Source organism: Doryrhamphus excisus, chromosome 5 (assembly GCF_030265055.1).
Source record: "Doryrhamphus excisus isolate RoL2022-K1 chromosome 5, RoL_Dexc_1.0, whole genome shotgun sequence".
NCBI lineage: Eukaryota > Metazoa > Chordata > Actinopteri > Syngnathiformes > Syngnathidae > Doryrhamphus > Doryrhamphus excisus.
In genome coordinates this window covers 10,576,966-10,678,095 of record NC_080470.1, presented here as the reverse complement: position 1 = coordinate 10,678,095, position 101,130 = coordinate 10,576,966, and the positions used below count along the sequence as shown (strand labels likewise).

Sequence of the window (101,130 nt, the reverse complement as noted above, 5' to 3'; positions counted from 1 at the left end):
AGCAAATAATGGATTTGAGAGTCATGGATTTCAGACCCATGGTGTGTTGTAAATGTACCAAAAATGTGACCTTTAACTGCAATTGTGTAAGCAGGTAAACATTCTATTATTATTAACTTGCATGCTTTAGAGCAATGGAGGGTGCACGAGTGTCCATATGTTATGAACCGCTGACAGTTTTTCAATTTGTGCTGTTTATGAGACATATTTTTAATAATTGTGTTATTTATATTGCACTATGTGGCCAAAGTCGTATAAATTCTATTTCCTGTTCTATGGTAATCATCACAATGTTCCCCTTTGCCAAAAGGTGCTTAATCTCATCATGCTAAAAAGCGTTTATTGGATTTGAGAGCTGCATGATAATAACGTTCACATGGTGTGTGCAAAATTTGGCAAAACTTTTAACCGCATTTGTGCAAGCACAGCAAATAAACTATTAGAACTCCACAGAAGCTTTAGGGCCTGCACGAAGGGAGCACTAGTGCTCATATCGTTCGAGCCATTGACCGGTTTTCAGTTTGTCATTTTTGTAATATAATATATATTTTTGATTAGTTGTACTGAGCTGTTAAGCCTTGTATTGCATAGTATAGACTCAAGTTCCATTTCCTGTTCTATGGCTATCATCACATTTTTGCTCACTGGAGCAGCTTTTGTGCTTTGTTTGAGTGTGCATGAGTGCCCATATGGAAACTCTCATGATTTTTGTAATATATTGTTTTTATCAATACTACTACTGACATTGTACTGATGTTATTATTATTGTTATTATTATTTAGTAAAAGTTAAATGCCTCATTATGTTATTTGCCATCAATGTAATAAAAATAACCACCATTAATACCTTTTCGTGGTAGAATCCTATTCAAAAAATGGTTTAAAACATTTTTTTTTAAAAAGGCAGCTCACACTTGTTCATCAGGTTTTTTCAGAATTTGCATATTAACTCAAGACCCACATTTAGAAATTTGGTATTTTTGGTATACATTGTCACACGTAATAAAATATATTACCATGAGTTTGACAAGAAAAGCACTATGTAAATCAAACCCATTATTATTATTAGTGTTATACATTTTAATAATGCAAGCTGTGATTGTCCTAATATAGCCTCCATGATCAATAAAATAGATTTCAGCATTTTACTTACTGACAATCAGCAAATCCATAAAAATATACCCCGACCTCTTTGGCGGCCTGACCAGTCTGAGGAACCCTGCTTTAGATGCTCACAGAGCTGAAGTCTCACTGAATGTTTTGTTGTGTTTTGTTTTAACTCTTGACTTTTGAGGCCTATTTTTCCCGGAAAATATTAGCGTCGAATCCATAATTTGACAGCTTCCACTGAAGCTTATATACTCCGTGACGTCATTGTGATCAGTGATCCATCACTGTCAAAGTGTGTATGGATTGTGCAGGAAATGCGTGGATGTAGCCAGGTGACTACTGCAAATATGTGTGTATATGTTTTATATAGATGCAGCAACACGTTTGGATTCAGGAAATGGATTGCCCATGCGCAGGATGAGGAAGGGTATTGAATTTACCTGACGTTTTCCCATTCCCACCCTAAAAATAGTGAGGTAAATGAATCCACTATTACGCTGCACTCGTGCGTCCAGAGGGGAAACAACTTGTCAATATAATAAGGTTTAAAATGTAGTGCAGGAACCTTAACAATCTAAATGCATTTGAACTATACACTACACTTAGCCTGTATATACTGCGTATGCTTGCTTGTTTTAGTTTATTAGCAGGCTCTTATAAATGAGTATAGGTGGTGTGTATGCCGATGTTATGCAAAAATAATGAGACCATTAAGATTTCGACTGCAAAAAAAAAGCCCCACCAAAGCAGTTGGCATCACTTATGAGCAAATTGCATGAAATGATTACCTGCAGTATAAGTCAAAGCCGTCTCTAAGATGCTCTGAAGTGGACCACATAGTTGGCACATGGACTCCAAAAACGAGGGTAGGTGATGATGATGGTGGTGACTTTTGGCTTCTGCTATCATGAAGACAACAACAGTGTCCGCTTGGGTTAATGTCTCTCTATTGATCCCGGCAAGCACCGCTATCGAAAATGAATTACCGAAGCCTGGCATTGCAGCAAATTCGTCATCTGTGCTCAGCCAGCCGGCCAATGCAGCTTATTGGTCGCTGTGCTGGCTTGATGGATGCTGGAAAGTCTCTCATTCCCCGGCTTCTCTAATTTACCTGGAATTTTAGTGTAGGAACTCGTAAGGGAAAAGTTATTCTAGTTTTTAAAAAAATATATTAGACACAGGAAACGGTCAAACACAATGCCGGGTGGTAGTTTTGTTGTGTTGTCTCCTATTATGTTGTATTTTCAGCTTACAAAAATGGACTAATGTGTATATTTAACGCATAGTTTGTCTTGGAATCTGTGTACATGTGTGTAGAAAAAATTAAGATTAAGATATGCCTTTATTCGCCCCTCAGTGGGGAAATTTGTATTGCACAGCAGCAAGAGTACAGAGTCAGTTAAGCAGTACAAAATACACAATATAGAAAAATAAACAATATAAACAACTCAAGCATTAACAAAATCAACAGTTTTTCACAGAGTTATATGCAATACAGTATGTAGATAATATGAAACGAGATGAGATATATGACCAGTCTATACACTGAGATCTTGTTAGAGAGTTAATAATAAAATGTCACATAAAATGGTGCCTACAGTTTGGAATGACAGTGTATTTTAATATGGTATTTATTTATTGAGGACAAATCTGTTCATAACCCCCCCCCCACACACACACACAAATAGAACAACATAATAAAATCAGTTTTAACCACAATAAAAATCAGAAATTATTATTCTTATTATTAACGTTGCAGTTACACAAGACAGAATATATTTTATTTTAATACGTGCATTTAAGCTTGACTGCTTTGTCGTTCACATTCCAGACTATTTTTTTAAACCATTCTTTAGGCTTGCAGAGCATTTTGTTATCTTAAAGCACTGCTGTCGTTTGCTGATCGCATAATCAATGATGAACCCAGCAGCTTCCGAAGGATCGATAGGCCTATAGCTGTAAATTAATATGCATTCTTTTAAAATATAAAACAGTGATTAATAATAAGAATTTTGTCTTTGACCTTCATCAAATGATGCATCCGTGGTCTCTAAACATTTCAATGCATTCATATTATTTACATTATTTGCATAGCAATATAGATATATTTCTATCATTATTTGTATTAGTAATATCACATTATGAATGAATTTACAAATTATTTATTTCCCCCAGCTTTTATCTCCACACTTACAGCCGATCCACACTCTCCCAAGCCTATGTTTATATTTCCCCTTGAAGAAATCACTCCTTGTGGACACACTAATCTTTTCATGACTTCCTGAAAGACTCCGTGACTGATGCATCAAGCCTAATGTATTCTAAAGTATATTTACTTGAATTTGACTATTGGCAAAAGTTAAGTAGGGAGTGTTTAGTAATGTGCCATTGATCAGGCCTCCGAGCACAACACACACACACACACACACACACACACTCACTCACACGGACTTTTTTGCGTATAAGTTAGATTATGTCCTACTATGCTATTATATAGAAAAGTAGTAAACACGATTTTATGTAATTCCATGAATTGATTGGGTTTGTTTTCTGCTCTATCGCGACTTATTTTCTTGTTGCAAACTTTCAAAATTTGCAGGATTTGAATCAATGTCCGTCTGAGTCTTTGGAATGGTTACATGTTCGTCCTGTTAAATCTTTGAAAGGCACTCGACCGTTAAAGCAGGTCGCTTCGGGTCTGCGGGACAATTCACGTATTTATTTACTTGTTTATTTTAAAGAAAGAAAAAGAAAAAAATGGGGCGGAGGGGGTACGAGCGAATCGCTTTGGCATTGAATGCTGTACTGTTTGTAGAGCGTTTCCCTGCAGTTTGTTAAGGAATTAGTGTGTTGGGATAGATTATTATTTAGGTACATTTGCATTTGAAAGCGGCCCGGCAATAGAGGCAGCGAGCTTTGATCAATAGCCCTGGTGGCATATCGATCCATCTGCAGTCTGATCGATTGGCAGAGAGAATCGGGCTCACGTCTTTTCTCTGCTCTCGCTTTCATGCAATGTTGTGTATGTAAAAAATAAATACATGTGTACAGCATGAGCAGCCTGGCCTACTTACGTGTGACTTTTTGGAAATGTTTTGTAGTGCCCAAAAAGGCCTGTTTGCCCAGGAAGCCTGCAATCAATATCCCTAATTTTATTTTTAAAATATGCCATACTTGTAATATTATAGCAGGCAAATATGTTCCGTTGACTAATCTGTAATAGCATTTTTTTTACAATAATATTTTTATGTATTTTCGCATTTATGAGCATATCTAAGCATCCACACAAAAGCTCTTTTCTCTATTCATTACGTTTTCATTGGTCAAATATAATTCAAATTTAAATCAACCCAAAGGTCACTAAAGGCGTGTCTATTTCTTTAAATGCTGACATGCAGGCTGTTAGTGAAAGAAATAAGCATCAGTCAGGTGTGTTCTAGTGATGTCACTTCAATCAGTTGGGGGGCCGCTAATCACGAACACATTCAATGAATTATTGATCCATTGGGGTGGATTACTGAACGTTGCACGGATTATTTTGTTTTTCAATTAACATTTCCTTACCACATATTTGACTCTGCATACATATATGCAGATTTAGATTTAGGTTGGCAATTTATGGCAGGAAAATGATTCCATTCTTGCAACAAAAAATTGCTCTATATTTTATGGTGACATATTTGTTTTGCATGTTCCCATCTTTTGAATTTCTGAAAATCATCTGAAAAATTGCAATTTTAGTAGTGCAGGTTGAAAAGGAGGCTGTGTGTGTGTGTGTGTGTGTGCAGCATTTATAGTAAAACTGTAAATGTTAGTGTATAAGAATAGTAGGCCTATACATTTTACAGTCTGTGTACATTCAGAGAGTATTTCTATGTAATATACTATTTTTCAGATAATCACAGAGAAATCTATTTACACCGTCAGGGTTTTATGCTGCCGATTCCAATACCAATGATCAATGAGTTAGATCAGCCAATACAATATGATGTGTGGTATCGGTCAGGGGGACCATTAGACAATTCCAAGGGCGGCTGGCAAATAGGTAGTTATTACAAAATATACATTTGGGCAAATTGTCTTTTTTTGGCCTTTTATTTGTGTGAAAATATTTCTGTACTAAACACAAACATGTTGATGCGTGTGTTGGAGTCATATGAATACATGCTCAAGATAACATTAACAGAATAAAATAATACAAATACACATCTTTATTAAGTAGAAATCTGTCCTAAGAATAAATTGAATAAGCCTTCATCACTATTAGAGATATCAACGATTTGTGTTTTATGTATGACTGGCAACATTTCAATTGTACACTACTTTATTTACCAAGCACATCTCCACTCAAACAGTGCCATGGTCTTTTCTTTGCCTATTAGTTTCTGCTCATTTGTCATGATATAAAATTTCAATTCAACCGTTATAATTAAAAAAAAAAAGACTAAAACTTCAAGCAAATATTCTTTGAGCCTTTGTGAGCTATACTCAAAGTCAGCCTGTGAGACAGGAGACCCCTGTGATAGCATCACCGTCACAAGGCTGGACACACTGTGTTTATGTGTTAAACACGCAATTAGTGTTTTGACAACACAACACTGTATCATGACAAGAAGGTAGTAAATTTGTTCAGTCATACTTGAAATACGTAATATTGTGGACTTCCCTGTGGGGCAAAATGAGCTCCAAACTAACTGCATTGCGAGTTTGGTTTAAAAGCAAAATGCCGCTGTGGTATAAACTCCCATTCAGAGCCCAAAGACCAGAAGCTAGGCAGATAACGCTAGCTAGCTAGCTAGCTGCCCCCAATACAAAGTACATAGGCAATGACAGCAATAGGCAAAGCATATAAACAAAGCTGCAAGAATAGTCAGGCGTTTTTCATGAAAATCAGCAGATATTGATTGGTGTCTGATCAATCACTGCATCCCTAAAATATTTAGCATAGAACAAGGCGTATAGCGTATTAGTTCAAATGGGTTAGAGTCGATTAGACCAGCGGATCTCAACTGGTGGGTCAGGACACAAAAGTGGGTTGCGGATACATTCTGGGTGTGTCACAGACAGCAAATAAAAAATGTCACAACCTCACGTCTGACTTATTTCGAATTGAACACTATTTTGGATATGTAGTTAAAAGTGAAGTATCTGATTTAGTGGTGTTTTTGATGTTTCATTTCAATGTATGCATTATTTGTATGTGCACAGTTATTATGTTCTTTGGCAAAATGCCTTAAATTCATGAACAATGGAATTGGTAATGACCTTTGGAAAATGTGCGGCCCTTAGACCGCATGTATATGGTACTTTTGGCACTGATGACAAAGTGTTCCTAATGAATTGTCCATTTACTAAAAGCATAGACTGTAGAATGTTTTATATAACGTAGAAGCATATCGGAGATACATTCTGCACATGTGAGATGTTAGACAGATTGTTGACTATAATTCACACCTATGGCATGAGAAGTAGATCCAGAAATAGAGTGTAGTGCACATTATTTAGGTGTTCCTAATCAAGTGTCCAGTGAGTGGAGACATACAGTTCTAGTAGTATCAATAGACATTGTGAATTGTGTGAGACAAATGAAGTATATTATGTATTGTTTAGACATATAAACACTCCTTCATTAGGCACTCTTGCATAATTAAACATCCAGCCGGAAAATCATGGATGGTGGTCATAATCAAGTGCCCAGGGAGAGGAGTAGATATAATACAGATTTAATATAGGGAGATAGGTGTGGTAGTATCCATACAGTCTATTGGCTACACATTGTACAGTGTGACTATCACAAATAGATATAATTCCATCTCTAAACTAGTCTCTTTTCTTAATGATATTCTGAACAGGTCCCTTTAACATGTATTGTTCTGTAGATGTGTTTGATTAAAGACATTATCTATACATGTTAAATTCCTCATAGGCTTGATCTTAGAATAATTACATATTGTAATGTGCATGTATGATCCCCTTTGCACAAGCTACTTTACTTAAGATCATTATTCACGTTTCATCTTCTCCTGATTTTAAAGCATGTAACCCCCACCATTCTCCCCATCCTCTCTTAAGTACTGCTAACGTTGGATTTATTAGGCTTAAAGAATAGCTCGCACTTCTTCCTCGAAGGGGGGATCAGACATTAAGTGTAGATCAAAAGATCCGCTCTTAAAAACACACTGTAACACTTACTTATTCCCTTAAGTAAAGCCTCATTCTACATGGAGCATTTGAATCAGCCTTTTTCTTCCATACATTACACTCGGCTGGCGAGTACAATAAAGCCACGCTTTTCATTGAGATTATGTTCCAGGACCTCCAGTGAATGGCAAAAAACAAGTAATTAATAGGCCAATAATTACCTACTTTTGACACCGACCCCTGATATTCACCTCTGCTTTTGGATCAGCATTTGCAATAGAAGTGACTGTTGTAATTATTACGTTAGACTCAACTCCAGAGCCCTCCCCTTCTATCTTCAATTACCATTGTTTACTTGTGAGTCAAGTTTAAACCCTAAATACACACTTATTAAACATATTTTAAGTATAAAATGTGTAGGTAGTCACCATTAACTGAATGACCCGAGCCAAACAAACTTTTACATCTCGGCACATAATGTTCAAGAACCGCTAAACAAAATGTGAAACCTCAAAACTTGATGAAAACACATTATCAGTGACGTATAAAGACATAAGTGTGAATATTTCAGGCTTTCTAACAGTGCATGCTGTACATTTTACCTATGTTATCACATATTTTGATAACGTATGATGAATTAGATGTGTTTATTTTGGAGAAAAAAGGGCGGTGAATGGAGGTGAATTCTGAATTGCGAATGTGTGGAGATCCACAGTCACTTTATACATTAGTGGGATATTTCACCAGAAATACTAATGATATAACAATAGTGATTGTGTGATTATCACTATTGTAGAAACCCATCTGAATGTAAATTACATTTTTAGCGCCCTCTATGGGTTTCAGTAATTTGCCGAAACACCCAAAGGTTAGAACAGGTGTTTTGTAGAGCATTATTGAGCTGTGTGAGAAATTTCAAGTCAATTTGACCCGTGGGGTGGAATAACTGCGCCACCACATGGTGTAAAATAATAGTACAGGCACAAGGGGGTGCATGTTTTGACACATTTTCATCCTTTTGTGTGCAGTGTTTCAGGAGCAGAAGAGTTAATACCATTTTTTGATCGCAGTAATGAAACAAATTTAGTACCGGTGCAATTGTTTTCTTCACAGTTAAGATTTTGAGGAAATTTAAATCATATTAAAGTACTTGACAACCATGAATGATATCTGTATTTGCTGGTCATCATTTTTTCCCTATCAGTATTTTCTTGCACCAGGGATCTGATCGTGGCTGGTTATATTGTATCAGAAACAGTGAAAAAACATGCAGGATCTTACATGTTTCACTATGGAAGTTGTTGTTTTTGTGTGTAGACAAAAAGGAGGAGGTGTACAGATGTTGTTTTTTCTTCTTTTACATGAAAGAGTGACATAGCTGCAGGGAAAGTGTCAGCTTCCCACAGAAAAAAACACCATCTTTTCTTCTTCTTTTTCTGGCACTGATATCAAACATTATATGAGGTTTTCTTTCAGGCACAAAAATGCTCTTCCTGGAAGTCTTTCTCACAATAGGAGATGGGGGGCGACAGGTATTAGTCAGAGTAAATACACAATCGAGTCCAATTGGCTTTTGCTTAATAACCCCCTCAACTGCCAAAACACCTACCCGCCCAACCATCCTCTAACCACCCACCCAGCTCCCACAGAGGAACTCCCACCCTCCACACCCGATAGAGCACCCGTTGCTAGGCGACAGAGGAAGAGATGGATTGAGGAGACACAGTCAATCAATTCTGCAGTGAGAGAGAGAGAGAAAGAAGGAGGGGGGAGAGAAAGGAAAGGAAGGAAGGGAAAGAGCTGGAGGAGGCTGAAGCATCTCGCAAGCATCCGTCTTTGTTAGCAGTGGAGCACATCTGAAAATAAATCCATCTGCGCAGCTGTCCACCCTTCCATCTTCCTCTTTTGATACTTGTATCAGTGCAAATGACGGTGGCTACTGTGTTTCGTTCTGCACTCCCTCTTGTTTAGCTCGCCATTAGTCACTGCATGGCCCACGCACACAACACAACATGCAGATGCCCTGCAATATACCACATGCCCCCCTTCCTCACTGTGTGTGTGTGTGTGTGTGTTTGCATGCATGCGTGTGTGTGTGTGTGTGTGTGTGTGTGTGCAGCAGCGGGTGTTGAGCGCATCGACTGAGTATTGATCCCTCCACTCACCTCCCTGCAGTCAGCTCTTGTCCTACATAGCTTGCCCTGTCTGATTTCTCCCTTAATGGCTTTTATCCAGCTCCAATCTTTATTTAAACTGAAAAGTAGGAATTAGCACCCACTTCTGTCCATGTCTCTTTTTTTTTTTTTTTTTTTTAGCATTTTTGCTCCCCCCCTTTCAGGAAAGTATCTGCACTTCCTCTCCTGTGTACAACATTTATGTATACATAACATGCATGTATGTGGACACAATACAGACAATACAAGCCATTGTAATTTATAGTATGTTTGGCCAGGGGGGACATTTTTTTTACCTGTATCAAATGTTTTAGCCCTTAATACACTCTAAAAAATTTAATTATTAGTGATGTATAATTAGATACATACGTTATTTGCATGTTGGCCGCACAGGAAATCGGGAAGATCGGGTTCAAATCTCTGCTTAGGCTTCTCTGTGTGGAGTTTGCATGTTCTCCCCGTGCATGAGTGGGTTTTCTCCGGGTACTCTGGCGTCCTCCCTTGTTCCAAAAGGTTAATTGGTGACATAGGTATGAATGTGAGTGTGAATGGTTGTTTGTCTATATGTGCCCTGTGATTGGCTGGCGACCAGTCCAGGGTGTACCCCGCCTCTCGCCCAAAGTCTGCTGGGATAGGCTCCAGCATACCCACAACCCCAGTGAGGATAAGTGGCATGGAAAATGGATGGACGGGACAAAATGTCAATGCGCAAAGGGGCTGAAACATCAGATCTTGTTTAGTACATGATATATAACAGATCATCACTGTGGTCTGTGTGTCATGCCCCATGAAGTGATGGCACTCTCTTTAGAATATTTTTATTCAGACTTACTTACTACAGTTTAATGAAAATAATTTCCCGCTAACCAATAAACAACATTGAATACCTTAGTGGAGATATTAATAATAATAAACCAAAAAACTTGCTATAGTGTAGAACTCCAGAGCTATTCTTTCATCTATAGCAATACTCATTTCTAGTTTTGCTCTTTAATTGTGTTTGATTAGACCAGAAATGGCGGTACAGCCATTTATTTGGCCTGACAACTTTTCATGCTCTGTGCCTGTTGCGAGCAGACAGCCGCCCTCTACACCACCCCAAACACCCACCTGGGGAGGACCCCTTTGCGTGCCATCATCTTCTTTTCGATTGCCACTTGATTTGTTGTTCATGGAGGGGAAGTGATGGGAGAAAGAGTGAGAGAGAGCCTCTTATCTTGGCCGAGCAGGAACAAGCCATAGCAAATAAGACACATCAGACTATCTGTGCTGGCACACACAATGGGGATTAATTGATCTCCTAATACCGCTGATAAATCAATGCCTTCCTACCTAGCTTTCCTTTTGCACTGAATTCTGCAGCCAATCACATGCAATTGCATTGTGATTGACACAGTGGCCCTAGCCAATGGGAGGCTGGCTGGAAGTTGACGGACAGTGGCACAGAGGTGAACCTGAGAGTAGGGTGAGGGAGAGGGGAGTCCATCACAAAGCCATTGGCAGCATTAGGAGTGAAGGTTGTGGCCTTCATGGACAGACTTGGTATTAATAGCATTGTTCTGTTGCTGTGCATGCAATCTTATCTAATATATATCACATAGTCTCACCACAGAGTCTCTTCAAATGTGCCGGAATTTTTGGCAGCACTGTACAAAATGATGGTTACATGGCCCCATAGGTGTTTCCCAAATTGACCCTTACATGACTCTTTATAAGGACTATTATTGGATGCAGCTCTGTAACATTTAACATAATGGGCTCTAATTTCATGGAGTGGCGGAGGGTGGTGCAGCCCACGCAGTGGTAATTTAGTCCAGCGCACCAATATGCGCAGCCAATTTGGTAGACTGGACTGCGCCAAGATGGGCGTGTTGGCGCACCAGGGCAGGAGTCCACATTTTCAGATTGGCGCAGTGACAATTTTGTGACAAAACTCACCAGGTTGGACCTGGTCTATTCTTGGCGCAGGTGAAGCGCAGCCCACGCAGTGGAAGAATTGGCAGACAGGCGCACAAAACCTCCGAGGCATATTTTTTGCGCACGTTCAAGTGGAAAAAAACTATGACAGCAATAACTATTTAATGTAAGGGTCTGAACCAGCATGTACTTTACATTTTTAGATTAATTGTCCCATCACAACGGAAGTCACGTAGAATGGGAACTCAACCTGACAGTCCACCAGGGCAGACTCTACATTGGGGCGGGGGGGACAACGGCCCCGAAATATACAGGGCTTGTCCCCTGAAATCAACATTTTAGAAGAAAACTCCACCAGTAAAAAAAAAAAAAAGCACAAACTAGCTCCACTCATCGCTCATCTCCACTGTGCTGGATGCACGCCAGATTGCCCCTCCCCTCCTCTCCCCTTCGTAACCATCTAATCACAAATGAGCAGCGGACAGAGAAAATGACCCTTTCGACAACCTATAATTAACAACTAAAAACAACGATTAATGTATAGTTGTTAAAATCTGGCTGTAGGATATATTTTTTTATTGTTCATTTTTTCTCAAGAAGGATAAGGAGGAGATGCCACAAATGTACCATCAAAGGTGATGTAGAGCAGCAATACTGGTGGAAAACAAGCAAGATTGGATTAGCCTGATGCTGTATTTAATGTAACTGTTAGATGATTTGTCCCATGAGGTGGTGTACGTGGTGCATGACATGAATTGTGGCCTCTGATGCGCAGTCCAGTCCTGCACATTTAAAGGCAATGAGAGTTGTTCATTTGATTGGTTAAGATTACACTCGGGTATGTTAAACCCTCTCACGCCTTCTGTCCTCCCTCTTTGCTACTTGTACCGGTGGGAGGGATGGAGGCATGGGTGCGCGGCGCTGCGCCAGACTGCGCTGCTCACAAAATTCCAAAAGTGCGCTGGCCACACCCTGTTGTTGCGGCATAGGCATCTACAAAATTAGAGCCCAACATGTTGGGGTGCTACAGTTTCCGGTCATATGAAACACCCCAAATGTTCTTACCAATGCCATGCTAAATTTCGCTACTTTTGTTTTGGGAATCTTGGTATCAGAGAATCGCTGGTCTTGAATTGTTGTTCTCTGTGATGAATTTGCAAATTGTCTGGAACTCTCCCTTTTGCATTTGTGTTTGCATCTAATTTCCCAAAAAAGAAGAAAATGTTGTTTGATGTTACACTCAGTTTAATGTATTGATTTATAATTCATGTCATTATATTTCTAAAGACAGAAGTTTTGATACATCTTTTGTTTTTCATCCCATTAGATGTACTGTAACTAATACCACTAGAGATGTCATTTTACGATGTTGAGTAGAATTCTGGGTCCCACCTATGTATTATCGTCTTCATAAAGCCAGGATTTGTGAATAATTATGGATACTATATTGGCTCTCGTAAAATTATGCAAGTGTACCTAAAGTGTACATGGCCAGCCATTTTCTCTTTGCTACCCCGCCACATCTTATCTGCACACTGGCTGGATCCATCTCCATTAGACGCTCCCGCCCAGTGCCGCCACCATCCTTCTGACTCCTTTTCCACCTCGCCAATCGTTCTTGTATACGCAGCACCTTGCTTGGCATTTCTGTCTTTCCCACACAAACATTGTTTTCCTCACACAAGCCCATATAATAACAGGCTAAAAATATGCCTTCTGGGGTTTTTTTCTTCCTTTGGAGTATTGATTTTGCCCAAAGCATTGTCTATACAGAGAGAGATGGAGAGATGGACAAATGAAGTGGAAAACAAATTACTTTCTACATGCAGATGGGTGTCAAAGGAAAAGATTGTGAAATGAGAATATCAAGACAGTGTTACAGATTATTATAACTGGATTGCATATGAAACATGTGGATGGAACCTATGCAAAATGGCACATCCATGTAGTTGCAAAATAAACATCCATGCTCCAAATGATCACTTTGGGTTATTTTGCACCCATATGTCCAACCCTTTGAATGCATTGAATGAAGTATTATGCTCCCCCCTACCCCCCAAATTGGCCATCACATTGCACCACAACATTCTGACTCTGCGGTTTGACTCAATAATAAGCCAGTGAAATGAGAGAAACCTTACCAGTGCAAATATGCTCCACATCAGCTTTTCGGGGAAAATGGTGGACTCTTTTGGCACTGGTGTGTAATGGGAATGGAGAGAGCTGATCAATAGGCTTATTGATCGCTGCTGGTCCCTAGTCTGGGGAATTGAGAGTGAGAATAGAAGGGGTGGGGAGTCCAAGGGGTGGGTGGGGGTGCATGGCTTCAGGTTGAATGTTTTCTTTTTTAAATGCTCCATTCCACATGATGACAAATAGTGGCTTTGAAAATGGAGAGACATACAAAGACACTGGCTGACACACATGATGGTTTTGTGTATTTATTCATTTTAATCATCAACAGCCAAAGTAATCTCTCTGCCTTTCAGAATAGATGGTGGAATAGAATAGATGGTGGAACCTACAAAGTCAATGCTGCGGTGGTACAATTTGCAGTTTGTAAATTCTAGAAAATAATCCCCAAAATTCAAACTAAACATGTGCTTCAAGCCACTATTATCCAAATATTTAGACTTCAGTGAGCATCAAAATGATTCATTTCACATTCTTCACATTTTGCTTTTTCTTCAAATAGTGAGTGCTTTTCATTTTGTTTTAGCATACACTGGTTTAATTAGTTTTTACACTTGTATGACAGTTGAGAATAATGTTACTTACTCCCAGCTCAGGCTGCACGGTGCTGAGTGGTTAGCACGCAGACCACACAGCAAAGAGACCTGGGTTCGATTCCCTGCCCGGGCATTCCAGTGTGGAGTTTGCATGTTCCCCCCCTTGCATGCGTGGGTTTTCTCCGGGTACTCCGGTTTCCTCCCACATTCCAAAAACATGCTAGGTTAATTGGCGACTCCAAATTGTCCATAGGTATGAATGTGAGTGTGAATGGTTGTTTGTCTATATGTGCCCTGTGATTGGCTGGCGACCAGTCCAGAGTGTACCCCGCCTCTTGCCCGAAGACAGTTGGGATAGGCTCCGGCACCCCTGCGACCCTCATGAGGATAAGCGGTACAGAAAATGGAAGGATGGACTCCCTGCTCACACTGAATCTGTCGCATTCCGCAAGATTGAAATCCCTGTTGTAGGCTCACACTAGCTCCGTGCAGTGCAGCTCCATCTTCAGCGGCCGTCAGTCTGAGCTCGGAACCAATCCATTGAGCTCAAAGATTGTTTTGAAATTAAAGTCAACCAGTTTCACACAAAAGCTTGTGTTCCACTTTTGAGGTTCTTTTGTTCTAAGTATGGTCAAGCCATAGGCTTGTGCATCACTTGTTACTAGCCACAATTCATAGGGTCACAAAGTCTTCCCTGACCCCCAAAATGGCATACACCATACGCTTGGCTGCCTCACAAAAACAGGAAAATGGGCAGAAGCATTTTTCAAAATCCTGATCAATTTTGCACTTCATCTGTACCTTGGATGATTTGTTTTACCAGAGCACCATCTACTTTGTGTTTTTTTGTTATTTTTTTAAATTCCCTGGCCCAAAGTGAGTGTAGTAATTCACACAGCTAACTTTTGTGCACCTGGAGTTGAAACATTTCCAGATAGCTTGTGTTTATTTACTCATCAATGAATCATGCTTTCCAAAGAGACGTTGTTTTGACAAATACTAGACGCTGCAATCCTTCAAATTATATTACATTTGCCCTCATCAAATCTAAGATCAATTCTCATTTACAAAAATATATATTCTGCATTTAATAACTCCAACTCTTAATTTTTTGCCAATATCTAAATTATGGATTTTTCCCATCTCCAGGCCATCCCTGTAATGTTTGTCCTCAAAGTCACCCACATAAATTTTAGCTACAAGTGCAGCCAAATCAACATCTGCGCTACGCATTAATGAGGTATCATAAAGTTGAAACATAAATAATGGTCACGCTGGTGGCAGAAAAGGAGTACTGTGGTCCTCAGTGGGGTACTAACTTAAAATAGGCAGAAACGTGACATATACCAAAGACAGGCATCTCTGTGTGGAGTTTGCATGTTCTCCCCATGGGTGGGTTTTCTCCGGGTACTCCGGTTTCCTCCCCCATTCCAAAAACATGCTAGGTTAATTGGTGACTCCAAATTGTCCATAAGTATGAATGTGAGTGTGAATGGTTGTTTGTCTATATGTGCCCTGTGATTGGCTGGCGACCAGTCCAGGGTGTACCCCGCCTCACGACAGCTGGGATAGGCTCCAGCACGGCCACCACCCTCATGAGGATATAGAAAATGGATGGATGGATAATGTCACATGTTGCTCAAAAATGCTGTTCAAAATATGTTTTGTACCAATTTAGAGGCACCATTTTGGGTAGAATTCTCATTTGTACCATTTGAGTTTCCACTTGATATTTCAAACATTTTTCACTCATGAACCAGGCAAAATTGCTCCATCAAAGCCCCAACATTAGATCCTGCTGCATTTGGTGTGAGATATAAAATACTCCATATGGCGACAATTGTTTTCAACATAATAGGGCGGGAGCAGTGAGTTGAACTTTACACCCCAGTCCCAGCATTGTGGGATATGCTTTCACAGGCACTACCCTGTCTCTGTCTCTGGTACCACTTCTGAAGTTGGAAATTGTATGAACTTGACATCCCATTCCAGCCACACAAAGTCAGAAAAAAGACTGGTGTCGAAGGAGCTTATTAGTAATTTATTTGCTTAGCATTAGTATCCTATTTCAAAGAACAATCCTGTACAATTGGCACATCATAGCTATAAAATCGCAGAATTGTCAGACAGCAACAGTCTCTGGAGTTGAACTTCATACCTCAACTTCACGACATCACCGTTTTTTTGTGGTGTGAACAGCACTGAGCAAAAATCCATCTTTTTAGGGGCATTGTGAAAGCGGCTTATTGTACAAACCATTTTGCCAGTACCACCAATTGGGCTCATGTTTTATTCAGAGGCAAAGAAGTGTTTTTTGTGAAGACACCATAGAAAAGCAAGTGTATGTACATCATGGCGGTTGTAAACAATGGCGTTACTGCAACTGCAAGCATTGCAGACAGGTTAGAGCAGCACTCTGTAAACGCCCCCTGAGAGGAACCTATCCCTCAGTAAAAATTCAGCTCTAAATAATGTATTGAATGCAAACTTAAGGTCCGCAGGGAGATATGGATAGGCTCATTACTCTTTTAGTTCGCCGGGCCTTTTTACGCAGTCTGCGTGCTCTCACCAATCGACTGCGAAGCGCCCTCGTTCTGTTTTGATTTAAAGACGCTTTTACCTGCGGATATTGTTATGGATATAGGTATTGTTTTTTGTTTTTTTTTTACATTTTCAACACAGGGCCCTGAGGTTTGCAAGCTCCACCACACACATGCTTTGTGCCTTGTTAAGCTTACTGTGTGTGCACGTGTACGTGTGCATGTGCGTGTGTTGTTATCTATAGGCCGGTAGTTGAGGTGAGTATGCAGCCTCGTCATTGATCCCTGAGCAGGATGTCAAACATTTTAACGCCGATTTGGCCTTAGTGCAAGCGGGTTGTTAATGCATTAAAAATCGTTGGGTCCCTAACCGTCCAGAGCAACACAAGAATACCCCCTATTGCTTCAACACACACCCCCTCCTCCCCCTTCCTCCACCTCCTGTTTCCAGCCCTCCATCCATCCATCGGTCTCAATCAATCTTTACGACGCCCGGTTGCATCTCTCTAATGTTTCCGGACTTGAGCGTATCCCTGCTCAAAAATTCTTAATTAAGCCTGTTCTGTATGTTTACCGTTGGGCAAATTACAATGTGACGGGGGCTAATAAAACAACACTGTCAGGAGAAGGCCGAGAGGAGCATGTGCTGTGACCCGGGCTTATCTCTTCCCATCCTCGTATCGCCAGATTTTCTACCTCACAGGCTTTGCTAGGGAAGGGAAGGTTTGCCACCACTTTGGCCTACATCACGAGTGTTCAAACTTTCTACGTCGACGGCTGCATAATATATGTATTCTGTTTATTTTACCCGCTAGAAAAACAATTCAGAACTGGCCAGTGGTGTTCAAAGTGCGCCCCGGGTGACATCTGTGGCTGGTAGTTTGTTTTTTGTTGGCCTGCATCGGATTCAAGGAATAAAATTAGTCCACATTAAAACATTACAAAAGAGTATTTGTGTCACGAAAAATGGTCCACATTCACAAAAATCATTCACCTACAAACAAAAATGGCAGACTTTCAGCATAGATTCTTTAATGATTTTTAAGCTCCTGTCATGATGAACATGGGTACTACATTTGGTGTCAAGCGAACACCCTGGCAATAATGTTCTCACTCTCTGGGGAGCGCTACTGAGAGCTTATGTTTGGGACCCCTAACTTACATACAGTCTTTGCTAGGATACTCATGCTTACAATACTTTTTTTTTTACTTTACGTACAATATATCTTGACCTACGTGGGATTGGTTTAATAAATCACACAAAGACCAGTAGAAAAATTGCAAGAATTAATATTTTTCACAGTTGGATCTCAAAGGGGTCATATTATTATTATTATTATGCCCATTTTTCAGCCCTTTGTTTTGTGTTGTGGACTCCTATAGAGTGCAGAAAGCTTTCTAGATCTTGCAGAATATGCACCTATCCCAGCTGTATTTCCTTTGCTTTCCAAAATGATCTGTTTGAATTTATTTCACTCACGGCCCCACTCTGCTGTGATTGGTCACACTCCCAAACGCTCTGAAGGACATCCGGACTACTGCCAAATCCCAATTTCTAATTTTGTGTAGGAGTTGATAATAAACAAATAAAACCTGGAGAAAAAGTGGTTAGGCACTCACAAGCTACTGGCTGGAGTTTTGCAGGTGCTTCCTGTATGCACGCTGTATAATGCTACACAGACAACCACCAACTACACAAAATAAACAAAGTTAGACACTGATAAATGGTTAGTTACAGCCTGCTCGTCTGACTTAACATGACCAAGTAATGTTGGTCAGGTTGTGCAGGGGCGTCCAACGGCAGATTGCTATGTAACAGTGAAGTTCACAATGCCCACATTTTGATTGGTCTTAAAATGTTGCTCAGGACTGTATTCATTAAATGTGAAGACAAATCAACCCCCCCCCCTCACACACACACATTTTAACTTATTTCTAGTAACCTTTTATTATCTTTCAGTGTAGCCCTAATCCTGTGTGTTTCAGTGTTTAATTTAAATAAAATTTAGAAAATGCACAAATCCAGGAGAACAACGAACTGCTGGCCCCACGTTGGACCCCCCTTTCCTTCATACAGTATTTGTTTTAAACGCTGAAATGTCATTACGTCGACACGTCTCAACCTGCAACTCACTTCTCATCTCTTGATTATTAAGATTCATGTGGCGGCCGGCTCGCACGTCAACTCTTCCAGCTACGAGTCATACATCTGCCTTCACATCAGCATCTTTCTTAATTTGGCTATCGACTCCTGCTGCTGTGTTCTCACATTCAGCCCGATCCATATGCAGACCCACACGGCGCGTGTATTATATCTCCATTTCTGCTGTTCTTTTTTTTTTTTTAACTGTAAGGAGATGCTGAAGCATGATGGAGAAAGGGCGACACGTCACGAAGATGGCAGATGGCATCAACAAACAATGCGATGACCTTAAAATGAAACGATTGCTAAAGAGTGCAAGCGAGTGATTTAAATTCTTATTAAATCTGAATTAAATAGGAAGAGTTCACCTGTAGTTCATGTAATTATAATATCATTATTGTATTGGAAGAAAAGGCCAGAAAATATCAATGAGAAAAAAGACTAATCACATTAGAACAATTACTGCTAAACCTTTATTCCTTAAGACCAAAATGATGCATATCATGGCCAAGTTTTGAATGAAAGTACATTTGTATGTATTGAACATACGTATATTTCTGCTGGTAATGTCTGTGGCAAAAAAAAACAATAAGAAGTTGAGTTAGAGATGTTTATTCCTTAAACAATCTTTTGCAGAACATTTACATGCAGAACGAGTGGTCAGTATATAGGCCACTTAGTCAGGAGATCGGGAAGACCTGGGTTCAATTCTTTGTATGGTTTTTCCTGGTACTCCGGTTTCCTCCCACATTCCAAAAACATGCATTGATTGAGGTGAAAGCATTTTGTATACTTTAAAAAATATAATATAATGAATTAAATTTAGGCGGCACGGCGGTCGAGTGGTTAGCGCGCAGACCTCACAGCTAGGAGACCAGGGTTCAATTCCACCCATCTCTGTGTGGAGTTTGCATGTTCTCCCCGTGCATGCGTGGGTTTTCTCCGGGTACTCCGGTTTCCTCCCACATTCCAAAAACATGCTAGGTTAATTGGCGACTCCAAATTGTCTATATGTGCCCTGTGATTGGCTGGCGACCAGTCCAGGGTGTACCCCGCCTCTCGCCCGAAGACAGCTGGGATAGGCTCCAGCACCCCCATGACCCTTGTTAACTTTTATGTTGTGTCCAACATCAAATATGCATGATAACCATGAGTGACTGTCCGTGTACAACATGCCTTAATTTAGTAAAAAAATTGGTAAAAAATTAAGGCATGTTGTACACTGTCAGGAAAATGATCTGACACATTTGTAGGTTAAATAAAAGGCAAATAAAGTAAAGAAACAAAAAAAGTGTTTTTATTTTTGAAAAGTACATATAATGCCATTCTGTTTCATAATGTTTTAAAAATTAAATCAGTTCTGGTGGTGCAAGGTCAGCCGGTTGATTTTCGTTCCAATGCAGATCCAGTAGCTCTGAAGTTGGTAACCCATAACAAGATGGTGTTTCGAGCTGGTAGGGGATCATGTCTATCAAGATTGAAGTGCAAACGGAACGCTCGTTGTGTTGCAGTTACAGATTTGTTTGTTTTGATAAACGTTTCCACAATGAAAGCGCAATGCTCACTAGTCCAATTCATGGCAGCGAAAACGAAAAACAATGGCATTATATGTACTTTTCGAAAAATAAAAACACTTTTTGTTTCTCTACCTTATTTGCCGTTTATTTAACCTACAAATGGGTCAGATCATTTTGCCTGTATAACCACATCACAATGAAAAAAAGATTTAATTTCATTCCATATTCCATTCCATCTCAACCACAAACCTATTGTTATGGCAATACCTCTCTGAGAGAGTCAGTCAAAAATTATCTTTAGTAAGAAATATTTTTTTTCTCTCCAAAATGTGTAATTCTAACCCAACCCAGCACTGCTTCAGTAAATGCAGTCGCCAGCTTATAGAGTGTAAAGTGTGTTACCAGGAATTAAGTCAATCTAGGAAATGACACAAAGAGCCGATGTTGAGTACACATTCAAAGGACACAATGAGGATTACATATTGTGTGCTCACTGTCCTCTCTTAAGCACCACAGTGGATCAGAGGAAGGACAAAATGGCTGTTATTACAGTGCAACCCTTCAGGTTGACCACAATCTATTGCACACAACAGGGGTCAACTTCCAATTTGCAACAACCGTTTTTTTGCCACAGAAAATAATGGAAATGGAAACAATCTGTTCCAAAGTCAAACTGTGTTCATCATAAAACCTTTAATAATTGTAATACGTTAAGCACAGTAAAATGTAAAGACAATAAAGTGCACTGAATGTGCCATGTAGTATTAGTGCCTTTTTATTTTTTAGTCTTTCTGTTATGTAAGGTGGAGGTTATCATTAAAGGGGACCTATTATGCTCATTTTTTGGCTTTTTGTATTGAGTTGTGGTCTCCTATACACGATAACTCGCACAGAACGCTTTCTAGATCTTCCAGAATCTGCACCAATTCCAGCTATATTTCTTTAGATTTAAATGTCTGCTTTTAACATACAACCTTATGTGTTGTCCAGAATCCGATCCAGTAGTAGAGACTGGACAGTCCGAAGTTTCTCAAGAAAAGAGGTTACTTAAAGACTGGTAAGTAGCTTTAGCATTGTAGTGTTAGGCTTTCTACCGCATTGGTAACATCTATTGTGGTCATTACACGTTTTTTGCGTGACTACCAGTCACGCAAAAACTCGAGTAGACCCACTGATTGTGGTGGGAAATGGCTGTTACCAATTCCAGAAGAAACACTTCCTGAAAGACACTGCTAACACCGTAAAAATATAAGCATGCGCCCATATAAGGCAGCACAGCAATCTGTGACATCACAAATCACCAGTGTTAGAGCGCCCTCTGAAACTGAGCATTCAGAGCCATCCCAAACATCTTTTAGGGCTCATTTGCAAATGCACAACCCTCATTATCTGAAACTTTGGCATCTTTTAACACGAGAACACCATCTTAACACCATCTCTCCATATGAGGATTGTCCAGTCTCCTAGTGCAACACTGGCTTACTACGCAATCATGCAGAAAGCCTGACACTGTTCTGTACTGTATGTTGTGTGTGATGTGCTGTTAGCATGTTGCATTACACCAGATGACAGGTGCAAAGCCCTGTGGGATGGCACTGTTGTCTTCCACTTGACTGAAGATATACGCCACATCAGAGGTGTAACAAATCCATTCTTGGCTGCCAGACACTTTCAGAGACCACTTCCTCAGAGCGCTGCTTATGTGTGTGTGTGTGCAGGTGCTCATAGGTTTTCCTGTGTGAAGTGTTGGCGTCTCAATGGCGTCTTTAGAGTGGTTAATCAGAGGGGAGGTTGAGGAGAGTGTCAGGGTGTCAGGCAGGCTTCGCTGAAGAGTCCTCCAGCCCCTCACTCTTGTCATGTTGACACCTCTTAACCTCAGTCTATCATCTCTCACACTCACACACTCCACTCCTATTGACACTTGCTATGCCCTGTAGCTCTCCAACATGGACCCCCAGGAGCATCCTTGACTATACACTCATTGGCCATGTGAAGAGACCCCCCCGCCCCACCCCTGTAAAGAGAAACGGTAATTTAATGTGTTTATTGCATTGTTATAATGTGGTAATTAACTCTTGGTATCGCTAAACACCCATATGGGTGTTCAGAATGGAGGAATAATAAAAACCTGTGTATTCGAAATGACAAAGAATCTGATTTGATATATTATAACAATTACATTGTAATAATTACATTCAGTAATATTATTTTTTAAATAAAAACTTGAATAGCGCAGACCTCACAGATAGGAGACCAGGGTTCAATTCCACCCTCGGCCATCTCTGTGTGGAGTTTGCATGTTCTCCGGGTACTCCGGTTTCCTCCCACATTCCAAAAACATGCTAGGTTAATTGGCGACTCCAAATTGTCCTTGGGTATGAATGTGAGTGTGAATGGTTGTTTGTCTATATGTGCCCTGTGATTGGCTGGCGACCAGTCCAGGGTGTACCCCGCCTCACGCCCGAAGACAGCTGGGATAGGCTCCAGCACCCCCCGCAACCCTCGTGAGGAAAAGCGGTAGAAAATGAATGAATGAATGAACTTGAATATTTAAAATATTTTCCAAAATGTTTATTTTGGGGATTTATGCCACGCTATCATTGGCTGGCAACCCCACCTCTCAGCCAAAGCTCATTGATAACAATTGTGATGATTGGACACCATGTCATTTTTAGATAAATTTATTAAATTAACTAAATAACTACATTAACCATAACTATAGTCTTGCTTTTGCAGCTAGTATGTGAAGATGTTCAACGCACTTCCCACGCTAATTAACGCCTGTGACGGTGGTGGCAGAGGACACGAAAGGTATCAATTGTTATTGAAGTTCCTGGGCTTTGTCAATATTATGTGTGGTGTAGAAATTGTGTGCCTATCAATTTCACAGATCATATCAGAGCCCACCCAATAAATCAATGATATTACTGTTTTGGTCCTGGACCTCAATAATATAACAATAATACAAACCATGGAATTTCCATTTCAGGTATGACTGTGACTAACAATTTCAAAATATACATAAAATAGAAGATCCATGTAAAGATCTCTGCAGGTTCATAGAATGTGCTAACAAAAAAGGAATGTCAATTAACGTTCCTTTTTACTTTCTTCAAAGGTTCATCATCAAAGGGTGAGTACTTTTTGATTATTCAGTGAGTTAACACGTTTTATACTTGTATAACAATTTAAGAATGGCTAAAAAAGAAAGCACAAGTCAAGCGTGAGTCCTTAAAATGCTTCTGTTCTGCATAATCAGAGAATGAGTGTTTATTAGAATTAGTTAGTTTCACAGTTAGACAGTTTCAATGTCTTTGTATGGCAGTTATCTAAAATCAGGATTCAAGCAGTTACTATAACCTTCTCTTCCATTTCCATCAAAGCTGTGCCTCTGTTAGGGATTATCAAAGGGTGAGTAGTTTTGTTTATTGTGCAGGCGTCACCCCCCCCCCCCCTGTTTTTTTTTTTTTTTACACCTTTGGGGTTAACTTTTTTTCACACTAGTATGACAGTGAATAACTTTAAATGTAACTTTTAGGTAGGTTTTATGATGGTGACAGTCTGAGTCTAGAACAGATTATTCATGCATTCTATTGTGTCCAAATGGGTGTGATCAGCATCCAAGATTCTTTGTTTATTCTTTATTGGTTTGATGTCTTTTTTGGTGTGTGTGTGTCGATCACCGTCAAAGGTGAACAAGAGCCGCCACTGTCGCTGCGTGCTACAGTGTAAGTGGCATCGGGGTCAAATGAGAAGGGGGTCAAAGGTCACAGAGCAGTGTGTCTTGTTAAAATACCTTTTAGCCTCCTTCAGGGATATTATGTAATGGCTGTGGGAATAGGTTAGGCTCCAGATTGGCTGTTGGGTGGCATTGCATGATATACATGCTTCTTTGTGTGGCGGATGTATATTCATCCCACCCCCCTTTTTAGGAATCACCATGCAAAGGAGGTTAAGAGGGGTCGCATGTAAAAGGGTCACATTTATGTCCTTTTGTTTTCAGCTCATAAGAGCAACACCCAAGCACTCTTTTTTTTTTTCAAATTCCCGCAGCTATTGTAGATTAAGGCAAAAGACAGAACAAATCTCATCGACAAATTGGAGGCATTTGAATATCAATACCCCAAAAGGCTTCGTCTTCAATCTTTATTTTTAATACGGTGATAATAAGTCTATTAATTTTAATAACTGCACTCAATAGCCTCACAATGTGAGCGATGGTGGCCCATTTTTGCACGAAGAATACCCTCGCTCCTCCATGTTGCCATTGATCACTGCCTTTTCTTCACTCGCTCTCTCTCTCTCATGCTTTGTCCTCTGCTTTCTCCTTCATCAACCCCCCCACTCGACCCCCCAACACAACACTCTGTAAAATTCATCCTTCGGCAAGCTAACTACCAGCGCACTACCCTTTTATCAGTCCACAACTGTTAAATTAATAAATTGATATTGACGAGCTATCAGTCGAGGGGGAATAAATTATTTGGATAGGCAGAAGGCTGGGGTCACATGACTTTTTAGTACACACCATTCTGTAATTATTCCCTGTGAGAAGCACAGAGAGTAAGCACAGAATGGTATAGAACTATAAATATCCCTGCATAGGAGCTAGCCAAGGCCATGGGAATAGTGATGATCATTATGACTGCTATCATGATCATCACCGTAGCAAACGTTAGCCTGCTGGAGATCACTGCAGTTTACACAGAAGAACTTGCAGCAGTGAATGCAAATTTATACAATATTGAGCTTTGCTTTGCCGTGAGCAAGGCACACACACACACACCCGTACACACACACACACATACTAGCTAAATGTGCGACACAGTCAGAGGAATTTCCTACAGCTGATGGTCAAATGCAAATATGGGGAGGGGGGGTGAAAGGGGGCAGCAAGCATGTCAGAGTGCCAATCATGGAAGTGCTTGTGTCGCCCTCTGGCCATCACTGACCTTCTACAGCGACCACCCCCAGCCATGGCCTAAATGTCAGAGGTCACCCACTGGGGTCAGCGGGGAGCACTGGCCATAGATGCATCACCATGGCAACACTCAGAAAGGGATATATATATATAATTTTTTGCCTCATATACTGGTTGGACCTTCTTCCACCACACCACCATTGGGAGTCAAAGCTGGGTGGAATCCAAATGAGGTTGGCATAAAAATACTCACTTTCTTATTGGAGCAGGTCAGAATGCTGCTTCAGTGGGGTCAAAGTACACATTTATAAGGAGAAAAAAAATATGTCAGTCCCTTTTAATAAAAATTAATTTGTCAATGATTGAACTTAGTATATGTATTTGTCAATGGGTTCAAATAGACAATCTAAAATTATTCCTATGGGGGGAAAACAATGTATGCCAGCTTTTTTTCCCACTTTTCTGTGGTGCTTGTTCTGTATAAACAGCACAGCTGCACATCAGGGGACAATGTCGGCGCCGAAATATTTGACCTTTCAAAATGCTAGCCTCTTTTACACAAGGTATTGTGTAAAAGTATATGTTGCATTTATTATGTGGCTTTCATACAGAACCAGTTTATGTAAATGTTTATGCATTCACACAACAATACAAAATCTGGCAATCAGACGTTACAACAAGGCAGGAGAAGTGAGCGAAATACCCTTGCACAAAGGGGGGGGGGTCAATTGCCAGGTTGACTTCGTCTCTATAATCTGTAACTGTTCGTGTTGTCACAGCAACACAGATTTCTGCAATCAGATATTAGAACAGGGCAAGGGAAATTAGTCTTACAGCCTTACACACAGGCGACGGTTAATTTTGGCAACTTGATGCCATCCCATTCCGTAACTATATGTGCAATTCCAATGAACTGTAGATTATTATCAGGTCAGCCCATCCATTCCCTTTTTATACAGAACAGCAACACAGGCTGTAAAAAAAGCCGTTTTTTATAGGCAATGTAAAAGGTGCAACCATGGAGTCATAACAGAGGAGGAACGCCGCTTATGTGTAGAGGTATTCCACTATACCACAAGATGAAACTCCCTTCTTCCGGTGCGGTGTGTTGAAAGCTACTGTATATTTAAAAAAAACTCTACATTTACAATGTGCATTTTAACAATAATTATTATTGTCATGTGGTTGTATGAGGATAAAATGTATTTTCTGTCTAAAATAAAAATCTATAAGATACAAGAAGAATAATACAACAAGAGTAATAATAATAATAATAATGGACTAGATTTTATAGTACTTTTCAAGGTACCCAAACGTATTATTAATTGGCTCCTCAGTCACACACTGGTGGTGGTATCTATATCTGTAGCCACAGCTGCCCAGGGGTAGTCTGACAGAAACATGGCTGCCAATTTACTCCCAAGGCCTCTCCGATCACCACCTAACATTCATTGGCATTCATACACCAGTGAGGTGTTGGGTTGAGGGTTGGGTTGAGGGAGCGAGGTTCGAACCGCCCTGAGCCACTGCTGCCCGAGTAGGAAAATAATAAATAACACTAAGAACGCACATATTGCCTTTTTGATGATGGTATGTAGCAGAATGGTATATATGATTTAGATTAGTATGTGGACAAAAGATGTAGTTGTATACCAAGTACAAAAAACTACAACCACGCTAATAAACATATACAATGAGTATTACTATACACATTATGAGTATTATATATACATTATGAGAAACATAATTGACACTGACACTGACAACGTACTTAATATTGTGATGTTGTTCCACATCTAAGTACAATAGTACTATGAGTAGATACAGTATTTGCTTATATTTGGCGACATCTAGTGGCCAGATTATGCTTGCATGTTGCTGCTGTTTTATTGAAAACAATGTTAGGGTGAAAGGGGCGTGAACGACAGGAGTTTTTTTTTTTTTTTAAACCTCACTAGACTTGCTTTTGTCTCCGGGGAGCTCCGCGGGTCGATGCCTCGTCCCACCATATGTCTGATCGCAGCTGTCAATCAACAGGTCAACGCGGCTCGAGGGATGCAGCAGGAGATCAAACAGCGGACCTCAGGGATGACAGATGCAGATGGAGGAAGGGAGGAGGAAAAAAGGCAATAAAACGTTGCTTCAAAGATGGTAACGGTACACTGGGAGGCAAATTATTGTTAACAGTAATCTGCAGAATAGCGCCTCGCGTCGGGGATCGATTGACTATTAAGGGTCCTTTGAAGGAAGACGAGGTAACACCAGGCTATTGTTCATGGTGGTGGGACCATGAAAATAACAGCTGAATGCTTATGCTTCAGCTGTGTCTGCCTATATAAACCTTAAATACTTCTGATTTCTCCATGCAATCACGTGTTCTAACAGACAAGCAATTTGGACTACATGCTGTCCTTATACTCTGAAACATTGCCAGGAAACAGCAGAGACAATTTATGCATATGTCCACTTATTTAGCCATTAAGTAAGAAGTTTTTAAAAGTAACTTTCAAATATTTACAATTCGTATATCCAAATATATCTAAATGTTACAAAATAATTAGGAGTAATTAAGAACACTGTGGGTTGTTTTTTAATACAGATATTCATATTCCATATATTTAAACATAAATATGACAAGGAATGTTACATGTTCCAATGTTGTATACATGACACTTACGGCATCAGTGCTCTTATAATAATACAGTATAATGTGGAAGTGGCAGTTAGAACAGCACTGCAAGTACTTGACGCACACTGTAAACTGCTTTTTTTCCTCATTGGAGTCGAACAGCTGCAGTGCCGTGTCACATTAGCGCAGTTAATGCTACCGAGGCTGTATGGCACAACTCAACAGTAGAATATTTTATGATTAAAATATTTGATATTGATGTTGGGACGTAACTAACTATGCTTGATAACACACCTCCTACATCGAAGACATCCGCATTGACAACATATATCATGCATTTATTCGATAATTAAAAGTGGTCAAAGTAGGTGAGCGTACCGCCGTGCAAAGCGGGTCTGAAAGTTGCATAAACCCCTCAACAATGCCGATATACCCCTCAACAACACCAATATTTAATATTGTTTAATATGTTATTATTCATTTTAATCAACAGTAACAATGTAGGCCGCACGGCGTACAAGTGGTTAGCATGCAGGCCTCACATCTAGGAGACCAGGGTTCAATTCCACCCTCTGCCATCTCTGTGTGGAGTTTGCGTGTTCTCCCAGTGCATGCGTGGGTTTTCTCCAGGTACTCTGGTTTCCTCCCACATTCCAAAAACATGCTAGGTTAATTGGTGACTCCAAATTGTCCATAGGTATGAATGTGAGTGTGAATGGTTGTTTGTCTATATGTGCCTTGTGATTGGCTAGCGAACAGAGAAAACCCACGCATGTACTGGGAGAACATGCAAACTCCACACAGAGATGGCTGAGGGTGGACTAGCTGTGAGGTCTGTGCGCTAACCACTCGTTCGTTGTGCAGCCTGTTTGAATTGAGTGAACCAAATATATATTAAAGAGACAATATTTGAAATATATGATGAACATTTTTTATTTTAACAGGAGAAGCATTGAAGAATTTTGAGTTTGGGCCAAACAATCAATTATGTCAGTTTGACACTTTCACCACTCAGTCATGGCTTCATATTTGCATCATCACATGAAAGCTCCAAGCTCAAAAACCCAGACAATGTGGTCAGATTGATGGTTGAAGCCCAAAATGTCCCCCCCTTGTGCAGCCCCTTTGATTTATGTACTTGCCGGCTTCATCCACTTTGTGAACTTTTTGTGTGTTCAGTGTGTGGTCAAATCAAGAAGATCCACATAAGCTACAGGGAATCAGCTTTGGAATGCTGCAGTCGACGCTTTGCATTAAAACACCGGCCATAATGTTTCATCTCCATCTCAGCAGGACTGATCTTCTTAGCTCACTCTCTGCTAATCAGGAACATCTTTGGGCCTTAATCTATGCACCCCCTGCACCCTTTCCACCCATCTCATTAGATTAACAAAAAGGCATGCACATGCGGACCTTGTGACCTCATTTGTCTTGAAAGGTAGCTAGCGTTGTTTGGATGGTGTGTGAACTTCAAGGCATGAAGCATATGTACAGTAGATTCACTGGGCTTCTTGTGGCAAATCTAGAGTATAACAAGTAAAAAAAAAAATAGCCCAATAAGCTTTTTCAGTCAGCAAGATGGTGTGTTGCTTGTGTATGAGTGTGTGCGTGAGTGTGTACAGCAAACATATGCAACCAAATTAAAGCCTTAAAGCTGGTGAATTGAAGAGGATTTGATGCACAAAGTAATTCATGGGAATTAAGCAAATGAGGCCCCCAATTAGCGTGTCACATTAAATAGGGAGATTTGGTGCAGCACAAAATATTTATAATGAGATGGATTTGTCATCGTTAACTATTGATGCGAATGAACATGGCCAGATAATCATAAACTATTGTGAATCCCCTACCCTGCTCTTCCCTTCACAAATCCCTCGGACATATTGTTTGTCCCATGTAATTTGGTGTCAGATATTGCTTTATTGGAATATGGATCATGTTGTTAAATAAGATGTCCACGTGAGAGGAGACAAACAAAGTTGACAAAAGTCAAAAGTGTATGACCTAATCCTCTTATAGGATAGATGTAAATGCCAACCACAGCAAGTCAGAGAGGAATTTCACTATTGATGCGATGTGGACTTACAGGCGAGGTAAAAACAAACGTTTATTGGATGGTATTATACAGCAGTATTGTTAAAGCTTTTATTTAAGCTGGTATTTGATGCTAAATGGAGTGGATTTCATCATTTCAGACTACATGGTTTCCAAAAAGTTTTCAACTGAAGAGGGGATGCAAAGGGGTGTCCAATGTATGGCCCGGAGGCCTTTTGTGGTCCGCTACTGATATTTTATTGCCCTGTGACACAGTCTAAAAATAAAATCTACAGAATATTTAAAAAATGCATAAATGGAAACATCAGTATAAATACAAGAATAATGTGAAAATATTAAGAGACAGAAATTGTAATCTAATGAGAAAAATGTTATTTTTGTATAGATGAGATAAATAACATCATTTTATTAGTAGCATAAACTTTAAATATTACAGAAAAATACATTATTTATTTAAGTTATATGAGAAACAAATTTGAAAAAATTGCATTAAATTTGGAATATTTGGAAAGTTGATGAAAACGAGAATAAAGTCCACATAGGGAAATAATGTGATAGTATTGTGAGAAGAAAATTTTAAAAAGAAATTTGACATAATTGGAAAATTTTAAAAACAGCTGTCATTTTATGAAAATAAAGTCTAAATATGAAGTTATATTCTAATGACAATAAACTTAATATTATTAATGATAATAATAATACTATTTTTATTATCATTAATAATGTTAAGTTTATTGTCATAGAATATAACTGATAACTGATAATAACTAAATGATGATAATAATATTATTATTATTATTATTATTATCATTAATAAGTTTATTGTCATTAGAATATAACTTCATATTTAGACTTTATTTTCATAAAATGACAGCTGTTTTTTAAATGGTCTAATTATGTAAAATTTATTTTAATAATAGTATTATTATTATTATTATGAGGAAAAATAATGTCATTTAAGTAGCATTGAGTTGAAGTGCTAAATATTATGGTAGTAAAGTCAAAACATTATAGGCATAAAGACAATAAATAATGAAGATTATTTAAAAAGAAATGGGGAAAAAAGAGCAAATAGCAAAGTTGATATGAATGATACACTTTTTCACTTATATCACAAAGCTCAGATGTACGTAGTTTTTTCTTGGAATATATATACCTTCATAGTGTTGCTTTACAAAATATCAATGGCCCTCGTATCATTTCATTTTACACTATGTGGCACTGGAAAATGTTTGGATACTCCTGTGTTCACATTTCATCTTCTTGAGGGACAATACTATACTTTAGAGTGGTCAGTGTACAGCTTATAAATCCATATTAATGTACTAGCCACAAAAAGGAGTCAACACACAGTCATTATTGCCTTAATAGTAGGCCTCAAGACACAAATGCTATGCTGCCTTGGTCAGACAGCAGCAGCGCTGACCAAGCAGCAACACAAAGAGCATCCTTGCCAGCATCCTCCTCAGCCTGCCCTGCCAAACCCCCCCAAAGCCCCCTCTTTCTAAAAGAAAGCGGTGTCGAGTCTGTTCAAACAGTAAGGACAGAAAGACAAACTCATTGTGCCTACGCCTTCTTCTGCGACTTCTGCCCAATATTCTGCTGCTCTCTTGAGAAGTTCCACCTAGATGATGATCACGACTCAGCTCACTGAAGAGGAACACTGAATGAAGTTTATATCAACTATGTTTTATTTAAAAAAAAATATACACCAGAGCTGATCGTTAAAATTGATAATACATCGCAATAGTTCCATATATGGATATTTTATTATGTTCCTATTTGAAAGTATCTATCCTCTCTTCTCCCTCCATTCTTCGCTTTTCTCTACCTTGCCCCCCTCCGCCCCTCGTCTTTCTTTAGCAGTGGTTACGGATTACATCGTGTGATAAGCTTCCTATTTCTTGAAACTGCTTGGGATTGGCCGAGATTATCCGGCCTCGTACACTCAGGAGTCGGCTTTAAAAAGCCCGATTTTAGTCTCTTAGGGTCAGCAGATTTTGCATCCCGACAGCTTTGACTAATTAGCATGTAACGCCGCATGGGATTTTAGCAGCGGGCTCACTTTTAGTATAATCACGCACACGCACACACACACACACACACACACACATAATGACAGCAATGTAAGAACAGTTGCTTTATTCTACCACAAAACAATCAGTACAAATGAGACAAGTGCAATTAGCTTCATAGAATAACTTCTTAACTTTGGTCTTTGAGGTTAATAGGACTGTGCAAAAGTCTATCATGAGTCTAGTCTTGTGTTAGTGAGGCTTCCTGGTTTATGGAGGACAATGGACAGATGGGCAGCACCATTATTGATGATTCTGGAGGGTGGACTCTTCTGTGTGTAATGGTGAAATACTTCTGTTTATCACTGGAACAGCTGTATATTGAATTGGTTTTTGCATATTTAAACAAAAGGTGACAAATATCAACGTGAAAGAGGGGTGATTACGTGACTGTTAATGACATTTGTGGCCATCCATATTGGTTGGGTTTAAAATGCTATGAAAGACATGTTAGAATACATGTAATCCAGACATACTCTAATTTTTATAATCATTAGACAAATGGTCACGACCAATGGGCGAATATTTGCGATTATTCAACTAAACGCCCAAACGTTACAGTGGTTTTTGGGTCGTTGATCTGTGTGAGCAATTTCAAGCCAAACCGACACATGGATTTGACCTTTTTGTCTGCTGAAGAGTTAGATTACACAAACAAATACATGACAAACTCACAGACAAATATTAATTATCTAAAATGACTGGATGGTGAGTCACTGCCAAACTGCTCATCAATGTAGTAGTTGGCCATTAAGGTGCAGCGACATGCAGGCTAGGGTGAAAGCCAACAAGCCCTTGCACACGTGACCAAGGCCAGTAGAGTCTGGGGGTCAAACAGGACAGCGGGAGCGTGTGGACCTGTGAACAGCACCAGCAGGTCGTCCTGTGTTGAAGGGAGAGGTGATAGGGTGAGTTGAGAGGTGAGAGCTGGAGCTGTCCTGCCACCCTGCGGACCCTCCGCCTGGTCCTCCGGCAGTGATAGTCCCCGTTGGAAAAGTCCTGGTAGTTTGATGGGTGGATGGCCCAGAAGTGGCCTTTCCCGTTGTCGCTGCGGCCTGCTTTGATGAAGCAGTCGTTCAGGGACAAGTTGTGTCGGACGCTGTTCCTCCAGTTTTTATCCTGGAATGACACAGGAAGAAGAAACAGCAGGAGTTAAAACAAAGGGTAAACTGGCATAAGCAGGTGTTAGCTTGAGCCTCCTTTCGGTATATGTCACCTTGTCCTCGTTCTTGGCGGGATAGCGTGTCAAGGCATGAGAATGATCTCGACACCCTGCGTTACTTTTTTAGCACGTCAAACCAGCGATCAAGCGTAATCCAATCGGCTACCTTCAATCTGCCACTGCACCTGCTAAAGGCGGAGGTGGTTTGCAACCTAGCAACAGGATTAGTTTATTTGTGAATTTGCCAACAACGGGATCATGCGGAGTCCCTAATTGTCTCTAACCACTCAGACAGATTACCTGTGCCAAGTAGGTCGCTTTGTTTGTGAAAACGGACAACAATGAATGTTTCCATAAGAAAAAACTGAATGAGAAGTAGCCCTATGACTGACTAGCAACCAGTCCAAGGTGGGACGGGGTCAAGCTCCCCACAGACCAAACAGTGGTAGAAAATGGGGCGTAATGGGACGGTACCTTGCTCTTGAAGTAAGGGAAGTGGTCCATGATCCACTGGTAGATGTCACATAGAAGCAGCTTCTTCTGCTCAGACGCCAGGATGGCCTTCGAGATGAGCGCAATGTAAGATTGGTTGGGTTTGTCCTCGGACTTGTCCAAGTCGCTGCTGTAAGATATGGTTGTGGTGGTGTTGGGAGTGGTGGTCACCTCCTCCTCCCCCTCCTCTTGTTGCTCTTCATCCCCCTCCTGTCCTAAAACTTTCCTTTCTCCGATCTCTGCTGACCTCTGTATCGACTTCTCCTGTATGGCGACCACATTGTTCGCAGTCTGCTCCTGCGTTGCCGAGACTCCTTTGACTCCTTTGTTGAACAGAAGGTAGTCGATGGTGAAGCTCAGTCCCAGTCGCTCTCGGTTGCTTCTGTCCTCAGTTGTCGTTGTCATTTCTTCTCTTAAATATCTGCCACTCATTACAGAAATCGTACAGACAATTAAGAAAATGGTCTTCCCAGAATTGGGTCCTGCAAAAGGAGCGCCGCAATGTCCCCGGCTTCTTTCACCAAAGTCTTACTGTTGACAAGATCACAGATAAAGATGAGCCTCTCAACTGTTGTTAACCTTGACGCGCTCATCAGCGACACAATCTCAACGCGTGGAAATGACGTCAGCCCCGTGAGGTTAAAGGCGGTGAAATTTTTGGATTTCCGCGTTCCGGAATCTCTTCTGTAAAGCAACAATGAGTAGACTTCAAGTCAAAGTTGGGTTTGCGAAGGTGACTATTTATATGACTGTGAATTTATCCCTCACAGAAAGGGGCAAAGGAGGCACACGGGAGGTCGAGGTAGGGGGTCTCAATTTAGGCGGATTATTTTTATTAACCTAAAGTAAATCTGTGTAATTACGGGAGATTAAACACTCGAGATTTAGCAAGACATAGAGCACCCAGGATGCATGCTGTAGAGTCAAAGGCCTTTTAAATGCCAGTGTTATCCTGTTAAAGTTGTTTTGTCCATGCAGGATGCTGTCCAAAGAATTACCTCAATTACAATGGAGCAGTAATTAAAGGGGCACAGGTTCCTTTTTTTTTCCCAAAGTCAACATATGTGTAAAAATGTAGATTACTCTGATGTTGCAACATTTGGTTTAGGATACTCTCTATACTAGCCTTGTCTTGTGATGTTATATAATGTAATAAAAATGCTTGCTCACTTTTGTGGAATACTGATCTGATAGATCAGTGGCCACAACATTAGGTACACTTGCATGCTTCTGCAAGTGTCAAAATTCAATGTCCTCAGCAAGACATAATTTATACATCATCCTAACTGGAGATAATATATGATATTATATGAATACAGAGTTAAACTCTGCTCCCTTTATAATTGCTTATTGCATAAAATAAAAATTCATTCATTCATTTTCTACCACTTATCCTCACGAGGGTCGCGGGAGTGCTGGAGCCTATCCCAGCTGTCTTCGGGCGAGACTGGTCGCCAGCCAATCACAGGGCACATATAGACAAACAACCATTCACACTCACATTCATACCTATGGACAATTTGGAGTTGCCAATTAACCTAGCATTTTTTGGAATGTGGGAGGAAACCGGAGTACCCGGAGAAAACAAAAGCATGCATGGGGAGAATATGGAATATCCACACAGAGATGGCCGAGGGTGGAATCGAACTCCGGTCTCCTAGTGGTATGGCCTGCACACTAACCACTCATCTACCGTGCAGCCTTGAAATAAAAATGATTGATTTAATTATATTTCACTGTAAATTGATTGTGTTATAAAGTATTCAGTACATTTACAGGGTATTTATTAAATGTAAAGTTATTGTCATATTTTACTATAAATATAAATGTATTTTTACACTCATAGGACATCATTTATGAATTATTGTCCTTGACCTGTCTCTTTTTAATATAGTCTAACATTGTTTTTGGACTGTAAAAACTAAATGGGACCAAAACGATTCCCTCCAATCAGTCAATGGTCTGAGCATCCCTCCCAACATCTGCAGCAATGCTGTCAGCACCCATCTTCATTGTTGGAATAGCTCTGTAGCTCACTTTTTTTTCCTTTATTTGGTCAAATATATGAATCATTACAGTGCATTTTTTATATCAATCAAAATATAACTTTCCATTATTTACATTTGTATTCAACTATCTAACTTTCACAATGTTGGCAGTCTTATAGCCATTCGGTATGGAGAGCTAAGCTTTTTCTTTGCCTTGAAGTGCCATGTTCAACTGTGACCGAAGACCTTGTAACACTAACACTAACAACACTGAATAAATTACTATATCTACAATATACACAAAAAAAGAGGGGTTGAGGAGACAAAGTATTTTGAAAATATAATTTATTGAAAACAATTAAACTGAATTAGGCTGTTTATCAGCTGATCAAAAGTTTAAGACCCTCACTGAAAAAAATGACAAAAGACTCTCCAAACCAGAATAAATAAATGTCTCAGTTGGACTCAGTAATGAGTAGCTCCACCGTTCTTGTTAAATCACCTCAAAAATCGGTTAGGACATGCTTGATGCAAGTGTTTCCAGGAGGCTATTGGGACCATTGCTCCAAGTGGTGAAGATGGCTTCACAACAGGCATCAACTATCTGGAACTGATGGCCATTTTTATTATTTAAATCAGGGGGAAATGCGGGATGGTGCAAAAGAGTGATGTTATTGTCCCTGAAGAAGTTCTTGGTCAAGCCAGCATTGTGAACTGCAGCGTTGTCCTGTTGAAAAACCCAGCTGTTACCACACAGAAGAGGGCCCTCAGTCATGAGGGATACCTGCTGCAACATCTGCACGTAACCATTTGACGACCCTGCACCAACTGAAGCCCCAGTGTTCCACTGAATGATGAAGCACTGCATATCATGATGGACATCCCTCAACTGTGCAGGGGAGGAAACATCTCAGGTGGGATTTCCTTGTCATGCTAGTAATGTTGGAAGCTATCTGGACCGTCAAGTTCAGAGAATAATTTTTTCCCACTTTTCAATGTCCCATGTTTGATGCTCCTTGGCAGTTTTGTGGCGTTGAAGGAGACAAGGTCTTTGAATTCGTTTTTTGCCGTCTTGTGGTTATTGTGCTGCAGTCGGCACCAGTAAGGGCTTTAATTTGAGTTGAGGACCACCCTGTGTCTTAGAACCTCTGCCTCAGCACATTTTTGGGGGTTTACCACTTGACTTTTTTTGTTTCGTAATTCTCAGAAGCTTTCAAGAAATGTATGAATGTCTTACTGCGTCTAACCTCAGCAGCAATGGCACACTGTGAGAGGCCTTGCTTGTGCAGCTCGACAATCCGACCATGTTCAAAATGAAGCTTCTTAGCTTTAGCCATCAGGCATGACCGTTTGGATGCCTGACAGAAAATGAGAATTTTGAGCAGATATTGTCTGAAACTTTCATCGATTCATCCATCCGTTTTCTATGCTGCTTATCCTCACTAGGGTCACCGGTATGCTGGAGCCTATTCCAACTGTCTTTGGGTGAGAGGCGGACCTGGACTGGTCGCCAGCCAATCACAGGGCACATATAGACAAACAACCATTCACACTCACATTCATACCTATGGACAATTTGGAGTCGGCAATTAACCTAGCATGTTTTTGGAATGTGGAAGGAAACCGAAGTACCCGGAGAAAACCCACACATGCACGGGGAGAACATCCAAACTCCACACAGACATGTATTTGTACTTGTGTTATACGTTTACCTTATTTGTAAATATATTTTGTAAGTTTTTGTGGCAATGTATAACTTACATTTATATTTTAAAATGAATTGTCTTAAAAAAAACTATTTGTCAGAGCCAGAACCGTCACTGGCTATATTTGTTTTATGTATTGTGCCAGTTTATCGTGACTGAAAGGTGAAATCATGGACTATGTTGCCCTCTTCTGTTTTAACAGTGGAACATGAAATATACATTGTGACCAGCAGAGGCCACTGTTTTCCCACCATCCAGACGATCATAAAATTCCCGCAAATACTGAAGTATAATACTTTTTATGATTAACACTACAGCAACAGGATGTTGATAATCATGTTGTTCTGGATCTCTGAATTCAGTGTTGTTCAGAGGTTATTAAAATTATACAAATATTTTATTAAGGAAAATACAGTGACAACGTTTTCCCCTTTAAAAAAGAATGTTGCTTTATTGACGTTGTACAACGTCACTTCAAGCCAAAACAAAACACATGACATTCAAAACAAGATATTACCAACAGGATTTGAGAGTAAAAATGGGGGTTCCGAATCCTTTGCAAATGAATGGAACAGAGTGTAGTCAGCTATGGAGGAGAAAGTCCGCCATGATGGTGAGCAAGAAAGGTGGGTGGGGCTAGGCGGGGGCTACGCTGTCCTACAGCATCTACAGCATCAATAACAGAATGTGGCCACTAATTGTGTTGGGAAACGGCTAATAGCAATTCCGCTCCCTGTATGCAAGCGCTTTTGTTCCATGACTTACACAAAATAAACACAGATAGGACACTGATAAACTGTTACATTTTGCTGAAGTAACATTGGAAAGGCGTCGGCTAGTCCAGCTGCATACTGGCCCATGTACACAAAACAGTCCAGTGTGAAGTGCTGTTGACAGATTAAAATCCATTTCCTTTGCTAGTAGGGGATCAGAAACTCCAACTAATCGTGCCTGATGGTGGCGTTGTTCGGAATTGTAACCAAATATGGCTTTGCTAGCAAGTAAACAGGAGCAGAGCTTGGGGGAGAGCAGAGCACGCCCATATAAGGAAGTCCGCCCCCCTTTGAAACCCATTTTGAGCCATCCCAATCTTCTTTCAGGGCTCGCTTCCAAATGCGCAAACCACATTATCTGAAACTTTGGTATCAGTACAGTACAATACATTGTAACTACATTTAAAGGTCAGAAAAGTGGAAAAGTATAATAGGTATAAACTAAGTGAGTATGAAATAATAAGGCAGTATTGTGTGGCAGTCCCACAAAATATACACTTTCACCCTGTTTATTTACAGCAACCAGTGTTATAAAACAAAAAAAATATCACATATAATTGTCTTTGTTTTTGGGGAACTTTTTTGGGAAATGACAAATTTGGTCTTTTGTACCATCTATATGAAACTATAGAAATTAATCCTAATTCCATGTTTCTCACTGTTGTAAAAAAAAAATGTTTTACTGACATTGACAACAATTGTTGAAGCAAAAACACAACTGCTGTTGGAATGGAAACCATAAAAGGTGTTATCAATGAGATTGTAGAAGCGCTGACAAACATGTACAACAGTACTTTATCATTCCAGGCTGGTAAATTTCCTAACAATTAAAACAGCTAAAGTAATTACCATTACCATCAATCAGCCGTCAATGGCTGAGCAGTGTGCAGATGACATGTTTACAATGTAATTTTTATGGATTCTGCTCACCATCATGGCGGCCAAACACGCACAGGGCATAATACAGAACTGGGTGTCAATTCGGCACTTCTGTCTATGGTCTTGAAATGTATCTTGCTACATAGTAGGATGTATTGGAAAAACGGGAATGGATCACAAAAGGAGTGGATTTAAAAAAGTGCCTTTTTTAATGAATGCATTTTTGTAAACGAACATGTCACATTGTGGAATTTGAGTTTCAGCACTACGTGACTTGTCGTTACCTTGACGAATTAACGCACATTGTCAATTAGTCGCAATGTCTTTAAATGTTCATCATGCCTCAGACAAAGCATCGAGTGCCACATTTCCACAACCCGACATGGAGTTTTTGGCTCGGACGGGATTCCATCGCACCATGCGACCTCTTCCAATTGGTAGCCATTGCTTTGCATGCACATTGAATTAAAACGGTCACTGCGAGCAACATCGACAAAACCGCGACACTATAAACCCATATTATCAAGAATTAGCGAATATTGTGAAAATTGGTCTTCTGAGGGGACACTGAGGCCTAAATTGAGAGGAAGACCAGTCTGTGAGTGTTTTTTAAAAAGTTGCACTGTTACTTTAAAACTCGCTCGTCCGCCCATTTAGAATGGACCGCTTGGTGTCCCGGTGGGTACCACTACATGATTGGCTGATGTGGCAGTCAGTCACATCAAGCTCAAGGTCCCATTGGTGAAAGACTAGCCCGTCGACTGTGACTCTCGCGGTACTGCTGCGTGAAGATGGCGGCCGAACTGGTGGAGGCGATGGCAAGTAGAACCTCATTCGCTTTGCGTTAATATTAAACCGTCGTGGGTGTATGTGCTGAACACCCGATGTGGACACGAAGAAACCCAGGGGCTTGGTGTAAAAGCGGCTTAAAAGGGCGTGCTGTGACAGTTAATGGCGTCAATGGTTCGCGGTGAATTGAACTAGCCTCTAGTGCTAGCATAGCTTTCTTAGCCAGCGCAAATGGTTAGCTAGCATCACGCCGCCTTCAAGGAAGATAAATGAATGATTATGGCCGTCTTTCATTGGATCTGCTCTTGCTAATATTCAACCAGACATTTCCACTAGATTTGCCTTTCATTATCGCTATTGATACATGGCTACTTTACCGAGCAGTGCACCTGTCAAAACGTCCGGTTACCATGATTGAGTACCAAGGAGCTGAACAACGCAGCCTGTATTGATCAGGCAAGAATGAATACCAAGTATATTTGTCCTAACTTGTCCTCAATCCGGTTGTGATGCATTGGTGCGTTGCAGTGACGATTTCTCGGACATTGTTTTCCTTTTTTGTTTCGTACTCCCGTTAGCATGCCGATGCTAATGCTTAGATGTAAACACCTTCCGGCACTTTTATGATTACCGTCCTCGAACGTTCAGTTCATTGGTATGCTTTGGCTATTTTGTGTGTACAAAAGAGGAATTCATCATAGTTGCCATGGCCAGCATGTTGTCTTACAGTAAAGAATTGCACTTCCTTTCCGTTCTTCCCTTTTAAATGGCGAACGCCATTTGAGTTTTATCTCCAGTGGAAATATCCCGACCTCCGGAGAACTAGTTTAATACAGATCTGTGTAGTTAAACTGCCTGCTGGAGACAGTATTAATAATCGGTGCAATGGGAGATGAACTAAGGTGTATTCCAGAACCTCCTGGTCACCCTCAAACCTCAGTGAACAGCAATGATATGTTCCAGGGCCAAATTTTTCCCATTGAGTGTCTAGAACTTGATTCTGATTGGAAGTTGCTGAACATAAAAACATGCGGCTGTTGTGGCGTACATTGAATTATTTAAATAGTAGTGCTGATGCGTGATATATTAGTCGCAATTTATGTTTATGTATACAGTCTTCACTGTTTATGCTTTGGCTTTTTTTTTTTTTAACAGTCATCGCCTTCAGGTTGGGTTCCTCTAAAGGAATACAGTTTTGCTTCTTCTCTGCCTGTAAATATCCTTTGTTTTTACTTTACCTGATGGACCCGTTTTTGAGAAATCTGTGTATTATACACCCTTTTAATACCGATTACACACACTAAAGCAGTTAAGAAAATAAGTGCAGTGGAATCTCTGAAGGGTCAGTTGTCTTTTCAACAACAATCTGTTCCAGGGCCTTTTATAAAGTCTAACTGTACAGTAACTCTACAGGTTAAACATTTAGACATTTTTGTTGTCATAAGTGTAAAAGCCGAAGTTTACCTCTGATAATAATAAGTTAAAATGCGGACTTGCATATATTTTTGATGGAGGAAGCCAATCAGCTCACTTTCCAGTCCATTCTGTATACATATACGTAAACATATACATAAATTCATAGTCCATTAATGTTGTCGACTCATTGTACTGCGTAGCCTAGACAGAGGACTTACCATTTTGCCTCAGAGACCATTAACTTTGCACATTTTCTTTACTGAGACAATGCAATAGGTGGCTCCAATTGCGTCAATAAAGGGCAGTTGCATTGTTATTGTAGCGTTAACCATATTTTACTCTGCAGCCTGGACAGAGATTGCCTGCATCAGAGACAAAGCTAGCTGTGTGTGTTTTTTTTTATTTCCGACGAGGGTCGGATTTAGTCAAAAACAGACCGTTGTGTTGTTACTGTTCAGGGCTCGACAATAACGATGTACCGATGGCCCGGGGCAAGTTAAAACAAAATTATATTTTGTTTTAACTTGCATTATATTCCCGTCGGGCAAGTGCTCTTTGGCATGCCATACTGCCAAGAGTTTTTTTAAAGCGGATCTTGTTGGGTGTTGGTAAAACACGGACTGCGTAATTCCGGTGGTAATTTGCAAAGCAATCCTTGCAAATCTTGAAATGGACCAATCAGCATCGTTTATTTAGACCGCGGTCCGTAATCCACAGTCCGCGTTTTACCCACACCCGTTGTTCGCGATCAACCAATCAGCGATCGTTTGACTACGAAAACATCCGTCATGGCGGCGCTGCCAACATCGTCTAATTCTGAAGGAAACAGCAAAAAGTGATGAACCAGTGCCTCCTAAACAAGTATTTTATTAGCGGCAGAAAATCAAATGATGGCACAGGTGAGTGAATCACATTGCTGTGACAATTTGAAGTGGTCACAATGAAACACCACCAATTAGATCCAATACCAAGTGCTGATTTTGCACAAGCTACAAAATCTAGCGCTTCCATTTCTCAGTGTATTTTTCTCACCTTTGCTTCACAAATTATTGTTTGACCATTGAGCTTTTTTTCTGGATTAAAAACACTACTAGTACACAAATGTGTCTATTCAATAATGTTTCATTGTGGTGCACAACTTATAAATATCACTGCTTACTACGACTACCATGTGTAAGGTATTATGGTAGTACTCTCATTTCATCTTTATTTGAGATTCTCATGTGATGCCACAAAAAATTATATGATATCATTATGGCAGTCTTTTCATTTTACATGGGGCAAGTTCGAGCAAGTAGTTCTCACCTTAAGGATTCCCTATGGGCAAGTCATTTTGGTTTTTAATGTAGAGCCCTGCTGTTGCTACAGCTGTATTGTACTCTGCAATCCGGACAGACTATACGCAACTACTAGTTCACAAGTTTCCTTGCCGGATTTATGTTTGACGTAGTATTTCTCTTTGCAGTTGTATTACAAAAAAAGGCCAAAGACAATTTAAATGAAGTTTGTTCTTTCTGTTCCTACATTGGAAACCAATTGTGTAGCTGTAATATTGAATCTTTTCTGTGGTCAAAATTATATTGATATAATTATATTTAAACTATATAATCTGAACCTTCTTTGAATTAATGGGATAGTCGTTTAGGCCAAAGTTTAAAAACATCTTAACTTTTAGCAGTTTGACTCGTTCTTAATTTTACCATTCCTACAAACAGAATCCAACAAATTGAATTGCAGTGAGTGTGCTTGTGTAACAGATGCCAGGCAGTCGGGTTATGATAGTATAATCTTGGTTAAACCTAACTTGACGCCTGAAGAATTGTGCAGCACAGCACAGTGAATTGACAGCCTGTTTCTTTTAGCTTGCTGACGATGGTGACAAACTGCTGTGATGAGCTTGCAATGCAGAGCGAATTATGAGTTTCCCATGGTTTTGACTCTTGGAGGGAATGAGAAAGACGAGTTGGTTGAGTACTGTTGTTAGTCTTGAAGATAAACTTGCATAAATGTATGTCTGTGTGCAGTGGCTCTATATGAAATGAACACCGAAGAGAGTGAGCATCTTCTCGGCTATTAAAATGTGTGCCAGTAGCGAGTGTTAGCAGTTGGCAAGCAGACGCAAATATGAATGAAGACACAAAGGCGATAGTTTGTAAGCCGAATGCCACAGTTCCAGTGTGAATGTGCAGCCTAGCCTTCCTCCTGACAGTCGACGCTTACTGAGGCTTTTGATCGAGTAAATATTAAACGAAACAGAGCAAAATGGTGCGTGTTCATAGTGCTCCGTGTTGTGGTCCAGCTTGTGATGCGAAGGGTTGTATTTAAGCACAGGGTGGATGGCTACCTTCTAAACTCAAGCAAGTCGTGCAGTCTGTCATACCCATTATATAAGTGGCTCAAATATGATCCCCACTATAGTTTAACAATACACAACATAACTGTTTGTGTGAAGGTTTTATTTTTTTACAGGCAACCTTTATAATGTAGCGTCACTTGGAGTACTCCCAGTTTCCCAGAGTGTTTTGCTGTACAGTTTTTGTAAAAAAAAAAAAGCTGAAATGCACATGGTTAGAGCTCACTAAGTAGTTAATATTCATCATTATACATTGGTAGTGTATTGTCTGTTTTTATCCACCTATTGTGTTGATGTGTGTGTAGTTCTTTTGACACCAGGAATAGGAGTTGTGTGTGTGTGTGTGAGACGCTACACTAGTACACTACACTCAAATGTGACCTGATGCAATGATCATGATAATCCGAAGAATTAAAAAAAAAGTCAAAATTATCAAATATTGGTTGATAATTAATAGCACAATTATCGGCCAGCAAAATTTATCATGACAGGCCTGTGTATGTGTAAATTAATGTAAACTTACTGGATATGTTAACTCTGGTGCAAACAAATTCCCATGTTGCTGCTTTCTTCTTTATCTCTTAATTTCTTTTTTAGAAATGTCAAATAGCTCTAGAAAATCTGACACGGCAAGTATTACCATGTTTACCTGTGTGAGAGCGTACTAAACGGCATCCTGTCCGTTCATTGGTCAGCCAATGAAACTCCCGCTGATTGGTCCTCGTCTGGGCGACAGTGATTAAAAGTTGAAGACTTCTACTTTGTGGGATCGCCTCACAAGCCAACGTGTGCACGATGACATTCACAAGCATACAATAACATGCACGGATTTCGCGTATGGCTTGGCTGGACAGTGACTCGCAACAATCGCCATGTCGCAATCGACATGTTCCATTAAAAATTTGGAAGAGGTGACTTCACCTCATGCATGTGTGCTCATTTGAGCCGTCGTGCGCAGGGCTGAAATCCAGGGATGACCACTGTTGCATACAGTATATGCAGTAGATCTACTTTGAAATAAATGACAACCTTTCAGAAGGTGATGAGTGTATGTGTTGAAAATGTCTTTCAGTGTTGTTCTTTCTCACCACATATTAAGTACAAAAAATGTAAGCCAGCATTGAGAGGAAAAAAAGCATGTATCTGTTCAGAAAATCTCTTTTCTTATGAGATGTTTCTTTTTGGGAGGATATATTGATGGTTACTTTACTGTGTTGGGGAAATGTGTGTCTGTCACATCTCAACCAACATCTGCCAAACATCAGCTTCTCCTGCCTTTTTTGCACTCACCTAATCACCAGTCAGAACTAATTACAAAGACGTGCATTTTCCCTACTTGGGTGTTAAAAAAATGGGTTACTGTCCCATGGGTTAGGTCATAGATGGAACAAATTGATACCAAGCAAACACCTACAGTTAATGGTTGGGTTCACAACAACAGTCTAAATTGCCCATCATGTTTTCCAAAGTCAAAGGCTTAAGGAAACTTAAGGAAATTCAAAAATATTCACATTTGAGAGGTTGAAATCAGAGGATATTTATTAATATACCAAATGATTAATGTATTACCAAAATGGTTGATCAATCTACCATTGACAGATTGTTGCAACTTTTACAACAAATGTTAGGTCTTATTATGAGTTATTTTCATCTAGTTTTTGTTCTTGATCCAGAACATGGTCAAAAGTTTCCGGGTCTCAGACCTGCAGACGCTGCTGGCTTCCATGGGGCGCAGCAAAAGCGGGCTGAAGCAGGACCTGGTGGGCCGTGCGCTGAGGCTGGTGCAGACAGAATACAGCCCCGAGCTGCTGAAGAACGTCCGGCAGCTGTATGAGTCGCGTTTCCCCAAAACCACCGGCTGGCTGGCGGCACGGCGCCCAGAGGGCATCCCGGTGTCTTACTCGTCCCTCAGCTCGTCCCCGTCTGCCACCTCTCAGGGTGTTGAATACCTCAACGGCATGTCCAAACCGATGGCCACCCCTCCACCGGAGGTCAAGCTGGTTCCCCTGCCCTTCTATCAGACATTGGAAACACTGCTGCCTCCAACAGAGCTAAGTAAGTCAACAGTTAAATCAATGTATATTATTGATTATACAGTATATTAAATTGCCCTGAATGAACACTGTTCTCCTTTTGTGACATGTTGATGTTTACTCCCTTGACAGTTAGCCAGAGTAATGGGAAACTGCAAGACAATCAGTGCATATTTGAATTAACACCCAGTCAAGCAGACCAAATCAGAAACGCACGGTAGGAATGCTGAGCATTTTCAGCTTAGTCTGCTCTCTTTAGCAAATAGAAACTTTGCTTCAACTTGTGGTGTTCTATTATTGCAGTGAAATTCGTCCAGGAATGACTTCAATTCAAGTGGTTCTTAGGTAAGAAGTTACTCTGCCTGAATGATATACCGCTTTGGCTTGTTGTCCTCATTGCCTCAGCAACTTACTTTTTTCATCTTAACGTATGATAACATGACAAAAGTCCATGCATGCAGATATATATTCTAAATTTGGGAACTTTTCTTTGTTGCAGAATATGTTACACAGACTCCATTGGTGTCCAAGAGGACCAGTATCCCCCCAACATTGCTGTTAAAGTCAACCAGACCTACTGTCATGTCCCAGTAAGTTTACAGCAAAAAAGTACAGATGATCTACGTATATTTGTAGTGGTTCAAATGTTCAAGTTTTTTTGGTTCGTTTGCTACTCAAGCTGTATTTTTCCGGGAATGTGTTGTCAAATTTCACATCATACAACCTCGGGGTACGAGCTTCCACTATGAAATTTATCCAAAGAGGGGTCAAATACAGTAAAGTTAAAGGATTCAGGGGCTACTTTATATCATTTTGTAAAAAAAACAAAAAAAAACCAATCCAATATACAGTTGATATATTTGAACGTGCTATGTGTTTTATATCTGTCAACTTTGTGTTATTGCTGGTTACAACCATATTACCCAGAGCAGACTCTTTCTTTTGTATGTTACTTTTCCATTTTGTTTTCTTCTTTTCTTTTTCTTTTCTTCTTCAGAGGCTTTGTAATCTGGGTGGTATATTTATGGTGGTCATTGAATAATTGTGCACTTAGATTTAGATGAAACGCTGTGAGGAAATGAAGAATCGATTAGCGATGTCTTCCAATAATTCACGATTCGATTCAAATCTGATTTGACCATCAACCTCGTAATTCAATCTCATGAAAATGTCGTGATGAATTTTGTACCTACAATTCTTGGTAACGTGGTTACATAGAATTGGTACGCATTACTAAAATCACTTGTTTCGTGCAGAGGTGAGCACAAGAACAATTAACTAAAAGAAACAACTAAAAATGAACTACTAAAAAATAATCCAATGTTTTTGAAAAGGTTAAAGATGACCCTGAGAAAGTTAAGCAAGAGTCAGCAGATTTTTAGATATCACATGAGAACAACCAACATGGCACATCATCGAATACGCTTATTTGCCCTCCATCTGTTTGAGTTTGTGACCACAACTATCAGATGTTAGTACATTAGATTATGCCTTTTTTATTTTCTATGTTTTGTGGTTTGTTATTGTAATTGTGCTGAGTGCCATAATTGGCAAGAAGAAATTGAATATCAGTTTAAACATTATATGGGATCCAGGCAACTAAATGCTTAAATTTTAAGACTAAAGTCTACTGCGTGCATTTCAGGGCTACTACCCCTCTAACAAGCCTGGCGTTGAACCTCGTCGTCCTTGTCGTCCTGTGAACATCACTCCATGTTTGCATCTTTCTAGCCTCACTAACAGAGTCACCATCACCTGGGGAAACTTTGGCAAGGTCAGAGTCGGCGCAGTTACGACTTCTAGTTTGCATTATCAGCTAAACCCTATGTTATCTGTTAATTGTAAGGTAATAAGTTTTATATGTGTGTTTTCAGCGGTACTCTGTAGCAGTTTATTTAGTGAGGATGTTCACTGCAGCAGACCTCTTCAACCAGCTCAAATTATGCTCCGTTGAGAGTGCAGAACGCTGTCGTGAGCGCAGTGAGTATTAATTTATTACTCTTATTTTTTTATTACATTTTTTACTCTTCTGATAGAGGCTGAAACTTTTCTTTGACTTTTGTAGTTCAAGACAAACTTCGTTTTGACCCAGAGAGTGAGATTGCCACTACAGGCCTCAGGGTTTCTCTCATTTGTCCAGTGAGTATTTGTTGTTGTTGTCGTAGATTTGAGATCTACCTATAATATATATAATATAATATCTTCTCTCCCCAGCTGGTGAAGATGCGGATTGGTGTGCCATGTCGAGTTTTAACCTGCGCCCACCTTCAGTGCTTCGACGCGGTCTTCTTCCTGCAGATGAATGAGAAGAAGCCCACATGGACTTGCCCCGTGTGTGACAAGCCTGCCCCCTTTGAGCTGCTCACTATTGATGGGTAGGCAATACCAAATGTTATGCAAGCTTTTTGACAATGTACACATTTTTGTGATAACATTTTTATTTAGCTAACCTAAATAATTTTAGATTTCAAAGGTTTATGAAGTTAAGTCAAACTTTTTTTCTGTAGCATAGTTAAAACAATTTAGGCTGACCAAGGTGCTGCACAAGCCATATGAGACAGTAATACAATAAATTAGAACAGTCTTTTGACCTTGGGGACCAAATCTTGGGCCTGGGGCTTATTTTTTACATTTATTTTGGATTTTTAAAAACTTCTCCATCACTTACACAGCTGCTAGTTGAGTGTCTTCCTCTGCCCTGTCCCTAACAAATGACATATTACTGTCACCAGTGGTGGGAGGCAGTATTACAACTTTCTCGGCTTATATTTGAGGGTGTACTGCTGATGGAATGAACTTTTTTGGTGAGCCTCACCCTTGCCCATTTGTGCATGTTACAGGTTGTTGTCCACAATTCTGAAAGAGACAAATGAGGATATTGAGGAAATTGAGTACCTGACCGACGGCTCCTGGCGACCCATTAGTGACGACAAAGAGAAGGAGAAGGAACGAGAACGCAGCAATACGCCAGAGTACTCGGTGGTTGATATATGTACGTGGGAAGACACTTCACAATTTTTATTCTTGCCCTTTTGTGTTGGTTCGTTTCTGAGGGTGGTTCGGATTTTCTGTAGAATCAGTTGCATCAGTCAAAAGATGTCATGAAAAGGAAGAAAACATAAGTTCTACTGGACTATAAGTGGAACCTTGGTTAGTCTGTAATTCCATAAGATCCGACTCTAACCCAAACAAATGTTAACTGAATCAATTTTTCCTATCTGAAAATGTAAATCCGATTAATCTATTCCAGAAAGCCAAAAATTTTAACACAAAACATAGTTTATAGTTTTGCAATTACAGATTTACTTTCTACCTCTTATCCTCACGAGGGTCGCGGGTGTGCTGGAGCCTATCCCAGCTGTCTTCTGGCAAGAGGCGGGGTACACCCTGGACTGGTCACCAGCCAATCACAGACAGATTTACACGAAGAAAACTATTGAAATGAATAGGAATAGTTATAAATGATGGATGAAAGGGATAAATGAACCTTCAGGGTTACTTTACTTTCAGTGAAGATGTGATTCTTGATATAACTGAAAACAGGAAGGTGGTGAAAGTTGAGCTTGCTGCCAAATTTTGTCTGCGGACAGCACAAAAAAATAACTTTACATGTTCATTAATCCCTTTCATATATTATTTATATGCATTTGTTATGCATCTAATATAATATGTTTTGTTAATATTTTGAGCGTCAACAGCTGATTATATAGGCGTGTAGGGCTGCTCCGATCGATCAGCCACCAACCTTCACTATATTGGCCGATACTTGCTTTATAACGCCCATCCCCTCCTTTGATCAGCTCTGCCCCCGCTGCAGCATTCAGAACAACCATGGGTGCCATGTGAGGGACTTTCTGTCTTTTTGAAAAAGAATGATGTAAGTTTTGCATCCTGCAAAACGTGCCTCAAAAAATGTCTCACCAGGGTGGCCCCTTGAAAAGCTTTTGATTGGTGCAGCATGTGGGGGGCGTGCACTTGGCAGGGTGTGGTGAGTTTGAGGCGTGCAATGTCGTCATCCGTCAGGCAGCAGCTATAAAGCCCCGGTCCTAACCCGCTCTACTTGCAAGTATGGGCAAAATTTGGGCAGGAGCACGGCGACACAATGTAGCACTTGGTGCAGGAGGAACTTTTGTTGTGTGCGGGGCTGTGTCAGACAATGGGTGATGTGTGACGCGTGTGCCCTCTGCAAATAATTCTGATTCTGCGGTGGGTGCAGGTCAGTCTCGGCACTTCCCCAGTTCGTCTGTCCAATGAATGCGCACAGCTCGGGTGGACTGTGACAAGTGAGCATTTGCGGCGCGCTTGAAACACAATATTGCGCAGGGTACAAGACGACTGCAGGAACATAAGAGATAGCCACCACTAGCATGGCAAGTAGTGAGCCACTCTATTAATTTATTCTAAACTTAGTATTTCAACAACAGTTGAATGGGAGAGCAACTTTTTTTCCCCTCTCTATCATGGCAGAGATGCCATGTCTGACTCCATGCAGTGTCAAATAATTTAATATAATGTCATGTGACCGGAATGCTACATGTAATCTGTCTTTTAAAATATTTTTTCACTAAAGATCGAAGTGTGGCTGTGTCTCCTGCCTGAGGGATAGGGCTCATTGTCTGACACATTTTGTCAGAGGCGGCGTTGGTGCAGTGTAACTCAGATGCCGAACGTGAGGGCGCCGCTTGAACGTGTCTTAAATTAATGCACCTTTACCGGCGAGAGCACGCTGCCTCTAGTTCCAGCAATAGTTGGCGGATATTTCACGTTCATGTTCACAAAAACAGTCCTGGAACAGTATCATGGATAATTATACAGAAAATCAAGAAATTGCTGTAATTAATTCATAGTAGTGAATTATTGGCGTAAGTGAACAGGCCGATGAACAAATGCTAGTGTGAACGCAGGCCTCCGGACCAGGAGGTGAGGGTGAATAAGTCAAATGTGATCAATTCTAATTGAAATACTATATCAGTTACTTTTGAGTTTTTCTTCGGGTATTGAGAATGTGACATTTCTTGTGTAGAGGCTGTCCCGTGTCATCTTACAATAAGAAATGCACCCTTAGGCAACCTTAAATTGCACTTAATATACATCAGGCACAGTTAAGCCGCCTTGAGGGCATGCTTTACATGCGCTGTGTGTTAGCAGTTTTTTTGGGCCGCTGTTGGAAAAAGCTTTAGAGAAGTTGGTGAGCTTAAAAGCTTCTTATGGCCAAACACCAATAAATGGTGCAGAAATTCCAAATTGGAATAATAGGATGGCGTCGATACGGTGCTAATATAGTCCCCCCCCACTACTATTCCCCCTTCTATATCTTTAAATGCCTGCTGTCTCTAGGTAAAGTCAGTTTGAGGCAGAGTATGGTGGATCATTATGGCCTCCTTTCTCCCTCATAGCAAGTCAATATACCATTACAATTACTCCGACCTTTTTAATAAATTCATAATTAAAAAATATCTGTTCCACAAAATACCTCTTTTTTTCTCTGACATCGTCAATTTTCAACCAAATTCTGCTGACATGATGACTGACCCACTCTGCCTCAGATTTGCTCTAACCTATAGAGAGACCAATAAGAATGGAATAGAGGCTGCAGGTCTCTCTATTCAATGCCCCCGCACCCAAAACTCAGCAATGACGAGTGTGCAGAGTGGTCTTCGCACGCTGGTTATGTTTTTTATAATGTACCATATAATGGGAACAACTGTAACCATGCTGTGTATATCCGGCCGATTTTGGCCCGCATCTGACTGCAGGTGTTCCTGAGACAAATGGTCATTCGCCGGCCCACAGCAGTGCCAGTCTGACGGGCAAATCTGGAGGCGCACCTGACTTTTCCGGAGGAGGACCCGCTGCGGCGCAGCCTGGAGGCGTTGTGGTTGATCTAACTCTTGACTCCTCCTCTGAGGAGGAAGGGGGCGGGGCCGGGGGTGACAGCGAGGACACTGAGGACAGCTCAGACAGCACTGCCCCCAAGAGACGCCGATACGACTATGACAAGGACTTGGTCACTGCATACTGACCCCCCTACCCTCTGCACCACAACCATTACACCCTCATGACCTTGACACACAGACTGAGAAGCTAGTGGGGCTGAAAGCAGGAGTGATCCGTAGTCGCCCAAACAGCAGAATCTTCTCCGAATCAACTCTGATTAACTCCTAACACACATACACAAAGTTAATGAACCTATCTTGTGTCATTATTAGGATTGTTCTTTATACTCAACTTGACTGGAGGATACACTACCAGTTTTGACCGACTGTCACCCTGCAGCAAATATTTTAACTCTACTTCCTCAGTGAGAGAAATGAGACCACACCTCTGACCCTTTCTCTCCTTCTCCTCTTGACAGTTCCTTTCCTCATTGCTATCCGACCAGAAACAATAGGCTCTTTAAGCTGCCGGTGTTCAGCGGGCATCTGGTTTTCTTTGTTTGGGTACATTTGTGATAAAGTGGGCAAAGAAAAACGACAAATGGCAAAAGAATAACAGCAAAGTGGAAGGAACGAAATGGATGCTTGGTGAAACCTCTCCCACTGTTCTATACATATAGGTTTTTGTCAGGAATTTATCCTTTTTATTATGGAAAAGTATACAACATCGGCCGCAATATGTAATGTTTCCTGTTTTGTTTTTTTGTTTGTTTTAATTTTGTCCTATGTAAAAGGAAACCTACCTCAGTCATTATACACTTAGCAGACTGATCAGCGATCAAAAAGCTTAGAAGCCAATTTTTACACTGGATAAATTTTGTTTTCATTAATGTATTTTTTAAAAACGGAGTCATTGTTCTATGCAGTTGAATTTGAGCGATGTGTGACAGGATTTAACAGGCTCAATAGCTGCTTCAATAGGGGACGGTTGTGAAGTTTGGAGGCCACTGTGTAGTTAGCGGAGGAGAATGCGCTCTGCGCTTTTTCTTGAGCTTTCCCCTATTCACCTGTGTGTCCTTTATGCAGGTATCTCTAAATTATTCACACGTGTTTTCCTTTTTACCCTCCCGAATTTGTCTCTAAATCTATGGTTACTATTACTACGGTTTGGATGTTGAGCTGTGTAATTGGTGTGGGAATTTGAGCACTGTTTCACAGGACCTTGCTGCTTTATGCCGTGCGTGTCGGCGCTCAAACCAAACCGCTTGTCTATGTACGAGCCCACCGTGCTAAAGAGTCACTGATTGGATTACAAGTTTCTTGTTGACCCACAATCCCCATCTGCCTCCTGGCAGTGTCGTTTCAGGTCACCACCACCACCAAGTCTCCCTATTTGTGTTGTCCATGAGGGAAGTTGTTGCTGGAAAGTGAGGCCTGCATTTCCCTCTTTTTTTCTGCGCAAACACAATTACTTTTTGAAATAGGGTCAGTCAAATCTGGTCTTCCGATTTCATTCTATGTCTGTAGGTTATTCTCAACAAGGAGTACAAACAATATAAGAAACCCATCCTGTTTGTAAGTAACTGCTTCTAAAAAAAAAAGGACACATTTGTTGCTATAGGTTGTAGATTGTCATTCATTGGTTTTGTTTGCCTTACATTGGAATCTGAGTGGTATGGAACTGAGCCAGGTGATGTTTTTTTGAGGGGGAGGCATCCTATATGTTGTGGCATCTCTTATTCTTCAGATGGTAAACATGCATTAAAAGTAGCATGGACAGAGGCATACAATCCATAATGTAAATGTTTTTTTTTGGTTGGTTGTTTTTTTTATATGTTCATATTAAAAAGACAATAAAATTTAAATATTTTATTATGCCTTGAATTGCTTCCAGTTGTTCCTACAGGCACACCTTGAAGGAAAGAAGACCTGTTGGATAACCTGATGAGGATGATGATGTCACTGAGGACTTATAAGGTGTCAAATCTGAAGCCTGACGATTGTAAAAATTTGAAAAGTCGCATTCTAACAGCTGTTATTGATGTGTGGAAATTAAAGTCAAGTTTTTCAAAGGTTGACTGGCGGTTTTATTGTTTTGGGGGTTATGGAAAATATTCATCTTGATGTAATATTTTGCTCATAAGATTTTCGGTTTTCAAAAGTGATGCAAATAATACATGTATTTACAAATCTTTCTTTTCTAATCAAAATTGAGCATAATTACCAAGTATGTATTAGAAATTGTACAAAAGCACTTAAATAGTGAGTGTCTACCGTAATCAAATATTTTGCATGTGTAATGGTGACTGTTATAAGAAGTAATGGGCCATTTGGGCCATTTTCTAGCTGTTTTCAAATTAGGTCCAATTTACACATGGTGATAAATTAATACGTCATTATATTGCGCAGGTGTGTCTAGTGACGTGTCCTGTCATAAATCTTTTTCATTTGTGATTATGACCATTGTAGAAAATCATAGTCGATATTTTCTGAGATACTGTTTTATGCCATATTAAGTCAAATTTACGCATATTAGTGAAAATAATTGATTTATTATAATAGCGAATGTGCGTAAACCATCAGCACCCTGGCGCCACCACTAGGTGGCAGTAAGTACCACACCGCCTTAACTAGTGCAAATAAAGTAAGTTGTAATGATATAGTCAAACTTGTAATACACTGTGGGGGTTCATGTTAAACTGTTTGTGTGCTAAATGCTTTTGTGAAATTATCTTCTGGAAAAAAACATCTTGTGTGAATTGTGTGAAGTGAATGGTTCTCCCTGTGGCTGTCACTCAGGTTTGATGCTGCTGCAGCTTCCTGTATTGACGGCGCACCAGTAACCAGCCGAAGAAGCCTTGAGTGGTGCGGCTTGCCTCAGAATTGCCCCCAGTCTGAAAGACGCAGGGGGTGTTAACTTTACGGAGGGACACCAGACTACTCCCGGTGGTAAAAGGAATACATGATTTTTAAAAACGTGGCGGTCTCGCTGCTGCCTTTTTCCGGTAGTCGCTACAAGCTAGCAGCACTAGCTAGGTGGCTAATGCTAGGTGGCAGCAGCAGGTAGTTAACCTCTTAGAAGCATACACATAGAAATGTTATCACTCATAACTGTGTAGATACACTTAAAAATAAGCAGTCTGATAAGACCACATCATAATGTTACGTTTTTGTCCAACGTTGGACTGACATGCTTTTGGAAGTGTAATCCACTCGCTTACGTTAGCAAGCTAGCCACCCTGAGTCAATCCTGTTGCTTTACGAGGCAACAAGGAAGCAAAAGACGTCTTTTACGGAACAGAACAGCTCAGTGAACTTTTTTTGGACCACATTTGAGATTTGGACAGATTTCTATTTTGGAGATGGCTCCCAAACGAAGACCCGTTCCGCTAAACATAACGCCCATTGGAGAAGGACAGGCCACTTCAAACACCACTGATGCTGCATCAGAGTGAGTACTATTAACTCATTACGGCATTGATAAGAATATAAAATTACCCCTCATTTTTTCAAGATCAGTTTTGGGAAACACAGTTTTAAGAATACTTTAAGTGATGTTTTCAGTGTCGTTCAGCCATTTTCTATACCACTCATTAGGCCTCATTAGGGTGAGCTGTAGCCTATCCCAGCTGCACTTTTATGGTGGGAAGTGGGGTACACCCTGGGCTTGTCGATCACGTGGCACATGTGGACACGCTGTCCTTTTGGGGGTTAGAGGTGGGGTACACCTTGGACTGGTCGATTATTAATCGTGGCAAATGTAGACAAATAACCACCCATGCATTCATGTTCCATACTGTTTGACTGTTTGAGCCTTCACACAAGTTCATGTGGGTTTTGATTTTTTTGTCCCTTTTTAATAATAAAAAGTTTCATTTAAAATCTGCATTTCCTATTCAGTTGTGTTGTCATGGACTAATTTAAATTTGATTATCTGAAACAGTTAAGTGTGACAAAAAAATCAGGACGAGGGCATCCATTTTTCACACCACTGTATTTAGACAAGCCATGCATTTTCTGAATTCCTTCTCTCAGGTGAGCTGGAGTGGGATACACCCCTGACTGGTCGCCAGTAAATCAGATGGCACATAGACAACTGTCTGGCCATCCATTTTCTATACCACTTGTCCTCCTTAGGTTTATATAAGCCAACTTGTCTTTTTCCCAACTGTTTAATAGAGGAAAAACAACTGTTATATTCAGGTCAATGTGTAGTGTGTCATAAAGTAATATTCCTTTATTTTGCGTACTATATGGTTACATAGATGGAGCACCCACCATCAGTTGTTAAGCAAAGCTTGTCTCCTCACAGAGCAAACCTAGAGGCCTTACAGAAGAAACTAGGAGAACTCGACCTGGATGAGCAGCAGAAGAAACGTCTGGAAGCCTTCCTCACCCAGAAAGCCCAGGTGGGAGAACTCAAGGATGAGGATTTTGATCCCATTTGCGAGCTGGGTGCCGGCAACGGAGGGGTTGTCAACAAGGTCCGCCACAAGCCGTCGGGTCTGGTCATGGCTCGCAAGGTGAGAAGGAAGACTTGTTTATTGCAGGTGAACATTGGACTGTTATCCTGCCATACTATTTATATTCTCTTTGTGCTCAACTCAATGACACGATCCCCCTCACGTCAGAGGCTACCACAAGAAAAGAAAAGTAAATATGAAGATAAAAAGTCTTAATGCTATGGGAATTATGTAGTTGTTGTGGAAAAAATTTCTATCATCCTAAGTAGGATAGAGAATGCCTGAAATAAATACATAGCTCTGGCAGTTTTTATTACCTTTGCAAAACAAAGGGGTCAGACAACACACGCATGGCGGTCTGTAGGTGTCTGGCCAAGAGTGGCCTCTTGGCGGGAACTTTTATACTCCATAGCATGCAAATGATTTACATTACAATAGAAAAGAGACATTCATATCACTCCCCCGATGCCACCCTCATGTATGGGGGTTAGTCTACACACCCAACCTTCTGGCAAGGTTTGTCACACCCATGCGAGACAACCTCCTAGGGTCAGCCATTTGGTGGGACATCCTGATGTCCCCTTATCCCATGAAGGTAAAGCTTTGATCAAAGAATGACCTCCTCCGACACTGCCCCTAACCCCAGGTTACAGATAGCCTCCTGCTGTGCCACCATCTTTGAAGGGACAGCAGGATGTGCTCGGATGCAAATGTTGAAGCGCTACAAAAGGCCGTAAAGTAATTCAAACAATGTGTAAACTATGTTATACATGTGAAATATAAATTTTCCCATCACACTCCTCCCTTTTGATTATTAACTAATCACGAATTACAGTACATTTACAGATAAACAAACATCAGATCAGGGTTGTCAGTAAATTAATTATCATGAAAGTTAGGAATGTGGAAAACCGTGTTATAATGTGTTCAATTGTTGCGATAGATGGTGGAGGTGTTCATCGACAGTCAGTTCATTTTGATATTTGGTGTCTGCCATGTGATTGGTTGGCAGTCAGTGCATCCTCTTGCCCAAAGTCAACCGGGATAGGCTCCAGCCTACCCGCGATCCCGATGAGAATCCAAATTATGTCGAAGTCCTTGTGCCTCTGTTGATGGCTTGCTGTTGTTCTATCGTGTTGTATTCAATCAGTCAGTCAGTCAGCCAATCCTCTTGATTGAAGCCCTTGTTCTTCGGTTGCCGGTGCAAACTCGTGAGCTCCATCCAAACACGCAGTTGAGAAGGTTGAGTGGACATTTCTTCCATTCTGTTTAGGTGTCTTTCTGCCTTGACCGATCTGTGTGCAGGTCTCTCATATGACCACGCTGACAGTGGAGTCTTCCCTCTGCTGGAACTCCAACACGTCCTCTCCATGGCCCCCAGGGCCAACAGATATCAGGTCACTCGACACCCACCAAGAACATAGAAAGAAATGAATGAGCAACACAACATTTTACATCTACGTCATACATGTCAGATGTGTTCTCTACATATGACTAATCTCGAGAGCAGTAGGCAACCATCATGTAGTGTCTGACTGAATACCAACACTTTGTTCATTTTTTGGCCATTGACGTTGATTGTAAATGAGCCTTAAAATTTTCTAATCGTCAGCAGAAAGCCCACGTAAGCATGAGGAGAACATGAAACTCCACACAGAAAGGTTCTCTAACCTTCTTGCTGTGAGACAGCAGTGCTAACCACTCTGCCATCATGCCACCAATATCTATTTTAACTTTAATTTTAACATCCAGCTCTGCATTTAAGTTTTTGCCAAACAACACAAGGTTTCACTGAATTTAAACCAACACACCATCTGGTCTGAATTTGCATTAAGATGGACATTGTCACACTGCAGTAGTGTTCCTTGCTCACAGCTGGAAATTTGGGTTTCAATGGACCATTTGCTCTCATTAGCATGACCATTGGCACTATGGAAGGCAAAGTACCAAATACAGTACTATAGTAAAGAAAAAAAACAAAAAACAAGATACAGTAACTTACCAAAATCTTCAGCATGTTGTACAATCCATGGAGTGTCAATGACACTGTTGATCACTGATAATTATCAACCTCTAATGTTAGAACTCATACCTACCTTTGTTTCACTCACTTTGGTTTTGGAGAAACCAATTCTAGCAAAAAAAAAAATATATATATAATGTCCAATTGTTAACCATGATTACTCAACAAAATGATATTCTCCCCCCTTTTGACACATGTATTTCCCATGTGTCAACTTCCACAAGCATTGGCAGTTCCCTGTAAAATCAAATGACGGTTATATTTTTTTATACATCTGCAAACAGTAATCTGTGAAGCTGGACAACATCAAACAAAGTTACAACAATTCAAACTCTGGATCCTGAAGAAGTGTCCTGTGGAACAAACTGAAGTTAAAATGATGACACTCCCTGCCAGGTGTGTGAATGACCTCAAGTGTTACAGTGTTAATGTTAGTACATGTTAGTACTGTTAAACAGTTTTAAACAAAAAAGATGTCATGTTTCGGCCACATATGACATTTGTCTTCTCCTCCTCCAGGAGAATGTGCTTTCCTAATGTGGAACAATGAAGGTTAGGCTGGAATAGTTCATAGTAGTTGATGTCTCTCCACAACACAAGAACAACCCTGAAAGAACAATTAACACATTTAAATTTCAGTCAATTAAAATTTTTTGTCACAGTCCACTGTCCCCCATGAAGAACCCTGCTGTCGGTGTGTCGCACTCATAGTCCTCATGTCAGGATGTCATTTGCAACACTTAAAAGGTCCAAGTTCCTTTGAAAGTCGGATTGTCCTAATTTACAAGGCCTTTTTCGGAATAGCTAATTTTTAGATGAAGGTTCTGCATACCGTAAATGAACTATCTACATTTTAGCAGATTTAATTTATGCCTATTGATGCTAAAAGAGCAGAACAGCCTAATATGTTCTTTGCATGCGTCTATTAGTAAACTAATCATTGGGTTTGTTCTGTATTGCAATACATTTGTTTCCTTTTTCCAAAGTGATGGTCAAGGATGGCTTCAGCCTCACATTCACACTCACACAGACAAACAAGACAACACAACAATGAAAAACCAGCTGGACAGTCCTTTCTGAGTGTATTTTTGCCAAAAATACTTTTAAAAAAATCCAATTGCGGACTGTAATAAATTAACAAATTGTTTGTGCATTCCCAATCGAATGTAAAATAGCATGCTTGTACAAAAAAGGCCCACATTATTCCATTTGTCACTGTGTCTCTTTTAGATAGAGACCCATGAGGAATGGAATCATTGACGTCAAAAAAAAAAAAAATTACCTGAGTAACCCAAATGTGCATCAAGGCAGCACTTATGCCCAGAACAAAATATTTGTGAGATAAACATTCCCTAAGCAGCTATCCCTATGTTAATATCTTTTATCAAATTTCTCATCACCATAGAAAGGTATGATATGCATTGAAGACCTTGCAGAGCATCAATTTGCATAAATTGTGTGTGTGTGTGTGTGTGTGTGTGTGTGTGTGTGCGCGAAAGTAGGAGTTCTTAACCTCCTCCACCAGTTGAGCACTCATGTCACCAGTTTGCATCTTCCTTTGATATGCATACAGCTGATTGGCATCTTGCTTCACCAAAGTGTGAACATCAGGGTCAGTGTCAGTTTTTAAAGCTTCACCTCCATCTGAATTAGAAAATAGGCCATTTGGTCCTTTACACCATATGCCAACATACTTAATTTTTGAAGTTGAATTTTCTCTTAAACAGAAAATCCAATGGTGACTTGTCTTTGGTCCACTTCACCTAATTGGCCAACGAAGTTAACATAATTGCCATTCAACTTTGGAGAGGTTAGGAATTTGTCACTCTTAGTAAGTGTGTTTCATCAGAAAGGAAAAGAAATAACCATATTTTGTATACTATGTCTTCTTATAGCATATTCTAAAAGAGAGAAGTAGATCATATTCTACATAGTTATCAGCAAGAGGGGCTGATTTAAGCCAAGACTCTAAACAAAAGGAAGAAAAGGACAGAGCATATAGATGTGTATGTGTGTGTGTGTTACTGTCAACTTCAGTATCATCCTTGGCATCAGATGAGTCAGAGTAGGCATGATCCCATCACGCCCCACCTCCTTGCTTCCTTCCACCATGTTTGTTAAGAAAGTCCTCCATCAAGTCTTTGGTCCAAAGTCTCCTTTTGCTGCACATGCCAGGGTCATATTGCTGTCCCAGTCTCTTCTCTGGATGTCCTCCTTGCAGGTGGCCATTTGTTGCCACCCATTGATTCTGGTACATGTCTTGTCCTTGCATCAAAGGTGTGATCCATCCGGTCAAAAGTGAGATCCATCCAGTTCTAATTCGGCCACATTCCGCTTTAGTTGCTGGTGATGTGATTGTCGTCACCGTGATCACCATGTCAGCAAACATCTGCAGAACTCTTCAGTGGTCAGGGAAAGTGGGACAACTTCACTAAACACAAGCAGGGCTGTTATGGCCTCCCCACAAGCCTTCCTTACACCATTGTCCCACTCATGGTCTCCACCATCAGTCACAGGATACTTGCTAAGCATCCGTTTGGATACGAGCGACAATGCATGTCTGGAAGGGATCGTTTGCAGTTAGAACACAGCTCATGTGTTGGATCTTCTTCAGGTCTTGGTGAAGATGAAACTGGACATAATGGCATGGCTGATGATATTGGACTCATCGTGCATGTTGTTGTATCAGGATGTTGTTGTCAGGTTGTTGGCAGAGCAAGGGTGGAGGTGTGCGATCAAGATCATGGTCCACTCTGAGACACTGAGGCACTGTAGGAGAAAAAGAAGGAAGACCTATTCTGAGAAGTCTTGTCTGTTCTTTTCATGTCAGTGTGTGTTGCAGATCTTCATCATCTATGTAACGATCATCATTACAAGTCTTAGTTGCAAGCAGTGCTCTCTGCTCTCAATGGTTTTTAGCCTTTTTCATTTTTTTTTTCAAACATTCCATGTCCTAAACAAAATTCTTGAATGCTCTTTGATTTTCTCTCAAATAATTATTTTTCTTTTAAACAATGCAATGTGATGTTTTCCCTTATCACCATTTTTCCCAACAAAAATCTCACTTATCTATTTTGTTTAACTCACTTTCTCTTGTTCTCAAAAGTTCCCCATATTAGTGTTTTTTTTTTTATGCATGCTTTCCTCATTTTTTTTTCTTTACCTATAGTTGCTTGTTTACCAGATTTCCCATATTTACAGATGTCACTCGGTTGTGCACAATTCCCTTAAGACAAGGTCGTCACCCCGAATCCGTGTTGTTCCTTCGGCACAATCCACGACAAAGCCGAGCTGTATCCAATGAATAATGCGTAATCCACTCTTTATCACTTCAAGATTTTGTTCGCATTAATGTATATCCAATATACAATTGTGCATGATTCACTCCTATTCTCTAATCTATTACTATCTATTAATCTATTACTGAGGTCTCATTAGCACAAAACAGCTACAAGCGCAACTCACTCTTTGTTGTTACAGAGGTCTTGTTCGCCCAATGGTGCGCGACTCACTCACAATTTTTTTGGTTTATTTTTTATATTATTGAGGTCTTGTCCGCCCATACCATGCGTAACTCACTCAATGTTGTTACTGAGATCTTATTAGCATGAAAGTATACCCAGTATACTCTGATACGCGATTCACTCATGTTCCAGAGATCTTATCCGTACCGACAAGTGACCAAATGTGCATATGGGAAACACTACAACACTTACATATAAACATGCAACTAATGCTCAAATATAGTAATTATTTCAGGATTCTCACCATCAAAAAAACGTAGTTCCACTCTTGATAAGAGATTCCAGTGGTGATGGTCTGGAGTCCTGGACGGTCAGCCCTGAAAATCTCTGAATGTCAATGACAGAGAGGCTGGAGGAAAAAATTAATTCCAGGATGATCAGTCGCTGTCCGCCACAGGTCCAGATCCAATCAGCCAAGGAATCCCACTTCTGACACCAAATTGTTGTGGAAAAAATTTCTATCATCCTAAGTAGGATAGAGAATGCCTGAAATAAATACATAGCTCTGGCAGTTTTTATTACCTTTGCAAAACAAAGGGGTCAGACAACACACGCATGGCGGTCTGTAGGTGTCTGGCCAAGAGTGGCCTCTTGGCGGGAACTTTTATACTCCATAGCATGCAAATGATTTACATTACAATAGAAAAGAGACATTCATATCACTCCCCCGATGCCACCCTCATGTATGGGGGTTAGTCTACACACCCAACCTTCTGGCAAGGTTTGTCACACCCATGCGAGACAACGTCCTAGGGTCAGCCATTTGGTGGGACATCCTGATGTCCCCTTATCCCATGAAGGTAAAGCTTTGATCAAAGAATGACCTCCTCCGACACTGCCCCTAACCCCAGGTTACAGATAGCCTCCTGCTGTGCCACCATCTTTGAAGGGACAGCAGGATGTGCTCGGATGCAAATGTTGAAGCGCTACAAAAGGCCGTAAAGTAATTCAAACAATGTGTAAACTATGTTATACATGTGAAATATAAATTTTCCCATCACAGTAGTATTACAGGAAAAAAGTTCTCAAGTTGTAATGCTTATAAATGCAGTACACAAAAAGTTGTAATGGTGTGAGAATAACGGGGAAAAGTTTCATGTTGTGAGGAAACAGTTGTAAAATGAAATAATTATCTGACTAAAATATAAAGTCCTAGAGGAATGAGAATAATGTATCATCGTGAGAAAAGTGGAACTTAAGAGAACAAAGTTGTAAAGTAACATGAAAAATAATATACAAGATAAGAAAATAATATAAAAATGTCAGACCATCTGTTTATGACCTCAACCTCAAACCAACTTGGGTTCTGCAGCCGGACAATGATCCACAACATACCAGCAAGTCCATCTCTGAATGGCTGAAGAAAACAAAATGAAGACATTGGATTGGCCTAGTAAATGTCCTCATCTGAATCCTATTGAGATGCTGTGGCATGATGTTAAAAAGGCGCTTCATGATAAAAAAACGCTCCAATGTGGCTGAATGACAACAATTTTGCAAAGATGAAAGGGCCGTAATTCCTCCACAGCGCTGGAAGGAACTCATTGCAAGTTATCACAAACACTTGATTGCAGTTGTTTCTGCTAATGGTGGCCCAACCAGTTATTTCGGCTTTTTCCACACAGGTCATGTAGGTATGGATTTTTTCTTCCTTAATAATAAAATTTTGCTTTAGGTTGTGTTGTCATTGACTAATATTTAAATTAGTTTGATCTGAAACATTTAAGTGTGACAAACATGCGAAACAATAAATCGGGCAGGGGCAAACACTTTTTCACACCATTTTGTACTTTTATTAGTGCTTAATTTATTGATAAATAATTATTTTTATGGTTATTTTCCATAAGGTTTCTGATGCAGTGAGGCTTAGTTGCATTGATGCAACCAGCAGGTGCACAATCATTTTAGTAGGCCCAACTAGTTTGCTGCCTAAACAGGCTGCTGAAAAATCAACAAATGAAACAAATTCCACGTGCATTAATAATTTGGACTCATGTTGACATGTTTTGTTTTTTTTTACTACGGGAATTGTCAGGTTGGAGTTGCATTATTCTGTTGGGTTGTGCATGGGATTCGGTGGTTATTCTCCCTTCACAAGACTCACAAGGGTTTCTTTACTTTAGAAAAGGCAGACAATGTTTCATTGTAAATTTAGAATCCATCATTCATCCATTCCTATCTCAGTTGATCCACCTGGAAATCAAGCCGGCCATCAGGAACCAGATTATCAGAGAGCTACAGGTCCTGCATGAATGCAACTCTCCATACATTGTGGGCTTCTACGGCGCCTTCTACAGCGACGGCGAAATCAGCATCTGTATGGAGCACATGGTGAGACACGATGATGATGATGAATACTTGCTATCTGGTGTCTTATTTCCTCCAACATATTACAAAGGAGAATGTGCAGACAGTTTAGAGGATATTTACAGTAAGTATCTTGTCCACTACAGGATGGTGGATCCTTGGACCAGGTCTTGAAGGAAGCCCGAAAAATTCCAGAGGAAATCCTGGGGAAAGTTAGCATAGCTGTATGTGTTGCAGGCATTCTATTACCTAATTTTCAAATGTTTCCATAGATAGTTAGTATGTGTTCAACAACATTTTATTTGTATATGTTCTTCAGGTTTTGAGAGGTCTGGCCTACCTGCGAGAAAAGCACCAGATCATGCACCGAGGTAAATTGGGAAAATTCCCCGCTATAAACTGCTACTTTTTTTTTTTCACACGCTTTAAACCCTGCTCTTAAACAATGATGTGGTTAATTTATGGCTAAGAGAACTGCAGTTCAATGATGCACAGAGTGTAGATTCAGGAAGTAGGTAATTGGAGTATTGAAGTGGATGCTAATATCACGTTTTGAAGTCTTATTGGTGCCACACACGGGAGGCGACGGTGCCAATAGTCCATCGGCACTCATTAGCATGATGCTGGGATTGTGTCTTAATGTAAATATTCCATGTTAAAACATGGGCACCTGCCACCTATTGACAAGCTGGGCCCTTATGTATAAAAAAATGCTTTGTTTTTACATTTGGTGGTTCCAGCTTACATTCAGGTACACTCGATAGTCCGGAATTTATGTTGGTAATGTACATTGTGAGTTGTGGCAGTATCCTAACAAATTAAGTGTCTTAGGTCAGTGGTACTCCATGACAGAGTTGTTTGTGAGCTCCAGCGGTAATTACAGCCCCTCAAATGTGATTATGAACAACCTCGCCCTGTTCTCCCCTCCCTCGTTACCTCCATCCCTCCCTTCATCCACATCTATCTCTGTGTCGTTCTCACCCTCCTTCATGCCATGTTTTTAGACAGTCATTCCTTAGTTGTCCTCGTATGTCACTCGGAATGGGAAAGTTGCAGGGACATTGTTTTTGCAGTTATTTCTGATACAATATGTATTGTATCATGCACACTTACCTGGTATGTAATTCTACTGTATGACTAAATACATAAAACCAATAGATACTGGAAATATGGTGTCTAATTTTACTTGGACTTGTTTTTCCGTTTTGAGACACTGGTTCTTAGAGTACCATAACTATTTTCTCATGATAATAAAAAAATAGAAATAGACATAATCTGTTCCAGGGTCATAAATATCATAAATGAATAAATCAATTTGAACTCGGTAGCGTGCAATGCTTAAAGCGGTGGCCGGTTCTTGTGTCCATGCAGTGATTCAGTATCCTGCGTGTTACAGTTAACCATTGGGTTGTAAACAAAGAATAGTAGGAGTGTAAAAGTGACTATAGGCATGTTATTTAATGTCTACAGGGCTCTAGTAATGGTAAAAAACGTATTTAAAAAGTCAACATTTTTATGCTCTTACCAACAAAAATATTCAATTTATTAATACTGAAACCTACTTAATGGAAAATCACTTTGAGGCACAACTGTGTAAGAAATTGAGTACTTATTTTTTCATTGGGGACCCTTTGAATTTTTCAGGGACCACCTCAATTGACCACCTGGGAGTCCCAGGGACTCACTACATTGAAAACATTAACATTACTCTCAGACCAAAATAGTCGATGGGTGTGAATGTGAGTGTGAATGTTTGTTTTTCTATAACTGCCCGAAGATCGGATCTTGCCCAAAATTAACTCACCTGAGAATGAATGAATGTTACAACCTGCATTTGGTATCATAATGGACCTGTACTTTGTGCCATGGCAATAAAGTTAGGAAGTTTTAAGCAATGGATTCTTTTCAAGCAGTGATTTTCCCCAATACACACCAAGCACAAGTCTGTGTATAAAGGCTTTGTATGCGAGTTAATAAGTGCCTGTTTGTCCATGCCCCAACCACTCCCCCTGCCTGCCACATAGATGTGAAGCCCTCCAACATTCTGGTCAACTCTCGCGGGGAGATCAAGCTGTGTGACTTCGGTGTGAGCGGCCAGCTCATAGATTCCATGGCCAACTCCTTTGTTGGAACGCGTTCCTACATGTCGGTGAGTCAGCTCTGCGCCCCCACCTCGTTTCCTTTGGCCCCAGCCCCACTTTCCTTCCCTTCTTTTTCCTCCTCACATTGCCTCTGCTTGAGGGGCCCCGCCTGCTTCTACCTTCTTTCTCACTCCCCTGCCAAGAGGCGAGGGCCGTGCCCAGGAGAGCGTTCTTTGGCACATATGTCGGCAACTGTGTTCTCTCGCTCCCTGTTATTTCTCTTCCCTCTGCCGCCCCTTTTTCATAGACGCCTACCTGCTCAATGCAATACACAAGACATTTCACAAGTTACATATTATGCTATTTTTTAGAACTATTTAAAGCCTCAGAAGTGTGTTGACCAACTTCTAGCCTTGTGCGACATAATAGCAACGTAGCATGAAGGAGCAGGACAGGAGGACACAGGCAGCACTAGTGTAGCTGTGTGAGCCAACATTGCAGTCACATTTCAACACATGCAACATTATGCTAGGTAAGACTGTACGCTGAAGAAAAACTTACAACTGGAGCTAACTGACGGACAAATGACAGAGCTACAGGTCTTATTTTAAATGTGTAACAAAGCCTCTTTTTTTATTTTATTTTATTTAAAGAGGCTGTCCTCAATGAAATGGTGGCCATACAAATGTAGCTGACTCGATTAGAAGTTCACGAAATGGGGGGAGGTTTTTCCAACTTCAGAAGCGACTGTTTTGACGATAATCTCTTTTGGCCTCATGTATGATTTCATACACATATGGTCAGTTTTCAGTAACATAAATGCTATATTAGGGTGGGCAAAATGTATAGAGAGATACTGCTTTTTTATGTAGGTATAGTCTTAGCTTCTATCATTTTGTACACCCCAAGTGTTCCTCTACATTTTCTGCCTTTGATGTATGCATCATGTGTTACCTCAACAGCCGGAGAGACTGCAGGGCACTAATTACTCGGTTCAGTCCGACGTGTGGAGTATGGGCCTGTCCCTGGTGGAGCTGGCGATCGGCCGCTACCCCATCCCCCCACCTGACGCCAAAGAACTGGAGGCCATCTTCGGACGGGCTGTTCTGGACGGTAGCGAGGGAGAGCCTCACAGCAACATGCAGAGGCCCAGACCACCTGGGAGGCCCGTGAGCGGTGGGAAAAACATCTTTGTTTACATATTTTACTGTACTGTACTGGTTTAGTGTATTTAACGTGCATCTGTGCTGCATGCAGGACATGGGACGGATAGTAGAACTGCTATGGCCATCTTTGAACTTTTGGACTACATTGTGAATGAGGTCCGAAAAGACACACACCCATCTAGCAATGCACAAATTAACTGATTCATTTATTGCAACATTTTTATTCATCTTTAATTTTGGGTTTTTCCTCAGCCTCCTCCTAAACTGCCACTGGGTGTATTCACTAACGACTTCCAAGACTTTGTCACAAAAAGGTGAGTTAGATAATTTTGTACAATGTCTCAAAGTGTCAAAAAATAAAACAATTTGCTTATTTGGAACCAGTGCAAGAATTACAGTTCGTCACAGGCCCTGTTCTCAAAATTATAAGTCAAACAGTCCAGAAAAAAATCACTAAGCATCCATTAGTTTCCAATGCAGTTTTATTGTATTCACTAAATATATTTTAAATATTGTTTTGCACAAATAAATACTATACAATAACACAACTTAAAACTTTTTTCATTTACTAAGAATGCATGGAATTGGATTCTCTATTCCACCTTTAAAGCGCTCCTCAAAGAAATAACAACCACCTCCAAAACCTTCAGAACACTTTGCTCTGTTTACACACCGTGACCTACATATTACCGGCATTGTTATTGTTGAAGCTAACACGGGGGAACTACCGATCTATTTCTGTATTTAACACATGCATAAGGTGCACTGCACTTTAAGACGCATGCTAATACATACGGTTAAAACGCAGAGGAATGGAAGTCTGTGTCAAATGCAGGAGCAAACGTTATTTTCTTGTTCAACATGAACTCACACTTGTAACTGCAGCGAAAAGAGAGCCCAAAAATGTTTTTTCCTACTGCCTGAACCGTTCGGTTGGCAACTTTAATAGTTCCGGGGTGAATTACTGTATGCACAACCCCCACTCCCCTCTCTATGCTGTTGTTCTTGATCGTTAATAACAAGTTAATCACAGCCTGATTACTTTGGACTCCCCACCCCTTAAATGTGCTGTCCCTCTTTGGCTACCAACAAGAAAATATAAGACCACAACACAGACTGGCAGATAATCACTATTATTGGCTGTCAACAAACATAAAATGCACTTGTGTGTGTTATGTGGGGTGTCGCTCGCAGAGTCAGAACATTAAAAGGGCAGAATATACACATTTGACAGTTCGCAGCCCCCAAACAGTAACTAACCAGGGCAGACGGCACCTTTTTAAGAAACAACTAGCTGTTTTGGCAATCAAACAATGATATTGTGCAGGCAGTTACTTCATGATGTGGTGGTGTTTATGCATCATGTTTGTTTACAGCTTGATTAAAAATCCAGCTGAAAGGCCTGATCTGAAGATGCTGACTGTGAGTGCCTCAATTTTCTGATCTTTTTATTTTGGTTTATTTTATGCCCTGTTTAAATAACCACCCTTACTGTTTCCTTTCAGAGTCATGTATTCATCAAGCGATCCGAAGTGGAAGAAGTGGACTTTGCCGGCTGGTTGTGCAAAACCATGGGCCTCAACCAGCCCAGCACTCCCACCCGCAGCACTGAGTGAAGGCTCCCCACTCGTCAGCACTGCCTCATCTCTGGATCGTTTTTGCTTGCATACACATAGGTTATATTGTACATACACAAGCCATCACATGCAAATATTGGCACTTTTCTTGTTGTTTTGGGCTTCAAAGAGTTTGTGGCTTCCTCTCATGTATTTCTTCACCAGCAGCAGGGCTCTCGAGTGGTCTTACTACATGTAAACCACCGCTTCACCAGGCCAGTCTCATGTTTCCACTGGACTGCAGTGGGGTGGATGTAAAGCGCAGAGTGGCTGCCAGTATGTGATTGTTTTATATTAGATCTTCTGTATGAATTTTTTCTATGGCAACAGTTGGTGGCTGGTGGGGTTGTATTTTAATAAATGACCCACTGTGGAGATTTGACATTGGAACCTACACATATCTTGCTTAATAGGCTCAATACACCAATTTTCATTTACACACCCCTTTAGTCAATCTGTTGACCCAAAGTCATCTGCCATATTGTAATTACATTTGTTGGTGATAGAGTGCAGGGGGAGGTGGGCACATCCACAGTCACTTTTTGGTGTCATCACTCAGAGGATCACTTTGTGAACAATGTCACAAACCAAAGAGTGTACTCGTGCTTAACACCTGATCATTTTTCATTTTCTTCTCAAGTCTGCACATTTGTGAACAGTATAGCAGAGCACTTTGGATGAAATGTGGACATGTTTCATTCGGTTCCAATTGTGCTGACATTGTTTCGTCATACATTTCATTCTCCCTCTCATGGGGGGAGGGAGGCGCCCACTGCAGAGGACTAGTAATATACGACAAATTCTTTTAATGATAAAACAAATGATCAAAATGTATCCATAGGATGCTAAAGCATGGTTTATCTTGATTACTGTATGTGTATTTTGTTTCACTGTGCGGATGATCAGCTGGTGTTTTGATGAGAACCCTCTGTAGTATTAATATGAAACTGCAATCATTTGTTGTTGTTTTTGTTTCCCTAATATTTTGTTTTCTTTGTTGATTCCCTCCCCCTTACTGAGGTGTGTTTGGTTCCCCACTGTACTGCAAATGTGTGTGTCTCGCTCTCCCTCTCTAGGGGCACAGCCTGCAGAATTGGACTGTGCTTTTGGGCGAAGACTTGAGCTGCTATTTGAACACCTTTTAACCAAGCTGCAGTATAATTACCAACTGACTTCCGGTGGAACCTTAGCTTCAAGCAAACATTTACATAGTACAAAAAGTTTGGTTTAGACTGAGAATTCTAACCCGGGTCAGTGTCGGTTACATGGTGGTGGTGTTGCTTGCCTGCTGTTAGTGCTAGAGCTCTTGTAATTTTCTCTGCTTTTTGGCTGCCCCCCCTCCCCCCAAAAAAACAAAACAATGTGCATTCGTCCAGAGCAAAATGGACGCAGTGTCACTCGTATGTGTACAAATATATAAAAATTACAGTACTATTTTGCAGTCTTAATATACAATTTCTTTGATTCATGTAAATGACAAGGAACAGAGTCATTTATTATAATATAAAAATGTGTTGGATATGGTTATGATGTATAAAAAGATCCAAAAAAATAAAACTTATTTGTGAATGTAGTCGTTATGTACTGTATAGTATATCACTTACTGCAAGCCTGAAAGTTTCACAAGCAGTGCACAGCACTATAAAAAAATGTATCCATCCCATCGTTGTGGTAATTTATTTTTTACCTTTTCCCATCAACGATTAAATAAAGAAAATTATATTTTTCTCCTAAATTAGTGGCGAAAGTGCTGAAAGGAAATTGCTTATGTGTGACAAGCACTACAAGAAGTGACTTCACGACGACATTCGGTTGCAAAATATAACTAATTTGTGAGTATACTTAATACTTATACTCGTATTAAGTATTGTGGTTGGTAGACTTTACAAATATATATATTATATGATATATTTCAATAATTATTTCTATATACAGTTTCACATTTGTTTTAAAATAACGTCCATATACCATAGGCGGGAAAGTTACCCTTCCAGAACCTTCTCTCTTTGTTTAGTAATTCCAAAAATTCTGTATTATGTTTAGTGAATTTGTTGCTAAGCCAGGCGCGTTTACAGCACTATGTCCATTGACCAGAAACACTGACTGGGTTTTTTTTGTGCAAGTAAATTCGTGCTAAATGGGAGGACAAACATACACATTTTGGTAACGCTATTTGGCTTTAAACAGTAATTGTGGCTGAGTGTGTGTTCAACCTCATATCTTGTGATAAGATAACTAGATGACCAGCAAGAAAAAATGTTAGCATTTAGCTGTGAAGTGCGATTTAGCACGCTAGCATTCATTAGCTACACTTCCGTTTCAATCAGTATAGTAATCTGTGCCCTATTACGTGTTACTCTCCAAATTTCCCCAAATTTTTCATCTCGTGAACCAAAAGAAAGGTAAGCATTACCATAAAATGTAATTTTAAATGTGAATAATTATTGTAATTGGCCATTGTGTTGTGGTGTGTTTTAAGATATTAAGATATGCCTTTATTCGTCCCTCAGTGGGGAAATTTGTACTGGTTAGTTTGGTTACAAAACCCGTACTTTAAGATGGAAGAAAATAACTTTTTCACAGCCCAAGTTATTATGTATTTTGTTTCACGGTAGTACTTGTGGGTCGATCACAGCTTTTGTCTTGACTCTGTGTTAAAGCAATGGGGACCAAAGGCATTATTTTCCGGTCTAAAATCTGCTCTAACTTATTTAATATTTGTGATGGATAAGTTTATGTGGTATAAAATTAAAGTTCAAGTCATGCTTTATCAGAATTTAAACGTTTTAAAATGTAACATTGCTACAAATAGGTACATTTCCTCAAATGAGATCCAATACAACTGCCATAGAAAACTTGACGCTGTTCCAAATATGCTTCTTAGGTGTTGACTGCGACTGACAGAGGTATCGTCATTCTAACCTTTATCACTGCGGTTGTGTATAGCAGGCTTGGACACAAAAAAGTCAAAATTCAATCATGTTAAACTTTATCTCCTTTGTGTTTCTGTTGCAGAACAGCGCCCTCAAGCAACAACTTGTGCCACTGCCTCCCTGTGACATGTCCAATCGCTGCTGCATCATGGGACACGTGGTGTTAAGTATGCGTTATGGCATGTGTCAGTTGTGATTTTTTTTTTTAAAACCATTCAAGCTAGCTTTATCTGAGAAGTGCATCAATTTGATCTGCCGTACAATGGCAATTGTAAGAGTGTGTTGGGGGTGGCTTCTTGTATACTAGGTGGGCGGTTGGGAAGTGGCGCAACATCAAGTGCTTGAGCTGCGAATGTGGACATGGGAACTTGCGATAAAACTCCTACTCACCAGTGTGTTCCTTGACAAGCTCACCTGTTGGAGCTTGGCAGGTATTATGTGCAAGGAGCGGGGGCCAAACCAGGGAATGCAAAGGGGCTTGCTGGCAGCCCCTACTATGTGCTGGAATCTGCCATGGCTTGCTTTTGGGGTGGGACGCCATGACCTCAGGCAGTAGGATGGGTGGGTGCGACTGTGTTCGGAAAGGGAGAGATGAGGCTGTTAAGAAGGGAGGACAACCTAATTTAACCTTAAACCACACGTGATTGCAGCAACTCCATAGAGTACGGTTTTAAAAAAAAACTGTCTGACATTCATTGTGAAACCACACTGTGGGAAGGCATGGGTTAATCATTTGTCTGATTAAGTTTATGACTTTAGCAAGTGTCTACTCTGGAGTCATAGGGGAGAAATTTCCACTTTATTTTCTGGCTGGGCTGTGGGAGGGAGCAGGGGAGAGGAGATGGAGGCTGTTTCTTTAAGAGAGAGGGTGAGTGAGGAGGAGAGAGAGAAAGGGAGGGACCTCTTTGCCCTCCAGAAACCAGGAAGGGAATTGAGTTGATCTGCTGCTGCTTGGTTAGCGCATACGGGGGCTTTAAGCTGCACAACAGTAACAGAGGGAGGGAGAAAGAGAGCTCTGGAGAGGAGGAGAGTGGAGGGCTGCGCTAACCCCACAACAAGCACCACCACGGCCATCGCAGGTGAGCTAAAGGCAGCCTGCCATCCCCTTGTTGGCTGCCCTGGGCCTGTCAGGCAGAGAGGGAGCAGGCAGGGGCAGTGGAGGAGAGTGGGAGGAATGAAGGAGGTGGTGGTGGGGGGTGGCCTGAGAGGAGAGGTGGGTCGCACGGTTCCTCTTTTTAACAATACTTCCCTTGCAGTGTTTGTTACCTAAGGGAATCTTGAGATAAAGTTTACGGGATGAGTTGAAGACTTTTCAGGTAGGTGGAGGCACTTACAGGAGGGAGTGGCGGGCGGTGGAGGCACGCAGCGAGGGAGAGTGGGAACTGTTCTTAATAATAAAAGTTTTTGTGCAATACCTGGCATGTTGTTGTGTTGGGCACAGCAGGCGTAATTTAGGTCAGGAGTTTGAGGTGTGTGTGAAATGTCACGCCATTGTGAGCAGATGACAGAATCCACCTCCATGTTTTGAGTGTATTTATTTGTGTGTGTGTGCTTGTGCATGCACTGCCTGTACTTTAATACCTGGCAGCCTGCTAGCAACACACTCTAGTGTATAATTCAGCCCCGGAGTGCTTACGTTAAAACAGGCTTGGGGATAGCGGGGGCGGGAGAGAGCCGAGGGAGCTGGGGCTTGTAGTCCTCAGCCAGGCTGTAAAACAGGTCAAGCAGGCTCATGGAACTCCACATCCCAGAGTGCCTTGCCTGTGGCAATCCAGGAAAGAAAGCAGCTGCCAGCCTATCCCAGCAAGGAGGTGTGGTGTATCAGGGGCTGTCAGGCCAATGAGGAGAACAGCTACAGATCCCAGTTGTGGGCTGAAAATAGAGGGGGGTGGGGTAGTGATGCTTGCTGGAGGGGAAGGGGGGTGTTTGTATGGGATCAGGCAAGGGCTTGCCTATATGACTTGGGCCACTCGCAAGTTTCCTGTTTGGTAATTCTTGAGCCCTGCCCAGAGACAGAGGCAGCGGAGCTGGCCGACAGGCAGGCAGGGGAGGCAGATAGGGGAACACTCCACTTGGTAAGCACTCCAAACACACACACACACACACATTGTCTTTAGAAGTGAGTCAGGCAGGAGAGATGAAACCCACATCATGTTGCCGGTGAAGGAGCGATGGGGCTGGAGAGAGTTCAAAGTTCTTGACCCACTTGCAGATAAAGGAGGTGAAGGCAAATGGGTCACTGTTGAGACAGTGCTGAGCAGCCTCTCTGCTTCTTTTCTCATTCAGCTTTCATTTCTGTCATTAGCTTATCATGTAAATTCATTGTGCATCTCTTGTTTTCATGGTCTTATGACGTTCTCACCCGCTACAATTAGAATAAGCTCAGTGGAACAGTGAAGTAAGTTGCAAATATACATACTTCAACCACTGTCGGGTAATTGTTTTGTTTGAGAAACCCCCGACATGCTGAATGGGTGCCTAATGAGTTGTATATGTTTGGAAAATGTAGATTTTTAAATGTTTTGGGCACAATGGCCAGTCACTCTTGTTCACTAGTATCTTTGATAAAAACAGGCTCCAAAATCACCTGTCATGTACCGCTCGTTTGTTTGAAATGTCACTGCGGCTTTCAGTGCATGGGAACAAGGTACATAATATTTTGGCTGTGCATACTAGTCAAACCCGTTTTTTGTAGTTTTTTTTTCATGTGGGCTCATAGAGGGTACAGAGCAGAACGTCTTACTTGAAGACGCCCAAATGCCTGGCAATGGTTTGGTATGCTTCTCAGAAGGAAGCAGCATGAACCAAAAAAATGTGGCCTAATGTTCATTGTCAGGACATACAAACTATAGCGCAATACTGTCCAAATTCTGCTGTTCTGTGGCTCTTCTGCCACTTTTCAAGGTGCCGCTTTGGTTGACGCGGGTATAGTTGGCTCAAGTGAATCCCACCAAGAGGTTAAACTAGGACGCCATATGTGTTTGTGTGCGTAAGTGTGCATGCATGCATGCATGTGTGTGTGCGCGTCTGTGTTACCAACAATAGATTCCAAGGGAATTGCAGGGGACTTCAGTGGCTGTGGGCTGGTCCAAGACACCACCCATCAATTTGGCGGTGAGGCTGAATACAGTTTGATATTCCTGTATGTTTTGCCTGCACCACTATAGCCTGAAACTAGCAGGTTCAGACAGACGAAGAAGACAGGTTTGCGTGATGTGGCCGTGGCAATTTGAAGCTTTTTGTATTTTTTTGACTCAAGTGTCTGTTGGTATGCAAGCTAACATGTTATTTAAATGTACATGCAAATAATATGTGATTGAATCTTCAGTGATTTTTATTCCGAGCTTCATTGCAAGCTCACTCTTTTTTTTCTTTCTTGTTCTTGCTACATGTAAATGTATGCTAAGGTTGCGGTACTGCACCTGGGGCGACCTCCAAAGTTGTTTCGATTTCCAAATATTTTTCCCCATGTGAAATAATGGAAATATTCTGTAAAAATAGATGATTGCCTTTTTATTATTTTAAATTAGATGTTAAGAGTTCACTATCATACAAGTGTTGAAATAAGTTAAGGACTGTAATATTACACTTAAACCAATAAACATTATCCACTTCGTAATAAATCAAAGGAGGGTATAGTGTCTCATGTGGTCACAAAATAAAAACAGTAGCTGCTAGCCAGTCTTCCCCATTGCTATATCACCCTGCTGGTGTTACACAAACGGCAAATAAAAAGTAAAATCCTGACTTCAAGTGAATACTCAAGATTTTTGGGATCCCGCTTGAAGAATGATTTGTACGACTTTTATGGCATGTGTTTCCCTATACTTGTACAACCATTTGGGTGGACCAATGGATGTTAATACATTTTAGCAGCCCCTACTCTCACTGCAGCTTGACTTCTTCCCTTTTGTCTGGTTCCCCTGGTCAGCTGCTCAGTATACCACAGCATCCAGTCCGGCTATGCAGTCACACAGACCCCTCTCTGTTGTTTTTCTGTTGTTGTGTTCGTGTCCAGGGGAGGAAAGGGGCTTCTTCTGTTCTCTTCTGGGACATTTCTTACGGTGAGGGCAAGACAACCTGATCAAATTAGAGGGAGTGTGAGAAGGTCGGGATGTTTTTAAGGCTGGGGGTGAAGGACAGACATTTATGAAGTGATGCAAATACACACATTCATTAAAGGCTCTCATCACACGGCCACTGCCTATTTTGATATTGCTAAAATAACTAGCGCAGAGACCACAGCCGCCTTTTAATTAAGCAGAGCGGCGACCGAGTGGTCGGGATGGCGGCATGTGACCAGCATGACTCTGTTGATGTTGATTTAGTAGTGGAGATGGGCGGTTTGCGTTCGATGTTGGCACGTCACAAGAGGACGGGTGGATCTTCGCCGCTGTGGAGAAGAAGGAGGGGAAGTGAGGTGATGTGACGGCTACTGTGCCGAGATGGAGCAATGTTAAGGCCAAAGAGGGAGGGTCAGACAGTAGGGACAGAGGCATTGAGCAAGCAGAGAGACGGTCATCTGATTACAGAGCGGGTTCTATTACATGCCTGCCACAGACTCGCAGGAAGACTTCCTTCCCTGTTGGTTTGCGTGCAGGCTTCTCCGGCTCGACGTCAGGCACATCACGGTTCTGCTAGTCGGCAGTAGTATTCTTTTCTGAAGCCATGTGTTAGATTTTGTTACACTTCCTGGTTTGGCGCATGGTGGCGTCAGTGTTACTCAAGCTAAAAGGAAGAGAGTACGTGTGGACTTTTTTATACATACATACACACACACACAAAAACATTGTAACCTGTTTGATGATAAAAGTTGTTTTAGTCCCTGTAATCAATTTAACAGTATTTACTTACTTACCAAACACTGCCATTATTAAAGGAACTAATTTGAAAATGTGACTGCATATGCTTCTTTTTACAAAGAGAAAACACTTGCATCTTGTTGGGATGTTTCATGCGAGTAATGAGATCAGCTTGAAACCATGAATGATTGTGTTTAATACAGTTTCATAACAAAGAATGTTTTGCATGTTTCTGCTTTCAAGTACGGACAAAGTAACAATCCCCCTACCTGCTTTCTCTTTCCTCATATTGAAGCAGGTTTTACCAGCTAAATGAATGAGATCTGCGTTTATCATTGACATCTGAGCCGGATTCCCAGGCCTTCATACTCTTTGGAGTTATGAGTGTTTTGTGTGTTTAATAACCAGCCTCACCCACCACCACCATTTTACCTTTCAGCCTGTTCAGTAGCGTTTTACTGGTTAGCTGCAAAGCAACCCAGGCAGGCTTTCGTAATGTCAGTTTTATCAGCCACTCAGCCTCTTCCTGCTCGTCTCCCAATATAACCAATCAGATTTCCTTCCACGAGTCTCCTGGCATCCGCTGGTCACTTAGGCACTTGTTCAAGATGTGCTTTTCCTAGAAACTAGCCGCCCCCTCCCCATTCAGAGTAGCTTGCAAATATCCCCTTGGTACAACCTTCAATCTTCTTGATTTGAGTGAGGCGATTCGCTCGCAGTGTTAAAAGTCTCAGTTCAATGGTGGCAGAGAAAAAGGCAGCTTAGGGTGTAGATAAGCACTTGTCTATTATTAGGGGTGTCCCGATTCCAACTTTTCCGTGTGATGCTGCTTTATATGCGCAATGACGTTGCTTGTGTTAAAATTGTCCAGTTGTGTGCATGGCAAGAATTGCTTGATTGATTTCATCTGTTATAAATAATTGTCTCTGTTTATTATTGTATTTTACTGGTTGCTAAACTGAATGCTAAGTAGAGCAGAGTAGTAGAGCATGCACTGTGTATAATGGATGCTACGTATTCTGGTTGAAATGCTATTAAATCAATAAACAGAGATTTGAAGGCATCGTATAATGAGCTTTATTCAAAACGTGTATACCAGTAAACTTTCTGACAATATGAAATACTGTTGCCAGTTGCCCTGCGATTGGCTGGCGACCGGTCCTGCCTCTCGCCCGAAATCAGCTGGGATATGCTCCAGCATACTTCTGTGACCCTAATGAGGATAAGCGGTATAAAAAATGGATGGGATTGTATTTGTATTGCATCTACATTATGGCAATCTCAAAATGCTACAGAATTTAAAAAAAAGGAGGTTTGGAGTTGGCAATTTGGAGTCAACAATTAACCTAACGTGCATGTTTTTGGAATGTGGGAGGAAACCGGAGTACCCGGAGAAAACTCACACATAGGGAGAACATGCAAACTCCACACAGAGATGCCAAGCGGAGAATCAAACCCAAGTCGTCCCGATCTCCGGACTGTATGGCATGCTAACCATGCATAGTATTTAAGAGTACTTTTTTTTAAGCAAGGGGTTTTTAGGTCTCTTTCTTCTTGTGTTGTGTGTGTGTCTATTTACAGCTTAAGACGAGCCGGGTGCAAAGAAATAGTTCATTTTTTCTTTTCACTCAGAACCTGCGTGTCATCATCGGGCATTGTAAAGCACTCCTTACATAAAACGGTAAAAGTGAAAACATACTCATCCAGCCCAAGTCGTATACACACAACCACACTAGCATAGCATGCTAAACTAAGCTAAGCCTTACCAACTTCCATTCACGCTATGTAAGAGGAGGTTCCGCCAACCTTCGCCAGTGCTTATCAGCATTTCAACATGTTTAGGTCAGGAGGGGGGTGTTTAGTGTTTATAGTGACATTCCGCCACATTTGAGCCGTCCACCGGGAAAATACAATACTGTACTAACATTCAATTTCTTCATGGTGACAACATTCATTCACATTGTCAATTTTTGTGAGATTCAACATTAAACAGTAAATTCAATTTTCATTGGCCAATTCCATTAACGCAGAAATCATATGGTCCTACCAAACAGGTCATTGTGACGAGAAGGAATGTTTTTGTGGAAAAGTATTTCCCTGGCCAACCGCTTAATCGCAGTAGAATGTCATCACAAACCCCCCTCCTGAACTATGTTTATACGGCAGCCTGAAACACCGGCAAAGTTGTCAAAAAAAAACTTGGCGGACACAAGTGAGAAACAAAAATTGACAGATGACAAAAGTGTGGATATACAGTATTTTACAGTACTGATGATGGGACAAACCTGGAGAAGGACTTTGCTATATGCAAGACCTATTTCACAAAAGTGAAGAAACGAAAAATATGCTAAATATACCAGTTGCTCTTTCTCAAGAAAAACTGGCATTTCTTTGCATTCTAGCATGAGAAAGAGTTAATATATCTAGCTAGCAATGGACGTCATGGGAAATACCTATTTTGACGCTAAATCAAAATAGATAAAATAAATCACAAAAAAACCAACAGTGTTACATTTACATAACAGTTTTGTATATTAACCAAGTGAGAGCCATATGATTATTGTAGCAGCTAACATGAAAAACTGTTTTTATCTCGTGGACTAACACAATGCGTTGCTAATTGCTAGTCAAAGACTCAACAAGATGCTCGTTTGCTGTCAGAATTTATTACCTGAGGACTGGAGCACACGTATTGTGCTGGAAGACAGCCATCCCAACGAGAGTGGACATTGCAAGTGTTGTCGCCGCTGTTGTTGTTGACAGAACTAGCATAAGTATGTGTATCAATGCGCAGAGAAAAGTTTCGTTAATGTTTTAAATCATCAAAATACGGCAGGATACTGCAACTGTTACATATTATCATCAGTGTATGTGTTAATGCATGATCACAGCATGTACATCAAACGATGCAACTTTGTTAGAGGGTTTTTTTAGAGGCCTTCATAGTCAAAATATTTGTATCCCAATGACAGCATTGTAAGCTAGCTCATACTAACTTGTTTTCTCGTGTGATAATGCACAAAAAAGGGAAATAAATATGTGTTCATGTTTCACATAAGCATTGTGAATGATGGGCAAAATTCCAAAGAAGGGGCAGTTCCTCTTTAATAGTAGTATCATAGTAGTATCAATGTCGTCACTATATAGTGAGATAATCATCAGCCTTGTATAGCGTGTCATATCGTGAGGTACCCAGAAGTTCCCACCCCTAATATTCAGACAATCATGACTGATTCAGTGATTTTTATTTAAGTGCCATTTTTGCTCAAATATATAAATATTTATTTTATTTTAAAAAGTAATTACAATGTTAAATACGTTTGATAAATTAAAGTTTATTGCTTTTACAGTGTACATACATTATTATTATTATTATGCCATATATTATCATTATGAGTTTGCTGACTGAAAAGGCAGTATCAAATGTGACTGCCGTGCAATTTGGGCGTGGATACTAAACACACAAGTAACTGCCACTAATGAGACTGTTGTTTTATGCTTGACGTGTCTTGGTATTGTAGCTGTGTGCAAAAAGGTTGACTGACACTGTGGCGATGAAGGGAAGGGGGTTGGCAAGTGTTTTAAGCAGTTGTTTGACTTGCAAAGCAGGCCAAGGTTGCTGAAGTGGACCCTTCCCTAGAAATAGAACGTTAGGGATATGGACAGCCTCACTTTGTACCGGCCTTTGAGCTTCCTCACCCGCAAGCATGAATTAGTGATAAGCAATGTTTCAAGCCACAAGGAGGTGCCGGGATCAGGTTGGTTGCTGTGTGTTTCTTAGTCTGCGTTAGGTCATCTGGGGACAGGTGCATGCAGAGGAATCCCTCCATGCCTCTTTGGCTCTCAGTTCAAGTGTGTGTGTGTGTGTGTGTGTGTGTGTGTGTGTATGTGTGTTTGTTTTATCTCCTCTCAGCTCAGCGTCTTTACCCCCACAAAGCCGCGACCCAGGGTCAGCTCCTGTATTCACAAGGGGATAACAGGTACACTAGCTTGCTAGCCAATGCTCAGTTCCTAGTGCAGGTGTTGTTGCGCCTCTTAATGAAGAAGAACGGGTTGAGTCGGGTCTGGATGGGCTCACAGATCAGTGAGATCAGTTTCCACCTTGAGAGGATGTGAACCAGAGGCCATGTAGTTCCCCCTCTCTCTCTCTCCCTCTCTCTCTCACTGTTTCTTGTTTCTCTCTCTCTCTCTCACTTCAAATCCAGCAACTCTTTTTTTTTTTGTCTTTGTCCTCTGCTTCCACTCCGTCGTCCTCTGCATATTCAGATGAGGCTTTCGCTAATACAATTTGCTCATGTCGTGTCAGACAGCCTGTTTTTTTTTCATCAAAGCCTCCTTGACAGAGTGATCAGATTGAGGGTAGATATTTACACTATAGTGTAAACCAGGGGTGGGCAAACTACGGTCCGGGGGCCACATCCGGCCCGCCAAGTGTTTGAATACGGCCCGCCCGTTCTTTCCAAAGTATTTCATTTAAAGTCAACATACAAGTTGGCATCATGGCTTGAGCCGACATTTTCATGGTTTGGCGGTTTTATCAATTTCGTTATTTCATGCGGTCTGTTGTTTACAAAGTGCTCCTGAAAAAAGGGACACAGGCACATAATAATAATAATAATAATAATAACAAATAATAATCAATTTATTATTATAAATTTATAACACACTTTACATCACATAAATTATCTCAAAGTGCACATATAGCAGATTGCATGACACTTTTACAGATACAATAATTCCAGCTGGACTGTTACGTGTAAAATATCGAGTCTGGTCCCCCCGTCAATTTTGTTAAATCAATGCGGCCCGCCAGTCAAAAAGTTTGCCCACCCCTGGTGTAAACTCTACAGTTAAATGCTAACTGTTAGCTTGTACAATTCAAAGGTTTACCAACAACTATTAGGAGGTCACAGGTCATCTTTCCTGACACATGATCAAGCATCAAAGGGTTAAGTTGTGTTTCGTTATTTTTTGTTTCAGTGCTTGACTTCTTAATCGTTAATTATATGACAAGTCAGAATCTTTAAATCATTTGATGCACAAGTCACCTTAACTCATTCATCATTTCAGTGGTGTGTTGTTTTTAAGCAACATGAACTTCTTTTTCTTCTTTTCAAGAGCTAAGAATATTATAAAATATTAATAAATATTAAACAAATATTAATAAATATTATTTATATTACCTGTTGGGCAAAAATTGATGTAGAATGTAGTTCACCTCATATTTCCATCCATCCATTTTCTATACCGCTTAACCTCACTAGGGTCGCGGGTCCTTATATTTCATTTCTTATATTAATACTCTATTGAGTGCAGCATTATTTAAATGAAATTATCCACGTGTCTCAAGCAGGAGAACATGCTCTTTGCTCCTGCTTCCAAGTCACCAAATTTACACGTCAGTCTGATTTCAAGGAGTGGAGATACAGTTGTTTTTTACAGAGCAAAGGCAGGTGGGGAACGTGAGAGGCGAATGCAGGTGAACAGGTGTGAGGGAGGAGAAAGCAGCCAGGTTAGGCAGGTTTGGTGGGGGGGCGAGCATGCAAACATACCTCCAGCTAATCTGCACCACTCTCATTTGAATGCTTGCTCATATAGAGAGCAACACAACCAACTACCCACCCCATGGTCTCACCCCCCGCTGGGTCTCCCTGGCAGATGGATGGGGTGGTGGTGGTGGTGAATGTACGATAGATGTTTGTGTGTGTGTGTGTGTGTGTGTGTTTTGTGCATTATTGATGTCTCTCTGATGCTACCAGTATCTGTGTGTGTGCACATGTGAATATATTAATACAGGAATTGAGGATGGTTTGTTCTCCTGAAGCCCCCCTCCCACTCCGCAGGCTTCAGCCGATCATTTTAATCTCCCCCCCACACGTGAGCAAGGGGACAGCCTTTCCTGAAACTTGGCACACAGTACAGGGTGGGGTAACCAGCTCAGACCGGCTTGACAACCTCCCGTTTAATACTGTTCCCTCGCAGCTTGTTGCGTGTCCTCTTCCTCGTGGAGCTGTTTTCCACAGGGTCCCCCAGCCCCTCTCTCGCTACAACCCCTCCACCTTTTTTTCTGTCCAGCTCCCTTCCCTGACTCCCAGCTGACACACATTGTGCCGCTCAGCCCAACTCCCAGCATGCATTTTGATCCGTGGTGCCCTCTGCCTATCTTTCCTCCATGACCTCTTGCACAAGTGCATGCGCACACACACACACACACACACACACACACACACAGTTGTCAATAGAAAAACAATAGAGTATGTAACAACTGTGAGTGCCCCCTCCCCATTTTTACTCATATTTTACATATATAATATTTTATATAAAGTCATCAGTGTACAGTATGGATAACAGTGTAAATTTACTGTCCCGGCAAAATAAGTCAACATATAGCCGTTCATGTCAAAACCCTATGTTAAACTGTACAATTGAACCCCCTGGGTCATGTGACCTGTTTTAGTATTTCAAGGTCTTCATTGTGAACGTGGAGCGGGTGTGTTAAAATTGGTGTTATCGCTTTCACACTCTGTACTGTAAGTTTCGTAACCTTGGGCAAAAAAATCACATTATAATTACAGCTCTAAAATGTGTTACTTTGAAATATATTTACTGAAAAGAAGAGGAAAAAATACTGTTTAGCAGTCATTTTTAAAACATGTAATATAACATGATGGAAGTGGAACATGCATATTTAAAGTAACTTAATTATTTCTAAAGAAATAATTAATAAATTTAGTTCCTAATGCATGATATATCATGTCACAGGACGATAGGTGTGTATAGTCGTCCATCATTTACAGCAGTTATCTGGTTCCAGACCAAACCAAGATTCAATGTTACTTAATATTTTTGTGTTTGGAACATAGAGCCTACAAAATACATATTTTGTTGAAGACAACCAGTTGCTAGTCTTATAATACCTGGAGCATGTCCCGATAATCAATTCATCTAAGGATTTATGGCTAATTATCAATCCAGGAGGCTGTTACTGATGCAGCCGTAAGTTTCACTTGTCAATCCGGATATCCGGTCACATAGGTTCACAACCCGACAAGACTATAAATATTTAAAAATAAAGGTAAATGTAATCACTGGTCACAACATGAATATTTTTTAACTCTGTGTTACGTTATTTCATAGCATTGTGAACGTGGAGGTTGTCCGCAAGTATTTTGGAGTTGCTGGGTTGTGTATTTGCTGAGGTTTGAAAACTGTGACTTTTTCATACCATGGTACACCTTGAAACCGTTAACTGGCCCATATGAGCACTGACAGCATTGCTGCAGAGATTCGAATACACCACACAGTGCATCAAACTGCTTTGCATGGCTGTCATCTCAGAAAGCTTAAGAGCATGGATTATTGGAACCATGTCCTGTGGTTTGATGGGACCAAGATAGACATATTTGGTTCCGATACTGTCAAGTGTGTGGCAGCAACCAGGTGAAAATTACAAAGAAAAGTGTGTCATGTCTACAGTCAAGCATGGTGTTTGACTGGCACTGGGGAGCTATAGTTCATTGAGGGAAACATGATTGCCAACATGTATTGTGACATACAGGAAGTGAATAAATGATGTCAATAGATGTGAAAAGGGTGGAGGGTAGGATTAAATAGGCTAAGCTTCTTCCTACTCCTTTTGGACATGCAAAACTATGAATTGTACTATGTGATGTATTCCATTGTAAATTGTGTGCATGTTCAAATGAAATCAAACCATTACCATACCGAAGCAGGGCGCGATGCAGCACAGGCAGAGGCGGTGCGTGGAAACAGGTAAACCAGGCATTTGCCTGGGGCCCTTGCTTTTAAGGGGCCCCCACTAGGTGGCTCCTGGGAGACTGGGTGCCTCAAATGCTAATACATGTACTGCACAGAAATGACAACAATGGGCATTTATGATGCAATTATGAAACAACAGCATAGCAAACTTTGGGGGGGCTACACACTGCCCTATCTGCCTTCAGCGCTGTCTGCGTTGATCAGCGCAAGGTTTGTTTGTTTAACAGCCTCAGAGTTCCCTACTTGAGACACAATGAAGATTAGCCCAGAAATTGTGTGCAAAATAACTATTTTTTTCCGTGTGCACGGATGGGGTTCGGGCCCAATTAATTTCTTTGTTTGAGCCCCTCTGAGTATAGGACCGTATTCCAACATGATAAGAACCTCAAACACACTTCCAAGATGACCACTGCCACGATAAAGATGCTGTGTGTACCCTATTGAGCATTCGTGGGGCATCCTCAAATGGACGGTGGAGGAGTGCAACGTGTCTAACATTTACCAGCTTTGTGATGTCATAATGGAGTCATGAAAGCGGATTCCAGAGGCAACCTGTGATGTTCTCGTGAACTGCATGCCCAAGAGGGTTCAGGCAGTTTTGGAAAAAAAATGGGATCCACCAGGGCTGTCTTTCAACTAAGACTGTCTTCGACTTTCATAGTTGAATCTGCTATGTTTTTGCATAACATAAAATAGGAACAAAAATGCTTTCAAAGACAACAACTTGCCAAAACTCTGTTAACATCTTACTTCTTTGATTAAAGTCCAGTCGGGATAGAACATAAACTGGTGTAAGCACTAGAGCTGCAATGATTAATCAATGAATCGATGATCAATCGATTATTCAATTCATGAATAACTATTTTGGTATTTGATTAATCGTTTATTTGAAAAATTTGCTGTAAATACTCTGATTTCAGCCACACATTTTTTTTACTACTTTTGAATTTCCTTAGTAATCCATGAAAGTAGACCTACTATCTTTGTGTTTCAGGCAAAACAAGATCAGCTTTGACTTTGGAGAAGCGCAATCAACATTTTTGCCCGTTTCTGATGTCTTGCCAAGCAAACCACTACAGAAATGTGTGCGCAGAGAGCATTCCTATGCAAAGTATGGGATTTATCCACTGTACTTGTCTTTAGCAAAATGCGTACATTTATGCACAACTCTTACGACCGAGTAACGTTGGAACGCTTCAGCAAGTTTGTTGGCTAGTCCAGCTCGCCCATGTTCACGCAACAGATAGACAGATTAAAATACATTTCTTTTGCCGGTAGGAAATCAGGAACTACAACAACTTGTGCATGATGGTGGCGTCTTTAGGAATTGTAAACAAATCCAAAGAAACACTTTTACGAGCCATTGCTAGCAAGGTAAACACAGAAACAGAGCTTGGGGGAAGGCGGAGAGCGTATCTGGCCTTACAGCCACACCCATAAGGAACGTGGCTCCTCTGTGACATCACAAAGGAACAATTTTGCAACGCCCTCTGAAACCTAGTGCTTTGAGCCGTCCCAAGCTTCTTCAAGGGCTAACCTCCAAAAACGCAAACCCTATTATCTGAAACTTTGGCATCGTTTAACATGAGAATACAACATTCTAACTACTTTTGTAAGTCAGAATCTTCTCTCATCGAATTGTTGTGGACCCAATCTCATGCATCGTCTTGTCTTGTGAGATGTGTGTCACCCCTAATATTGTTTCTGTTTATAATCTAAAGTCATATCTGACAACTTGCAGTTGTGACGAATGTTTGTTTACAATTTTTTACAGCTGAAGCAATATTTTCAGATCATTAGCATTGATTATCCACCATAAATGAAAACTGGTGAGGCAGCCTGATTTACTTTTTCTACAGCGTAGTTTAATTTGTCGAATAATGATACTAATAATCTAATAATTGATAGAAAAATTGATAGAGAAATTAAAATGTTCATGGCTGTTTCTCATGTCCTGTGTTGTCCCCCTTCAGACAGGCAGACAGACGGACGGCAGGACGGATACACGGGTGGGGGCTGTGCTAGGCGGCTCGGCGGCAGGCTGGTGGAAGATGTCGTCCGGAGCCGGCGGGAGGGGAGGAAGACGGCTCAGGGGAACGGCGGGCTGCGGGAGCAGCGGATGCCGAGGAGGATCCGGAGAGGCCGAAGAGGGCCCTGTGGGGATCCCTTTTCCCGAGCACAGCGCAGACATCCTGGGCAGTCTCAACAAACAACGGCTCAGCGGCCTGCTGTGTGACGTGCTCCTGGTCACACAGGACCGGGAGTTCCCAGCTCACCGCTCCGTCCTGGCATCCTGCAGCTCCTACTTCCACAAGCTGTTCACCTCTGGGGCAGCCGCAGACCAACGCAATGTCTACAACATCGACTTTGTGGTGGCCGAGGCTCTGGAAGCGCTGCTGGACTTTGCCTACACGGCCACCCTGACTGTCAGCCACGGCAGCGTGGCTGACATCCTCGCAGCTGCACGCCTGCTGGAGATCCCACCTGTTCAGGATGTCTGTACACACCTGCTGGACACCAAAGTGCTCTCCCCGCCGGTAGGACACCATTGCAGAACTACTTGTGTTTAAATTTCAGGAGGAAATGTAATCCCTGGTAAAGTTGGTTATCTGAGGTTGTGATGCATTAAAAACTGCTACAAGATACAATAGAAGAGGCAACAATAGCTCACTAGAAGACTGCTTATTCAACACCCTTTTTGGCACTAGAAGAAAAAAATAAATAAATCAGTTTAGTGAAGACCAAACACCTATACAATGCTAAATCTTGCCATTTACTTGTCAAGTGCACCATACTGCTCCACTCAAAAATGTAATGGCTCTGCACAGGTAGTATATGCATGTTGTCCAACAAGAACAACTGTTTAACATTAAGGTGTGTGGTCCTTGTGACTCTCCCCTTCATTAAGTTTCAGTAATGAACCCCATCAAGCTTGCATCAAGGCCGTTATCAGTCTGTCTCACGATGCCAAACACACACCCACGGCCTTGGGGTTAGTTCAACGCTTACTCATACTGAGCCAATAGCTTGTGTGGAGGAACAGCACACTCTTTTTTTATTTTTTTTTTATTTTTTTACCAGACTGCAGCCACATCATATCACAGCTACACGTCCGCATAATCAAGCATCGTGACGTGCGATAGACTCCGTCTTGTATCGTTATCACATAACAATATTGGCAGCATTTCACTCACCATCATGTAATTACAGTTACACATTCAAGTTGTTTTTCCATGAATTAATGAGATTTGCTTGTATTTAGGAATGTTTTTCTCCATTGGGAATTAGGCATGAGCCTGTTATCGGTTTGAGGATATACCATGGCATGAAAAAGTCATAATTTCAAAACCGCAAAAATTGTCCATCTGCTGTATGAGAGAAAGTGGGGGACCGGTACGGCCACTATGTGGAAATACTTTGTCTTGTCCTGTGTTATTCCTCGCAGTTAGAACTGGGCTTCACTTTGCTGTAACCACGGACGTGAGCTGTGTTGCCAAACGTCGAGCCGCCGTGGCATAGGTAACACCGACATTAGCTTCCTCTTTAGCATGAAGCAGAGCCGGCGTGACAAGCGGTGTGCCCTCAGATTTCTGCATCCCGTAGCGTGTGGATTTTGTGTGTATTTCACTTGGCTTTGCAGCTATCAAACTAATGTTTAAGCGCAACAAATGTTATGGCCCACTGAATATAATAATCTAATGAGTCTCACCTCATTGTTTAATTGCTTGTATTGTAAACATGTATTGACGCTACACGTTTCAACTTAAAATGTATAGTACATGACAAGTGAAACTTAGTTACTCGAGCATGTTAGCATGACTCAGCAAAGACACAATCCCAACAACTCCAAAACACTGTTGCTGCATTTTCTCCTGTGCTATGAAATAATATTGTAACATTATGATTTTTTAAATTAAGTATGTTGTGACCTTTTCAGCCACTGACTGTATTTATTTTCATATTGCTTAGTTTTTTGTTTTGTTTTATTTTACGTTTTTTTTTTACAAAGAAAATACCTATTTGTTTGTGTGATATGATCAGCTGCAGTAGGCCAGTCATGAAACAAATTTTGCTTGATAATAATTGTCCTACAAATTATTGTCAAAAATCTATATTATTGACATTTTTTTCCATTTCTTGAAGCAGACAGAATTATCAGGCCTAAGCTACAGTATACTGCATTAAGAACGGCATTTTATTATTTATATACTTTTGTAGAAATTATTCCGTTATTTGTTGTTAGTTATTTTAAGTATATGTGTTCAACTTCCGGGCGGCACGGCGGTCGAGTGGTTAGCGGGCAGACCTCACAGCTAGGAGACCAGGGTTCGATTCCACCCTCAGCCATCTCTGTGTGGAGTTTGCATGTTCTCCCCGTGCATGCGTGGGTTTTCTCCGGGTACTCCGGTTTCTTCCCACATTCCAAAAACATGCTAGGTTAATTGGTGACTCCAAATTGTCCATAGGTATGAATGTGAGTGTGAATGGTTGTTTGTCTATATGTGCTCTGTGATTGGCTGGCAACCAGTCCAGGGTGTACCCCGCCTCTCGCCCGAAGACAGCTGGGATAGGCTGCTCCCCCCCCCCGTGGCCCTTGTGAGGAAAAGCGATAGAAAATGAATGAATGTTCAACTTCCATCATGTTTTGTTTAAAAATTACTGTTCAACAAAGAAGTTATTTTCTTTTCAATAAGGACTTTTCAAAATGTCACATTTTAGAGGTGTAATTATAATCCTGTGAAACCGAGATATTTTTCAACATTATACCATCACTATCTCGTACTGGCCAATAGCAATTGAGAATAATATATACATATAATACAATTACAGTAATGTGGAAAAAGTGTTTGCCCCGTCCCTTTTTATTTTGTCACACGTAAATGTTCAGATACAGAGAGTAAAAGTCCAGAGAGTAAGATGTATGCACAATAGCATGAGATGGTTGAGCAGGGAGAGAGTGTAGACAACAATCTGACAACAAGTGAGTGTCCAAGCATGGCTCTCCCAGGTGTGCGCAGGTGGCCCCAGCAGTGCACTCCAGGAGAGTGCAGAGTTCCGAGACGGAAACGTGGTTAAGGAGAGACTGACGATGTACTTGACTTATTTTATTAACAAGCAGACAGGAGCTGCTGTCAGCCACAACTTATGCCAGTCACTACACTCACCACACTGCTAACCTTGCTAAGACTCAGCTGACGTCACACACATCACTTTCCAGGCCCTGCCTCTTAAAGGTGCACACACGTCACAGATATTACATATCAGTATCAGTATATCCGTGTGGTGGCATCACAAAAACAAAAGAGCAGAAAATATTTTATATTATTTTTATAGTTTTATATTTTAAGTTAATCATGTAGATGCTCACTGAACTAAAGGCTTGCGAGATGCTTGGCCTTTTTGCATGATGTGTGAAGAAGGGTATTTAATCTTAAAACAGGGGCAGGTGACTTTGTTTCCTCTGTAAGCAGTTCCAGCTTCATTCCCGGTTTACTCTAAAACTGATTTTTTTTTTCTCCAGGCGGGCAGTAAGCAAAGAGAAGAGGATGAGGAGAGGGGCAGAGGAGGAGGAGAGCAGGGAAACCAGGTGCGGGCCCGAGAGTTCCTGGAGTACTTCCAGAGAGGGGCGCACTGGAGCAGCAGCTGCAGCACGCCAGAGCTCAGGGACCTGCCCACGCACCTGCACTTTAACCACGGCAATGGGGGGACCCCGAGCAATGGGGCACCTGTTGGCACTGGTGAATTCTGTTCCCCCTTCACCCTGGCATTGACCCAAGCCCCCACACATGAGCCAGAGGAGGAAGAAGAAGAGGACGATGAAGATGAAGACGTAGAGGCGGTGCAGGGCAATGGTATAAGCCTTGGGTCGTTCTACTATCCACCGTCCCAGAATGGGCACTTCTACCTCCCCCCTGAGTCCCGGTTGGGGCATGACGCAACAGAGGCAGAGGACGAGGCCAGACAACTCATGGCAAGGGACAGAGGCTCAGCCAGTGCCCTCCTGCAGAGGATGATGGACTCCATCGAGAGGCAAAAGGAGCATGGGCCCGGGGAAGAGCCAGGCGATGGCGATGACCCGGATATGGAATTTTACTACAATTACTTTAACAGCACGCAGCGCGAGGACACCCCTGCTGCTGTGACACCAGGAGTGGCGCCGCTGTGGTTATCACGAGGCATCTCTGGCCATGACAGAGTTGGCGGAGGGGAGAGGGGAGAGAGGGCCAGTGGGGGAGGCGGAGGGGAGAGGAAAATGCGCTCAAAGGCCTTTCAGAAGTGCCCCATATGCTCCAAGGTCATTCAAGGAGCAGGAAAGCTACCCCGCCACATCCGAACACACACAGGAGAGAAACCCTATGAGTGCGCCATCTGCAAAGTGCGCTTTACCAGGTAAGCCCAATTAATGAAGTGACCGCCCCGTGTCACGTGTACTAACAGTCTTGGACTTGGCAAAGCACCCAGCAAGTGGGATGCGCTGCAAAGTCAAGAGTTAGGAGAATTAGGCTTTGCATTAAGGGGCCAGCGCAGTTAATCAAGCCTGCTGTTTATTTTTACATGGCTTAGCATGTAGAGTATTTTACAGGAATATATATGCATATAAAAGTGGGTTTTATTGTGATAGTATCTAAAGCAAAGTCCTGGTCATCTAGCACAGGGGTCCTATAAAAGAAGGCTTGCTGGTGTTATCTAGTGAAGGGCTGCTATAAAGTTCTGATTGGGGTGGGGGGGTTACGGGGTTGTTCTTCGTGTCCTTCATTGCAGCCATATGAACTTTTGATCTCTGTTTATGTTGATTATTGCCCGCAGCACAGTATTATACTGTACACCTCCATCCCCCCTCTCATTTTGTCCCTACTTTACCCCGCCAATGAAATCTGCTTCATGCGGCTCAGATAAATTTGAGACTTGAATCAAGCGACTTTGAGTAGTCTCCCTGTATCTCCCTCCGTCTTTTCCTTGAAATCCTGATTTTATTTGATCAATCAGAGCATTTGTGCCTGGAAACACAGATAACCTCTGCTGACATGGCAGGAAGAGATGACAAATTGAAATTGGCTTCCTGGTTAAATTCAACCAGTAGTGGGAAGTGGGCTATTTGTAATCTTAATCCAATTTGATCGGGGTTACGCTGCACATGGTCATAATGAACTTCTATCAGTTTGAATTCTAACAAGTGTTTGTGTTGTGGTGTTCCTGTGCTTGGTCAACTTAGATATGTGTGACACAGTTTCTACAAGTTGTTGCTTCCGTGTTTAGCATGAGAGCTAATCCTTTTATATTCCTTACTGTATGTTGTTGAAGTTTACAGGGGGGTGGGTGGAGCTGCAACTGCACGATGAAGGGATTCTGATTAAAGTACAAAGTGCAGTGCATTGTAATGTGTAAATTAAGTATGTTATGATGTAGCTGCAACACATATTTAAGAACAAAAAGTGCCAGTGTAATGACACGTAAAACACAACATTCATCAGCCAAGATGATTTTTTTTCTGATTTAAATAGTGGTTAACTTCTTTTACTCTGGAAATGTTCAAATTAAGGTGACAGTTGTACCATATGTCAGGTTTCAAAATGATTTGGTGTTGTTTTTGTCTAGTAAATGGCTTAATCCCCTGTCAGTTAGTTGACTCTGCTGTTGTCCGCCCAGGAAAGTTCAGATAGAATCATAAAAAATGCCAAGTGATACAATGAACATTGAGCTTTATTGTCAGTCCGCAGTTGCACTCTTGAGTGCCATTACGCAGATAAAGATGAAGAGTTTATGGTGTTGTTTCACGTAGCCTAGCTGACCTCACGGGAAATGGTTGTCCATTACAGACAAAGTAAAACCACTTGCAGCATATTTAGACTGTGTAAGAATCAATATGTGTTTACTTTGTGGCTTTTTCTACATGACACACATGACAATCATATGAAGTACTCTTGATTTGATTTCTTTTTCCCCTTCCTTTACAGGCAGGACAAGCTCAAGGTCCACATGCGGAAGCATACAGGAGAGAAGCCTTACCTTTGTACGCAATGTGGGGCTGCCTTCGCTCACAACTACGACCTGAAGAACCACATGCGTGTTCACACCGGCCTGCGCCCCTACCAATGCTCCAGCTGCTTTAAGACTTTTGTGCGCTCCGATCACCTGCACCGCCACCTCAAGAAGGATGGTTGCAACGGCATCCCGTCTCGCAGAGGCCGAAAGCCTCGAGTGCGAGAGTCCGGGCTCTTGGAGGCGCCGATGGGCCTGCTGAGCCCTGGCTCAGACACTGGCCTGGAACCTCACATCATCAAGGGACAGCATCTCTCTGAAGCTCTCAAGTTGGAGGTAGAGGGGGCCCATGCACACAGCCCTCAGCTGCAGGAGTTAGCTGGGGGGGCCGGACCCTGAGACAGATGTTGTCGTCACTCTTCTCCACCTGTCTACACAGAGGAGGGAAAAACACACAGATCCGAACTATCAAACATATATAAACAAAAAAAAACAGCTATTTCCTCTATAAACCAAATCAGGGTGTCTAAAAATTTTAATCTTAACATTTCTTTTCTCTTTTTACTTTGGGAAACAAAGTAGATGCGCAAGCACTTGAGTCGGTTTAAAGAGCAAAGAATGCTTCAAATCACGCACCCAAGACATCCACTTTCTGGGCCATTTCTTATCAGTGATAATGGTTTTTATACATTGGCATAATGTATAAAGGACACCAAGAAACTCTTAAGCAACTATGCAGTTGATTTTAGGTTTTTATTATTGCTTTTGTCCTCACAGCCTTCGAACGCTGAGCAGAAGTGTCTGTGCTCCTTTTGGCTGCGGTACGGGTGAAGTGAGGACAAATCTTTCCCAGAGAAAACAGCTTTTTTTTTCCTAAATTCTTTTGCAGGTCTAGAGATGTACAGTTACCATAGAAACAACATTGCCATAATATGGCATATGCAAGGAAAACTCACCACACTTGTGATGCAACAGCTCTCGCTCACTTGCTCTCCAAATGCTCCAGAAAGAGTCAAACAAGGTTTGATTGAAGTGTTACTCTATGAAAAAAAATGCATTCTAAGAAATTACAGTTGCAATTGATCAGCGAGTCAAATCCACATTAGTGGAGGCTCAAGGGTTGCAGGTTGAAGAGATGGTGTTTTTTAAAAGCTACCACTGCTCTCACAGCCCTGCATTTTCAGTTCATCGTTTTGGGCTTTTGTCTTAATTTTTTTTTGTTTTGTTCCTGTTTTTAGTTGACTGGGTACTTGACACTTTATAATTGTATACATGTATATACAGCATGTGGCGATATGACATCCCTGTTAACGCTGAGGTGTGCTTAACATTCTGGCTTCTCCTCATGGGCTTAATGTTGTATTGGGCCTGTATGAATGTTTGTTGCGCGATAACGCAGTCACCTGTTTGTTTTTTTCTTAAAAAAAAAAAAAGAACCAACACTTGACAGTTCCCGCCCAATCGGATGAGGAATGGGAATGAATGAATGTGCTTCACTTTGTGCAGTGAGTCCTTGTGTGACAAGGCGCAGGTTAGGGAACGACAGGGAGCCCAAATGAGAGAAATGAGCGTGATGAAGAGAAAAGATTAGCACCTTTTTTTCTATGTTTGCACAGCTTAACTAAAGACATCCAACAAAAAGAGGGGGTGGTATATTTAAGGAAGTGGGGTTGTTGTTTTTGGTTTTTTTTTGTCATAAGGACCACACAACCGTGAGCTAACCTGTGTGATGAAGAGACCTGTCCAAGTCGAGAGGCCAAATAGGAGTGCATCTGCAGCTGATTCATGATGGGGGAAGGGAACCAGGGAAAGGAGGGGGATCTCTCCATGTGTGTTGCATTCCAAAAAAATAATCTCCCCCAGCTCAGCCACGTTTCCATGCAGGACGAGTGGGAGGGGACGGGGGGGAGATCAGAGCAGGCCGCTCCCTCTCTGTGGTCCTCTAATGCCCATAAGAGATATGATTATAATAGAGCCTGGTGTTACCGTGGGTAGGACTCTCGGGGGGCTGGCAGTTTAATGTGCATGCCTGTGTGTATATGTGTGTGTGTGGTAGCCACAGGGTCCCTCTGGCCACACCACCAATGTGTGAGTCAGCCCCGGCCTGTTCAAACATGCACCTTGAGCTGCCAGCCTCAGTGCACTTTGCAGTCTCTTCCAGCACGCACAAGTTTTTTTTCCATCGACTTACAGATCTCTTGATCTTTTAAATAGAGACGGGCAATTTTAGCAGATTTTTGTTGTATTGAGTTGTGGGAGAATCAACAGCGCCTCTGCTGGTTACAACCAAGTAGTGCATTCCAGTTTCCCTCAATTGCTTCAATCACCAATTCCACACAGAATTCAGGTAATGCCATTTTTTATGCCCTACCCTACATAGACTATGCACAGTTTTCCAAACTATCAAACCAAGGCCCGTGTCCGCGTGATTGAAGCTCATCTCTGCTGTACTTCTGTCCTTAATTGCACCTTCATTTGAAATGAGGCAGGTTCAGAATGCACTTTGTTACTCTATGTAAGAGCACTTTTGGCAACAAAACGGGTACTTTTGAGAAAAAAAAAAGTTGCAAATGAGATCGTCAATTCTAAAAATTTAAGGGTCCTTTTTTTGTTCTTTTCAGGTTTGACGACAAAGCTGCCAAACAAAAAAAAAATCTGGACTTGAGTGCTCTGAAAGAGAGGCTTGGTTTTGTGACCTTACTATATGTAACTGATTGCACTTGTTAGCTGTTGGTGAACTGTCCATATGTCTTAAGGATAGAGAGGGAGCAGAAAATGTGTTTTGTGTTCTGATGGAGTGGGAGGGTCTCGGGACAAAGCTAAACAAACAACGTTCCGTCTGTTCCCGCGACTCCCCGCCTAAGTTTGTGGTTATAACTGGCCCAATCGTTGTAAAACACCTCGTTGGACAGTCGCTTGTTTACTTCACAGCTCTCTGGGTGCACATTTGCATAAATCTTGGTTTACCCTCACTGGCATTGTCGGTGGCTGTCTGGGCCTTGAGAGTGTACTTTTTGTTTATTTTTCTTTGCGCCCCTGTTGTCATATAAAGACGAGGTTGATAATTGCAATGTTCAGAACAATGCGAGCTGACGTCTGGACAGCCTTGAGTCGTGTGGACTCTAAATAACTTAGGAGCCATCTAAACCTGTGTATTTGGACCTTCATATTCCTGTTGCTAGCACCTTTTGGTTTATTTGAAATAAACTCTAGTCCGTTTTACTCCCTCGTCATCAAGCTTGAACCAAGTCAACCAGTTGCTGTGCTTCTTGTGTGTCTTGGATAAAGTGATCCAACCTTGAACTGAAAAACTGTCAGATAAGGTTTGAGCCAACACAAATGTTGATAGCAATGAATTTGCTCAAGATGCCACCCCCCCCCCCCCCCCCCCCCCCAAAAGTGCATTGCTGGACGAATTGTAGCCTGCTAGATCGTTTATATAGTTATGCCATGTTACAGTATGTTGACTGGTTTGGAAAGAAACCAATTTCAAAGGGTAAACGGACTGAGTTTACAAAGCCATCAACTGATTGGGACCTGAAAAGCAGTAGTGAAAGCATCCTGATATTAACTCGTCCCCTCATTGGCCAGTCTAATTAGTCCACACTTGGCCTTGTCTGGGTTTTTTTTGCTGTTTGTTGTGCAGAATAGAATCACAGGTTTTAAGGATGTAAAGTATTTTCTGACTTGGCTTGAAGTTGTTACGCTACAACACATCTGTGTGAGTGATGAGTGCATGCGGGAAAAAGGGGGGTACAGTAACGTTTTAGGGAGCTTACAGTGCCGGGAGGGTGGCGGAAACGGGTGCCTGGGTAGGTGTCTGTGATTTAAAAGCCTGATAGCACTGGAAGTGGTGCTTTAAGCTGAACGTAGCGCGAACGTTTGCACTAATTTAAATGTTCTTGTCCTGCTTGTGGGGGGGTTTCCGTGTGGACACGAGCCAGCCACCTCTCCCCTGTAGAAGTAGTAATCAATCAACGCAAACTAAAACCAAAGGACACAAGACATGTTAAGAAACCAATCAAGGTGTGCTTTGTTTTGTGCGAGTTTTCCAAATCTACCATTGGAGCTGGAGGAATGTAGCAAGGCCTCTCATGACGAACATTAGAAATATTTGGTGGCTGTGAAGGTCGCAGCGTGTACAAAGTGGTGAAACCAAGAGATGACATGTATATTTATGTTCAGTCCAACTGATAAATCAATGCTTGTGATTGTGTTAGTGCAAGCAGCTTATTTTGCAATGTGGAGCTCCGGCTCACTCCCACCAGGTGAGCCTTACTGTGCACGAGCCCAGTTTGACCAAACCTCCGCTTTGTGCTTTTAACACACAACAACCCTATTTTGTGTTATTTTTTCTGCCCGTGTTTTCAGACCAAACAACGAGCTGATTGGCTCATTAGCAGCGATAATTGTTAAGCTTTACTTGAATTCATTATTTTTATTCTTACCTTCTTTGCCGATAAACTCAGAATTGTGCAGCCAGTGCGTCCCCACTTTCTGAGTCTTTTTTTTTTTTCTTCCCCAAACACGGACCTTGACGTCTGTTTCTCTTGTCTTATAAAATGTTTCTGTTGAATATATCTGAGAAAGCCATAAAACATGATGACCACCAACAATGATAAGGACTAAAAAAAAGGCCAGGCGAGTTGACTGTTATGGGGATTTGTGGCGGCAGACGCTAGGAAGGGTGCTGCTCCACGGGCGGCGACCGTATCTACTTGATAATTATTATAGGAGTGTGTTTCCTATCAGGCGGCAAGGCACTAAACAGAGTTTTCTTGTGGCGAACTGATACGCGAACTGCCCCCAGGTCCTACGGAAAGATGGGCCACCCTCTAATCATAATTTAAGGGGGGCGTTCCCAAGTCCAAATGAAAGATGCCCTAATTTTGAAGGGGAGGGCACCCCAAAGAATGGCCTATCTTCAGTTACTAAAGGTGTGATCCACCCCAGTTTGTAAGAAAGGTTGGACGACACCCCCAATGATGGGCCGCCCCCCAGGTCCTAGCAAAAGGTGGGCTACCCCAAATTGCACTTGTTTTTTGTTGTTTTTTTCCCTTCCAAAGGTTGCAGGGGGATACGATACGGGTGTGTGGGGGGAGGAAGCTGTTTGACGCTTTTCAGGGAGGGGGTAGTGCATGTGTGGTTCCAAGTCTCCTTTTTGCCTCATTTGCAAGTACTTCTCAGGTGGAATATAACACTGCTATGCATTGGCTTGCTTGCTTTGTTTGTGATCATGCCTTCCTCTCCATGTCTTTCCTTTCTGTTTATCAGACACATCCCCGCTTGTGTAAAGGAGGGATGGGCTCCTTAAGTTTTATATTGATTTGGTACATTTTGGGAGGCAGACCTCTCCCCTAGAAAAGAAAGGGGATGGACAGAAGGGTCATGAACAGCCACTTAAAGCATTGGAGGACACATTCCATATCTTCATACTGTGATTCCCCCCCCCCCCCCCCCGTTCATACTCCGCAGACTACCTTTTACTTCTCAGCTTCTGCGATTGTAAACATTAGCACTTTGCGAAAAAGGCCATCCTCTGTTGTGTACATGTGTGTGCTCTTTGTTTTTGTTGCTTTGTTTTCTTGTCTCTTAAATTCCCCTCATGACAAAATAAACTTGAATAGTCGTGGGATTGTGGTGCAAAAAAAAAAGCTGCCTCAAATCTCCGGAAGATGGACGCCATATTTTTCTCAGCATATGATTGATTGCATAGTTGGGAGAAAAGTGATCTCGTTTTGGGAAACTCCTTTTAGCTTGAAAAAGCAAACCTGTATAGCAGTTGTAAAGCTGTGCTGAATGTTAAACACCTGTGTAGTACAAGGCATCGAGCACTTTCTGCAAATCAGCACAGGTTGGGTTTTTTTGAGGGGCCTTGACACCTCCAAGTTGAGTAAATGGTTTAACCTGGGAGAATCTTTGTGATTGTAGTGTGATCTTCGTAGGGGTTTCTGCGGGGCTTAATAAAGTGTCTCAATATTTCCCAATATCATGCTGGGATGTTAAATTGTATACAAACACAGAGTCACATCAGGCATCAAACTTATGCTCCACTTAGCTTTGATTATGTGACCAAATGTAAAATTATTGACATAATACATTTGAATGGAATAATATCAACTAACAAAGTGAAGCAACAGTTTCCTCACCCGGTGTGACTCTTGTGAGTTAATTCCTTTTTTATTTTTGATAAGTCACCATGTTTCTTTTAACTCCACAAGCAGGTGAATCTTATTCTGAGAATTTGCACTTTTAGGTGATAAAGATAGAGACAAAGATATAAAAGATATAAATATATGATGTATATGAGACCACTACATTCACACACATACACAAACACACACACAGTCAAAATTATGTAATTCCATGTTGTCCATGTTGGTTTCTTTTGTTTGTTTTTTTTTTAAATATATCCAAAAATGTCTGGCATCTGGTTGTCTGGTTTAAAAAATATAAAAATCTTTCTATTAAAAAAAACAATGGTTGCAGAAGTTGATGGCTTTTGTTGCTTTGATTGACATTTTTTGATGTCTAAAATGCAAAGGACATAACAATGTAAGTACTCGTGTGTTAGCATCCTTGCAGGGGAAAAAAAGCAGTTTTTGAATTAGTTTTTGAAAATGTAGCGAAAGTAAGTAAAAAAATAAATAATATATTAAAATGTAATCAATTGAAACAAGTTTTCTATGGGAAAATCTTCATTATTAATTAGAAATTATGGTATATAGTTCAGTGTCAATCGAGTAATTAGTTGGTTTGTTAACTTGTAATGCTGGTTGCTGGAAATGTGCATGATATTTATGTTCACTTCGTCTTTTAGCCATGTTATATTGTGTTATATTATATTATACACAGTATAATCTAAGGAAGTACTGCATATTTACTTTCAGTTTGCACTTTTGTCATTGGTGCTTAAATTCCCACAGATGCTTTGGACCTGCTCCAGTCATGGAAAAAATGGCCCGTGAAGACCTGGATTGTCTTTGAAAGCACCATCTGAGAAATTGTGAAAATGAGGTAACTTTGTTGTATTTTTAATTGGAAAATGTTATTTGACAAAGTTCATGACAAACTGCAAGTAAAACAATTAATGCCTGGCATTTAATATTAAGATTAAGATATGCCTTTATTCGTCCCTCAGTGGGGAAATTTGTATTGCACAGCAGCAAGAGTACAGAGTCAGTTAAGCAGTACAAAATACACAATATAGAAAAATAAACAATATAAACAACCCAAGTATTAACAAAAATCAACAGTTTTTCCCAGAGTTATATACAATACAGTATGTAGATAATATGAAACGAGATGAGATATATGACCAGTCTATACACTGAGATCTTGTTAGAGAGTTAATATGAGGCATTATGGAAATACTTCACATAGAACTTAGTATATTGCATTTAGAGCATTTAAATTTAGATATTAAGAATATGTACTACACTTAATTTATTTCAGAGTATGTATCAACTACTTTAAATGCTACTTTTGGTTAGCCAAAATGTGTTAATCCAAAGTTAATGTTGCTCCAGTGTTGATGCCTAAAATGCGGTGACAGTCTGCACTCCAACCGGCAGGTGGCAATGTTGTCCCTATTACGCCATTTGTGAGGAAACAGTCAATGTTGTCGCCACTGCCTTCTTATGACACAGGTCTATACATGAACATGAGCAATTCAATCAATTCCTGCAATGTTCCTATAATACCATATGTTCTATTTTATTGAAGATCCATAGTATGTATGTGGTAATTTATCTTTCTTATGTGACCACTAGTGTGTCATAAAGTCGGAGGGGCCTTGTAGTCACCCGGTCTTCCTGTTTGTCTCTCCCCGGCTCCCTCCGGCCATCCTGCAGGGTGACAGAGGTCACGGAGCTGCTCATTAACCCCCACCCCAACAGCCCACACATTATTACCGCACTCCACTAGTCCAGGCAACACATTCACAACTCAATGCTCAGCTAATAGTAGTTAAGACGACTTAAGCCCCTGTATTCTTGCATGGAAGGGCCTTACACGTTCTGTGAGGCACCACTATGCACTTCCTCAGCATGTTTATCTGCTGCTTTGCCTTTCATTTGAAATAAAAGGCTATTTTCACATTAGAAATCTAAGGTCCTTTGCGAATGATGATATGCACTCCAGATCAAAATTTTAAGACCAGTGAAAATATTGCAAGAATTTATATTTTGCACCTTTGGATCTTAAGGAGGTTCTAAGTAGAGCTTCAAAATGCAAAAAGAAGTAAAGGGAGTGACACAATTTTTTTTGAGTAAGCAATTCATTAAACCATTAAAGAGGACCTATTATGCTCATTTTTCCATCCTTTGTATTGAGTCGTGGTTTCCTATAGAGCAGCTACACTCAATAACCAGCACAGAAAACTTTTTAGATTTTGCAGAATCTTCACCTATTTCCTTTTAATTTGTGCTTCCTGCCACAAATGTACATATTAATTCGATTTATTCCACCCATGGCTCACCTCCGGGCATGCCCACTCCACTGTGATTGGTCACACACTCAAAGTGCATCCAAACTATGAACCATGTAAGGAAGTCAGCCTCTCTGTGACATCACAAAGGGGCAGTTTTACCACGCCTTCTGAAACCAAGCGTTTTTAGCCATCCCAAACTTCTTTTAGGGGTCACTTCCAAATACGAAAACCTCATTATCTGAAACTTCGGCATCGTTTAACACGAGAATACAACATTGTAACTACATTTATAGGTCAGAAAAATGGGAAAAGCATAATAGGTCACCTTTAAAATGAAATAGGCTCTTCCTCTTGATCAAGAGCACAGCCTTTACAAGCCAAAATCATGGCAAAAATGTGGATTCAATGTTGTTTTCTGTCAGGTTTTCACACTGCCATGATATCTTGATGTCAAAGGCAAAAAAGTTTTCTCTCTCTGAACGCAGAGGGATTGTTGAACTGCATTAACGTGGTCTCTTGCAACACGCCATTGCTGCTGCTGTCATTTTAAACTATATAAAACAATATCCAGAAGGTTATGGAACAAAAAAGTAAAGTGGTAGACACTC

General features: G+C 41.1%; 4 protein-coding genes across 18 annotated transcripts; 3 read left to right on the top strand and 1 right to left on the bottom strand.

The window, feature by feature from the left end:
• Window positions 1–32,020: 32,020 nt before the first annotated feature.
• On the bottom strand, window positions 32,021–34,109 carry foxq2 (forkhead box Q2). Its single transcript, XM_058073774.1, has 2 exons — window positions 33,587–34,109; window positions 32,021–33,069 (listed from the first exon to the last, which is right to left on the bottom strand). Exons 1-2 carry the CDS (start codon window positions 34,034–34,036, stop codon window positions 32,701–32,703), a joined length of 819 nt encoding a protein of 272 aa, XP_057929757.1. The 5' UTR covers window positions 34,037–34,109; the 3' UTR covers window positions 32,021–32,700.
• Window positions 34,110–39,610: 5,501 nt separating this feature from the next.
• Window positions 39,611–53,287, top strand: pias4a (protein inhibitor of activated STAT, 4a). The gene is made up of 11 exons (XM_058073772.1): window positions 39,611–39,768; window positions 45,182–45,563; window positions 45,674–45,758; window positions 45,845–45,886; window positions 46,041–46,131; window positions 47,187–47,315; window positions 47,416–47,521; window positions 47,607–47,680; window positions 47,756–47,916; window positions 48,382–48,533; window positions 51,298–53,287. Exons 1-11 carry the CDS (start codon window positions 39,742–39,744, stop codon window positions 51,561–51,563), a joined length of 1,515 nt encoding a protein of 504 aa, XP_057929755.1. The 5' UTR covers window positions 39,611–39,741; the 3' UTR covers window positions 51,564–53,287.
• An 836-nt stretch (window positions 53,288–54,123) lies between these two features.
• map2k2a (mitogen-activated protein kinase kinase 2a) lies at window positions 54,124–68,972 on the top strand. 2 transcript variants are annotated; one of them, XM_058072688.1, is made up of 12 exons: window positions 54,124–54,366; window positions 54,755–54,868; window positions 55,730–55,940; window positions 63,612–63,758; window positions 63,881–63,958; window positions 64,054–64,105; window positions 65,759–65,883; window positions 66,778–66,991; window positions 67,073–67,137; window positions 67,234–67,295; window positions 68,358–68,403; window positions 68,487–68,972. In XM_058072688.1, exons 2-12 carry the CDS (start codon window positions 54,780–54,782, stop codon window positions 68,595–68,597), a joined length of 1,200 nt encoding a protein of 399 aa, XP_057928671.1. In that variant the 5' UTR covers window positions 54,124–54,366; window positions 54,755–54,779; the 3' UTR covers window positions 68,598–68,972. The 2 variants fall into 2 exon arrangements, with proteins under 2 accessions (XP_057928671.1, XP_057928670.1); XM_058072687.1 differs by having other exon boundaries at window positions 54,130–54,868.
• Window positions 68,973–70,306: 1,334 nt separating this feature from the next.
• zbtb7a (zinc finger and BTB domain containing 7a) lies at window positions 70,307–92,604 on the top strand. 14 transcript variants are annotated; one of them, XM_058072678.1, is made up of 6 exons: window positions 70,307–70,429; window positions 71,613–71,697; window positions 85,106–85,222; window positions 86,085–86,648; window positions 89,633–90,501; window positions 92,067–92,604. In XM_058072678.1, exons 3-6 carry the CDS (start codon window positions 85,193–85,195, stop codon window positions 92,488–92,490), a joined length of 1,887 nt encoding a protein of 628 aa, XP_057928661.1. In that variant the 5' UTR covers window positions 70,307–70,429; window positions 71,613–71,697; window positions 85,106–85,192; the 3' UTR covers window positions 92,491–92,604. The 14 variants fall into 14 exon arrangements, with proteins under 14 accessions (XP_057928661.1, XP_057928660.1, XP_057928665.1 ...); XM_058072677.1 differs by having other exon boundaries at window positions 70,307–70,999; XM_058072682.1 differs by lacking the exon at window positions 85,106–85,222.
• Window positions 92,605–101,130: the final 8,526 nt, after the last annotated feature.

Excerpts from the sequence above, each read along its gene's own strand:
- foxq2 (XM_058073774.1), bottom strand. The coding sequence starts at position 34,036 with ATGAGTGGCAGATATTTAAGAGAAGAAATGACAACGACAACTGAGGAC. Across the intron at positions 33,070-33,586 it reads TCCCTTACTTCAAGAGCAAG|GATAAAAACTGGAGGAACAG; the intron begins GTACCGTCCCAT and ends GTGTCATTCCAG.
- pias4a (XM_058073772.1), top strand. The coding sequence starts at position 39,742 with ATGGCGGCCGAACTGGTGGAGGCGATG. Across the intron at positions 45,887-46,040 it reads TCAATTCAAGTGGTTCTTAG|AATATGTTACACAGACTCCA; the intron begins GTAAGAAGTTAC and ends TCTTTGTTGCAG. Across the intron at positions 46,132-47,186 it reads AGACCTACTGTCATGTCCCA|GGCTACTACCCCTCTAACAA; the intron begins GTAAGTTTACAG and ends CGTGCATTTCAG.
- map2k2a (XM_058072688.1), top strand. The coding sequence starts at position 54,780 with ATGGCTCCCAAACGAAGACCCGTTCCGCTAAACATAACGCCCATTGGA. Across the intron at positions 55,941-63,611 it reads GTCTGGTCATGGCTCGCAAG|TTGATCCACCTGGAAATCAA; the intron begins GTGAGAAGGAAG and ends TTCCTATCTCAG. Across the intron at positions 68,404-68,486 it reads CTGATCTGAAGATGCTGACT|AGTCATGTATTCATCAAGCG; the intron begins GTGAGTGCCTCA and ends GTTTCCTTTCAG.
- zbtb7a (XM_058072673.1), top strand. The coding sequence starts at position 83,975 with ATGCAAAACTATGAATTGTACTATGTGATGTATTCCATTGTAAATTGT. Across the intron at positions 84,106-85,105 it reads GAGGCGGTGCGTGGAAACAG|GCAAAACAAGATCAGCTTTG; the intron begins GTAAACCAGGCA and ends TTTGTGTTTCAG. Across the intron at positions 86,649-89,632 it reads CCAAAGTGCTCTCCCCGCCG|GCGGGCAGTAAGCAAAGAGA; the intron begins GTAGGACACCAT and ends TTTTTTCTCCAG.